Source organism: Phyllobates terribilis, unplaced genomic scaffold, assembly GCF_046119375.1.
Source record: "Phyllobates terribilis strain yellow unplaced genomic scaffold, ASM4611937v1 Scaffold_1__5_contigs__length_1240528914, whole genome shotgun sequence".
In the NCBI taxonomy this organism is placed as follows: domain Eukaryota; kingdom Metazoa; phylum Chordata; class Amphibia; order Anura; family Dendrobatidae; genus Phyllobates; species Phyllobates terribilis.
This window is the reverse complement of record NW_027362761.1, coordinates 542,271,735-542,415,913: the sequence shown is the minus strand read 5'-3', so window position 1 is coordinate 542,415,913 and position 144,179 is coordinate 542,271,735. Positions and strand designations below refer to the sequence as shown.

Below are 144,179 nucleotides of genomic sequence, written 5' to 3'. Positions count from 1 at the left end.
TCTATTATACTTTTCCTCTAATTGTTCCACTCCTGATTTTGGTTTACAAATAGTGATGTAAAATACTGACCAAATACTGAACGTGTGAACATGGCCTTACAATGTATGTCTATGGCATCTTGTTCTGAGGTTCTATAGGCTTACATTGTAAAAGCCACTTCTGGCTCACACACATCCTAGTGCGAGCTGGCGAGTTGGAAGAACCATCACTTGACAGAAGAGGACCGGAGTGGCGCTGGACACCAGAAAATAATTTTGGCATTAACTTTCAACTGATGATGAGCTCAAATCAATGCATTATATTGGTCTGTCTGGTAAATTCCAAGCATCATATTAGTGGATCTATTGAGGGACCAGAATAAAAATCTAAAATAAGATTTGCTTATATGTATTGTGGCTCCATTAGTTTGTGGGATCTGCATAAGGTTGTTCCAGCAATGAAGATAGAAGACATGAATCTTACCTATGTAATGCCGAGATTATCCTCAGCTGACACTTACCCTGTTTCCCTTGATGGATAGGACCATAAAAATGTAATTGTGAACATAATGGCACCAATATATCTACGTGCTCCTGACTAGTGTTGAGCCACCCCCGTAGTGTTCGGGATCGGTTCGGTTCGTCGAACACCGGGATGTTCGAGGAACTGTTCGTCGAACTGTTCGTCGAACACCTTAGAACACCGTCGAACACCGTTAAAACCAATGGCAGGCAAACAAAAACACATAGAAACACATAGAAAACACCTTCAAAGGTGTCCAAAAGCTGACAAACTGCTCAGAAGACGCTTTCTTTAAAAAAGCCGGCCGGCAATTCAGCAGCGGCATACACCGGTACCCGACAATTTAGACAAAAAGGAATAGAGCCTCACACATAGATTAGATAGATAGAAAAATGTCAGTCACATATATATGAAGTACAGTGACAGTGTTGCTTACTGTACTTGTCATTTAGTGTAAAGGATTTATTAAAAAATATAATAGTGTTTTCATGCACTGTCTCTTTAAAAAAGCCGGCCGGCAATTCAGCAGCGGTATCCGACAATTTATAACAGACAGAATAGAGCTTCACACATAGATTAGATAGATAGAAACATGTCAGTCACATATATATGAAGTACAGTGACAATGTTGCTTACTGTACTTGTCATTTAGTGTAAAGGATTTATTAAAAAAAGTAATAGTGTTTTCATGCACCGTCTCTTTAAAAAAGCCGGCCGGCAATTCAGCATCTGTACCCGACAATTTATAACAGACAGAATAGAGCTTCACACATAGATTAGATAGATAGAAACATGTCAGTCACATATATATGAAGTACAGTGATAGTGTTGGTTACTGTACTTGTCATTTAGTATTAAAATAAAGGATTTATTATTAAAAAAAATTGGCGTGGGGTTCCCCTTAATTTTAGTCTCTAGCGGAGGTTAAGCAGACAGCTGGGGCAGATGTTTGAAGCCTGGGAAGGGGGTAATACCCACGGAGCTTCCCAGGCTACTAATATGAGCCCCCAGCTGAATACATAGCCTTTACTAGCTATTAAAATGGGGGACCCCCCCAAAAAAATGACGTGGGGTCCCCCCTAATTTAATAGCTAGCAAAGGCTAGGCAGACAGCTGGGGGCTGATATTAATAGCCCAGGAAGGGTGCCATGAATATTGCCCCCCTCCCAGGCTAGAAACACCAGCCGTCAGCCACCCCAGAAATGGCGCATTCATAGGATGCGCCAATTCTGGCACTTAGCCTCGCTCTTCCACGCTGCCCTGGTGCGGTGGCAGGGGGTAATAGGGCTGGGGTTGATGTCAGCTTATAATGCCAGCTGACATCAAGCCCAGGTTAGTAATGGAGAGGCGTCTATAAGACACCCCCATTACTAACCCCATAGTCAAAGTTAAAAGAAAACACAAACACCCAGAATAAAGTCCTTTAATTGAAATAAAGACACAATCCTTTATTGTTCTAAATTAAACCATACTTACCATCACGCCCATTCCAGCTGAAGCCAACGATCTCCTGCAATAAAAGAAAAATAATAAAGCAACATCATCCTTACCTTTCCATGGTTCCCACGACAGCTTCAGCTCTGCTACATCGAGATGACAGGCTGGACCGCAGCAGAACGCCGCCATCCAGCCTGTCATCCCGCAGACACTGAGAAGCGCAGGCTTGCTTGCGCTCTGCAGTGTCTGGCTGTGACGGCATAAAGATGAGACGAGTTCATGTCCAATGAACTCGGCGCACCTCATGCACGTCACTGACAGCGTGGGAAAATTCTCACGCTGAAGCGCTGAGTGGAGGAGAATTCTCCCACGCTGTCAGTGACGTGCATAAGGTGAGCTCATGTCCAATGAACTCAGCTCACCTCCTGCACGTCACTGACAGCGTGGGAGAATTCTCCTGCACTCAGCGCTTCAACGTGAGAATTCTCCCACGCTGAAGCGCTGAGTGCAGGAGAATTTTCCCACGCTGTCAGTGACGTGCATAAGGTGAGCTCATGTCCAATGAACTCAGCTCACCTCCTGCACGTCACTGACAGCGTGGGAGAATTCTCCTGCACTCAGCGCTTCAGCGTGAGAATTCTCCCACGCTGAAGCGCTGAGTGCAGGAGAATTTTCCCACGCTGTCAGTGACGTGCATAAGGTGAGCTCATGTCCAATGAACTCAGCTCACCTCCTGCACGTCACTGACAGCGTGGGAGAATTCTCCTGCACTCAGCGCTTCAGCGTGAGAATTCTCCCACGCTGAAGCGCTGAGTGCAGGAGAATTTTCCCACGCTGTCAGTGACGTGCATGAGGTGAGCCGAGTTCATTGGACATTAACTCGGCTCATCTGGATGCCCTCACAGAGAGACACTGTGGAGCGCAAGCAAGCCTGCGCTTCTCAGTGTCTGCGGGATGACAGGCTGGATGGCAGCGTTCTGCTGCGGTCCAGCCTGTCATCTCGATGTAGCAGAGCTGAAGCTGTCATGGGAACCACGGAAAGGTAAGGATGATGTTGCTTTATTATTTTTCTTTTATTTCAGGAGATCGTTGGCTTCAGCTGGAATGGGTGTGATGGTAAGTATGGTTTAATTTAGAACAATAAAGAATTGTGTGTTTATTTCAATTAAAGGACTTTTTTCTGGGTGTTGTGTTTTTTTTAAATACTTTACTAGAAATTCATGGTGGTCATGTCTAATATTGGCGTGACCCCATGAATTTTGGGCTTAGGGCCAGCTGATAATGCCAAGCTGGCCCTAACCCCTTTATTACCCAGTGAGCCACCGCATCAGGGCCCTGGATGAGTTGGGTACAGCGCCAGAAGATGGTGCTTCTATGAACGCGCCATTTTCCGGGTTGGCTGCGGACTGCAATTTGCAGCGGGGGTGGCCCAGAAAGCTTGGGCCTCCCTGCGCTGCGGATTCCAGCCCCCAGCTGCATAGTTGTACCTGGCTGGACACAAAAACAGGGCGAAGTCCCACGTCAATTTTCTTTAAATTATTTCATGAAATAATTAAGAAAAAAAGGGCTTCCCTATATTGTTGTGTCCGGCCAGGTACAAATAGGCAGCTGGTGGTTGGGGGCAGCCCGTTCCTGCCTGCTGCACCTGACTGGACACAAATATAGTGCGAAGCCCCACGTCAATTTTTTTTAATTATTTCATGAATTTCCTGAAATAATTTAAAAAAATTGAAGTGGAGCTTCGCACTATATTTGTGTCCAGCCAGGTACAGCAGGCAGGAATGGGCTGCCCCCATCCACCAGCTGCCTATTTGTACCTGGCCGGACACAACAATATAGGGAAGGCCTTTTTTTCTTAATTATTTCATGAATTTCATGAAATAATTAAAAAAAATTGAAGTGGGGCTTCGCACTATATTTGTGTCCAGCCAGGTACAGCAGGCAGGAACGGGCTGCCCCCAACCACCAGCTGACTATTTGTACCTGGCCGGACACAACAATATAGGGAAGGCCTTTTTTTCTTAATTATTTCATGAATTTCATGAAATAATTAAAAAAAAAATACGTGGGGCTTCGCCCTATTTTTGTGTCCAGCCAGGTACAACTAGGCAGCTGGGGGCTGGAATCTGCAGCGCAGGGAGGCCCAAGCTTTCTGGGCCCCCCCCGCTGCAAATTGCAGTCCGCAGCCACCCCGGAAAATGGCGCGTTCATAGAAGCGCCATCTTCTGGCGCTGTACCCAACTCATCCAGGGCCCTGGTGCGGTGGCTCACTGGGTAATAAAGGGGTTAGGGCCAGCTTGGTATTATCAGCTGGCCCCAAGCCCAAAATTCATGGGGTCACGCCAGTATTAGACATGACCGCCATGAATTTCTAGTAAAGTATTTAAAAAAAACACAACACCCAGAATAAAGTCCTTTAATTGAAATAAACACACAATTCTTTATTGTTCTAAATTAAACTATACTTACCATCACGCCCATTCCAGCTGAAGCCAACGATCTCCTGCAATAAAAGAAAAATAATAAACCAACCTCATCCTTACCTTTCCATGGTTCCCACGACAGCTTCAGCTCTGCTACATCGAGATGACAGGCTGGACCGCAGCAGAACGCTGCCATCCAGCCTGTCATGCCGCAGACACTGAGAAGAGCAGGCATGCTTGCGCTCCTCAGTGTCTCGCTGTGACGGCATCCAGATGAGCCGAGTTCATGTCCAATGAACTCAGCTCACCTCATGCACGTCACTGACAGCGTGGGAAAATTCTCACGCTGAAGTGCTGAGTGCAGGAGAATTGTCCCACGCTGTCAGTGACGTGCATGAGGTGAGCTCATGTCCAATGAACTCAGCTCACCTCATGCACCTCACTGACAGCGTGGGAAAATTCTCCTGCACTCAGCGCTTCAGCGTGAGAATTCTCCCACGCTGTAAGTGACGTGCATGAGGTGCGCCGAGTTCATTGGACATGAACTCGTCTCATCTTTATGCCGTCACAGCCAGACACTGCAGAGCGCAAGCAAGCCTGCGCTTCTCAGTGTCTGCGGGATGACAGGCTGGATGGCGGCGTTCTGCTGCGGTCCAGCCTGTCATCTCGATGTAGCAGAGCTGAAGCTGTCGTGGGAACCATGGAAAGGTAAGGATGAGGTTGCTTTATTATTTTATTTTTATTACAGGAGATCGTTGGCTTCAGCTGGAATGGGCGTGATGGTAAGTATGGTTTAATTTAGAACAATAAAGAATTGTGTCTTTATTTCAATTAAAGGACTTTATTCTGGGTGTTTGTGTTTTTTTTAACTTTGACTATGGGGTTAGTAATGGGGGTGTCTTATAGACGCCTCTCCATTACTAACCTGGGCTTGATGTCAGCTGGCATTATAAGCTGACATCAACCCCAGCCCTATTACCCCCTGCCACCGCACCAGGGCAGCGTGGAAGAGCGAGGCTAAGTGCCAGAATTGGCGCATCCTATGAATGCGCCATTTCTGGGGCGGCTGACGGCTGGTGTTTCTAGCCTGGGAGGGGGCCAATATTCATGGCTCCCTTCCTGGGCTATTAATATCAGCCCCCAGCTGTCTGCCTAGCCTTTGCTAGCTATTAAATTAGGGGGGACCCCATGTCATTTTTTTTGGGGGGTCCCCCATTTTAATAGCTAGTAAAGGCTATGTATTCAGCTGGGGGCTGATATTAGTAGCCTGGGAAGCTCCGTGGGTATTACCCCCTTCCCAGGCTTCAAACATCTGCCCCAGCTGTCTGCTTAACCTCCGCTAGAGCCTAAAATTAAGGGGAACCCCACGCCAATGAGCGGTGTTCGACTAGAACTGTTCGCCAATCTCAAATTCGATCTGTTTTGGGCGGTGTTCGAGTTGTTCGACGAACCCGAACGATTTGCAAAAAATTCGGCTGTTCGAGGTTATGTTCGATAACTGTTCGTGCACCAAAAGCGTGTCCTGCATGTCTGGTGCTATTTAGAGCACCAATCATGCAGGGATTGTCTGCCACTCACTGTAATGCCACAGCCATTGTGGTTGTGGCATTACAGTGATTGCCCAAATCGATGGGAACAGTGCCAACAGTGAAACATGAAAAGCCGGCAATTCAGCAGCGGCATACACTGGTACCCGACAATTTAGAACTGAAAGAATAGAGCTTCACACATAGATTAGATAGATATAAACATGTCAGCCACATATATACGAAGTACAGTGAAAGTGCTGCTTACTGTACTTGTCATTTAGCGTAAAGGATTTATCAAAAAAAATAATAGTGTTTTCATGCACCGTCTCTTTAAAAAAGCCGGCCGGCAATTCAGCAGCGGTACCCGACAATTTAGAATAGAAGGAATAGAGAATCACACATAGATTAGATAGATAGAAACATGTCAGTCACATATATATGAAGTACAGTGACAGTGTTGATTACTGTACTTGTCATTTAGTGTAAAGGATTTATCAAAAAAAATAATAGTGTTTTCATGCACCGTCTCTTTAAAAAAGCCGGCCGGCAATTCAGCATCTGTACCCAACAATTTAGAATAGAAGGAATAGAGAATCACACATAGATTAGATAGATAGAAACATGTCAGTCACATATATATGAAGTACAGTGACAGTGTTGCTTACTGTACTTGTCATTTAGTGTAAAGGATTTATTAAAAAAAATAATAGTGTTTTCATGCACCGTCTCTTTAAGAAAGCCGGCCGGCAATTCAGCATCTGTACCCGACAATTTATAACAGACAGAATAGAGCTTCACACATAGATTAGATAGATAGAAACATGTCAGTCACATATATATGAAGTACAGTGACAGTGTTGGTTACTGTACTTGTCATTTAGTATTAAAATAAAGGATTTATTATTAAAAAAATTGGCGTGGGGTTCCCCTTAATTTTAGGCTCTAGTGGAGGTTAAGCAGACAGCTGGGGCAGATGTTTGAAGCCTGGGAAGGGGGTAGTACCCACGGAGCTTCCCAGGCTACTAATATCAGCCCCCAGCTGAATACATAGCCTTTACTAGCTATTAAAATGGGGGACCCCCCCAAAAAAATGACGTGGGGTCCCCCCTAATTTAATAGCTAGCAAAGGCTAGGCAGACAGCTGGGGGCTGATATTAATAGCCCAGGAAGGGAGCCATGAATATTGGCCCCCTCCCAGGCTAGAAACACCAGCCGTCAGCCGCCCCAGAAATGGCGCATTCATAGGATGCGCCAATTCTGGCACTTAGCCTCGCTCTTCCACGCTGCCCTGGTGCGGTGGCAGGGGGTAATAGGGCTGGGGTTGATGTCAGCTTATAATGCCAGCTGACATCAAGCCCAGGTTAGTAATGGAGAGGCGTCTATAAGACACCCCCATTACTAACCCCATAGTCAAAGTTAAAAAAAACACAAACACCCAGAATAAAGTCCTTTAATTGAAATAAAGACACAATTCTTTATTGTTCTAAATTAAACCATACTTACCATCACGCCCATTCCAGCTGAAGCCAACGATCTCCTGTAATAAAAATAAAATAATAAAGCAACCTCATCCTTACCTTTCCATGGTTCCCACGACAGCTTCAGCTCTGCTACATCGAGATGACAGGCTGGACCGCAGCAGAACGCTGCCATCCAGCCTGTCATCCCGCAGACACTGAGAAGCGCAGGCTTGCTTGCGCTCTGCAGTGTCTGGCTGTGACGGCATAAAGATGAGACGAGTTCATGTCCAATGAACTCGGCGCACCTCATGCACGTCACTTACAGCGTGGGAGAATTCTCACGCTGAAGCGCTGAGTGCAGGAGAATTTTCCCACGCTGTCAGTGAGGTGCATGAGGTGAGCTGAGTTCATTGGACATGAGCTCACCTCATGCACGTCACTGACAGCGTGGGACAATTCTCCTGCACTCAGCACTTCAGCGTGAGAATTTTTCCACGCTGTCAGTGACGTGCATGAGGTGAGCTGAGTTCATTGGACATGAACTCAGCTCATCTGGATGCCGTCACAGCGAGACACTGAGGAGCGCAAGCATGCCTGCTCTTCTCAGTGTCTGCGGCATGACAGGCTGGATGGCAGCGTTCTGCTGCGGTCCAGCCTGTCATCTCGATGTAGCAGAGCTGAAGCTGTCGTGGGAACCATGGAAAGGTAAGGATGAGGTTGGTTTATTATTTTTCTTTTATTGCAGGAGATCGTTGGCTTCAGCTGGAATGGGCGTGATGGTAAGTATAGTTTAATTTAGAACAATAAAGAATTGTGTGTTTATTTCAATTAAAGGACTTTATTCTGGGTGTTGTGTTTTTTTTAAATACTTTACTAGAAATTCATGGCGGTCATGTCTAATACTGGCGTGACCCCATGAATTTTGGGCTTGGGGCCAGCTGATAATACCAAGCTGGCCCTAACCCCTTTATTACCCAGTGAGCCACCGCACCAGGGCCCTGGATGAGTTGGGTACAGCGCCAGAAGATGGCGCTTCTATGAACGCGCCATTTTCCGGGGTGGCTGCGGACTGCAATTTGCAGCGGGGGGGGCCCAGAAAGCTTGGGCCTCCCTGCGCTGCAGATTCCAGCCCCCAGCTGCCTAGTTGTACCTGGCTGGACACAAAAATAGGGCGAAGCCCCACGTATTTTTTTTTTAATTATTTCATGAAATTCATGAAATAATTAAGAAAAAAAGGCCTTCCCTATATTGTTGTGTCCGGCCAGGTACAAATAGTCAGCTGGTGGTTGGGGGCAGCCCGTTCCTGCCTGCTGTACCTGGCTGGACACAAATATAGTGCGAAGCCCCACTTCAATTTTTTTTAATTATTTCATGAAATTCATGAAATAATTAAGAAAAAAAGGCCTTCCCTATATTGTTGTGTCCGGCCAGGTACAAATAGGCAGCTGGTGGTTGGGGGCAGCCTGTTCCTGCCTGCTGTACCTGGCTGGACACAAATATAGTGCGAAGCCCCACTTCAATTTTTTTAAATTATTTCAGGAAATTCATGAAATAATTAAAAAAAAATTGACGTGGGGCTTCGCACTATATTTGTGTCCAGTCAGGTACAGCAGGCAGGAACGGGCTGCCCCCAACCACCAGCTGCCTATTTGTACCTGGCCGGACACAACAATATAGGGAAGCCCTTTTTTTCTTAATTATTTCATGAAATAATTTAAAGAAAATTGACGTGGGGCTTCGCCCTGTTTTTGTGTCCAGCCAGGTACAACTATGCAGCTGGGGGCTGGAATCCGCAGCGCAGGGAGGCCCAAGCTTTCTGGGACACCCCCGCTGCAAATTGCAGTCCGCAGCCACCCCGGAAAATGGCGCGTTCATAGAAGCGCCATCTTCTGGCGCTGTACCCAACTCATCCAGGGCCCTGATGCGGTGGCTCACTGGGTAATAAAGGGGTTAGGGCCAGCTTGGCATTATCAGCTGGCCCTAAGCCCAAAATTCATGGGGTCACGCCAATATTAGACATGACCACCATGAATTTCTAGTAAAGTATTTAAAAAAAACACAACACCCAGAAAAAAGTCCTTTAATTGAAATAAACACACAATTCTTTATTGTTCTAAATTAAACCATACTTACCATCACACCCATTCCAGCTGAAGCCAACGATCTCCTGAAATAAAAGAAAAATAATAAAGCAACATCATCCTTACCTTTCCGTGGTTCCCATGACAGCTTCAGCTCTGCTACATCGAGATGACAGGCTGGACCGCAGCAGAACGCTGCCATCCAGCCTGTCATCCCGCAGACACTGAGAAGCGCAGGCTTGCTTGCGCTCCACAGTGTCTCTCTGTGAGGGCATCCAGATGAGCCGAGTTAATGTCCAATGAACTCGGCTCACCTCATGCACGTCACTGACAGCGTGGGAAAATTCTCCTGCACTCAGCGCTTCAGCGTGGGAGAATTCTCACGCTGAAGCGCTGAGTGCAGGAGAATTCTCCCACGCTGTCAGTGACGTGCAGGAGGTGAGCTGAGTTCATTGGACATGAGCTCACCTTATGCACGTCACTGACAACATGGGAAAATTCTCCTGCACTCAGCGCTTCAGCGTGGGAGAATTCTCACGCTGAAGCGCTGAGTGCAGGAGAATTCTCCCACGCTGTCAGTGACGTGCAGGAGGTGAGCTGAGTTCATTGGACATGAGCTCACCTTATGCACGTCACTGACAGCGTGGGAGAATTCTCCTGCACTCAGCGCTTCAGCGTGAGAATTTTCCCACGCTGTCAGTGACGTGCATGAGGTGCGCCGAGTTCATTGGACATGAACTCGTCTCATCTTTATGCCGTCACAGCCAGACACTGCAGAGCGCAAGCAAGCCTGCGCTTCTCAGTGTCTGCGGGATGACAGGCTGGATGGCGGCGTTCTGCTGCGGTCCAGCCTGTCATCTCGATGTAGCAGAGCTGAAGCTGTCGTGGGAACCATGGAAAGGTAAGGATGAGGTTGCTTTATTATTTTATTTTTATTACAGGAGATCGTTGGCTTCAGCTGGAATGGGCGTGATGGTAAGTATGGTTTAATTTAGAACAATAAAGAATTGTGTCTTTATTTCAATTAAAGGACTTTATTCTGGGTGTTTGTGTTTTTTTTAACTTTGACTATGGGGTTAGTAATGGGGGTGTCTTATAGACGCCTCTCCATTACTAACCTGGGCTTGATGTCAGCTGGCATTATAAGCTGACATCAACCCCAGCCCTATTACCCCCTGCCACCGCACCAGGGCAGCGTGGAAGAGCGAGGCTAAGTGCCAGAATTGGCGCATCCTATGAATGCGCCATTTCTGGGGCGGCTGACGGCTGGTGTTTCTATCCTGGGAGGGGGCCAATATTCATGGCTCCCTTCCTGGGCTATTAATATCAGCCCCCAGCTGTCTGCCTAGCCTTTGCTAGCTATTAAATTAGGGGGGACCCCACGTCATTTTTTTTGGGGGGTCCCCCATTTTAATAGCTAGTAAAGGCTATGTATTCAGCTGGGGGCTGATATTAGTAGCCTGGGAAGCTCCGTGGGTATTACCCCCTTCCCAGGCTTCAAACATCTGCCCCAGCTGTCTGCTTAACCTCCGCTAGAGCCTAAAATTAAGGGGAACCCCACGCCAATGAGCGGTGTTCGACTAGAACTGTTCGCCAATCTCAAATTCGAGCTGTTTTGGGCGGTGTTCGAGTTGTTCGACGAACCCGAACGATTTGCAAAAAATTCGGCTGTTCGAGGTTATGTTCGATAACTGTTCGTGCACCAAAAGCGTGTCCTGCATGTCTGGTGCTATTTAGAGCACCAATCATGCAGGGATTGTCTGCCACTCACTGTAATGCCACAGCCATGGTGGTTGTGGCATTACAGTGATTGCCCAAATCGATGGGAACAGTGCCAACAGTGAAACATGAAAAGCCGGCAATTCAGCAGCGGCATACACCGGTACCCGACAATTTAGAACCGAAAGAATAGAGCTTCACACATAGATTAGATAGATATAAACATGTCAGCCACATATATACGAAGTACAGTGAAAGTGCTGCTTACTGTACTTGTCATTTAGCGTAAAGGATTTATCAAAAAAAATAATAGTGTTTTCATGCACCGTCTCTTTAAAAAAGCCGGCCGGCAATTCAGCAGCGGTACCCGACAATTTAGAATAGAAGGAATAGAGAATCACACATAGATTAGATAGATAGAAACATGTCAGTCACATATATATGAAGTACAGTGACAGTGTTGATTACTGTACTTGTCATTTAGTGTAAAGGATTTATCAAAAAAAATAATAGTGTTTTCATGCACCGTCTCTTTAAAAAAGCCGGCCGGCAATTCAGCATCTGTACCCAACAATTTAGAATAGAAGGAATAGAGAATCACACATAGATTAGATAGATAGAAACATGTCAGTCACATATATATGAAGTACAGTGACAGTGTTGCTTACTGTACTTGTCATTTAGTGTAAAGGATTTATTAAAAAAAATAATAGTGTTTTCATGCACCGTCTCTTTAAGAAAGCCGGCCGGCAATTCAGCATCTGTACCCGACAATTTATAACAGACAGAATAGAGCTTCACACATAGATTAGATAGATAGAAACATGTCAGTCACATATATATGAAGTACAGTGACAGTGTTGGTTACTGTACTTGTCATTTAGTATTAAAATAAAGGATTTATTATTAAAAAAATTGGCGTGGGGTTCCCCTTAATTTTAGGCTCTAGCGGAGGTTAAGCAGACAGCTGGGGCAGATGTTTGAAGCCTGGGAAGGGGGTAATACCCACGGAGCTTCCCAGGCTACTAATATCAGCCCCCAGCTGAATACATAGCCTTTACTAGCTATTAAAATGGGGGACCCCCCAAAAAAAATGACGTGGGGTCCCCCCTAATTTAATAGCTAGCAAAGGCTAGGCAGACAGCTGGGGGCTGATATTAATAGCCCAGGAAGGGAGCCATGAATATTGGCCCCCTCCCAGGCTAGAAACACCAGCCGTCAGCCGCCCCAGAAATGGCGCATTCATAGGATGCGCCAATTCTGGCACTTAGCCTCGCTCTTCCACGCTGCCCTGGTGCGGTGGCAGGGGGTAATAGGGCTGGGGTTGATGTCAGCTTATAATGCCAGCTGACATCAAGCCCAGGTTAGTAATGGAGAGGCGTCTATAAGACACCCCCATTACTAACCCCATAGTCAAAGTTAAAAAAAACACAAACACCCAGAATAAAGTCCTTTAATTGAAATAAAGACACAATTCTTTATTGTTCTAAATTAAACCATACTTACCATCACGCCCATTCCAGCTGAAGCCAACGATCTCCTGTAATAAAAATAAAATAATAAAGCAACCTCATCCTTACCTTTCCATGGTTCCCACGACAGCTTCAGCTCTGCTACATCGAGATGACAGGCTGGACCGCAGCAGAACGCTGCCATCCAGCCTGTCATCCCGCAGACACTGAGAAGCGCAGGCTTGCTTGCGCTCTGCAGTGTCTGGCTGTGACGGCATAAAGATGAGACGAGTTCATGTCCAATGAACTCGGCGCACCTCATGCACGTCACTTACAGCGTGGGAGAATTCTCACGCTGAAGCGCTGAGTGCAGGAGAATTTTCCCACGCTGTCAGTGAGGTGCATGAGGTGAGCTGAGTTCATTGGACATGAGCTCACCTCATGCACGTCACTGACAGCGTGGGACAATTCTCCTGCACTCAGCACTTCAGCGTGAGAATTTTTCCACGCTGTCAGTGACGTGCATGAGGTGAGCTGAGTTCATTAGACATGAACTCGGCTCATCTGGATGCCGTCACAGCGAGACACTGAGGAGCGCAAGCATGCCTGCTCTTCTCAGTGTCTGCGGCATGACAGGCTGGATGGCAGCGTTCTGCTGCGGTCCAGCCTGTCATCTCGATGTAGCAGAGCTGAAGCTGTCGTGGGAACCATGGAAAGGTAAGGATGAGGTTGGTTTATTATTTTTCTTTTATTGCAGGAGATCGTTGGCTTCAGCTGGAATGGGCGTGATGGTAAGTATAGTTTAATTTAGAACAATAAAGAATTCTGTGTTTATTTCAATTAAAGGACTTTATTCTGGGTGTTGTGTTTTTTTTAAATACTTTACTAGAAATTCATGGCGGTCATGTCTAATACTGGCGTGACCCCATGAATTTTGGGCTTGGGGCCAGCTGATAATACCAAGCTGGCCCTAACCCCTTTATTACCCAGTGAGCCACCGCACCAGGGCCCTGGATGAGTTGGGTACAGCGCCAGAAGATGGCGCTTCTATGAACGCGCCATTTTCCGGGGTGGCTGCGGACTGCAATTTGCAGCGGGGGGGGCCCAGAAAGCTTGGGCCTCCCTGCGCTGCAGATTCCAGCCCCCAGCTGCCTAGTTGTACCTGGCTGGACACAAAAATAGGGCGAAGCCCCACGTATTTTTTTTTTAATTATTTCATGAAATTCATGAAATAATTAAGAAAAAAAGGCCTTCCCTATATTGTTGTGTCCGGCCAGGTACAAATAGTCAGCTGGTGGTTGGGGGCAGCCCGTTCCTGCCTGCTGTACCTGGCTGGACACAAATATAGTGCGAAGCCCCACTTCAATTTTTTTTAATTATTTCATGAAATTCATGAAATAATTAAGAAAAAAAGGCCTTCCCTATATTGTTGTGTCCGGCCAGGTACAAATAGGCAGCTGGTGGTTGGGGGCAGCCCATTCCTGCCTGCTGTACCTGGCTGGACACAAATATAGTGCGAAGCCCCACTTCAATTTTTTTAAATTATTTCAGGAAATTCATGAAATAATTAAAAAAAAATTGACGTGGGGCTTCGCACTATATTTGTGTCCAGTCAGGTGCAGCAGGCAGGAACGGGCTGCCCCCAACCACCAGCTGCCTATTTGTACCTGGCCGGACACAACAATATAGGGAAGCCCTTTTTTTCTTAATTATTTCATGAAATAATTTAAAGAAAATTGACGTGGGGCTTCGCCCTGTTTTTGTGTCCAGCCAGGTACAACTATGCAGCTGGGGGCTGGAATCCGCAGCGCAGGGAGGCCCAAGCTTTCTGGGCCACCCCCGCTGCAAATTGCAGTCCGCAGCCACCCCGGAAAATGGCGCGTTCATAGAAGCGCCATCTTCTGGCGCTGTACCCAACTCATCCAGGGCCCTGATGCGGTGGCTCACTGGGTAATAAAGGGGTTAGGGCCAGCTTGGCATTATCAGCTGGCCCTAAGCCCAAAATTCATGGGGTCACGCCAATATTAGACATGACCACCATGAATTTCTAGTAAAGTATTTAAAAAAAACACAACACCCAGAAAAAAGTCCTTTAATTGAAATAAACACACAATTCTTTATTGTTCTAAATTAAACCATACTTACCATCACGCCCATTCCAGCTGAAGCCAACGATCTCCTGAAATAAAAGAAAAATAATAAAGCAACATCATCCTTACCTTTCCGTGGTTCCCATGACAGCTTCAGCTCTGCTACATCGAGATGACAGGCTGGACCGCAGCAGAACGCTGCCATCCAGCCTGTCATCCCGCAGACACTGAGAAGCGCAGGCTTGCTTGCGCTCCACAGTGTCTCTCTGTGAGGGCATCCAGATGAGCCGAGTTCATGTCCAATGAACTCGGCTCACCTCATGCACGTCACTGACAGCGTGGGAAAATTCTCCTGCACTCAGCGCTTCAGCGTGGGAGAATTCTCACGCTGAAGCGCTGAGTGCAGGAGAATTCTCCCACGCTGTCAGTGACGTGCAGGAGGTGAGCTGAGTTCATTGGACATGAGCTCACCTTATGCACGTCACTGACAGCGTGGGAAAATTCTCCTGCACTCAGCGCTTCAGCGTGGGAGAATTCTCACGCTGAAGCGCTGAGTGCAGGAGAATTCTCCCACGCTGTCAGTGACGTGCAGGAGGTGAGCTGAGTTCATTGGACATGAGCTCACCTTATGCACGTCACTGACAGCGTGGGAGAATTCTCCTGCACTCAGCGCTTCAGCGTGAGAATTTTCCCACGCTGTCAGTGACGTGCATGAGGTGCGCCGAGTTCATTGGACATGAACTCGTCTCATCTTTATGCCGTCACAGCCAGACACTGCAGAGCGCAAGCAAGCCTGCGCTTCTCAGTGTCTGCGGGATGACAGGCTGGATGGCGGCGTTCTGCTGCGGTCCAGCCTGTCATCTCGATGTAGCAGAGCTGAAGCTGTCGTGGGAACCATGGAAAGGTAAGGATGATGTTGCTTTATTATTTTTCTTTTATTGCAGGAGATCGTTGGCTTCAGCTGGAATGGGCGTGATGGTAAGTATGGTTTAATTTAGAACAATAAAGGATTGTGTCTTTATTTCAATTAAAGGACTTTATTCTGGGTGTTTGTGTTTTCTTTTAACTTTGACTATGGGGTTAGTAATGGGGGTGTCTTATAGACGCCTCTCCATTACTAACCTGGGCTTGATGTCAGCTGGCATTATAAGCTGACATCAACCCCAGCCCTATTACCCCCTGCCACCGCACCAGGGCAGCGTAGAAGAGCGAGGCTAAGTGCCAGAATTGGCGCATCCTATGAATGCGCCATTTCTGGGGCGGCTGACGGCTGGTGTTTCTAGCCTGGGAGGGGGCCAATATTCATGGCACCCTTCCTGGGCTATTAATATCAGCCCCCAGCTGTCTGCCTAGCCTTTGCTAGCTATTAAATTAGGGGGGACCCCACGTCATTTTTTTGGGGGGGTCCCCCATTTTAATAGCTAGTAAAGGCTATGTATTCAGCTGGGGGCTCATATTAGTAGCCTGGGAAGCTCTGTGGGTATTACCCCCTTCCCAGGCTTCAAACATCTGCCCCAGCTGTCTGCTTAACCTCCGCTAGAGACTAAAATTAAGGGGAACCCCACGCCAATTTTTTTTAATAATAAATCCTTTATTTTAATACTAAATGACAAGTACAGTAACCAACACTGTCACTGTACTTCATATATATGTGACTGACATGTTTCTATCTATCTAATCTATGTGTGAAGCTCTATTCTGTCTGTTATAAATTGTCGGGTACCGATGCTGAATTGCCGGCCGGCTTTTTTAAAGAGACGGTGCATGAAAACACTATTACTTTTTTTAATAAATCCTTTACACTAAATGACAAGTACAGTAAGCAACATTGTCACTGTACTTCATATATATGTGACTGACATGTTTCTATCTATCTAATCTATGTGTGAAGCTCTATTCTGTCTGTTATAAATTGTCGGATACCGCTGCTGAATTGCCGGCCGGCTTTTTTAAAGAGACAGTGCATGAAAACACTATTATATTTTTTAATAAATCCTTTACACTAAATGACAAGTACAGTAAGCAACACTGTCACTGTACTTCATATATATGTGACTGACATGTTTCTATCTATCTAATCTATGTGTGAGGCTCTATTCCTTTTTGTCTAAATTGTCGGGTACCGGTGTATGCCGCTGCTGAATTGCCGGCCGGCTTTTTTAAAGAAAGCGTCTTCTGAGCAGTTTGTCAGCTTTTGGACACCTTTGAAGGTGTTTTCTATGTGTTTCTATGTGTTTTTGTTTGCCTGCCATTGGTTTTAACGGTGTTCGACGGTGTTCTAAGGTGTTCGACGAACAGTTCAACGAACAGTTCCTCGAACATCCCGGTGTTCGACGAACCGAACCGAACCCGAACACTACGGGGGTGGCTCAACACTACTCCTGACAGACGACGGCTCATAGTTACATAACATCAGTCACCTTCTGTAGTTTGAATCCGGATGTTGACAACGATGATCCCCAGTAAACAGATTTTATTGAGCGGTGTTTAATTATGTTCTTAATTCACCTATTAAAGCCTCTGTGGCGTCAACATTAAAAGCAACATCGATAGTTTGTGGTGTTAGATTGTGAAGACATTTTCCAGAGAGGGATTAGTACAAATGACAATCAGCCAAGCAGTGCATAGTGACTGGGAGAGGTGATGAAGCATTAGAACCCGCACAACCCAATAATTTATAGCTCTGCTCCTGTGTTTTTCTAGCATTTGGAAAAAGGTCATCATTCTGCCAACATGTTCCCTGTTCTCACACATTGTAGTTTCAGATAAAAACTCTCCACCCATAAGACAGACGGGTTCTTGTGCCATTACTAGAGATCTGCTCTAGGACAACTGCATGGGTCATGGATCATAACTACTGAAGCAGACCTACGGTAAGTCCAGAAGTTATGCGTCTATTGCCATGTGTTCCCAGACTAAGAGGATAGGTAAGTAGGTCTCATTGCAAAAATCTAAGTTATGATATTGATCATCCTTCTGGTGCACCACCGCCAGAAGGATGATCATAACTTAGATTTTTGCAGAGACCTACTTAATTCTTCTTGCTTCTAATTTCTCTCCATTAGGGCTCATTCATAACAAGGCCAAGTGCTATGCGATGTTTTATCGCATAGCACTCAGACCAGTGTTATTCTATGGGGCAGCTCAGAACTGTGATTTTTTTCTCATGCCAAATTGGCATGAGAAAACAATCACAGCATGCTGCCAGTGGTTGTGAGACTCTGATCACACACACCCATACTTGTATGGGTGTGTGTGAAACATCAGACTGCACTTGAATGTAATCCAAGTGCAGTCCGATGTATTCTCACAGAGTCAATGGAGAAATTAAGTTCTCCATGTCCTCCTCGCCTGTGCTGCGATTCTGTCATGCGAGAGAATAGGAGCACAGTGCACTGATACTCAGATCAAACTCTCTTTTATCAGAGAATATTTGCATAATCGGCCTTCATTCTCTTACTTGAGAGATTTGACAGCCTTGTGACCCCGGGCTTAGGGTTCACTTACACTAGCATATAAAAAATCGGTCCTATGCCCATACAGGATAGTGGAACAATTTTTCCTCACTTGTCATCCGTGTGCAATCCATTTTTTTACTCAGCAGCTATTAATACACAGATTTGCACTGTCTCACTGAATAATATTGGTCCGGGGGCGCCATTGGGCTGCCTAATGCAGCGGTCTGAGGTGTCTCTCCCGGAGGCTGCATTTTGCTGCACCTGGACTGGGAGTCAGCCGTTCTCTGGGCCGTTTGTCGAGGTGACAGTGTGCGGAGGTTTAGTGTGGAGGGCAGGGGTAGAGGAGATTTAGTGTAATGGGGTTAGGAAGATTTAGTGTAATGGGAAGGGGGGGGGGATTTGAGGACACAGGTTTGGACAGCAAGGAAGGGACAGGTGCAGACACAATATGGGGAGTGGGAAAAATTTGAAGACAGTATGAGGAGCAAGGGAGGAGATGGGGGCATGTATGAGGAAACAATGTGAGGGGATGGGTGTAGACACAGTATGGTGAGTGGGGGAGATGGGTGCAGACACAGTATGGTGAGTGGGGGGATCGGTGCAGACACATTATGGTGAGTGGGGGAGACGGGGGCTGACACAGTATGGTGAGTGGGGAATGGGTGCGGACACAGTATGGTGAGTGGGGGAATAAGTGCGGACACAGTATGGTGAGTGAGGGATGGGTGCAGACACAGTATAGTGAGTGGGGGGATGGGTACGAACACAGTATCGTGAGTGGGGGATGGATATTGTGGTAGATCAGCTCACTTAGTTGCACATAGAGGTAGACACAGGAACACTGTCTCTGTAAATCTTCCATTGTCGTTTATTAAGGGAACTGTAGAAACCATGGCAATGTTAGCAAAACAAACCCCGCCTTCCCAGTCTAACAGGAAAAGCAAAACATAATTTATGGCACAGACCTTGTTGCTACAGCTAACCGCCTGCTTCAGGAACAAACAACCCAAGGTTTAGTTTTCTTTCACATGGCAATACAGCTCCAGAGTTTGTGAATCCAGACCATCTTTCTCTACAGGTGTTTAAGCACCCTAGCGCTACACATGGCTGATTAATCCCTTATCACTTCATGTGCTGGAACATTTTTCCTATGTTTTTATTACTGGAGCTAACAATGTCAGTGCTACATATCTCCCCTCCAGTACTTTGCCAGTGACTTTGTCACATATCTCCCCTCCTCTGCACAAAGCGATAGGTTTTGGCACCTTCAGTCACCAAACATGGAAGTTTAACCCCTTTACAACCCAAGGTGGTTTGCATGTTATTGACCAGGCCAATTTTTACAATTCTGACCACTGTCAATTTATGAGGTAATTACTCTGGAACCCTTCAATGGATCCCCCTGATTCTGAGAATGTTTTTTCGTGACATATTGTACTTCATGATTGTGGTAAAATTTCTTCAATATCACTTGCGTTTATTTGTGAAAAAAACGGAAATTTGGCGAAAATTGTGAAAATTTTGCAATTTTCAAAATTTTTATTTTTATGCCCTTAAATTAGAGAGATATGTCACACAAAATAGTTAATAAATAACATTTCCCACATGTCTACTTTACATCAGCACAATTTTGGAACCAAATTTTTTTTTATTAGGGAGCTATAAGGGTTAAAAGTTTCTCATTTTTCCAACAAAATTTACAAAACCATTTTTTTAGGGACCACATCATATCTGAAGTCACTTTGAGGGGTCTTTATGACAGAAAATACCCAAAAGTGACACCATTCTAAAAACTGCACCCCTCAAGGTGCTCAAAACCACATTTAAGAACTTTATTAACCCTTCAGGTGCTTCACAGGAATTTTTGGAATGTGGAAGAATAAAATGAACATTTAACTTTTTTCACAAAAATGTTACTTTAAACCCAATTTTTTTATTTTTGCAGGGGTAACAGGAAAAAATGGACCACAAAATTTGTTGTGCAATTTCCCCTGAGCACGCAGATACCCCATATGTGGGGAAAAAACACTGTTTGGGCGCACGGCAGGGCTCGGAAGGGAAGGAGCTCCATTTGACTTTTTGAATTTAAAATTTTCTTGAATAATTAGCGGACGCCATGTTGCGTTTGGGGAGCCCCTGATGTGCCTAAACAGTGGAAACCCCCCACAAGTGACACCATTTTTGAAACTAGACCCCTCATGGAACTTATCTAGATGTGTGGTGAGCACCTTAAACCCCCAGGTGCTTCACAGAAGTTTATAACATTGAGCCGTAAAAATACAATTTTCACATTTTTCCCACAAAAATGTTTTTCAGCCCCCAATTTTGCATTTTCATAAGGGTAACAGGAGAAATTGGACCATGCAGTTTGTTGTGCAATTTCTCCTGAGTAAGCAGATACCCCATATGTGGGGGAAAACCACTGTTTGGACGCACGGCAGGGTTCGGAAAGGAAGGAGCGCCATTTGACTTTTTGAAAGTAAAATTTGCTTGAATAATTAGCGGGCGCCATGTTGCGTTTGGGGAGCCCTGATTTGCCTAAACAGTGGAAACCCCCCACAAGTGACACCATCTTGGAAACTAGACCCCTCAAGAGGGAACTTATCTAGATGTGTGGTGAGCACCTTGAACCCCCAAGTGCTTCACAGAAGTTTATAACATTGAGCCGTAAAAATAAATTTTCACATTTTTCCCACAAAAATGTTTTTCAGCCCCCAATTTTGCATTTTCATAAGGGTAACAGGAGAAATTGCACTATGCGCCCATTCTGGCACTTAGCCTCGCTCTTCCACGCTGCCCTGGTGCGGTGGCAGGGGGTAATAGTGATGGGGTTCATGTCAGCGCCAGCTGCCATGAAGCCCAGGTTAGTAATGATGGGCGTCTATAAGACACCCCCATTACTAACCTACAAAGTGTTAAAAAGAAAAAACACACTACACCCAGAAAAAAATAATTTATTTGAAATAAAACACACCATTTAATTTAATTCTTAGTTTACTAAAAAAAAAATAGTTACCTGTCCACGTTCCTGCGCTGATCTCCCATGCACAGCTGTCACATCTGGAGATGGTGACAGCTGTGCATGGCTGCTGTAAGCTCACGCTGCCGGGAACACGTCCGCTCCCGGCAGCGGGAGCCCCTGACTGAGGTCACCGGAGTGCATTCAGGCAGCGCAGCTCCGGAGACCTCCTTTACGGCACTGCTGTACCGTGGGAATTTCTCACGATACAGCAGGGCCGTAAAGGAGCTAACCGGAGCAGCGCTGCCTGAACTCCGGCGAACCCGCTTATGCAATGACGGGGCTGCTTTACGGCCCCGTCACTCTAGCGGCGGCAGTGGTTCAGAGCGGTCACATTCTATGTGGCTGCTCTAAACTGGAGATCTTCGTGGGACACTCGTGGACTACTACGGAGGGGTAAGGATAAGGTTGTGGTTTATTATTTTATATTTTATTACAGGAGATCGATGGCTTCGGGGAATTAGGTGTCTGGGTGAGTATAGGTGTAGTTTTTTATTTTTTACTTTATTTTAGGTGGCGATCGGCGGGGACAGGTAATGTATGAACTAATTTATTGTAGGTAACCACTGGCCACCAATGACATGTATTTAAAATTTATTGGGGACACAGTAGGGCAATTTAAATAGCAGGATCAGGCTGATGGGAACTACTGCTCCCATCGAGCTGATCCTGCTGGCAGGAGTGGACGGGGGACAGACATAGGCCGATGGGAGTAGTAGTGTCACATCGGCCTATGTCTGCCTGCACGCACACACCCCCAGACATCGCACAGACACCGCACACACCCGCAGACATCGCACAGACACCGCACACACTCGCAGACATCGCACAGACACCGCACACACCCGCAGACATCGCACACACCCGCAGACATCGCACAGACACCCACACACACCAATCATGACTGGCTGATGGTCTGGGAGGTGAGGCTGACCTGTGTGGCCGTGGGAAAGTTCATGTGAGTTCATGCAATGCAGTCAAGCATGAACTCACATGAACCCTCTGAGGGCACCGTGGCGACTTCAAATGAACAGCTGATCGGCATCACCTGATACCTCAGCTGTTCATTTGAAATAACCGGCGGGAAAGCGCAGCACAGAACGGGAAAGCCGGCGATGAAGTCTTTTCACTGCCGGCTTCCCCGCCCGGGTCCTTCGCTCCCCGCTCCTTGGTGCTGCGCTACCCGCCCGGTCCTAACTTACGATCAGGATGGGAGGTGGCGAGGGGAGCGGAGGATTGGGGTGGGAGGCTGCGGGGAAGCAGTATGGGGCTGTGTGATTGTTTAAAAGCCGGCGGCTTTTTACCGCCCGCCGGCTTTTAAACAATCAGGAGAATTCTCTCAAGCTAGGATGGCATTCTGATGACAGGCTGGATCTCAGCTGAGCGCTGCCATCCAGCTTGTCACCCTTCAGAGACACTGCAGAGCGCAGGCATTATGGGAACTTCCGATTCCGGTATTCGATATTGTAAAAGTATCGGAATTAAGTATCGGAATTCCGATACTGCGAATATCGGCCGATACCCGATATTTCAGTATCGGAATGCTCAACACTAGTGGTGAGCACCTTGAACCCCCAGGTGCTTCACAGAAATTTATAACATTGAGCCGTAAAAATAAAATTTTCACATTTTTCCCACAAAAATGTTTTTCAGCCCCCAATTTTGCATTTTCATAAGGGTAACAGGAGAAATTGGACCATGCAGTTTGTTGTGCAATTTCTCCTGAGTAAGCAGATCCCCCATATGTGGGGGAAAACCACTGTTTGGGCGCACGGCAGGGTTCGGAAGGGAAGGAGCGCCATTTGACTTTTTTAAAGTAAAATTTGCTTGAATAATTAGCGGGCGCCATGTTGCGTTTGGGGAGCCCCTGATGTGCCTAAACAGTGGAAACCCCCCACAAGTGACACCATCACCATCTTGGAAACTAGACCCCTCAGGAAGCTTATCTAGATGTGTGGTGAGCACCTTGAACCCCCAGGTGCTTCACAGAAGTTTAAAACATTGAGCCGTAAAAATAAAATTTTCACATTTTTCCCACAAAAATGTTTTTCAGCCCCCAATTTTGCATTTTCATAAGGGTAACAGGAGAAATTGCACTATGCAGTTTGTTGTGCAATTTCTCCTGAGTAAGCAGATCCCCCATATGTGGGGGAAAAACATAATTTGGGCGCACGCCAGGGTTCGGAAGGGAAGGAGTGCCATTTGACTTTTTGATTGTAAAATTTGCTTGAATAATTAGCGGATGTGCCCCTGATGTGCCTAAACAGTGGAAACCCCCCACAAGAGACACCATCTTGGAAACTAGACCCCTCAGCGAACTTATCTAGATGTGTGGTGAGCACCCTGAACCCCCAAGTGTTTTACAGAAGTTTATAACATGGAGCCGTGAAAATAAAAAAATCAAACTTTTTCCACAAAAATTATGTTTTAGCCCCAATTTTTTTATTTTCACAAGGGTAAGAGGAGAAAATGGACCTCAAAAACTTTTGTGCAATTTCTCCTGAGTGCGCCAATGCCCCATATGTTGTGAAAATACAGTGTTTGGGCACACGGCAGAGTTCAGAAGGGAAGGAGCACTGTGTGACTTTTTGAACGCAAAATTGGCTGGAATAGAGAGCGGACGCCATGTCGCGTTTGGAGAGCCCCTGATGTGCCTAAATAGTGGAAACCCCCCACAAGTGACACCATTTTGGAAACTACACCCCTCAAGGATTTTATCAAGGGGTATAATGAACATTTTGAACTCAGAGGTACGACACAGAATTTGATAACATTAGGTCATCATATTGAATAATTTGTCATTAGTCTTGAGCGCAAGTGCTGGCTACTTGAGTTTGCATCGAGTATTCAGGTATGCACCATGTATCGTGGGTGCTCGAGTGACATGCTCGATTCCCGCCCGCATGTTTGACGGTTATTAGACACCCAAAAAAAACATGCGGGGATCGCTCGTGCATGGCAGGCAATCCTCGCGAGGTTTTTTGGCCGCGAAGCATATAGGGCGGAGACTTGAGCATGACACTCGAGCACCCACGATACTCAGTGCATACCTGAGCACCCGATGCAAACTCAAGTAGCAAGCACTTGTGCTCAACACTAGTCGCCATATCGTCATCTTTTTTTTTTTACTTTTGAAAAAAATCCCAGCTCTAACCTTAGCCCAACCCTAACCCTAGCCCAACCTTAGCCCAACCCCAACCCTAACCCTAGCCCAACCCTAACCCTAGCCCAACCGTAACCCAAACCCTAGCCCAACCCCAACACTAACCCTAGCCCAACCCTAACCCCAACCCTAACCCTAGCCCAACCCTAACCCTAGCCCAACCCTAACCCCCACCCTAAACCTAGCCCCAACCCTAACCCTAGCACAACCCTAACCCGAGAGTTTATTTTTTATGACGTTCCTCGTGCGGTGTAAGTGATTCGACGACTTTATTCTTTGTGTAGGTGCGATTACAGCGATACCGGAATCATATCGGGTTTTTATGATTGACAGCTGTCAAACACTAAAAGATGCATTTTTTTTGTAAAATCTAGCTTTTGCATTGCCATATTTTGAGAGCTATAATTTTTCCATATTTTGGCCGACAGAGTCATGTGATGCGGGATGAGTTGACGTTTTTATTGGTGCCATTTTCAGGCACGTGACATTTTTTCTATTCCGATTTTTGGGAGGCAGAATAAACAAAAACCAACAATTCAGTAATTGTTTTTTTTTATTTTTTTTTATGCTGTTCCGTGTGTGGTAAAAGGTAGCTTTATTTTTCGGGTCAGTACGTTTACAGCGGTACCACATTTATATAGTTTTTCTATGTTTTGGCGCTTTTACACAATAAAAGCTATTTTATAGAAAAAAATATTTTTTGCATCGCTTTATTCTGAGAGCTATAACGTTTTTATTTTTTGGCTGATGGAGCTGTATGGTGGTTTGTTTTTTGCGGGACAAGATGACGTTTTAAGCGGTGCCATTTTAATTTATATTTGTCTTTTTGATCGCGTGTTATTCCATTTTTTGTTTGGCGGTATGATGATAAAGCATTGTTTTTGCTTCGTTTTTTATTTTTTTTTTTACTGTGTTCACTAAAGGGGTTAACTAGTGGGACAGTTTTATAGGTCATGTCGTTCCGGACATGGCGATACCAAATATGTGTTCTTTTATTGTTTGATTATTTTTATTTCATAATAATATTTATTTATGGGTACATTATATTTTTATTTTTGGTGGATTATTTTTTATTTATTTTTTTTTAATATTTTTACAATATTTTTTTTTTTCACTTTCTGACACTTTTTTACTTTTATTCTTTGTCCCTCTATGGGACTTTCACTTTTTTTATTTTGATCGCCTGTATAGCACAGGAATGCAGCACCATACGTATTAATACGCAAATACGTATTAATACTATCAGGCTCTCAAAGCCCAGGGCGCTGATACGTATTAATACGTCTTGAGCTTTAAAGGGATTTAACTGGACATTTGCGTTACATTGCAGCTTCCCAGGCCTGTGTTCCATATGAAAGATGAAGATCTGTAGCCCTGAGTTTCAACTCTTGAAACGTCATCTCTGCTTCAAGAGGCCATTTGGCCATTGACGTCTTCGTGCCCTTAAGAAGGTCGGTCAGGCTGGGAATTTATCCTCTGCTTTGACCTTCTCCCTCTCTACAGGTGTTTAATCACCCCAGCACTAACCATGGCTGCTTAACCCCTTATCACTTTGTGTGCTGGAACATTTTTCCTATGTTTATATTACACTGTGTTCCAAATTATTATGCAAATAATATTTTCTCAGATTTTCCCAAATTACCTATATGAATTGTAGTCATTGTAATTTTCCAGTCAAATAACTATTAGAGTACAATTGAAAGGTTTTTGTACAAACTGCCTATGATAACAGTATATTTTTAAAAAAATAAAAAACTCAAACTGCACTCAAAATGCATGTTCCAAATTATTATGCACAGCAGAGTTTTCAACCTTTTCATTTTAATAAAGAACAAAAAAATGGTCATTTTTGAAATTATAAGCATTAGCAGGTTATTACAAACTGAAATCAAACAGTTTTCAATTCAAAACTTTATTCTAGGTGATGTTACATTTGCACATAGGACCCCTTGTTCGAAAGGAGCTTCTGAACTCTCTCGTCCATTGAATTTGTCAGGTTTTGGATGGTTTCTGCTTCAATTGTTTTGCATGAGGACAGAATACCCTCCCAGAGCTGTTGCTTAGATGTGAACTGCCTCCCGCCATCATAGACACTCCTTTTGATGATGCTCCAGAGGTTCTCAATGGGGTTGAGGTCAGGGGAGCCTGGGTGCCACACCATAAGTTTGTCCCCTTTTATGCCCATAGCAGCCAGAGATGCAGATGTGTTATGTGCAACATGAGACGGGGCATTATCATGCATGAAAATGATCTTGCTGCGGAATGCACGGTTCTTCTTCTTGAACCATGGAAGGAAGTGCTGTTTGAGAAACTCAACATACATTATAGAGTTCATCTTTACTAGTGGTGAGCGAACATGCTCGACACTGCTCGGTACTCGCCCGAGCATCACGCTACTCGGGATGTTCGGCGAGCATCGAGCATTTCCGGGTTACTCGGGCGGGAGCTCGAGTCTCCGCCCTGCATGTTTGGCGCTCTTTACAGAGCCAATGAACATGCAGGGATTGCCAGCCAGTCACTGTAATGCTGCAGCCATGTTGGTTGTGGGCATTACAGTGATTGGCTGGCCGCACAGCGTCACCTCGAGTATTTAAAACCGGGCGCCGCCATCTTGGACACAGTCGCTCCGGATTAGACAGTGTAGGGACAGCGCTGCTGATTTAGGGAGAGATATAAACTGCGAAATAGTTAGTGTAGGGTCTGTAAAGGCTGCCAGAACAAACAAACAGTCCTTTTCAGGACTAATATCCTTCCCAGATACCAGGCAGGCAGGCTGTATAGGAGACACAGTGGTTATACCAGCAAACGCTGCATTACAGTCCTGTGTGCTCCTGTTGCTCAAATTGCTGGACTTAGCACCAGGTGTCGGGGGCCAGGAAAAATCCTTTTTTTTCCATCTAAATCCTCCTGTGTTTTTCCTCCTTTACACTGTACAAATACCCGTCTTATTAACCTTTTGGTGCGTCCCCCTCCCCTCCCCCCCAAAAAAAAGCGTGTCTCTGATTTTTCAGACACAAATATAACTGTTGAAAATAGTCTGGTGTAGGCTAGAGAAACAGAAGTGTTGTTTTGCACTTCCACGGTTCAAACCTCTGTATTATCCATTTTGGCCCATTTGTATCTAAAAAAAAAAAACAGTTTGAGTGTGTCGCTCACTGTTCAGCTGCAAATATCTCTATTTAAAAAAGTGTGGTATACCCCAGTAAACAATAACTGTGGTTTTGCCATCCCACGGTAAAAAATCTCTATTATTCAGGTTTTGGTAGTTTTTTCCGTAAAGAAAAACAGTAGTGTCTCCTGACTGTTGTGACACAAAAATATATCTGTTAAAAATAGTCTTGTGTAGGCCCGACATCCCAGTGTGGTTTCGCAGTTCCACGGGTCAAATCGCTGTACTATCCAGTTTTGGGCCTTTGGTATCTAAAAAAAAAGCAGTTTGAGTGTGTCGCTCACTGTTCAGCCGCAAATATCTCTATTTAAAAAAGTCTGGTATACCCCAGTAAACAATAACTGTGGTTTTGCCATCCCACGGTAAAAAATCTCTATTATTCAGGTTTTGGTAGTTTTTTCCGTAAAGAAAAACAGTAGTGTCTCCTGACTGTTGTGACACAAAAATATATCTGTTGAAAATAGTCTTGTGTAGGCCCGACATCCCAGTGTGATTTCGCAGTTCCACGGGTCAAATCGCTGTACTATCCAGTTTTGGGCCTTTGGTATCTAAAAAAAAAGCAGTTTGAGTGTGTCGCTCACTGTTCAGCCGCAAATATCTCTATTTAAAAAAGTGTGGTATACCCCAGTAAACAATAACTGTGGTTTTGCCATCCCACGGTAAAAAATCTCTATTATTCAGCTTTTGGTAGTTTTTTCCGTAAAGAAAAACAGTAGTGTCTCCTGACTGTTGTGACACAAAAATATATCTGTTGAAAATTGTCTTGTGTAGGCCCGACATCCCAGTGTGGTTTCGTAGTTCCACGGGTCAAATCGCTGTACTATCCAGTTTTGGGCCTTTGGTATCTAAAAAAAAAGCAGTTTGAGTGTGTCGCTCACTGTTCAGCCGCAAATATCTCTATTTAAAAAAGTGTGGTATACCCCAGTAAACAATAACTGTGGTTTTGCCATCCCACGGTAAAAATCTCTATTATTCAGCTTTTGGTAGTTTTTTCCGTAAAGAAAAACAGTAGTGTCTCCTGACTGTTGTGACACAAAAATATATCTGTTGAAAATAGTCTTGTGTAGGCCCGACATCCCAGTGTGGTTTCGCAGTTCCACGGGTCAAATCGCTGTACTATCCAGTTTTGGGCCTTTGGTATCTAAAAAAAAAAGCAGTTTGAGTGTGTCGCTCACTGTTCAGCTGCAAATATCTCTATTTAAAAAAGTGTGGTATAGCCCAGTAAACAATAACTGTGGTTTTCCTCTTCCACGGTTCTAATCTACTCTTTATTACCCTTTTTCCATTGATAGTGCAAGTGTAAGCTATTTTACTTCATTTACAATGGGCAAGGTGCGTGGCAAGGGACGTGGAAATGGACGTTCTGGTGATGGTTCGTGCAGAGGACGGGGCCGTGGCCAAGGTGAAAATGTGCCACAACCAACAGCCACATCTTCTCGCTCCCACTTCTTGACCGAATTACTAGGGAAGCACAGAACAACACCAGTATTGAGAACTGATCAGTGTGAACAGGTTATTAATTGGATAGCAGACAATACTTCCAGTTACATGGGCACCACCACCTCCGGTCTGTCTTCCACACGGTCAACTCTTAGTAGCCGTGAGTCTCGACCGCATACTCCTCCTCACCCTGATGCTCCTTCCTCCCACCATGCCGAGTGTCGTCAGACAGCAAGTGATCCCACACTTGGACACTCTGAAGAGCTGTTCACTGGTCCATTTCCATATTTGGGCCCCTCGCCTGATACGCTTGAAGAGGTGGAAGAGGAGATCCCATGTTGCGATGCCCAAATATTTGAACAGCCACGGCCACAGGAAGTCGACGTTGGCAATCTGTCACAAGAGGTGGACCATGACGAGACACAATTGCCAGGATGTGAGGAGGAGGATCGTGGTGCGCAAGTGGAAGAGGAGGAGGTGGTGGATGATCTAGTAACTGACCCAACGTGGAAAGAGGACATGCAGAGTGAGGCCAGCAGCACACAGGGGGAGGGAGGCAGAGTACCCCAACAGGCAGGAAGAAGCAGTGTGGCAGCCGCAGATAGAAGGCAGGCAACCGTTCCCCGTAACACCAACACGAGGGACGTTGCCAGTACAAGCGGTAGGTCTTCCAGAGTCTGGAATTTTTTTAAAGACTCTGCTGATAACCCCAAAAAGGCCATATGTTCCACCTGCCATGCCAGCATCAGCAGGGGTGACAAAACTACCAGCCTGACCACCACCAGCATGATCAGGCACGTGGCAGCAAAGCACCCGACTTTGTGGTGCGAAACCCAGGGTCCACGACCAGTGTCAGCGGGTGTCACCACTGCTTCTTCCACTGTTGTGCGTGCAATAGAACCCCCTGTTGTGTGTGCAAGGCAATCCCCTGTCCATACTGCATGTAAAGATGCCCCCTCCTCTCAGTCTTCACTTGTTATGGCAGTTTCTCAAGAAACAGCATCAACGTCCACGTCCACGTCCCACCGCAGTGTTCAATTGTCCATATCCCAGACCTTTGAACGAAAGCGGAAATTCGCAGCTAACGCCCCACAGGCCACAGTCCTAAATTCGCACATTTCACGACTGCTTGCATTGGAAATGCTGCCTTTTAGGCTGGTGGAGACGGAATCCTTCCGCAATCTTATGGCGGTGGCCGTCCCTCGGTACTCGGTCCCCAGCCGACACTATTTCGCCCGGTGTGCCATCCCCGCAGTACACAAGCACGTGTCCCAAAGCATCTGCCGTGCCCTCAACAATTCAGTTACTGGGAGAGTCCACCTGACAACGGACACGTGGACAAGTGCTTGTGGCCAGGGACGTTACATCTCTCTGACGGCACACTGGGTAAACATAGTGGAAGCCGGGACCCAGTTGGACCTTGGGACGGAACACATCCTCCCCACACCGAGGATTGCGGGCCCTATGTCAGTCAGAGTTGCCCCCACAGTGTACAGCTCCTGCGCATCCTCCTCCTCCTCCTCATCTTCAGCCTCCATCTCAGATATCACCACATCAGTTACAAGCTGGAAGCATTGCAGTACTGCCTCCGCCAAGCGGCAACAGGCTGTGCTGAAACTCATAAGCTTAGGTGATAAACCTCACACTGCTTGTGAGTTGTGGACAGCTGTGAAAGAGCAGGCAGATCTGTGGCTGAGACCGCTGAACCTACATCCCGGCATGGTCGTGTGTGACAATGGCCGTAACCTGGTGGCGACTCTGAGGCGAGGTGAGATCACACACGTACCATGCCTGGCTCATGTGCTTAACCTCGTGGTTCAGCGGTTTCTTAAATCGTACCCCGAGTTGCCAGATCTGCTCGTGAAAGTACGCCACCTGTCAGCTCATTTTCGCAAGTCGGCTACAGCTTCCGCCGCCTTTGCTGTGTTGCAGCAGCGTTTGCAGCTTCCGGCACACCGACTGGTGTGTGATGTCCCCACACATTGGAACTCTACCCTCCACATGTTGCAAAGGATTTGTGAGCAGAAGAGAGCAGTTGTGGAGTACCAGCTGCAACAAGGCCGTCGATATTCAGGTCAGACTCCACACATAAGACCTCAGGAGTGGACCTGGATGTCTGACATATGTACCATCCTGACAAACTTTGAGGAGGCCACCAAGATGGTGAGTGGCGATGACGCCATCATTAGTGTCAGCATCCCACTTATCTGTCTTTTGCAACGCTCTCTGCAGAGAATTAAAGAGGAGGCATTGCAGCCAGAGTATGATGAGATGGATCAAGAAGCCGTAGCGGGCGATTACACACAGCCCAGCCTCATCTCATCCCAACGTGCATTGGGGGACAATGAGGGAGAGGAGGAGGAGGAGGAAGAACAGGAGCTGCTATCATGCGTTGTAGACGGTAGTACCTGTACAAGTGTCATACCGTTGGTTCAGCGTGGGTGGCCTGAGGACAGGGGGGAGGAGGAAGAGGAGGAGGAGGAGGAGAGCATGGTCAGTTGTCATCTTGGTGAGGACACGGAAATCTTGCCCGTTACCAGTCTGGCACGCATGGCTGACTTTATGTTACGCTGCCTTAACCGTGACCCTCGCGTTGTCAAAATGTTGGGTGACAGTCATTACTGGTTGGTGACACTTGTAGACCCCCGCTACAAGGAGAACTTTCACTCTCTTATTCCTGAGGTGGAGAGGTCTACAAAAATGGGGCAATACCAGAAGGCCCTTGCTGCAGAACTCTTAAAAAAATTCCCATCTGAACACGCTAGCGGCAGAGGTCACAGTTCGTTGCCCAACCAAGGCGTACAGGCGAGAGAGATGCAACGCCAATCCAGCAGAGGCAGGGGAACACTGTCAACGTTCTGGGACAGTTTTCTGACACCCGCCCAGCTTACAGGCCCTGAGGCGCGGGGTACTCTCACAAGGAGTGGAAAGTTTCAAAAGATGGTGAGGGAGTACCTTGCCGATGGTACCAGCGTCCTCCGTGATTCCTCTGTGCCTTTTAATTATTGGGTATCCAAGCTGGACCCTTGGAATGAACTCGCTCTGTACGCCTTGGAGGTCCTGGCCTGCCCTGCCGCTAGCGTGTTATCGGAGCGTGTTTTTAGTGCCGCTGGGGGAATTATAACTGATAAGCGCACTCGCCTGTCAACTGACAATGCTGACAAGCTGACCCTTATCAAAATGAACAAGGGCTGGATTGAGCCAGACTTCTCATCACCACCAAATGACAGCAGAGTAACATAAAGTCAAATCCACTGTGTTATTTCGGGAGGTGTATTCACATGCACCGCTTCACACCCACACATGGGTATACGCTTCCTCGTTTCGGCTGTTTAATCTTCTTCTCCTTATCCTCAGCCTCCACCACCACTATACCACCAGGGTGCCAGCATTGCAAGTTCCTCCGTCCTAATTTTTGGCAGCTTTTGCTGGGAAAGCATAAGCAAATACCATGGGACACCCACTCCCCAATAATGGGACTTATGTTTGTAATATGCTGTACTGCATGGCTCTTGTAAGGGGCATTGCAAGTTGCTCCGTCCTAATTTTTGGCAGCTTTTGCTTGCAAGGCATAAGCAAATACTATGGGACACCCACTCCCCAATAATGGGACTTATGTTTGTAATATGCTGTACTGCATGGCTCTTGTAAGGGGCATTGCAAGTTGCTCCGTCCTAATTTTTGGCAGCTTTTGCTGGGAAAGCATAAGCAAATACTATGGGAGACCCACTCCCCAATAATGGGACTTATGTTTGTAATATGCTGTACTGCATGGCTCTTGTAAGGGGCATTGCAAGTTGCTCCGTCCTAATTTTTGGCAGCTTTTGCTTGCAAGGCATAAGCAAATATTATGGGACACCCACTCCCCAATAATGGGACTTATGTTTGTAATATGCTGTACTGCAAGGCTCTTGTAAGGGGCATTGCAAGTTGCTCCGTCCTAATTTTTGGCAGCTTTTGCTGGGAAAGCATAAGCAAATACTATGGGAGACCCACTCCCCAATAATGGGACTTATGCTTGTAATATGCTGTACTGCATGGCTCTTGTAAGGGGCATTGCAAGTTGCTCCGTCCTAATTTTTGGCAGCTTTTGCTGGGAAAGCATAAGCAAATACTATGGGAGACTCACTCCCGAATAATGGGACTTATGTTTGTAATATGCTGTACTGCATGGCTCTTGTAAGGGGCATTGCAAGTTGCTCCGTCCTAATTTTTGGCAGCTTTTGCTTGCAAGGCATAAGCAAATACTATGGGAGATCCACTCCCCAATAATGGGACTTATGTTTGTAATATGCTGTACTGCATGTGACGCGCCCCCTCGGCTGTGTGTACACGTGTGTGGGATACCCGGTGCCGGGTCTCTGGGGTCTGTAGTCTCCGTGGCGGTGACCCGTCCCGTGGCTCAGGCTGGTCAAACCAGTGGCAGTCTTTCTTAGGTTTTGAGGTTAATTGTCCGACTGCGCCACCCGTGGATTGCGGTCAGGGAGTACCACCGCTGCGAGGCAGACCGCTGAGGCTGGTGTTGTGTGCGCAGCATAGAATGGGATAACTCCCCTCGGGAGGAGTATAGCCTCAGGGCAGTGAGTGTGGATGATGGGGGTGATGGTGCACGAGCGCAGCAGGAACGACTCAGAGTCTTTGCAGTGCAGTTCAGGGTCTTTACTGATGATTATAAGGTAGACCCTCTCGGGAGTACTGGCTAGCATAAGAGGCCTGGTCAGTCTGTGAGCAAGCAGGAGTTCCCCTGGCCAGGTGGAGTTGTAGGCCTCCCCGTCTGTCTGCACTCTTCCTGGCTACCTTGCTGTAAGCGAGTAGAAGTAGCCCACGTCCCTGAGTGTACCGTGTAGTGCTCACCCGTATGGCTGGTGACTTGGGGCCTTCTGTTAGCCTCCGCTCCACGACGGCGGTGCTGGTTCCTTGCTTGTGACTGAGCCTCCGGGCTTCTATGGCCAGAGGACCTGAAATCCCCTGCCGGCTGGTTTCTGCTGCTAGATATATAAGTCCTCACAGCTTCGGACTCCTGTGTCCGGTTCCTATTGTCTTCTGCCAGGGCGAGCTCTGCTCAACTTCCAGCCCCTGGTCTTTAGCTCCTAGCTCCTACAGAGCTCCTTGCTGTTACTTTCCCTTGCTCTCACTCTGACTCTGACTGTTCTCTGACTCACTCAACCCCGCCCCAGATCCAGTCTATAAGGGCAGAATTCTCCCCTCCCAGGACTGGGGCAGGAGGATGTTGCATGTTTAAGGGATCCTGACCAGGAAACCTCCCACTTGCTCTCCGACGTAATATCTCTATTACTGTGGTGACCAGACCCCTGGGGTGCCACACATGGCTCTTGTAAGGGGCATTGCAGTTCCTCATAATTTTTGGAAAGCCTTCCATTCACTGCTTAGGCCAACAGTGCACGGGAGACCCAGTTGCTATAAATCGAAAAAAAGGTTTAGTTAACGCCCTCTGACCTCCATGTCATTTCCAAGGGGCATTGGAGTGGCTCGAAATTTTTGGTAGGCATTGCACTCACTGTATGCCCTATAACTGTGTAGCCGAACCGCTCCTTTTGTTACAGAAACATATCCTACAAGACATATCTGGTTGACTGGCCTGATATTGATGTGAATGGTCCCTGTTCCTCCTGCTCTTTCTCCTTTGCCACCACCTCATCCATCATTTATCACCTGAAGCTTTGTTTTAACGGGAGTCATAGAACTGGGATAGTAGCAGGAAAACATCCAGCAATCCTCTGAGGAGGTAGGATATACGCCAAAACGCGGACCACCTCAGGCCTAGCCGCTACTACATACATGCGATTGCATTCCAAGAAAACAAAGCAGATGCTAACTTCTATCATCATCATCATGATCCTCACCTAGGCACTCTCAACTCCCCTGATGGAGAAGCCAGGGCCCACCGGAGGAGTCTGGTTCTCTGGTGGGCTCGTCCAATGCTGCCCTAAAGCAGGCCAGGCTAAGAAAAGTGTGGGGGAAGGTGACAGGAGAAATCAGGGCGGCTGGGGACCGAGTATGGACACCTGGCCGCCACCTGGCGGCTGGGGACCGAGCGTGGACACCCGGCCGCCGGGCGGCTGGGGACAGAGTATGGATACCTCGCTACCGAAGCGGCCATGAGGTAGTGGCCAGCTTCGGCCTTCTCCAAACTAAAAGGCCCCATTTCAAGTGAAAGCTAGCAGTATGGTATTGCAGCCTGCGGGTGGGTGGGTGGTTGGCTGCATATTTTCGCTTGCATTGCAAGGAATGGGGGAGGTACAATTGAACACTGCCCTGGGACAAGGACTTGCACGGGGATAGTTGCAAGTCTGCATCTTCTGATGCGGCAAGGATCACTTCTGATGGGCACACTTTTAGACAGTGACCTGGGGGTCAGAGATGCGTCCAGGGGTCTTCCCCATGCTGATCCCTTGTCTTTTCAGCACTGTATGCATGTGTCACACAGCACATGGCCAGATAATGTTGTAAAATGTTAAAATGACATTTCCCGGTGAACGCATTTGTCACGGTTGAAAGCAATACAAAAGTGCAAAACCGCATGAAAAATGCTACTTGTGAACATAGCCCAAGGTGTGGAGGAGTATTTTTGTTTTTGGTTATTTATTTTACCTTATACACAAGTTTTTACCCTGGAAAGGAAATTCCTTAACATATTTCACAGGAAAACCGTTTCAGTTTCGTTTTTGAATGTTTTATTGTGAGCCCGAAAAAGTGGCTTAATACCTCTGACCACGTTGTTGGCAGCAGTGACCTGGGGGTCAGAAATGCTTCCAGGGGCGATCCCCATGCTGCCCCCATGTCTTTTGAGCACTGTCACTATCGTTTTGGGCACTTTTTAGGCTTTCTACAGACTGCCGGGGGTGCTGCCGCAAAAATGCTCGGGTCTCTCATAGACTAACATTGGGCTCGTTGCTCGGGTCGAGCACCCGAGTATCACGGTAAGCTCGGCCCGAGCTTCGAGCACCCGAGCATTTTAGTGATCGCTCAACACTATCAGTCGTCATCTTGGTGAGGACACGGAAGTCTTGCCCGTTACCAGTCTGGCACCCATGGCTGACTTTATGTTACGCTGCCTTAACCATGACCCTCGCATTGTCAAAATGTTGGGTGACAGTCATTACTGGTTGATGACACTTTTAGACCCCCTCTACAAGGAGAACTTTCACTCTCTTATTCCTGAGTTGGAGAGGTCTACAAAAATGGGGCAGTACCAGAAGGCCCTTGCTGCAGAACTATTAAAAAAATTCCCATCTGAACACAGTAGCGGCAGAGGTCACAGTTCGCTGCCCAACTAAGGCATACAGGCGAGAGAGACGCAACTCCAATCCAGCAGAGGCAGGGGAACACTGTCAATGTTCTAGGACAGTTTTCTGAGACCTGCCCAGCTTACAGGCCCTGAGGCGCAGGGTACTCTCACAAGGAGTGGAAAGTTTCAAAAGATGGTGAGGGAGTACCAGCATCCTCCGTGATTCCTCTGTGCCTTTTAATTATTTGGTATCCAAGCTGGACACTTGGAATGAACTCACTCTGTATGCCTTGGAGGTCCTGGCCTGCCCTGCCGCTAGCGTGTTATCGGAGCGTGTTTTTAGTGCCGCTGGGGGAATTATAACTGATAAGCGCACTCGCCTGTCAACTGACAATGCTGACAAGCTGACCCTTATCAAAATGAACAAGGGCTGGATTGGGCCAGACTTCTCATCACCACCAAATGACAGCAGAGTAACATAAAGTCAAATCCACTGTGTTATTTCGGGAGGTGTATTCCCATGCATCGCTTCACACTCACACATGGGTATACGCTTCCTCATTTCAGCTGTTTTTTGCTCTTCTCCTTATCCTCAGCCTCCACGACCACTATACCACCAGGGTGACCGTGGTCCATGTTGCCAGCATTGCAAGTTCCTCTGTCCTAATTTTTGGCAGCTTTTGCTTGGAAGGCATAGGCAAAGACTATGGGAGACCCACTCCCCAATAATGGGAATAATGTTTTTAATATGCTGTACTGCATGGCTCTTGTAAGGGGCATTAAAATCGCCTTGTTAAGCTACTGTGACCTCCACGTCTCTTCCAAGGGTCGTTAATATTGTCTTTTTATTCCACTGCGACCTACACCACTCTTCCAAGGGGCATTAAAAGCGTCTTGTTAAGCTACTGTGACCTCCACGTCTCTTCCACAGGACGTTGATATTGTCTTTTTATTCCACTGTAACCTCCACCACTGTTCCAAGGGGCATTGATATTGTCTTTTTATTCCACTGCGACCTCCACCACTCTTCCAAGGGGCATTAAAAGCGTCTTGTTAAGCTACTGTGACCTCCACGTCTCTTCCACGGGGCATTGATATTGTCTTTTTATTCCACTGTAACCTCCACCACTCTTCCAAGGGGCATTAAAACTGTCTTGTTAAACCACTCTGAACTCCACGTCTCTTCCAAGGGGCATTAAAACCATCTTGTTAAGCTACTGTGACCTCCACATCTCTTCCAAGGGGCATTAAAACTGTCTTGTTAAACCACTCTGAACTCCACGTCTCTTCTAAGGGGCATTAAAACTGTCTTGTTAAACCACTCTGAACTCCACAGCTCTTCCAAGGGGCATTGACATGTTGTTTTTAATTACCTCTAACCTCCACGACTCTTGCAATGGGCATTGCATTTCCTCCTAATTTTTGTCAGCTTTTGCTTTTCAATGCATAGGCGAACACTAAGGGAGACCCACTCCCCAATAATGGGTAGAAGGTTTTTAATACGCTGTAATCCACGTCTGTTTCAAGGGGCATTGCAGTGCCTAATAATTTTTGGAAAGCCTTCCATTCCCTGCTTAGGCCAACAGTGTACAAGAGACCCAGTTGCTATAAATGGAAAAAACGGTTTAGTTAAGGCCCTCTGACCTCCATGTCACTTCCAAGGGGCATTGGAGTGCCTCGAAATTTTTGGTGGGCATTGCATTCACTGTATGCCTTATAACTGTGTAGCTGAACCGCTCCTTTTGGTACAGAAACATATCCTACAAGACATGTGTGGTTGGCTGGCCTGATATTGATGTGAATGGTCCCTGTTCCTCCTGCTCTTTCTCCTTTGCCACCACCTCATCCATCATTCATCACCTGAAGCTTTGTTTTAACGGGAGTCATTGAACTGGGATAGTAGCAGGAAAACATCCAGCAATCCTCGAAGGAGGTAGAATATGCGCCAAAACGCTGACCACCTCAGGCCTAGCTGCTACTACATACATGCGCTTGCATTCCAAGGAACAGAAAGCTAAGGAGGTGGATGGCCTCATGATCATGAATAATTTACTCGTTGTGTAGGAGGCCGACCACTGCTGCTGTCTACCTTCTGAACTTTGTGTTGAAGCCTGATTGACCCAGGACCCGCAATCCTCTATGTCTGGAGGACGTGTTGCATCCCAGTGTCCAACTGTGTCCCGGCTTCCACAATATTAACCCAGTGTGAAGGCGTCAGTGAGATGGACCATTCCTGGCCACATTCACTTGTCCACGTGTTTGTGGTTAGGCTGTCCTTCCCACTAAATGCACTGGGGAGGGCACAGGTAATGTTTTGGTATGCGCGCTTGTGTATAAGGCGCACCGGGACAAATAGGGGCGGCTGGGGACCGTTTATGGACACCCGGCCACCCCCACGCGGCTGGGGACTGTGTGTGGGCACCCGGCTGCGGGGCGGCTGGGGACTGAGTATGGACACCCGGCTGCCCCCTGGCGGCTGGGGACCAAGCGTGGACACCCGGCCGCCGGGCGGCTGGGGACTGAGTATGAATACCAGGCTACCGACGCAGCCATGACGTGGTGGCCAGATTCCACCTCCACATGCCTAAAAGGCCCAATTTCAAGTGCAAGCAAGCTAGCAGTATGGTATTGCAGCCTGGGGGTGGGTGGGTGGCAGGCTGCATACTTGCGCTTGTATTGCAAGTTATGGGGGAGGTACAATTGAACACTGCCCTGGGACAAGGACTTGCACGGGGATAGTTGCAAGTCTGCATCTTCTGATGCGGCAAGGATCACTTCTGATGGGCACACTTTTAGGCAGTGACCTGGGTGTCAGAGATGCTTCCAGGGGTCTTCCCCATGCTGTTCCCATGTCTTTTTAGCACTGTATGCATGTGTCACACAGCACATGGCCAGATAAGGTTGTAAAATGTTAAAATGACATTTCCCGATGAATGCATTTGTCACGGTTGAAAGCAATACAAACGTGCAAAAATGCATAAAAAATGCTACTTGTGAACATAGCCCAAGGTGTGGAGGAGTATTTTTGTTTTTGGTTACTTATTTTACCTTATACACAAGTCTTTACCCTGGAAAGGATGTTCCTTAACCCCTTTCTGACCTGGTCAGTAATAGTACGCACCAGGTCGGGAAGGCCGGTTCAGCGGGGGCTCCGGCGGTGAGCCCGCACTGAAGCGAGCACATGTCAGCTGATTATTGGAATCGCAATCCACCCGCGGCTGTTAACATGTTAAATCTCTGACAGTGGCATTTAACTCGCGCTTCCGGGAGTCCTAAGCCCCGCCCATCAGTGACCCCGTCACGTGATCGCGGGTCACCAATGGGTGGGCATGACAACTCAGGGTCTGCAGCAGACGCCTGTGGTTGTCATGTCTCAATTGCTATGAGCGCCACCTAGTGGTCAGCGCTCATAGCAAGTGAGCATTTCTCCTGCATACAAGCGATCTGCTCATCGCTTGTATGCAGTAGAAGCAATCAGACGACTGCTGCTTCTAGTCTCCTCTGGAGACTATAGAAGCAAGCAGAAAGTGTAAAAAAAAGTTTTTAAAAAAGTAAAAAAAATAAAAAATATATAAAAGTTTAAGTCACCCCCCTTTCGCCCCATTCAAAATAAAATATATATATATAAAAAAAAAAACACATACACATATTTGGTATTGCTGCGTTCAGAATCGCCCGATCTATCAATATAAAAGAAGAATTAATACAATCAGTAAACGGCGTAACGAGAAAAAAATTTTAAACGCCAGAATTAAGTTTTTTTGGTTGCTACAACTTTGCAATAAAATGCAATAACGGGTGATCAAAACATCGGATCTACCCCAAAATGGTATCAATAAAAACATCAGCCTGGCACGCAAAAAATAAGCCCTCACCTGGCCCCAGATCCCGAAAAATGGAGAAGCTAAGGGTCTCGGAAAATGGCGTCATTTTTTTTTTATTTTTTAGCAAGCTTTGGATTTTTTTTCACCACTTAAATAAAAAAGAACCTATACATGTTTGGTGTCTATGAGCTCGTAACGACCTGGAAAATAATGATGGCAGGTCAGTTTTAGCAATCTGTGAACGTGGTAAAAAAAGGACCCAAAAAACAATTGTGGAATTGCATTTTTTTTGCAGTTTCACTGCACTTGGAATTTTTTTCCCATTTTCCAGCACACGATATGGTAAAACCAGTGATGGTGTTTAAAAGTACAACTCGTCCCACAAAAAATAAGCCCTCACATGGCCATATTGAACGAAAATTAAAAAAGTTCTGGCACTGGGAAGAAGGGGAGCAAAAAAGGAAAACACAAAAACAGAAAGACCCATGGTCGTTAAGGGGTTAACATATTTCACAGGAAAGCACTTTCACTTTCGTTTTTGAACATTTTATTGTGAGCCTGTAAAAGTGGCTTAATACCTCTGACCACGTTGTTGACAGCAGTGACCTGGGGGTCAGAAATGCTTCCAGGGGCGATCCCCATGCTGTCCCCATGTCATTTGAGCACTGTCACTAGAGATGAGCGGTGTTCGACTAGAACTGTTCGCCAATCTCAAATTCGAGCTGTTTTGGGCGGTGTTCGAGTTGTTCGACGAACCCGAACGATTTGCAAAAAATTCGGCTGTTCGAGGTTATGTTCGATAACTGTTCGTGCACCAAAAGCGTGTCCTGCATGTCTGGCGCTATTTAGAGCACCAATCATGCAGGGATTGTCTGCCACTCACTGTAATGCCACAGCCATGGTGGTTGTGGCATTACAGTGATTGCCCAAATCGATGGGAACAGTGCCAACAGTGAAACATGAAAAGCCGGCAAATCAGCAGCGGCATACACCTGTACCCGACAATTTAGAACCGAAAGAATAGAGCTTCACACATAGATTAGATAGATATAAACATGTCAGCCACATATATACGAAGTACAGTGAAAGTGCTGCTTACTGTACTTGTCATTTAGCGTAAAGGATTTATCAAAAAAAATAATAGTGTTTTCATGCACCGTCTCTTTAAAAAAGCCGGCCGGCAATTCAGCATCTGTACTCGACAATTTATAACAGACAGAATAGAGCTTCACACATAGATTAGATAGATAGAAACATGTCAGCCACATATATACGAAGTACAGTGACAGTGTTGCTTACTGTACTTGTCATTTAGCGTAAAGGATTTATCAAAAAAAATAATAGTGTTTTCATGCACCGTCTCTTTAAAAAAGCCGGCCGGCAATTCAGCAGCGGTACCCGACAATTTATAACAGACAGAATAGAGCTTCACACATAGATTAGATAGATAGAAACATGTCAGTCACATATATATGAAGTACAGTGATAGTGTTGGTTACTGTACTTGTCATTTAGTATTAAAATAAAGGATTTATTATTAAAAAAATTGGCGTGGGGTTCCCCTTAATTTTAGGCTCTAGCGGAGGTTAAGCAGACGGCTGGGGCAGATGTTTGAGACCTGGGAAGGGGGTAATACCCACGGAGCTTCCCAGGCTACTAATATCAGCCCCCAGCTGAATACATAGCCTTTACTAGCTATTAAAATGGGGAACCCACCAAAAAAAATGACGTGGGGTCCCCCCTAATTTAATAGCTAGCAAAGGCTAGGCAGACAGCTGGGGGCTGATATTAATAGCCCAGGAAGGGAGCCATGAATATTGGCCCCCTCCCAGGCTAGAAACACCAGCCGTCAGCCGCCCCAGAAATGGCGCATTCATAGGATGCGCCAATTCTGGCACTTAGCCTCGCTCTTCCACGCTGCCCTGGTGCGGTGGCAGGGGGTAATAGGGTTGGGGTTGATGTCAGCTTATAATGCCAGCTGACATCAAGCCCAGGTTAGTAATGGAGAGGCGTCTATAAGACACCCCCATTACTAACCCCATAGTCAAAGTTAAAAAAAACACAAACACCCAGAATAAAGTCCTTTAATTGAAATAAAGACACAATCCTTTATTGTTCTAAATTAAACCATACTTACCGTCACGCCCATTCCAGCTGAAGCCAACGATCTCCTGCAATAAAAGAAAAATAATAAAGCAACCTCATCCTTACCTTTCCATGGTTCCCACGACAGCTTCAGCTCTGCTACATCGAGATGACAGGCTGGACCGCAGCAGAACGCTGCCATCCAGCCTCTCATCCCGCAGACACTGAGAAGCGCAGGCTTGCTTGCGCTGCTCAGCGTCTCTCTGTGACGACATCCAGATGAGCCGAGTTCATGTCCAATGAACTCGGCTCACCTCATGCACGTCACTGACAGCGTGGGAAAATTCTCACGCTGAAGCGGTGAGTGCAGGAGAATTCTCCCACGCTGTCAGTGACGTGCATAAGGTGAGCTCATGTCCAATGAACTCAGCTCACCTCCTGCACGTCACTGACAGCGTGGGAGAATTCTCCTGCACTCAGCGCTTCAGTGTGAGAATTCTCCCACGCTGAAGCGCTGAGTGCAGGAGAATTTTCCCACGCTGTCAGTGACGTGCATGAGGTGAGCCGAGTTCATTGGACATTAACTCGGCTCATCTGGATGCCCTCACAGAGAGACACTGTGGAGCGCAAGCAAGCCTGCGCTTCTCAGTGTCTGCGGGAAGACAGGCTGGATGGCAGCGTTCTGCTGCGGTCCAGCCTGTCATCTCGATGTAGCAGAGCTGAAGCTGTCATGAGAACCATGGAAAGGTAAGGATGATGTTGCTTTATTATTTTTCTTTTATTTCAGGAGATCGTTGGCTTCAGCTGGAATGGGCGTGATGGTAAGTATGGTTTAATTTAGAACAATAAAGAATTGTGTGTTTATTTCAATTAAAGGACTTTTTTCTGGGTGTTGTGTTTTTTTTAAACACTTTACTAGAAATTCATGGTGGTCATGTCTAATATTGGAGTGACCCCATGAATTTCGGGCTTAGGGCCAGCTGATAATGCCAAGCTGGCCCTAACCCCTTTATTACCCAGTGAGCCACCGCATCAGGGCCCTGGATGAGTTGGGTACAGCGCCAGAAGATGGCGCTTCTATGAACGCGCCATTTTCCGGGGTGGCTGCGGACTGCAATTTGCAGCGGGGGTGGCCCAGAAAGCTTGGGCCTCCCTGCGCTGCGGATTCCAGCCCCCAGCTGCATAGTTGTACCTGGCTGGACACAAAAACAGGGCGAAGCCCCACGTCAATTTTCTTTAAATTATTTCATGAAATAATTAAGAAAAAAAGGGCTTCCCTATATTGTTGTGTCCGGCCAGGTACAAATAGGCAGCTGGTGGATGGGGGCAGCCCGTTCCTGCCTGCTGCACCTGACTGGACACAAATATAGTGCGAAGCCCCACGTCAATTTTTTTTAAATTATTTCATGAATTTCCTGAAATAATTTAAAAAAATTGAAGTGGGGCTTCGCACTATATTTGTGTCCAGCCAGGTACAGCAGGCAGGAACGGGCTGCCCCCAACCACCAGCTGCCTATTTGTACCTGGCCGGACACAACAATATAGGGAAGGCCTTTTTTTCTTAATTATTTCATGAATTTCATGAAATAATTTAAAAAAAAGTACGTGGGGCTTCGCCCTATTTTTGTGTCCAGCCAGGTACAACTAGGCAGCTGGGGGCTGGAATCTGCAGCGCAGGGAGGCCCAAGCTTTCTGGCCCCCCCCCCGCTACAAATTGCAGTCCGCAGCCACCCCGGAAAATGGCGCGTTCATAGAAGCGCCATCTTCTGGCGCTGTACCCAACTCATTCAGGGCCCTGGTGCGGTGGCTCACTGGGTAATAAAGGGGTTAGGGCCAGCTTGGTATTATCAGCTGGCCCCAAGCCCAAAATTCATCGGGTCACGCCAGTATTAGACATGACCGCCATGAATTTCTAGTAAAGTATTTAAAAAAAACACAACACCCAGAATAAAGTCCTTTAATTGAAATAAAGACACAATTCTTTATTGTTCTAAATTAAACCATACTTACCATCACACCCATTCCAGCTGAAGCCAACGATCTCCTGCAATAAAAGAAAAATAATAAACCAACCTCATCCTTACCTTTCCATGGTTCCCACGACAGCTTCAGCTCTGCTACATCGAGATGACTGGCTGGACCGCAGCAGAACGCTGCCATCCAGTCTGTCATCCCGCAGACACTGAGAAGCGCAGGCATGCTTGCGCTCCTCACTGTCTCGCTGTGACGGCATCCAGATGAGCCGAGGTCATGTCCAATGAACTCGGCTCACCTCATGCACGTCACTGACAGCGTGGGAAAATTCTCATGCTGAAGTGCTGAGTGCAGGAGAATTCTCCCACGCTGTCAGTGATGTGCATGAGGTGAGCTCATGTCCAATGAACTCAGCTCACCTCCTGCACGTCACTGACAGCGTGGGAAAATTCTCCTGCAATCAGCGCTTCAGCGTGAGAATTTTCCCACGCTGTCAGTGACGTGCTTGAGGTGAGCCGAGTTCATTGGACATGAACTCGGCTCATCTGGATGTCGTCACAGAGAGACGCTGAGCAGCGCAAGCAAGCCTGCGCTTCTCAGTGTCTGCGGGATGACAGGCTGGATGGCAGCGTTCTGCTGCGGTCCAGCCTGTCATCTCGATGTAGCAGAGCTGAAGCTGTCGTGGGAACCATGGAAAGGTAAGGATGAGGTTGCTTTATTATTTCTCTTTTATTGCAGGAGATCGTTGGCTTCAGCTGGAATGGGCGTGATGGTAAGTATGGTTTAATTTAGAACAATAAAGGATTGTGTCTTTATTTCAATTAAAGGACTTTATTCTGGGTGTTTGTGTTTTTTTTAACTTTGACTATGGGGTTAGTAATGGGGGTGTCTTATAGACGCCTCTCCATTACTAACCTGGGCTTGATGTCAGCTGGCATTATAAGCTGACATCAACCCCAACCCTATTACCCCCTGCCACCGCACCAGGGCAGCGTGGAAGAGCGAGGCTAAGTGCCAGAATTGGCGCATCCTATGAATGCGCCATTTCTGGGGCGGCTGACGGCTGGTGTTTCTAGCCTGGGAGGGGGCCAATATTCATGGCTCCCTTCCTGGGCTATTAATATCAGCCCCCAGCTGTCTGCCTAGCCTTTGCTAGCTATTAAATTAGGGGGGACCCCACGTCATTTTTTTTGGGGGGTCCCCCATTTTAATAGCTAGTAAAGGCTATGTATTCAGCTGGGGGCTGATATTAGTAGCCTGGGAAGCTCCGTGGGTATTACCCCCTTCCCAGGCTTCAAACATCTGCCCCAGCCGTCTGCTTAACCTCCGCTAGAGCCTAAAATTAAGGGGAACCCCACGCCAATTTTTTAATAATAAATCCTTTATTTTAATACTAAATGACAAGTACAGTAACCAACACTATCACTGTACTTCATATATATGTGACTGACATGTTTCTATCTATCTAATCTATGTGTGATGCTCTATCTTTCTGTTCTAAATTGTCGGGTACCGCTGCTGAATTGCCGGCCGGCTTTTTTAAAGAGACAGTGCATGAAAACACTATTATTTTTTTAAATAAATCCTTTACACTAAATGACAAGTATAGTAAGCAACACTATCACTGTACTTATTATATATGTGACTGACATGTTTCTATCTATCTAATCTATGTGTGAAGCTCTATTCTTTCTGTTCTAAATTGTCGGGTACAGATGCTGAATTGCCGGCCGGCTTTTTTAAAGAGACGGTGCATGAAAACACTAATATTTTTTTTAATAAATCCTTTACACTAAATGACAAGTGCAGTAACCAACACTGTCACTGTGCTTCTTATATGTGTGACTGACATGTTTCTATCTATCTAATCTATGTGTGATGCTCTATTCCTTCTTGTCTAAATTGTCGGGTACCGGTGTATGCCGCTGCTGAATTTGCCGGCCGGCTTTTTTAAAGAGAGTGTCTTCTGAGCAGTTTGTCAACTTTTGGACACCTTTGCAGGTGTTTTCTATGTGTTTCTATGTGTTTTTGTTTGCCTGCCATTGGTTTTAACGGTGTTCGACGGTGTTCTAAGGTGTTCGACGAACAGTTCGACGAACAGTTCCTCGAACATCCCGGTGTTCGACGAACCGAACCGAACCCGAACACTACGGGGGTGGCTCAACACTAACTGTCACTATCGTTTTGGGCACTTTTTAGGCTTTCTACAGACTGCCGGGGGAGCCGCCGCAAAAATGTTCGGGTCTCCCATAGACTAACATTGGGCTCGTTGCTCGGGTCGAGCACCCGAGTATCACAGTGAGCTCGGCCCGAGCTTCGAGCACCCGAGCATTTTAGTGCTGGCTCAGCACTAATCTTTACCCCTTCAGGGATCCTAAAAGGGCCGACAATCTCTCTCCCCATGATTCCAGCCCAAAACATTACTCCACCTCCTCCTTGTTAGCGCCGTAGCCGTGTTTGCATGGGGTGTCCATCAACCAGCCATCCTCTACTCCATCCATCTGGACCATCGAGATCATTTCATGCATGATAATGCCCCGTCTCATGCTGCACATAACACATCTGCATCTCTAGCTGGTATGGGCATAAAAGAGGACAAACTTATGGTGTGGCCCCCCATGCTCCCCTGACCTCAACCCCATTGAGAACCTCTGGATCATCATCAAAAGGAGTGTCTATGATGGCGGGAGGCAGTTCACATCTAAGCAACAGCTCTGGGAGGGTATTCTGTCCTCATGCAAAACAATTAAAGCAGAAACCATCCAAAACCTGACAAATTCAATGGACAAGAGAGTTCAGAAGCTCCTTTCGAACAAGGGGTCCTATGTGCAAATGTAACTTCACCTAGAATAAAGTTTTGAGTTGAAAACTGTTTGATTTCAGTTTGTAATAACCTGCTAATGCTTATAATTTCAAAAATGACCATTTTTTTGTTCTTTATTAAAATGAAAAGGTTGAAAACTCTGCTTTGCATAATAATTTGGAACATGCATTTTGAGTGCAGTTTGAGTTTTTTATTTTTTTGAAAAATATACTGTTATCATAGGCAGTTTGTACAAAAACCTTTCAATTGTACTCTAATAGTTATTTGACTGGAAAATTACAATGACTGCAATTCATATAGGTAATTTGGGAAAATCTGAGAAAATATTATTTGCATAATAATTTGGAACACAGTGTACAGGAGCTAACAGTCTCAGTGTTGCACAGTATGATCAGTGGGGGTTGGGTGCGGACACAGTAGGAGAAGCGAGGGGGGGAATGTATGAGGGGGTGGACGTAGACACAGTATGGTGAGTGGGGGGGATTGCTGCGGACACAGAATGAGGAGAATGGGTGCGAACGCAGTATTGGGAGTGAAGGGGGGGTGAATGCAGACACAGTATGGTGAGTGGGGGGATGGGTGCAGACCCAGTATGGGGAGTTGGGGGGATGTGTGAGGAGGCAGTATGGAGAGTGAGGGGGTAAATATATGAGGAGACAGTATGGTTAGCAGGGGGGATGTGAGAGGAGACAGTATGAGGAGGGAGTGGGAAAGGTGTGAGGATACTATTGAGGGGAATAGTGTTAGGAGACAGTATGGGTGGAGAAAAGTGTAAGTGGGCACAGAATAGAAACTGAGTAGTGTGGGAGGGTAGCATGGGGGGACAGTGTAAGTGCACAGCCAGGAGGGAGGTGACAGTATGCCAAGGAGGGGGAGTGTGATGAGGGGGCACAGTATAGAGACTGGGTCTTATAGGGGGGACCCAGTGTGAGGGCCCAGTATGGAAAGGAGGGGGCAGTGTGGAGGGCATGTACCATAAGAGGGACCATATGGGGGTCATATATTGTGCAGGGAATATAGTGAGGGGCAATTATTTATTCTGGGGCTCAGTGTAGGGCAGATATTTTTATTCAAGAGCATTATAATGACACTGCTATTTTTAAGAGTATCGTGTGGGGATGTGCTGCACAAGACCGGAGAAGATGGAAGTCTGTAGAGACAGGCGGTGGATGGGAAAAGTCATCATGGCGTCTGGACAAGATGAAGAAAAGAAAGAACGACTCCAATGAAAGACAGCGTCATCTACAAGGTACCTGGATGTAAACTTTTTTTGTAATACTGACTAATTCTAATATTTGTATTTATGTTAGGAGCATTAAGGGCATTGTCCAAGTTTGTGATGAGTCTGCAGTCATTCTATGTGACTGTAGACTTCTGAATTCTCACAGTGCGCACTGCACACTGTCAGGATTCTCTAGTGGCCACGATTTGTGTACATGCAGTCACGTGCCGACTAGACATGCATGGTCTCACTCAATGAAAATGAATTGAGCGAAATTGGACTCGTCTAGTCGGTATGTGGCCAGAAGTATAAAATTTGCATACTTATGCTCACATGACCATCCACTCTTGCCACCGGCAAGGGATAATCCTAAAAGTGTGCAATGCATGCGCTGTGAGAATTCCGAAGCATGCAGTCACATGGAAAGACAGCAGACTTTTATCTCAAACCTGGACAATCCTTTTCATTATAAAATGAAGCCCTGTTGTATGCCAATCCCAACAGCGTGTAATATACTCACTGTCAGGATTCAGCTCTGCTTGCTGGTTCCGGCAGTCCTCACGTGGACACTTCACTCATATGCAATTTTCATACTTTCGCTCACATGACAAGTTGCTTCTCTTTCTGCTTCTCTCAGTTTTTCACTGAACATTGAGAGAATTAGGGAGAAGAGCTAGTCGGCACGTGACTAATGCTATATTCACACATCATGGTTTTTTCAGCGTTTTTTGCTGCAGATTTATATGCAAATTTTCAGCTGCCTTTTGCAGTAACAGCAAAGTTTATGAGAAACCAGAATTTTCTGTTCACACATCATGTTTTTTTTTTTGCGTATTTTGTGCCTTGCAGCCTTTTTTGGAAAATAAAGCATGTCACTTCTTTCAGCGTGTTTCAGCATTTTTTCACCCATAGTAAATAATGGGTAGTGAAAAACGCTGAAAAAAACATGATGTGTGAACATAGCTATCAGGTTTTGCTGCGTTTTTTGTGGAAATAAGCAAGTACAACAGTACTTTTGTGATTTCACCATCTTGTCTTGGTCATTGAGATGGTAGTTTGTTAAAGAAGAGTTTAATTAAATTAGTGATGTGTACATTGTGTAAACATTGGCTGAACTACGTGTGAGATTGAACAATACCTGTGGCCCAGGGAGGTGTGAAATTGAATAATGCCTGTGCAACCCCATAGTGTGAAAGTATGCACTGGCAGTGCATTGAGTTTGTTAGTTAAACTATTCTTAAACAATTCACCTCCCCTACTGTTATGCCAAAACCAGAATGAGATTTCTTTTTTTCACTGAACTTTATGTACCTACATAAAAGAGACAAAGCATGAACAAGAGACACAATTCTGCAAAAAAAAAAAACACACCAAAAATGCACCAAAAAAACGCATCAAAAAACGCAACAAAACTTGAGTTTTTGATGCAGCTTCTTTCCTGCCAGAGATCAGGTTTTGCTGCAGATTTGTGACGCAAAAAAAACATGATATGTGAACATAGCCTAAGTGTGCAAATCTCATATATGCTTGGTGGGGGGCGCTAAACTGAACTCTTGCCCCAGGTGCCGGAAAACCTACATACACCTCTACCTTAGAGTTAAGAGTTTGGACCTTTGGTTGGATCTCCTTAACTGTGTCTAAGACGCTATTGTGGAGCACAATTTATGGATGAAACTGTCATTTTGAGATCAAAGATGGGGCACATTCTGAAATCATCACCTTGGACTCCATAGCAGTTTGCCTTTATATTTATATCAAGAGAAAGTTGTATGAAGCCAACCTGACCAGGACTCTTACTACTCTATTATCCTATAGCAAATGGCTTCATGAATAGTAATTATGCATCTAGATCCATACTTGAAGTTAATAATTGATATTAAGTGTGACTGTTCTTCACTTATCTTTGAAATTCAAGAACATTTCATACCACAATGGAGATCAACTAGCCCTAAGTAAGTAAGTAGAAGTTCAGATGTGGTTCTTTACTATCGTGGCGCTTCAGTTTGTGAAATCTCGGTAGAAGTGCCCTAGTATGGCCAAACCATGACCTCCTGTCCATGTTGTCTATGTACATGTGCATTTGAACAAATCCACACAATACTGAACAAACTTGGGGAAAAGTTTTTCGAAAAGTTGTGTTGAAGGGGTTTTCCGGTTTGCAAAGAGCCCTGTCCCCCAGGTGCAGTTAAACTGTGTCTGCTATTGTCTGCAACGCTACAGCTGATCAGTGAGATGAGTGATTTGTGCCGTTAACTTGGTCAGAACAGCTGAGCTCACTGATTGGCTGCAGTGCTGTCAACATGACGTCAGTTCTGCAGACAATAACAGACACTGGGAGCAGCGGTGGAGACTCAGCACTTGGCCTGGGAAGGGTGAGTAAAAACTGCAGTTAAGGGACATGGGTTTTCCAAAAGTGGAAAACCCCTATAAGCTGTAAAAACTTGACATGAGGGATAAAATTGTTAATCATACACCTAAATATAATGTTCATTAGTGATTCATACTGAATATACAGGCATGCAAAAAGGTAAAACCAGAGCCAGCGTCTGGACACAGTGTGCAAATAATGACCGGGACGCAAGATCTCATATTTTCTATAACAATATTGTATTTAATGGCACGTAAAATATACTCAATGCACAAGTAATTGCAACAAGGTATATGTACAAAGCTTGCAGCCGTCATCATTAGCGTCATATTTAAGCAATCACAACCTCTTCTTAAAAAAAAAAATAAATCATCATAGAAACCCCCCCGCAGAAGCATTGTCTGATGACTGGATAGTAAGTGATAGACCACAGCAATGCACCGCAGTGGCTTCCAGTTTATATGTAATTGCAGTGAATGGTCCGGCCTGGTTCGTAGTATTATAGACGGGCCCATTGGGGCCCCACATACATTGCAGTAGACTTACCCATTATATATGCGTCCAGTACTGTCATGACCCCCCATATATATTTATTGTATATATGTTATATAAAGAAGGTGGTCAATCACTGTATAAGGGACACCTATTGGACTTCTAAGAATAGATGATCTTTTTGGGCCAAGACAATATGCATATAATTGTAATAATTGCTCAAATGGTTTTTGCCTGTAAAAAAATAAAAAAAATGACATTGATCCAAGTCAGAAAGATTAAATACTTAGTTATAAGCTCCGAACTGTGTTCAGTGCTATAAGAAGGAATAGACAAGAGGGGAAGTGTCCCATTACAGTAATAAAGATGGGCCCCCCAACCTTGTGCTAGGTCATGCCAAACACCCTCATTCCAGGACAAGAGGGATCAGACCTGGTTCGCTCACCTTTCACCCAAGCCCTCAAAGGAGAGGTGGACTCCCCAGCCAATGGAGTTTCCATTATTCCCTATTTGATAACATTGCAGAGCCTGGGAAGAGAGACGTTGATGGCTACAACCCAAGCTTCTTCCTTCTCTCCAAAGGCTCCATAGTAGCTATAGGGGTCACTTGGTACTTGCCCTTGTGAAGTGACAAAAAGATTGTTTAATGAGACTTAATACATAGCTCAATGCCTCAGTCCATATATGCTTTATGTACAGCGCATGGTAAGAGAAGACGGATTTGCTCAATAGGGGAAGACGTTTTTGCACATCTGACAATTTACTAATGGTATACAAGGAATATCTAATAATGTGTAAGACACACGGATGTCGTCCGCTATCTTGTTCTTGGCTGGTGGCAGCCATGATATTTAGTCCTCTAGTGGCTGCCTCTTTAGATCCTGTCTTTGTGTTTGACGTTGGCCAACTTGACATTTTCTTGTTCTGTAGACGCTGGTGCAGGCTCAATATGGCAGCCAATCATTAGCTGGTAGACCATAACTCCAGCAACGGCTCCCAGTAAAGGTGAAACGATGGGGACCCACCACCACTGTCCGCCAACACTATGGGAACAAACAAATTGATTTTATTAATGTGTTGTATATAAAGGATACAACATGATAGGTTAATGTACAAAAGGTAATATACGAGAGTCCCCATTAGATGGTGTCCTGTGGTCCTTGACTCTACTACAGTCAATGTCACTGACCTGAGGTGGAAAGATTGCACTTTTTACAAGTTTTTATGGACTCTTGTCTGGGGGAAGTCTGCAGTCTGCAATCAGAGGATGTAGTCTGGAATCTGTATTTTGTGTTATGCGATATGGGCTTACTTTGTGATCTGGTCTGGAGGCTATATTAAGAGAGTCTGGTTTGAGGGTCTGCATTTTTGAGGGGACTACATTGTGTATTTAGCAGGATCTTGTCGGAAGTTGTTACATTTAGGTGGTCTAAGGTCTGTATTTATCGTAAAAGGTTTAGTTTGTTGTCTGTATTTTTGCCGATTTAGGATTCGGTATGAGGTATGTATTTTTTGGGCTTTTATTTTGCTTTTTGTTTCTACTTTCTTTCCTCCATGCTGTGGAGATTTGTGTACCATCTCCTTCCTGCTGCTATCTCTAACATTGAGAGAAGAGAGGGCAGAGCCGAGAGAGAGTCTTCAGGAGCAGGAACTCTGATGGATTTATATCTTTTTTTCCACAGCACTCAGCTAAAGAACTTAGAGATACTCCGAGGAAGCATATTGGCAGCAAATTGTTAATGAAGACCATTTAGAAAGTTGTTTAACTTTGCATTTAGTTAGCAAATGAAGAATAAAAAAATATTCTGTTCAAAGGTGAATATTAACTTTCCGCCTATTATTTTAGTTTTTTTTTTGTCTCGGAGAATTAGCTACAATTTTTATTATTTTGATAGAAAAAAAACCTTTAACACTTACGTAAAGACATCTGTGCCCCAGCCAGCCAAGGCGGTGAAGAGACGTGGTCCAAAGTCCCTAGCAGGGTTGACGGCATAACCAGAGTTGAAGCCCATAGACAATCCAATGACAAGAACAACAAATCCAACGGTGAAGGCCTCAAGCCCACGAGGGATCGGGTTGTTGTAGGGGTCAACAATAGCCAAGACACAGACAACCAGAGCTGCAGTGCCAATAAACTGAAAAAAATGAAAAGGTTTTTATAATATTAAATTAAAATATATTCGGAATCAATTTTCAGGAAAGTTTAAAAATTTGAAAAAATCAACCAATGGCAACCAATATGGTCACCATTATATCGCTACCCAAAATACTATTGACAATAGGACAAGCAGATGTAGGATCTGTAATGGTGGCACCACTAGTGATAGCCTAGCTTTTACAAAAATAATTTTTAATATATTGTTTCAAGAGAGTAGCTCAAGAGATTTTACTCGGGAGACATTCTCTTTAACCAGAGACATGGAGAGTCCAGAGTCTTTACAGTTTAATGAAAGTTTGCTGTCTCGAAGTTGAACAAAGGACTCATTGAAGCTGGAGCAGAGAAGAAGCATCTGGTGTGTTGTCAAGGTCAAATTTTTAAGACATGTGAGGTCTGATATTTAATTACGGAGACATGCTTCAAGGTCGTAGGAGGTCAAGAGATAGGACTGAGCAGGACTGGATCAGGTCGCTGAGAGCTACTCATCTGAGACACTTATGTGTACAGTACATATCAGATTGCAACAGGTAAAACAGGGCTTAAAGGTGAAGGGGTTGTCAAAAAAATAGCATACAGCATATCTCTTATTGACAGCATAGGTAACAAATAGATAATTATTGGGGTCTGACCATAGAGAACCCTTCTGATCCTTCATAGTTCCCGGGGTAAAGGAGTTGTAGTGAGCATGTGTGATGGTCGCACATGCTCACTAATGCTACTTTCAAAGGGTGGCTTTAGACCTCTGTTTCTCAAGATTGGTGGGGGTCTCAGCAGGCAGACCCCCAGTGACCATACCTTTATCATCTATCCTATGAACATCTATTAATTATATGAAAGCCCCTTTAAGGCTTCATTTCTTCATTACAGATTACATTTATAAGTAATCAACATAAACATTTTTTCTTGTAAATCCATTATGTCTTGAACTGATCCTGTCTTACATTATATATAAGTGTACACCAGAGCTGCATTCATGATTCTGCAAGAGTCAGAGCGAAAATCTACTAATCGTCTTCTCATTTATTGTCTGCACAGAGTTTACTATGGAGATTTTCAATTTGTGCCCAGTAACCAAACTAAAGCTAACTATCCTTCCCGGTTTTATAGCAACTGCGCTGAACAGGAACATGTCTGACAACAATCTGGCTAACTGTTTTTAATAATAAACAGAAGAATTATGAATGCAGCTCTGGAGTATAATACCAGCTTATACTTTCAAAAGTGTATTTTTTATATTGTATGAGAACCTTCAACTAATTTTGGTAAGTAAAAAATAGCATTAGTGGATGTTCTTGATGCTCTACCATTGACACCATAGTTAGGCTAATTGCGTGCATATATAACTTAAGCTAGGCATTGCACCTATATAGCGTCCCATGGGCAGGTGTCTGAACAGTCAGGCCGGGGTCCTGATCTGTCCTTATCTATATTGAGGATGGCTGACAAAAGGTAAAGTTTTAATACTAGAGACAGTATAGGACTGTTCCGACTGGGTTCACCTTGTCATGGTGGGATGGCTTTTACGCTTTTTTGGATCAAAAAAGTGATAACTAAGTGTCCTGTGTTATTTACATGTACTATAACTAAATACTTTTCTACTTTCTATAGGGTATATGATCATTTTTGTTTTTTCTTGGGTTTTGCTTGCGAAATTGCCACAGTGTGAACATGCTCCTATTCGTTGCATGTATACCAATTTATACTTTGGCTCATTTCTTTGGTTTTGCTATAAAACTTGATAGGACTGTTATGTGCGTTCTTTCGGTGTCAGTTCCAGCCATCAGACCATCTTCTTTCATGTCTCAATGACATGTCAAAGGAGGCAAATACTATTTAAAATATCTTATCCCTGTGCTGAGTTACCATTAGTCTTTCTGTGTTGGTGTCCCTATGACAACCCTTACTAGCCCTGCACTCAGTTCTGGACCTCTAAAGAACCAATCAGGTTCAGCTAATCTCTGAAAAGACAGACATTGTGTTACCTGATCAAAGAAGCCATTTAGCAGAGTGAGATGTTCCGTAGGGTAAGTGGCGAAAATACCGGCTGTGCCGTTTTCACCGATCACATAGAGATTGTCATTTGCAAAAGACCAGATGGCATCTGAAACATAGAAAAGTCAAAATGCTATCGAAAGATTGATAGGAAAATATAAAGCCAAACGCAAAGCAAAATCTGTACTATAGATATGAATGGAGCATTAAAGGGGTTGTCTAAGGTGGCGGTGGGGGGTGTTTAAAACAAAATGTACACATTAGTTTAAAAAAATAAATAAATGAAGCAATACTCATCTCACCAACCGGGTGCTGGATCTCACACAGATCTGTGCTCCCTGCTGTCAGAGGGACATGTGACCGCTGCAGCCAATCTGTATAATGCATTACCACTGTAACCAATGATTGGATGCAATGGTCATATGTCTCTGTCATGGGATGTCTTTGCTTCAGTAGGAAGTGGAGACCAGTAGAAGACCGAACAGAATTGGAACAGGAGATCAGTACACTAAATAAAAAATCTGAGCATATAGTAAAAATAATATTCCCCAGATAACCCCTGTAAGTCAGGACTGGCATACAATGCTACTGAAAATGTGTTGTATTTGTTGATTGGAACTGTTTTGTGGGCAAGCACATGCAATATGCAAGCTCCAATCAGATAGATGGGACAGTTGGAAACATTTCGGCCAAAAAATTTACCTTCTGTCAATATACCCTTAAAGGGGTTGTCCAGCCTTAGGCTATAAGTCTGCAGTCACTCTTTATGACTATAGACTTATGAATACTCACATCTCATGAACTGCACACTGTGAGGATTCTCCATAAGTGACAGGCACGTGACCGCAAATATGCAATTTGCATACATGCGGTCACATGCTGACTAGACGTCTGGGGCTTCGCTCAGAGCAATTGAATTGAACAAGACTGTATAAAGTCTTGCAAGAATATGGCCGCCCACTTTCAGCGCCGGCAGTGGAGAATCCTAACAGCGCATCGTGCAAGGAGTCACATAGAGCTACTGCAGACTTGTAACCTAAGGCAGGACAACCTCATTAATAGTTCCATTTTAAAAATGGTGAAGAACTGAAACACAAAGTATAAGTGAAAACTGCCATTATACAATCATTTATGCAGGACGGGGTGAGCAGGGGCGTAACGATCGTGATCACAGATGGTAGGACTATGACTTGTCCAGTGGGTCATCCAATGCACATTCAGATGAAATGTATTGCGGTGAAGAGACCCACTGGGTCCCTACTCTGTAATACACGCCACCGGCTAATCAGAGGCCGCTGCAGATATCAGTTTACCAGTGACAGGTTTCGCATGGCTGTAACGTCATGCGCTGCCCATACCGGCACCCCAAAGTCAGCTGCCGTCTCCTGAGCCGGCTACAGAAGAGGACCCCGTGCAGTGTGGGAGCTGGGGAAAATGAGTAGTATCATTTATTTCTTTTTAAAATGTGCTGAAGAAGAACAGAAGGGGACCAGCATGGGGGACATTATACCAGAATGGGGACATTATACCAGGATGGTGGACATTATACCAGGATAGGGGACATTATATCAGTATAGGGGACATTATACCAGGATGGAGGACATTATACCAGAATGGGGACATTATTCCTGCATGGGGGACATTATACTATAATTGGGACATTGTACCAGGATGGAGGACATTATACCAGAATGGGGGACATTATACCAGGATGAGTGACATTATCCCAGAATTCAGACATTATACCAGGATGGGGACATTATATCAGGATAGGGGACATTATACCATAATTCAGACATTATACCAGGATGGGGACATTATATCAGGATAGGGGACATTATACCAGAATTCAGACATTATACCTCGATGGGGACATTATACCAGGATGAGTGACATTATCCCAAAATTCAGACATTATACCAGCATGGGGACATTATACCAGGATGGGGGACATTATACCAGGAAGGGGCCCAGGATGAGGAAAAATGTTTTAGCATGGGGCCATGGATGGGGGAGATTATTCCAAGAAGGAGCCAGGTCGGGGGACATTATTAGATGGGGGGTGAACACGTATGTCTTTAAAGGATCTAGAATGCTACAAGGGCCCATACATCTGACCAACATGCATCGGGGCCCATAAGACTCTAGGCATTTTGTCTGGATTCTCACAGCAGTCTGGTAATTGGATGGGTTACCTGTATTTGTTTCCAGCTCCATAATTATATAATTGTTTCCAATATAAAAAGAGAATTCACACAACGACACTTAGTAACATTGTTGCCATTTGTATTTTAGTTCCTTGGTTAAGATCCAGCCATTTATAACAACCTGTTGCCGGTGGAACCTGTTTCTTTCAGGTTTATCATCCAATTGGGCCCCTAACAAAGAATGATCCGGCATGAAACTGTGAGCGCTGCGCCCAGATAATTGTCACTTCCTGCAATTTCCTAATGGCTTTTTCCTTTTTTTTACTTCTGAACCATGTATCACTCATGGGACAAGGATCAGCCTTGGGTGGAACCTGCTGTATTTGGCAGGGAAATTATAAGCTTAGAAGTGGGAATACCTGAACAAGCCGCTTATGATATATTTCATAGTTGTCATATTTGGGATAGAGAAGAGTGGAAATGTGTCTATTGTGCAGGAAAATAGTCCTTATAATCTTTAATCTTTTTTTTATGTAAAGTTGTAATGATATGTAATTACATCCTTCACGCCTTACAGAGATACGCTCATTATATAAACTTCTCCCGAATATGATGTGTATGGCGTCATGTGAATATTCTGGAAATATTTGCAGTTCATCTCTCAGTGTAAAGAGCTATGATATGGTGAGCAGCAAGTGAAATGTGAAAATGTGAATATTGTAGGGTCAAAATCTGATGCTAATTACTAATGGAACAACAAAGAGGGCATCATAAACAGCCTGCATCCACAGTGGAAACTCTGGGGAATTGCCATTTATGCAATTATACAAAGTGAGCTTACACTTATTTGTATAGACTTTACTTTCTACTTGTTTGGTGTGTTCCACTCCTCTAATTTTAGCAGATTTGTGTCCAATTTGTCCAATGAATGCATAAAATGAAAGCCTTTATAGATCCCATTGCTTTAAACGATTGGAAATTTGTTTTAGTGGTGTCACCCAGGTATCTGACGCATCACACCTCACCCATTAAAGTGAGTCTGTCAGCACAAAATGACTGTTCAAAGCAAGCATGGGTACTTGATGCCCCATGGCGTGGCCGAGCAGTTCAGTGCACCTGCTTGTTTTCCGTCTTCCTTCACCCTCCTCTTCCTTGATTGACAGCCAGAGGAAGGTGATGATAGATAAAAACAAGTAGGTGGGAACAGGGCCGTAACCATTGCTTTCACAAAGGGTCCAGGATGGGGGACATTAGTACAGGATGGGGGACATTAGACCAGGATAGGGACATTATTAGAGGAAGGGCCTAGGATGGGGACACTATTACAGGAAGGGCCTAGGATGGGGACATTATTATAGCAAGGGCCTAGGATGGGGACATTATTATAGAAAGGGCCTAGGATGGGGACATTATTATAGGCAGAGCATAGGATGAGGACATTATTATAGGATGAGCATAGAATGGGGACATTATTATAGGAAGAGCATAGGATGGGAACATTATTATAGGAAGTGCCTAGGATGGGGACATTACTATAAGAAAGGGCCCAGGATGAGGACATTATTATAGGAAACGCATAGGATGGGGACATTATTATTGGAAGAGCATAGGATGGGGACATTATTATAGGAAGAGCATAGGATGGGGACATTATTATAGGAAGGGCCTAGGATCTGAAATTATTATAGGAAAGGCCTGGGATGGGGACATTATTACAGGAAGGGCCTAGGATGGTGATATTATTATAGGAAGGGCCTAGGCTGGAGACATTATTATAGAAGAGCCTAGGATGGGGACATTATTATAGGGAGGGCCTAGGATCGGGACATTATTACATAGGGGCAAACACTCATGTCTTTATAGGATCTTGAATGCTGCAAGGGTCCATACATCTGACCAACATGCGGGGGCCCAAGTCCAAATTTTGCATCGGGTCTAGTTATGCCACCGGATGGAAAGGTATATGAAGATAATCAGCCACACCAAGGGGCATCAAACACCTGTACTTGGTTTGAACCATCATGTCGTGCTGACTGACTCCCTTTAGAATCAGTGTCAAGATAGTGTGCAGACACATGTGATTGCGTCTCCTTCTGGCTCATAGAGGGGGTCATCATGAGTGGCCCTTTATTGCCCTTAAAGGACATAGGAAAGGTGGGGGTTATAAATTATTCCAATTCATTCAATCAGTAGATCTATTTAGTCCACCTCTAGTCCCCCAGACTCGGCTCATCCGACCATGGAGACTGTTGCCTAATCTCATCCAATTCTTCCAAAACTGGTAATGATCTAACATTTATGTTCAACTCATCTCATAGATCCATTTTCCCCACCTTTTGGCTTTCCAGTTGACAAACTACAACTCCCAGCATGCCCTGATGATCTACATAATATTCTGCATTTGACTTACCAAAGTACAAGCCATAAACGATCCCGGCTCCGAGGAACGCTCCTAGAGTCTGTGCCAAGGTATACACAGGGAGCTTGATCCAAGGTTCTCTCGCCATTAAGCACAAGGCAAATGTTACGGCTGGATTCAAATGACCACCTGCAGAAGACAATGGGCATTGTAAAGCACAATGGAAAGAGGGCAAGGTCTGTGTTCTCTATGGAGAATGTAAATAGACAAGTTCATCTAGTAAGGAATAGGATCAATAGTGTTCCTTTCAACATCTGACTTCAGTCACCAAGTTCACAAGTGCACACATTTCACCTGCGAATTAAAGGCACAGAAACCAAAAATATCTTCTTAAAGGAGAGTTTCATCCAACATTAACATTTTCTCTATTGTTCAGATGCTTTATCCATTATTTTCCATATACATGAATAAATTTGAGGTTGCTACAGCCCCATCCTATATTAAAGAGGATGTCCAGGCCTGGGGCTCACTCTATTTGACTGCAAACTTGTGAATCCTCACTGTGTACACAGTACACACTGTCAGGATTCTTCGTTGCTGGGAGTGGGCGGTTGATTTGCATACTTCCGGCCACATTCCGACTAGTCGTGTCCGGCTTTGCTCAATTCACTTGTATTGAGAGAGGCCATGTACTTCTAGTCGGCATGTGACCACATATATATGCAAATCGCATATTTGTGGTCACATGCTCACCTTCTCCCAGCGCTGGCACCAGAGGATCCTGACAGTGTGCACACTGCGCTCTGTTAGGATTCACAAGTCTGCAGAAACATGTGAAGCATTTTAGTGCATCCGATTTGCAATGAGAATGTGAACTACTTCATTTACATTCTCATGACACACACTCAACACAAAACTGTTTTGATTATTGAACAACCTATTAGAGTATGTCCTCTTTACATCTTTTATATGGGGAAAAAAAAGTTTTTTGATAAAATATTTTCCTATCAATTGTTTGTGCATGTAAATTAATTTGTTGCCCGCTCTTTTTGTGAAGCACTGTATTTCATCCTTTTTAATTTTTTGACATAATAAAGTTTATTTTATGGTTGAATAATATACTCGTACAAATTTCCTTTTTTTTTGGAGATTAAGTCTCTGTGGAAAAAGAGTGCGTGTCATGTTAATATTGAGTTTACGACCAGAATTACCATATAGGATTCCATTGGTGGAACTTTGTCGTTAATATTCATTTACATTCTGCATGCGAAAAAATTAGTAGACGTGCAGCATTTTACTACTGTTTCACTATATCATAACGCCTCAACATTAAAGGATATAGACGCCTTCTGTGCCATTTTTTTTTTACTTAAATGTGTGTACTTTGGGCTAAAAAAACAAAAACTTTTTTTTTTGCATTAAAATGTTGCACCTTTTGGCTTTTACTAAGCTTCTTGTTTTCATGCATACTGCTGGCTGCAGAAATATTTGACCGAAAATCTGTCAGTGAGCTAGTTTTGGTGAGAGTTTGTAACTCTTTTTATCCATATTTTTCTGAATTCCTCTGTGCTGATTTATGAGTTCACTGATGCATTTACAGAAAAAGGTGGATAAAAGATTTATAAAGATAACATGGAAAAGAACCGCTAACTCACCACCGGGTACATGGATCACACGGTCTGTGTTTAATAGGAGGAAAACGAAAAAACATCCAGCCCGTATGATCCAATGAAATATGGAATGGCTTTTTTTTGGATATTCTACAGAAATAAGACACTTGTGTAGAAATTCATTTCTGATCACTTATAATCCTTCGTCATATAATAAAACTGGGGAAAAAAAGAGCCTTTAAATCCCAAACAGTGCAAAGTTTTAAATGGAACCTAATGTAAAAAATTATGTTTTTGCCCAAAATATATGTATTGAAAAAAAACAAATGTCCCTGAATGTGTCCATATCCTTTAAAGGGGTTTCCTGTTGTGAAGAAAGCCGAATCACTACTTACTGTATATTGATTATTTTTGCAATTTTCTTTCATTCTTTATAGCTAAGATGTCTGCTTACAGTCAATGAATAGGAATAATTTTAAGAGGCTAAAATTCTGTTGTTTTTCTTTTTTTTTTTTTAAAAAAAAAAGAGAAAAAATACTATAAGCAGCCACTGTGATAAAATAAAATAAAAAATTGTAAAATATAATAAATCATTTTTTAAAATGCTGCTGCTCCGATCGACACCCTGGGACTCTCCAATGATATATGTTTTCTTTGCTGCAGCGGTGTTATGCCGCACATCCATGTGACTGCTGCAGCCAATCACTGGCCTTGCTACATTAGTCATGGCTGCTGGACAAGTAAACATCGCTAACCATAGTGTTAGGGTGTAACCAGATGGGATTCAAAGGGTTAAATATGGTTGTTATTTTTATTTTCTACTAATCACTTTTCCTACTATTAGAACAAGTTTTTTAAAATCCTGGCCATCCCCTTTAAGGGCTTGTTCATACTCTGCTTTTTTTCCACGCATTTTTCAAGAGTAAAAAAACTCTGCATTTTACAATGCCAGCAAAGTAAATGAGACATCTGAAATCCCATGCATACGTTGCTTATTTTTTTTCTTGCAGATTTGAACCAGCAAAGCATTTTTTCACATCTGCAGCTTGTCAATTCCTTCACCATTTTTGCAGCGTTTTTCACCCATCTTGAATGGAGAAAAAACAGCTAGTAAAAAATGTACAGAAAAACGCATGAAAGATGTGCAGATTTTACACAGAGTTTTTCCAACCAACACTCGTTTTTGGTGCAGAAAAAAGCTGCTGCAAATACTCAACATGTGCACATACCCAAAGCTACGCTCACATGAAGTTTTTTTTTTCCGCAGCCAAAATCCATTCTCTTGGCAGTAAAAATGCTGGAATTTTTTTTTTTTTACACTTTTTTATTTTGCAGCATTTTTTGAGTGCAGATTACTTGTGTACTTTATCTGCAGTATATCTTTAATAAAGTTAGTCTTATTCACCAAAGCACATTTTTTGCCATTTTTTTGTTGTTGCAGTTTTTCATTGCTTTCTATAAGTGAAAAATGTTACAAAAACGCTGAAAAATTGAGGTGCTGCAGATTTAAAAAATGCTGCAATTTTCAAATACAGTCAGGTGGGGGGGGGAAGTGCGTGCAGGAGATTTCTGAGAGCAGCTTCTTATGTGCATAAAAAAATTCTGCAAATAAAACAAAAAACGCTGCGTCTGAACATAGCTTAATACTTTGCATAGCTGAGCGTTCGTTACAATGTATCCAGTGTAGATGAGCTCCTGTGATCTGTGAACTCCTAAGACTCAATTGATACATGGTAACAAATTATCAGGACATGTGTCATGTGCACAAAGAGGTTTCCTTTGAGTTGATACAATTGTAGCAAACCCTCAGCTCTATGGTCAGGAAAGATTCTGAACGTCTGGATGTTTCCAGTCACTGACAGTAAGCAGAGATATTGAAAGTGGTAATAAACCAGCCATTACATTGTACAAACTGAAAAAAGGAGGAATCCATCATAGTGCGATGTGATAAAGGATGATACCGAAGAGGGTTCAGTGTCAGGAATATCACACGTAGCTCGTACATACCTGAGACTTGTCCAGCGATGAGGATACCAAGCATGACAGCAAATCCAAAAGCCAGATTGACAGTCAAGAATTGCCCATGGGAACCTTTACTGAGGACGACCTGCGCCACCGAGCCGCAGCCGAACATCTGCAGAACAGAAAGAGACCCGGCCATTATTACTATATCTCCAAACACAAATGCTCTGCACTCACACAAAACTAAGAATACCAGGAACTGACAGAATAAACATGTCTGTGCTCCCTATCTAAAATCACCCAGCAATCCCTGCTTGTTCAGTAGCTGCAAAGAGATTGTCCTGCTGATACGCATTCCGAGATGTTTGTTCCTCATACCAGGCTCAGTACCATCATCTCATATGGAAAAATATCCCCTTCCTGTGGTATCAATGAGAACAGGAAAATTCTTATCAATGATGCTTATGTTGTTAGGGCTGGTTTGCTACAAGCTTAATGACAGTTTCCAATGGCAAATACCAGAATAGTGAGTTCAGCTCTGGAGTATAATACAGGATGTAACTCAGGGTCAGTGCAGGATAAGTAATGTAATGTATGTACACAGTGACTGCACCAGCAGAATAGTGAGTGCAGCTCTGGAGTATAATACAGGATGTAACTCAGGGTCAGTGCAGGATAAGTAATGTAATGTATGTACACAGTGGCTGCACCAGCAGAATAGTGAATGCGGCTCTGGAGTATAATACAGGATGTAACTCAGGATCAGTAATGTAATGTGTGTACACAGTGACCCCACCAGCAGAATAGTGAGTGCAGCTCTGGAGTATAATACAGGATGTAACTCAGGGTCAGTGCAGGATCAGTAATGTAATGTATGTACACAGTGACTCCACCAGCAGAATAGTGAATGCGGCTCTGGAGTATAATACAGGATGTAACTCAGGATCAGTAATGTAATGTGTGTACACAGTGACCCCACCAGCAGAATAGTGAGTGCAGCTCTGGAGTATAATACAGGATGTAACTCAGGATCAGCACAGGATCAGTAATGTAATGTATGTACACAGTGACCCCACCAGCAGAATAGTGAGTGCAGCTCTGGAGTATAATACAGGATGTAACTCAGGATCAGTACAGGATCAGTAATGTAATGTATGTACACAGTGACTGCACCAGCAGAATAGTGAGTGCAGCTCTGGAGTATAATACAGGATGTAACTCAGGATCAGTACAGGATCAGTAATGTAATGTATGTACACAGTGACTGCACCAGCAGAATAGTGAGTGCAGCTCTGGAGTATAATACAGGATGTAACTCAGGATCAGTACAGGATCAGTAATGTAATGTATGTACACAGTGACTGCACCAGCAGAATAGTGAGTGCTGCTCTGGAGTATAATACAGGACGTAGCTCAGGATCAGTAATGTAATGTATGTACACAGTGACACCACTAGCAGAATAGTGAGTGCCGCTCTGGAGTATAATACAGGATGTAACTCAGGATCAGTACAGGATCAGTAATGTAATGTATGTACACAATGACTGCACCAGCAGAATAGTGAGTGCAGCTCTGGAGTATAATACAGGATGTAACTCAGGATCAGTACAGGATCAGTAATGTAATGTATGTACACAATGACTGCACCAGCAGAATAGTGAGTGCAGCTCTGGAGTATAATACAGGATGTAACTCAGGATCAGTACAGGATCAGTAATGTAATGTATGTACACAATGACTGCACCAGCAGAATAGTGAGTGCAGCTCTGGAGTATAATACAGGATGTAACTCAGGATCAGTACAGGATCAGTAATGTAATGTATATGCACAGTGACTGCACCAGCAGAATAGTGAGTGCAGCTCTGGAGTATAATACAGGATGTAACTCAGGATCAGTACAGGATCAGTAATGTAATGTATGTACACAGTGACTGCACCAGCAGAATAGTGAGTGCAGCTCTGGAGTATAATACAGGATGTAACTCAGGATCAGTACAGGATCAGTAATGTAATGTATGTACACAGTGACTGCACCAGCAGAATAGTGAGTGCTGCTCTGGAGTATAATACAGGACGTAGCTCAGGATCAGTAATGTAATGTATGTACACAGTGACACCACTAGCAGAATAGTGAGTGCCGCTCTGGAGTATAATACAGGATGTAACTCAGGATCAGTACAGGATCAGTAATGTAATGTATGTACACAATGACTGCACCAGCAGAATAGTGAGTGCAGCTCTGGAGTATAATACAGGATGTAACTCAGGATCAGTACAGGATCAGTAATGTAATGTATGTACACAATGACTGCACCAGCAGAATAGTGAGTGCAGCTCTGGAGTATAATACAGGATGTAACTCAGGATCAGTACAGGATCAGTAATGTAATGTATGTACACAATGACTGCACCAGCAGAATAGTGAGTGCAGCTCTGGAGTATAATACAGGATGTAACTCAGGATCAGTACAGGATCAGTAATGTAATGTATATGCACAGTGACTGCACCAGCAGAATAGTGAGTGCAGCTCTGGAGTATAATACAGGATGTAACTCAGGATCAGTACAGGATCAGTAATGTAATGTATGTACACAGTGACTGCACCAGCAGAATAGTGAGTGCAGCTCTGGAGTATAATACAGGATGTAACTCAGGATCAGTACAGGATCAGTAATGTAATGTATGTACACAGTGACTGCACCAGCAGAATAGTGAGTGCAGCTCTGGAGTATAATACAGGATGTAACTCAGGATCAGTACAGGATCAGTAATGTAATGTATGTACACAGTGACTGCACCAGCAGAATAGTGAGTGCTGCTCTGGAGTATAATACAGGATGTAACTCAGGATCAATGCTAAGTAAAGTGTGTACACAGTGACTCATGCTGGGCATATGGTCTCATACTTCATACATTTACATTGGCCATATACATTAGCATATAAACATTATGAGAAAACAAGATGTGAGCATTCTATAAGATCAGCACAATCCTCTCCTAAAACACTCTGTTCTGCTTAGAAGGATCAATTTTCTGATGAATTTCTGCATATGTTAAGAGTGGACTTCTGGGGATATGATGGTGATGAAAACAGCAATCACCGGAGCAAACCTAGCACTGCTAAGCAGACATGGCTCCCGGCCAGGGTGATTTAGCTGCTGAGTAGATGGAGTGCTTGCAGTAAACATGAACTGGTTGCTGAGCTTGTGAAACATTCTGCATTAATTGCTCACACTCACAGTGATCGCTGATTATATTTACAATCACTTTATTTATTGTGTTCATAAAATCCTTCAGACTGAAGGGATCATCACTGAGTGTAATGAAGCTGCGATGCCTGTCATCATAAATGTCTGCACAGCTTAGCACATCACTTCATAAACCTATCACACATATCCTGTGCACATCACACCACAGAATAATAGGGGAGAAGACGCTTCCACTTACACAATTGTCAGTTAACTGTTTTCCTCAAAAACAAGGAATTGTGAAATGAAAAACGGAACATTGGTTGTTGTAATGCAACGTGGTAAAGAAATAAAAACAAATACGAGCAAACACTATGACTAATAATGGTACTACAGCATCCTGAAAAATCAGAGATCAAATATTCTTGTTTATGGGGCAGGATTATAGTAGTTATATTCTTGTACATAGGAGCAGTATTATAGTAGTTATATTCTTGTACATAGGAGCAGTATTATAGTAGTTATATTCTTGTACATAGGGGACAGTATTATAGTAGTTATATTCTTGTACATAGGGAGCAGTATTATAGTAGTTATATTCTTGTACATAGGAGGCAGTATTATAGTAGTTATATTCTTGTACATGGGGGCAGTATTATAGCAGTTATATTCTTGTATATAGTAGCAGTATTATAGTAGTTATATTCTTGTACATAGGGGGCAGTATTATAGTAGTTATATTCTTGTACATAGGAGCAGTATTATAGTAGTTATATTCTTGTACATAGGAGCAGTATTATAGTAGTTATATTCTTGTACATAGGGAGCAGTATTATAGTAGTCATATTCTTGTACATAGGAGCAGTATTATAGTAGTTATATTCTTGTACATAGGAGCAGTATTATAGTAGTTATATTCTTGTACATAGGAGCAGTATTATAGTAGTTCTATTCTTGTACATAGGAGCAGTATTATAGTAGTTATATTCTTGTACATAGGAGCAGTATTATAGTAGTTATATTCTTGTACATAGAGGAGTAGTATTATAGTGGTTATATTCTTGTACATTGGAGCAGTATTATAGTAGTTATATTCTTGTACATAGGAGCAGTATTATAGTAGTTATATTCTTGTACATAGGAGCAGTATTATTGTAGTTATATTCTTGTACATAGGAGCAGTATTATAGTAGTTATATTCTTGTACATAGGAGCAGTATTATTGTAGTCATATTCTTGTACATAGGAGCAGTATTATAGTAGTTATATTCTTGTACATAGGAGCAGTATTATTGTAGTCATATTCTTGTACATAGAAGCAGTATTATAGTAGTTATATTCTTGTACATAGGAGCAGTATTATAGTAGTTATATTCTTGTACATAGGAGCAGTATTATTGTAGTTATATTCTTGTACATAGGAGCAGTATTATAGTAGTTATATTCTTGTACATAGGAGCAGTATTATAGTAGTTATATTCTTGTACATAGGAGCAGTATTATTGTAGTTATATTCTTGTACTTAGAAGCAGTATTATAGTAGTTATATTCTTGTACATAGGAGCAGTATTATAGTAGTTATATTCTTGTACATAGGAGCAGTATTATTGTAGTTATATTCTTGTACATAGGGGGTAGTATTATGGTAGTTATATTCTTGTACATAGGAACAGTATTATAGTAGTTATATTCTTGTACATAGGAGCAGTATCATAGTAGTTATATTCTTGTACATAGGAGCAGTATTATTGTAGTTATATTCTTGTACATAGAAGCAGTATTATAGTAGTTATGCTCTTGTACATAGGAGCAGTATTATTGTAGTTATATTTTTGTACATAGGGGGTAGTATTATGGTAGTTATATTCTTGTACATAGGAGCAGTATTATAGTAGTTATATTCTTGTACATAGGGGGTAGTATTATGGTAGTTATATTCTTGTACATAGGAGCAGTATAATAGTAGTTATATTATTGTACATAGGAGCAGTATTATAGAAGTTATATTCTTGTACATAGGAGCATTATTATAGTAGTTATATTCTTGTACAAAGGAGCAGTATTATAGTAGTTATATTCTTGTACATAGGAGCAGTATTATTGTAGTTATATTCTTGTACATAGGAGCAGTATTATAGTAGTTATATTCTTGTACATAGGAGCAGTATTATAGTAGTTATATTCTTGTACATAGGAGCAGTATTATTGTAGTTATATTCTTGTACATAGGGGGAAGTATTATGGTAGTTATATTCTTGTACATAGGAGCAGTATTATTGTAGTTATATTCTTGTACATAGGGGGTAGTATTATTGTAGATATATATTCTTGTACATAGGGGCAGTATTATAGTAGCTATATTCTTGAACATAGGGAGTAGTATTATGGTAGTTATATTCTTGTACATAGGAGCAGTATTATAGTCGTTATATTATTGTACATAGGAGCAGTATTATAGTAGTTATATTCTTGTACATAGGAGCAGTATTATTGTAGTTATATTCTTGTACATAGGGGGTAGTATTATGGTAGTTATATTCTTGTACATAGGAGCAGTATTATAGTAGTTATATTCTTGTACATAGGGAGCAGTATTATAGTAGTCATATTCTTGTACATAGGAGCAGTTTTATAGTAGTTATATTCTTGTACATAGGAGCAGTATTATAGTAGTTATATTCTTGTACATAGGAGCAGTATTATAGTAGTTCTATTCTTGTACATAGGAGCAGTATTATAGTAGTTATATTCTTGTACATAGGAGCAGTATTATAGTAGTTATATTCTTGTACATAGGGGAGTAGTATTATAGTGGTTATATTCTTGTACATTGGAGCAGTATTATAGTAGTTATATTCTTGTACATAGGAGCAGTATTATAGTAGTTATATTCTTGTACATAGGGAGCAGTATTATAGTAGTCATATTCTTGTACATAGGAGCAGTATTATAGTAGTTATATTCTTGTACATAGGAGCAGTATTATTGTAGTTATATTCTTGTACATAGAAGCAGTATTATTGTAGTTATATTCTTGTACATAGAAGCAGTATTATAGTAGTTATATTCTTGTACATAGGAGCAGTATTATAGTAGTTATATTCTTGTACATAGGAGCAGTATTATAGTAGTTATATTCTTGTACATAGGAGCAGTATTATAGTAGTTATATTCTTGTACATAGGAGCAGTATTATAGTAGTTATATTCTTGTACATAGGAGCAGTATTATTGTAGTTATATTCTTGTACTTAGAAGCAGTATTATAGTAGTTATATTCTTGTACATAGGAGCAGTATTATAGTAGTTATATTCTTGTACATAGGAGCAGTATTATTGTAGTTATATTCTTGTACATAGGGGGTAGTATTATGGTAGTTATATTCTTGTACATAGGAGCAGTATTATAGTAGTTATATTCTTGTACATAGGGGGTAGTATTATAGTAGTTATATTCTTGTACATAGGAGCAGTATTATAGTAGTTATATTCTTGTACATAGGAGCAGTATTATAGTAGTTATATTCTTGTACATAGGAGCAGTATTATTGTAGTTATATTCTTGTACATAGGGGGTAGTATTATGGTAGTTATATTCTTGTACATAGGAACAGTATTATAGTAGTTATATTCTTGTACATAGGAGCAGTATTATAGTAGTTATATTCTTGTACATAGGAGCAGTATTATTGTAGTTATATTCTTGTACATAGAAGCAGTATTATAGTAGTTATGTTCTTGTACATAGGAGCAGTATTATTGTAGTTATATTTTTGTACATAGGGGGTAGTATTATGCTAGTTATATTCTTGTACATAGGAGCAGTATTATAGTAGTTATATTCTTGTACATAGGGGGTAGTATTATGGTAGTTATATTCTTGTACATAGGAGCAGTATAATAGTAGTTATATTATTGTACATAGGAGCAGTATTATAGAAGTTATATTCTTGTACATAGGAGCATTATTATAGTAGTTATATTCTTGTACAAAGGAGCAGTATTATAGTAGTTATATTCTTGTATATAGGAGCAGTATTATTGTAGTTATATTCTTGTACATAGGAGCAGTATTATAGTAGTTATATTCTTGTACATAGGAGCAGTATTATTGTAGTTATATTCTTGTACATAGGGGGTAGTATTATGGTAGTTATATTCTTGTACATAGGAACAGTATTATTGTAGTTATATTCTTGTACATAGGGGGTAGTATTATTGTAGATATATATTCTTGTACATAGGGGCAGTATTATAGTAGCTATATTCTTGAACATAGGGAATAGTATTATGGTAGTTATATTCTTGTACATAGGAGCAGTATTATAGTCGTTATATTATTGTACATAGGAGCAGTATTATAGTAGTTATATTCTTGTACATAGGAGCAGTATTATTGTAGTTATATTCTTGTACATAGGGGGTAGTATTATGGTAGTTATATTCTTGTACATAGGAGCAGTATTATTGTAGTTATATTCTTGTACATAGGGGGTAGTATTATGGTAGCTACATTCTTGATATAGGAGCAGTATTATAGTAGTTATATTCTTGTACATAGGAGCAGTATTATAGTAGTTATATTCTTGTACATAGGAGCAGTATTATTGTAGTTATATTCTTGTACGTAGAAGCAGTATTATAGTAGATATATTCTTGTACATAGGAGCAGCATTATTGTAGTTATATTTTTGTACATAGGGGTAGTATTATGGTAGTTATATTCTTGTACATAGGAGCAGTATTATAGTAGTTATATTCTTGTACATAGGGGGTAGTATTATGGTAGTTATATTCTTGTACATAGGAGCAGTATAATAGTAGTTATATTATTGTACATAGGAGCAGTATTATAGAAGTTATATTCTTGTACATAGGAGCAGTATTATAGTAGTTATATTCTTGTACATAGGAGCAGTATTATAGTAGTTATATTCTTGTACATAGGAGCAGTATTATTGTAGTTATATTCTTGTACATAGGAGCAGTATTATAGTAGTTATATTCCTGTACATAGGAGCAGTATTATAGTAGTTATATTCTTGTACATAGGAGCAGTATTATTGTAGTTATATTCTTGTACATAGGGGGTAGTATTATGGTAGTTATATTCTTGTACATAGGAGCAGTATTATTGTAGTTATATTCCTGTACATAGGGGGTAGTATTATTGTAGATATATATTCTTGTACATAGGGGCAGTATTATAGTAGCTATATTCTTGTACATAGGGAGTAGTATTATGGTAGTTATATTCTTGTACATAGGAGCAGTATTATAGTCGTTATATTCTTGTACATAGGAGCAGTATTATAGTAGTTATATTCTTGTACATAGGAGCAGTATTATTGTAGTTATATTCTTGTACATAGGGGGTAGTATTATGGTAGCTACATTCTTGTACATAGGAGCAGTATTATATTAGTTATATTCTTGTACATAGGAGCAGTATTATAGTAGTTATATTCTTGTACATAGGAGCAGTATTATTGTAGTTATATTCTTGTACATAGAAGCAGAATTATAGTAGATATATTCTTGTACATAGGAGCAGCATTATTGTAGTTATATTTTTGTACATAGGGGGTAGTATTATGGTAGTTATATTCTTGAACATAGGAGCATTATTATAGTAGTTATATTCTTGTACATAGGGGGTAGTATTATGGTAGCTACATTCTTGTACATAGGAGCAATATTATAGTAGTTATATTCTTGTACATAGGAGCAGTATTATAGTAGTTATATTCTTATACATAGGAGCAGTATTATTGTAGTTATATTCTTGTACATAGAAGCAGTATTATAGTAGATATATTCTTGTACATAGATGCAGCATTATTGTAGTTATATTTTTGTACATAGAGGGTAGTATTATGGTAGCTATATTCTTGTACATAGGAGCAGTATTATAGTAGTTATATTCTTGTACATAGGAGCAGTATTATAGTAGTTATATTCTTGTACATAGGAGCAGTATTATTGTAGTTATATTCTTGTACATAGGAGCAGTATTATTGTAGTTATATTCTTGTACATAGGAGCAGTATTATAGTAGTTATATTCTTGTACATAGGAGCAGTATTATTGTAGTTATATTCTTGTACATAGGGGGTAGTATTATGGTAGTTATATTCTTGTACATAGGAGCAGTATTATTGTAGTTATATTCTTGTACATAGGGGGTAGTATTATTGTAGATATATATTCTTGTACATAGGGGCAGTATTATAGTAGCTACATTTTTGTACATAGGGAGTAGTATTATGGTAGTTATATTCTTGTACATAGGAGCAGTATTATAGTCGTTATATTATTGTACATAGGAGCAGTATTATAGTAGTTATATTTTTGTACATAGGAGCAGTATTGTAATTATATTCTTGTACATAGGGGGTATTATTATGGTAGTTATATTCTTGTACATAGGAGCAGTATTATAGTAGTTATATTCTTGTACATAGGCGCAGTATTATTGTAGTTATATTCTTGTACATAGGAGCAGTATTATAGTAGTTATATTCTTGTACATAGGAGCAGTATTATTGTAGTTATATTCTTGTACATAGAAGCAGTATTATAGTAGTTATATTCTTGTACATAGGAGCAGTATTATAGTAGTTATATTCTTGTACATAGGAAAAGTATTATTGTAGTTATATTTTTGTACATAGGGGGTAGTATTATGGTAGTTATGTTCTTATACATAGGAGCAGTATTATAGTAGTTATATTCTTGTACATAGGGGGTAGTATTATGCTAGTTATATTCTTGTACATAGGAGCAGTATTATAGTAGTTATATTATTGTACATAGGAGCAGTATTATAGTAGTTATATTCTTGTACATAGGAGCAGTATTATAGCAGTTATATTCTTGTACATAGGAGCAGTATTATAGTAGTTATATTCTTGTACATAGGAGCAGTATTATTGTAGTTATATTCTTGTACATAGGAGCAGTATTATAGTAGTTATATTCTTGTACATAGAAGCAGTATTATAGTAGTTATATTCTTGTACATAGGAGCAGTATTATTGTAGTTATATTCTTGTACATAGGGGGTAGTATTATGGTAGTTATATTCTTGTACATAGGAGCAGTATTATAGTAGTTATATTCTTGTACATAGGAGCAGTATTATAGTAGTTATATTCTTGTACATAGGAGCAGTATTATAGTAGTTATATTCTTGTACATAGGAGCAGTATTATAGTAGTTATATTCTTGTACATAGGAGCAGTATTATAGTAGTTATATTCTTGTACATAGGAGCAGTATTATAGTAGTTATATTCTTGTACATAGGAGCATTATTATTGTAGTTATATTCTTGTACATAGGGGGTAGTATTATGGTAGTTATATTCTTGTACATAGGAGCAGTATTATAGTAGTTATATTCTTGTACATAAGCGCAGTATTATTGTAGTTATATTCTTGTACATAGGAGCAGTATTATAGTAGTTATATTCTTGTACATAGGAGCAGTATTATAGTAGTTATATTCTTGTACATAGGAGCAGTATTATAGTAGTTATATTCTTGTACATAGGAGCAGTATTATAGTAGTTATATTCTTGTACATAGGAGCAGTATTATAGTAGTTATATTCTTGTACATAGGAGCATTATTATTGTAGTTATATTCTTGTACATAGGGGGTAGTATTATGGTAGTTATATTCTTGTACATAGGGGGTAGTATTATGCTAGTTATATTCTTGTACATAGGAGCAGTATTATAGTAGTTATATTATTGTACATAGGAGCAGTATTATAGTAGTTATATTCTTGTACATAGGAGCAGTATTATAGCAGTTATATTCTTGTACATAGGAGCAGTATTGTAGTAGTTATATTCTTGTACATAGAGCAGTATTATTGTAGTTATATTCTTGTACATAGGAGCAGTATTATTGTAGTTATATTCTTGTACATAGGAGCAGTATTATAGTAGTTATATTCTTGTACATAGGAGCAGTATTATAGTAGTTATATTCTTGTACATAGGAGCAGTATTATTGTAGTTATATTCTTGTACATAGGAGCAGTATTACTGTAGTTATATTCTTGTACATAGGAGCAGTATTATAGTAGTTATATTCTTGTACATAGGAGCAGTATTATAGTAGTTATATTCTTGTACATAGGAGCAGTATTATTGTAGTTATATTCTTGTACATAGGGGGTAGTATTATAGTAGTTATATTCTTGTACATAGGAGCAGTATTATAGTAGTTATATTCTTGTACATAGGAGCAGTATTATTGTAGTTATATTCTTGTACATAGGGGGTAGTATTATGGTAGTTATATTCTTGTACATAGGAGCAGTATTATTGTAGTTATATTCTTGTACATAGGGGGTAGTATTATGGTAGTTACATTCTTGTACATAGGAGTAGTATTATTGTAGTTATATTTTTGTACATAGGGGGTAGTATTATTGTAGATATATATTCTTGTACATAGGGGCAGTATTATAGTAGCTACATTCTTGTACATAGGGAGTAGTATTATGGTAGTTATATTCTTGTACATAGGCGCAGTATTATAGTCGTTATATTATTGTACATAGGAGCAGTATTATAGTAGTTATATTCTTGTACATAGGAGCAGTATTATTGTAATTATATTCTTGTACATAGGGGGTATTATTATGGTAGTTATATTCTTGTACATAGGAGCAGTATTATAGTAGTTATATTCTTGTACATAGGAGCAGTATTATTGTAGTTATATTCTTTTACATAGGAGCAGTATTATAGTAGTTATATTCTTGTACATAGGAGCAGTATTATTGTAGTTATATTCTTGTACATAGAAGCAGTATTATAGTAGTTATATTCTTGTACATAGGAGCAGTATTATAGTAGTTATATTCTTGTACATAGGAAAAGTATTTTTGTAGTTATATTTTTGTAAATAGGGGGTAGTATTATGGTAGTTATATTCTTATACATAGGAGCAGTATTATAGTAGTTATATTCTTGTACATAGGGGGTAGTATTATGCTAGTTATATTCTTGTACATAGGAGCAGTATTATAGTAGTTATATTATTGTACATAGGAGCAGTATTATAGTAGTTATATTCTTGTACATAGGAACAGTATTATAGCAGTTATATTCTTGTACATAGGAGCAGTATTATAGTAGTTATATTCATTTACATAGGAGCAGTATTATTGTAGTTATATTCTTGTACATAGGAGCAGTATTATAGTAGTTATATTCTTGTACAAAGGAGCAGTATTATAGTAGTTATATTCTTGTACATAGGAGCAGTATTATTGTAGTTATATTCTTGTACATAGGGGGTAGTATTATGGTAGTTATATTCTTGTACATAGGAGCAGTATTATTGTAGTTATATTCTTGTACATAGGGGGTAGTATTATGGTAGTTACATTCTTGTACATAGGAGCAGTATTGTAGTAGTTATATTCTTGTACATAGGAGCAGTATTATAGTAGTTATATTCTTGTACATAGGAGCAGTATTATAGTAGTTATATACTTGTACATAGGAGCAGTATTATTGTAGTTATATTCTTGTACATAGGAGCAGTATTATAGTAGTTATATTCTTGTACATAGGAGCAGTATTATAGTATTTATATTCTTGTACATAGGAGCAGTATTATTGTAGTTATATTCTTGTACATAGGAGCAGTATTATAGTAGTTATATTCTTGTACATAGGAGCAGTATTATAGTAGTTATATTCTTGTACATAGGAGCAGTATTATTGTAGTTATATTCTTGTACATAGGGGGTAGTATTATAGTAGTTATATTCTTGTACATAGGAGCAGTATTATAGTAGTTATATTCTTGTACATAGGAGCAGTATTATAGTAGCTACATTCTTGTACATAGGGAGTAGTATTATGGTAGTTATATTCTTGTACATAGGAGCAGTATTATAGTCGTTATATTATTGTACATAGGAGCAGTATTATAGTAGTTATATTCTTGTACATAGGAGCAGTATTATTGTAATTATATTCTTGTACATAGGGGGTATTATTATGGTAGTTATATTCTTGTACATAGGAGCAGTATTATAGTAGTTATATTCTTGTACATAGGAGCAGTATTATTGTAGTTATATTCTTGTACATAGGAGCAGTATTATAGTAGTTATATTCTTGTACATAGGAGCAGTATTATAGTAGTTATATTCTTGTACATAGGAGCAGTATTATAGTATTTATATTCTTGTACATAGGAGCAGTATTATTGTAGTTATATTCTTGTACATAGGAGCAGTATTATAGTAGTTATATTCTTGTACATAGGAGCAGTATTATAGTAGTTATATTCTTGTACATAGGAGCAGTATTATTGTAGTTATATTCTTGTACATAGGGGGTAGTATTATAGTAGTTATATTCTTGTACATAGGAGCAGTATTATAGTAGTTATATTCTTGTACATAGGAGCAGTATTATAGTAGCTACATTCTTGTACATAGGGAGTAGTATTATGGTAGTTATATTCTTGTACATAGGAGCAGTATTATAGTCGTTATATTATTGTACATAGGAGCAGTATTATAGTAGTTATATTCTTGTACATAGGAGCAGTATTATTGTAATTATATTCTTGTACATACGGGGTATTATTATGGTAGTTATATTCTTGTACATAGGAGCAGTATTATAGTAGTTATATTCTTGTACATACGAGCAGTATTATTGTAGTTATATTCTTGTACATAGAAGCAGTATTATAGTAGATATATTCTTGTACATAGGAGCAGCATTACTGTAGTTATATTTTTGTACATAGAGGGTAGTATTATGGTAGCTATATTCTTGTACATAGGAGCAGTATTATAGTAGTTATATTCTTGTACATAGGAGCAGTATTATTGTAGTTATATTCTTGTACATAGGAGCAGTATTATAGTAGTTATATTCTTGTACATAGGAGCAGTATTATTGTAGTTATATTCTTGTACATAGAAGCAGTATTATAGTAGTTATATTCTTGTACATAGGAGCAGTATTATAGTAGTTATATTCTTGTACATAGGAAAAGTATTTTTGTAGTTATATTTTTGTACATAGGGGGTAGTATTATGGTAGTTATATTCTTATACATAGGAGCAGTATTATAGTAGTTATATTTTTGTACATAGGGGGTAGTATTATGCTAGTTATATTCTTGTACATAGGAGCAGTATTATAGTAATTATATTCTTGTACATAGGAGCAGTATTATTGTAGTTATATTCTTGTACATAGGGGGTAGTATTATGGTAGTTATATTCTTGCACATAGGAGCAGTATTATTGTAGTTATATTCTTGTACATAGGGGGTAGTATTATTGTAGATACATATTCTTGTACATAGGGGCAGTATTATAGTAGCTACATTCTTGTACATAGGGAGTAGAATTATGGTAGTTATATTCTTGTACATAGGAGCAGTATTATAGTAGTTATATTCTTGTACATAGGAGCAGTATTATTGTAGTTATATTCTTGTACATAGGAGCAGTATTATAGTAGTTATATTCTTGTACATAGGAGCAGTATTATAGTAGTTATATTCTTGTACATAGGAGCAGTATTATAGTAGCTACATTCTTGTACATAGGGAGTAGTATTATGGTAGTTATATTCTTGTACATAGGAGCAGTATTATAGTCGTTATATTATTGTACATAGGAGCAGTATTATAGTAGTTATATTCTTGTACATAGGAGCAGTATTATTGTAATTATATTCTTGTACATAGGGGGTATTATTATGGTAGTTATATTCTTGTACATAGGAGCAGTATTATAGTAGTTATATTCTTGTACATAGGAGCAGTATTATTGTAGTTATATTCTTGTACATAGGAGCAGTATTATAGTAGTTATATTCTTGTACATAGGAGCAGTATTATTGTAGTTATATTCTTGTACATAGAACCAGTATTATAGTAGTTATATTCTTGTACATAGGAGCAGTATTATAGTAGTTATATTCTTGTACATAGGAAAAGTATTTTTGTAGTTATATTTTTGTACATAGGGGGTAGTATTATGGTAGTTATATTCTTATACATAGGAGCAGTATAATAGTAGTTATATTTTTGTATATAGGGGGTAGTATTATGCTAGTTATATTCTTGTACATAGGAGCAGTATTATAGTAATTATATTCTTGTACATAGGAGCAGTATTATTGTAGTTATATTCTTGTACAAAGGGGGTAGTATTATGGTAGTTATATTCTTGCACATAGGAGCAGTATTATTGTAGTTATATTCTTGTACATAGGGGGTAGTATTATTGTAGATACATATTCTTGTACATAGGGGCAGTATTATAGTAGCTACATTCTTGTACATAGGGAGTAGAATTATGGTAGTTATATTCTTGTACATAGGAGCAGTATTATAGTAGTTATATTCTTGTACATAGGGGGTAGTATTATGCTAGTTATATTCTTGTACATAGGAGCAGTATTATAGTAGTTATATTATTGTACATAGGAGCAGTATTATAGTAGTTATATTCTTGTACATAGGAGCAGTATTATAGCAGTTATATTCTTGTACATAGGAGCAGTATTATAGTAGTTATATTCTTGTACATAGGAGCAGTATTATTGTAGTTATATTCTTGTACATAGGAGCAGTATTATAGTAGTTATATTCTTGTACATAGGAGCAGTATTATAGTAGTTATATTCTTGTACATAGAAGCAGTATTATTGTAGTTATATTCTTGTACATAGGGGGTAGTATTATGGTAGTTATATTCTTGTACATAGGAGCAGTATTATTGTAGTTATATTCTTGTACATAGGGGGTAGTATTATGGTAGTTACATTCTTGTACATAGGAGCAGTATTATTGTAGTTATATTCTTGTACATAGGGGGTAGTATTATTGTATATATATATTCTTGTACATAGGGGCAGTATTATAGTAGCTACATTCTTGTACATAGGGAGTAGTATTATGGTAGTTATATTCTTGTACATAGGAGCAGTATTATAGTAGTTATATTATTGTACATAGGAGCAATATTATAGTAGTTATATTCTTGTACATAGGAGCAGTATTATTGTAATTATATTCTTGTACATAGGGGGTATTATTATGGTAGTTATATTCTTGTACATAGGAGCAGTATTATAGTAGTTATATTCTTGTACATAGGAGCAGTATTATTGTAGTTATATTCTTGTACATAGGAGCAGTATTATAGTTGTTATATTCTTGTACATAGGAGCAGTATTATTGTAGTTATATTCTTGTACATAGAAGCAGTATTATAGTAGTTATATTCTTGTACATAGGAGCAGTATTATAGTAGTTATATTCTTGTACATAGGAAAAGTATTATTGTAGTTATATTTTTGTACATAGGGGGTAGTATTATGGTAGTTATATTCTTATACATAGGAGCAGTATTATAGTAGTTATATTCTTGTACATAGGGGGTAGTATTATGCTAGTTATATTCTTGTACATAGGAGCAGTATTATAGTAGTTATATTATTGTACATAGGAGCAGTATTATAGTAGTTATATTCTTGTACATAGGAACAGTATTATAGCAGTTATATTCTTGTACATAGGAGCAGTATTATAGTAGTTATATTCTTGTACATAGGAGCAGTATTATTGTAGTTATATTCTTGTACATAGGGGGTAGTATTATGGTAGTTATATTTTTGTACATAGGAGCAGTATTATTGTAGTTATATTCTTGTACATAGGAGGTAGTATTATGGTAGTTACATTCTTGTACATAGGAGCAGTATTGTAGTAGTTATATTCTTGTACATAGGAGCAGTATTATAGTAGTTATATTCTTGTACATAGAAGCAGTATTATAGTAGTTACATACTTGTACATAGGAGCAGTATTATTGTAGTTATATTCTTGTACATAGGAGCAGTATTATAGTAGTTATATTCTTGTACATAGGAGCAGTATTATAGTAGTTATATTCTTGTACATAGGAGCAGTATTATTGTAGCTATATTCTTGTACATAGGAGCAGTATTATAGTAGTTATATTCTTGTACATAGGAGCAGTATTATTGTAGTTATATTCTTGTACATAGAACCAGTATTATAGTAGTTATATTCTTGTACATAGGAGCAGTATTATAGTAGTTATATTCTTGTACATAGGAAAAGTATTTTTGTAGTTATATTTTTGTACATAGGGGGTAGTATTATGGTAGTTATATTCTTATACATAGGAGCAGTATAATAGTAGTTATATTTTTGTATATAGGGGGTAGTATTATGCTAGTTATATTCTTGTACATAGGAGCAGTATTATAGTAATTATATTCTTGTACATAGGAGCAGTATTATTGTAGTTATATTCTTGTACAAAGGGGGTAGTATTATGGTAGTTATATTCTTGCACATAGGAGCAGTATTATTGTAGTTATATTCTTGTACATAGGGGGTAGTATTATTGTAGATACATATTCTTGTACATAGGGGCAGTATTATAGTAGCTACATTCTTGTACATAGGGAGTAGAATTATGGTAGTTATATTCTTGTACATAGGAGCAGTATTATAGTAGTTATATTCTTGTACATAGGAGCAGTATTATTGTAGTTATATTCTTGTACATAGGAGCAGTATTATAGTAGTTATATTCTTGTACATAGGAGCAGTATTATTGTAGTTATATTCTTGTACATAGGAGCAGTATTATAGTAGTTATATTCTTGTACATAGGAGCAGTATTATAGTAGTTATATTCTTGTACATAGGAGCAGTATTATTGTAGTTATATTCTTGTACATAGGGGGTAGTATTATGGTAGTTATATTCTTGTACATAGGAGCAGTATTATTGTAGTTATATTCTTGTACATAGGGGGTAGTATTATGGTAGTTACATTCTTGTACATAGGAGCAGTATTATTGTAGTTATATTCTTGTACATAGGGGGTAGTATTATTGTATATATATATTCTTGTTCATAGGGGCAGTATTATAGTAGCTACATTCTTGTACATAGGGAGTAGTATTATGGTAGTTATATTCTTGTACATAGGAGCAGTATTATAGTCGTTATATTATTGTACATAGGAGCAATATTATAGTAGTTATATTCTTGTACATAGGAGCAGTATTATTGTAATTATATTCTTGTACATAGGGGGTATTATTATGGTAGTTATATTCTTGTACATAGGAGCAGTATTATAGTAGTTATATTCTTGTACATAGGAGCAGTATTATTGTAGTTATATTCTTGTACATAGGAGCAGTATTATAGTTGTTATATTCTTGTACATAGGAGCAGTATTATTGTAGTTATATTCTTGTACATAGAAGCAGTATTATAGTAGTTATATTCTTGTACATAGGAGCAGTATTATAGTAGTTATATTCTTGTACATAGGAAAAGTATTATTGTAGTTATATTTTTGTACATAGGGGGTAGTATTATGGTAGTTATATTCTTATACATAGGAGCAGTATTATAGTAGTTATATTCTTGTACATAGGGGGTAGTATTATGCTAGTTATATTCTTGTACATAGGAGCAGTATTATAGTAGTTATATTATTGTACATAGGAGCAGTATTATAGTAGTTATATTCTTGTACATAGGAACAGTATTATAGCAGTTATATTCTTGTACATAGGAGCAGTATTATAGTAGTTATATTCTTGTACATAGGAGCAGTATTATTGTAGTTATATTCTTGTACATAGGGGGTAGTATTATGGTAGTTATATTTTTGTACATAGGAGCAGTATTATTGTAGTTATATTCTTGTACATAGGAGGTAGTATTATGGTAGTTACATTCTTGTACATAGGAGCAGTATTGTAGTAGTTATATTCTTGTACATAGGAGCAGTATTATAGTAGTTATATTCTTGTACATAGGAGCAGTATTATAGTAGTTACATACTTGTACATAGGAGCAGTATTATTGTAGTTATATTCTTGTACATAGGAGCAGTATTATAGTAGTTATATTCTTGTACATAGGAGCAGTATTATAGTAGTTATATTCTTGTACATAGGAGCAGTATTATTGTAGTTATATTCTTGTACATAGGAGCAGTATTATAGCAGTTATATTCTTGTACATAGGAGCAGTATTATAGTAGTTATATTCTTGTACATAGGAGCAGTATTATTGTAGTTATATTCTTGTACATAGGAGCAGTATTATAGTAGTTATATTCTTGTACATAGGAGCAGTATTATAGTAGTTATATTCTTGTACATAGGAGCAGTATTATTGTAGTTATATTCTTGTACATAGGGGGTAGTATTATGGTAGTTATATTTTTGTACATAGGAGCAGTATTATTGTAGTTATATTCTTGTACATAGGGGGTAGTATTATGGTAGTTACATTCTTGTACATAGGAGCAGTATTGTAGTAGTTATATTCTTGTACATAGGAGCAGTATTATAGTAGTTATATTCTTGTACATAGGAGCAGTATTATAGTAGTTACATACTTGTACATAGGAGCAGTATTATTGTAGTTATATTCTTGTACATAGGAGCAGTATTATAGTAGTTATATTCTTGTACATAGGAGCAGTATTATAGTAGTTATATTCTTGTACATAGGAGCAGTATTATTGTAGTTATATTCTTGTACATAGGAGCAGTATTATAGTAGTTATATTCTTGTACATAGGAGCAGTATTATAGTAGTTATATTCTTGTACATAGGAGCAGTATTATTGTAGTTATATTCTTGTACATAGGGGGTAGTATTTTAGTAGTTATATTCTTGTACATAGGAGCAGTATTATAGTAGTTATATTCTTGTACATAGGAGCAGTATTATTGTAGTTATATTCTTGTACATAGGGGGTAGTATTATCGTAGTTATATTCTTGTACATAGGAGCAGTATTATTGTAGTTATATTCTTGTACATAGGGGGTAGTATTATGGTAGTTACATTCTTGTACATAGGAGCAGTATTATTGTAGTTATATTCTTGTATATAGGGGGTAGTATTATTGTAGATATATATTCTTGTACATAGGGGCAGTATTATAGTAGCTACATTCTTGTACATAGGGAGTAGTATTATGGTAGTTATATTCTTGTACATAGGAGCAGTATTATAGTCGTTATATTATTGTACATAGGAGCAGTATTATAGTAGTTATATTCTTGTACATAGGAGCAGTATTATTGTAATTATATTCTTGTACATAGGGGGTATTATTATGGTAGTTATATTCTTGTACATAGGAGCAGTATTATAGTAGTTATATTCTTGTACATAGGAGCAGTATTATTGTAGTTATATTCTTGTACATAGGAGCAGTATTATAGTAGTTATATTCTTGTACATAGGAGCAGTATTATTGTAGTTATATTCTTGTACATAGAAGCAGTATTATAGTAGTTATATTCTTGTACATAGGAGCAGTATTATAGTAGTTATATTCTTGTACATAGGAAAAGTATTTTTGTAGTTATATTTTTGTACATAGGGGGTAGTATTATGGTAGTTATATTCTTATACATAGGAGCAGTATTATAGTAGTTATATTCTTGTACATAGGGGGTAGTATTATGCTAGTTATATTCTTGTACATAGGAGCAGTATTATAGTAGTTATATTATTGTACATAGGAGCAGTATTATAGTAGTTATATTCTTGTACATAGGAACAGTATTATAGCAGTTATATTCTTGTACATAGGAGCAGTATTATAGTAGTTATATTCTTGTACATAGGAGCAGTATTATTGTAGTTATATTCTTGTACATAGGAGCAGTATTATAGTAGTTATATTCTTGTACATAGGAGCAGTATTATAGTAGTTATATTCTTGTACATAGGAGCAGTATTATTGTAGTTATATTCTTGTACATAGGGGGTAGTATTATGGTAGTTATATTCTTGTACATAGGAGCAGTATTATTGTAGTTATATTCTTGTACATAGGGGGTAGCATTATGGTAGTTACATTCTTGTACATAGGAGCAGTATTGTAGTAGTTATATTCTTGTACATAGGAGCAGTATTATAGTAGTTATATTCTTGTACATAGGAGCAGTATTATAGTAGTTATATACTTGTACATAGGAGCAGTATTATTGTAGTTATATTCTTGTACATAGGAGCAGTATTATAGTAGTTATATTCTTGTACATAGGAGCAGTATTATAGTAGTTATATTCTTGTACATAGGAGCAGTATTATTGTAGTTATATTCTTGTACATAGGAGCAGTATTATAGTAGTTATATTCTTGTACATAGGAGCAGTATTATAGTAGTTATATTCTTGTACATAGGAGCAGTATTATTGTAGTTATATTCTTGTACATAGGGGTTAGTATTATAGTAGTTATATTCTTGTACATAGGAGCAGTATTATAGTAGTTATATTCTTGTACATAGGAGCAGTATTATTGTAGTTATATTCTTGTACATAGGGGGTAGTATTATAGTAGTAATATTCTTGTATGTAGAAGCAATATTATAGTAGTTATATTCTTGTACATAGGAGCAGTATTATAGTAGTTATATTCTTATACATAGGGACAGTATTATAGTAGTTATAATCTTGTACATAGGAGCAGTATTATAGTAGTTATATTCTTGTATATAGGAGCAGTATTATAGTAGTTATAATCTTGTACATAGGAGCAGTATTATAGTAGTTATATTCTTGTACATAGGGACAGTATTATAGTAGTTATATTCTTGTACATCGGAGGCAGTATTTTAGTAGTTATATTCTTGTACATAGGGGCAGTATTATAGTAGTTATATTCTTGTACATAGGAGGCAGTATTATAGTAATTATATTCTTATACATAGGAGGCAGTATTATAGTAGTTATATTCTTGTACATATGAGCAGTATTATAGTAGTTATATTCTTGTACATAGGAGCAGTATTATAGTAGTTATATTCTTGTACATAGGGTGCAGTATTATAGCAGTTATATTATTGTACATAGGAGCAGTTTTATAGTAGTTACATTCTTGTACATAGGGGGCAGTATTATAGTAGTTATATTCTTGTACGTAGAGGGCAGCATTATAGTAGCTATATTCTTGTACTTAGGGGGCAGTATTATAGTAGTTTAATTCTTGTACATAGGGGGCAGTATTATACTAGTTATAGTCTTGTACATAGGGAGCAGTATTACAGTAGTCATATTCTTGTACACAGGAGGCAGTATTATAGTAGTTATATTCTTGTACATAGGGGCAGTATTATAGTAGTTATATTATTGTACATAGGGGGCAGTATTATAGTAGTTATATTCTTGTACATAGGGGACGGTATTATAGCAGTTATATTCTTGTGCATTGTAGCAGTGTTATAGTAGTTAGGTTCTAGTTCATAGGGGGCAGTATTATAGTAGTTATATTCTTATACATACTTGAGCAGTATTATAGCAGTTATATTCTTGTACATAGGGGCAGTATTATAGTAGTTGTAATGCACACGCCCGGGCTGAGTGGCTTGTGCGTGTATATGTAGTGATTCCACTGGACCATGCCGGAGAGTCAATGCCTGGAGGGGCGTAACTAAGTATCCACCCGATCCGACCAGGGTCGCACGACGGCATATGACGCCAGTGCACCAAGGAGGAACCGAGCAGAGGGACCAGGTGCTACTCCAGGACAGACCCCGGACACGGCTGTTGACCCACGCAGGGGAATACAGGAACAGGCAGGTTAGGCTGGCACACAGACTGCTGGGTATAGGCAGACACGGCTGGTATGCAGACTGGCGGATGCTGGTAAGCATGACTGGTATGCAGGCAGGGAGGTACTGGCAGGTACGACAGGTTGGAGCACCAAGTGGATAGGACCCAGTACAGACTGGGACTCAGGAACAGAACCGCAGATGCGGTGGACAAACACAGCAGAGTGAGGCCGCCCAGAGCGGCGAGCAAGAGCAGAACAAGACGAGACCGCCTGGAGCGGTGAGCGAGAGGAGCAGGACGAGACTGCCGGAGCAGCGAGCAGAGGGTCAGAGCAGAGCGAGACTGCCGGAGCAGCGAGCAAAGGGTCAGAGCAGAGCGAGACTGCCGGAGCAGCGAGCAAAGGGTCAGAGCAGAGCGAGACTGCCGGAGCAGCGAGCAAATGGTCAGAGCAGAGCGAGACTGCCGGAGCAGCGAGCAAAGGGTCAGAGCAGAGCGAGACTGCCGGAGCAGCGAGCAAAGGGTCAGAGCAGAGCGAGACTGCCGGAGCAGCGAGCAAAGGGTCAGAGCAGAGCGAGACTGCCGGAGCAGCGAGCAAAGGGTCAGAGCAGAGCGAGACCTCCGGAGCAGCGAGCAAAGGGTCAGAGCAGAGCGAGACTTCTGGAGCAGCGAGCAAAGGGTCAGAGCAGAGCGAGACTGCCAGAGCGGTGAGCAAGGCAGAGCAGAGCGGAAACCGCAGGAGCGGTGAGCAAGGCAGAGCAGAGCGGAAACCGCAGGAGCGGTGAGCAAGGGAGAGCAGAGCAGAAACCGCAGGAGCAGTGAGCAAGGCAGAGCAGGCAAGAACCGCCGGAGCGGTGAGCAAGGCAGAGCAGAGGGGACAGGGCTCTGTTCACACGGAGCAGACTGGAAGGGAGAGGCAGAACCAAGTACACACAAGATACTTGCAATGAAGTAACGAGTGGACTCTAAACTCACAAACGGAAGTACAGGGATAACGAGTAGGAGTTAGGTACGGGATCAGATTCTGAAGGAAAAGGGAAGGTACGGACATAGAGAAAAACAGGTAACAGGCTAGGAGAGTATTCAGACAAGAACAGACACAGCAGCAAGATACAGGAGCGGTTCTAGGTATGCGGCCCCTAGAAGGCGGAACGAACAGGCTAGGAGCGTGTTCAGACAGGAACAGGCAAGATACAGGAACGGGTCTAGGTATGCGGCCCCTAGAAGGCGGAAAGAACAGGCTAGGAGCGTGTTCACACTGGCCTGGAAATACAGCCTCCAGGATAGGCAGAAGACAACAGGCTAGAAGATAGTTCAGACAGGACACAGTTCAGACACGGGAACTGATACCGCAAGGCAGGAAACATAGACAGGACCTGGCACATCAGTGACAAGAAGCCAACTGACAGAACACAATGCTCAGGCAAGGATTCCAGGAAGGAGCTGGGTTAAATACCAGGTGACAGACAGCAATAGGCTGAGGACGCACAAGGGGTGTGCCTGCAGCAGCTACAAGAAGCAGGAAGTGATCGGGCACCGCCCTTAAGCAGCAGAAACAGAGGCAAGCAGACAGCATGGAGGGAAGCCAGGCTAGCAGACTGGACAGGAGATCAAGTGCGCGCTCTTGCACAGTGGGAGATGGACCACTATGCAAGGACACCGCCAGGTATGTTACAGTAGTTATATTCTTGTACATAGGGGCAGTATTATAATTGTTATATTCTTGTACATAGGGAGCAGTATTATAGTAGTTATATTCTTGTATATAGCGGCAGTATTATAGTAGTTATACGTTTGTACATATGAGCAGCATTATAGTAGTTATATTCTTGTACATAGGGGTAGTATTATAGCAATTATATTCTTGTACATAAGAGCAGTATTATAGTAGTTATATTCTTGTACAAAGGGGGCAGTATTATAGTAGTTATATTCTTGCACATATGAGCAGTATTATAGTACTGTCATGGCCAAAAGTTTTGAGAATGACACCAAAATTATATTTTCACATGATCTGCTGGCCTCTGGTTTTTATTAGTGTTTGTCTGATGTTTATATCACATACAGAAATATAATTGCAATCATATTATGAGTACCAATAGGTTATATTGACAGTTAGAATAAGTTAATGCAGCAAGTCAATATTTACAGTGTTGCCCCTTCTTCTTCAAGACCTCTTTAATTCTCCCTGGCATGCTCTCAATCAACTTTTGGACCAAATCCTGACTGATAGCAGTCCATTCTTGCATAATCAATGCTTGCATTTTGCCAGAATTTGTTGGTTTTTGTTTGTCCACCCGTCTCATGATGATTGACCACAAGTTCTCAATGGGATTAAGATCTGGGGAGTTTCCAGGCCATGGACCCAAAATCTCTATGTTTTGTTCCATGAGCCATTTAGTTATCACCATTGCTTTATGGCAAGGTGCTCCATCATGCTGGAAAAGGCATTTTTGGGCGCCAAACTGCTCTTGGACGGTTGGGAGAAGTTGCTCTTGGAGGACATTCTGGTACCATTCTTTATTCATGGCTGTGTTTTTAGGCAAGACTGTGAGTGAGCCGATTCCCTTGGCTGAGAAGCAACCCCACACATGAATGGTTTCAGGATGCTTTACAGTTGGCATGAGACAAGACTGGTGGTAGCGCTCACCTCTTCTTCTCCGAATAAGCTGTTTTCCAGATGTCCCAAACAATCGAAAAGGGGATTCATCAGAGAAAATGACTTTGCCCCAGTCCTCAGCAGTCCACTCCCTGTACCTTTTGCAGAATATCAGTCAGTCCCTGATGTTTTTTCTGGAGAGAAGTGGCTTCTTTGCTGCCCTCCTTGAAACCAGCCCTTGCTCAAAGAGTCTCCGCCTCACAGTGCGTGCAGAAGCACTCACACCAGCCTGCTGCCATTCCTGAGCAAGCTCGGAACTGCTGGTAGTCCGATCCCGCAGCTGAAACAGTTTTAAGATACGGTCCTGGCGCTTGCTGGTCTTTCTTGGGCGCCCTGGAGCCTTTTTGACAACAATGGAAGCTCTCTCCTTGAAGTTCTTGATGATGCGATAGATTGTTGACTGAGGTGCAATTTTTGTAGCTGCGATACTCTTCCCTGTTAGGCCATTTTTGTGCAGTGCAATCATGGCTGCACGTGTTTCTTTAGAGATAACCATGGTTAACTGAAGAGAAACAATGATACCAAGAACCAGCCTCCTTTTAAAGTGTCCAGTGATGTCATTCTTACTTAATCATGACTGATTGATCGCCAGCCCTGTCCTCATCAACACCCACACCTGTGTTAATGGATCAATCACTAAAACGATGTTAGATGCTCCTTTTAAGGCAGGACTGCAATGATGTTGAAATGTGTTTTGGGGGTTAAAGTTCATTTTCTGGGCAAATATTGACTTTGCAAGTACAGTAATTGCTGTTAAGATGATCACTCTTTGACATTCAGGAGTATATTCAAATTGCCATTACAAAAAATTAAGCAGTAAACTTTGGAAAAATTACTATTTGTCTCATTCTCAATACTTTTGGCCACGACTGTAGTTATATTCTTGCATATAGGGGCAGTATTATAGTAGTTATATGCTTGTACATAGGGGTAGTATTATAGTAGTTATATTCTTGCACATAAGAGCAGTATTGTAGTAGTTATATTCTTGTACATAGGGGTAGTATTATAGTAGTTCTATTCCTGTACATAAGAGCAGTATTATAGTAGTTATATTCTTGTACATAGGAGCAGTATTATAGTAGTTATATTCTTGTACATAGTAGCAGTATTGTAGTAGTTATATTCTTGTACAAAGGGGGCAGTATTATAGTAGTTATATTCTTGTACATATGAGCAGTATTATAGTAGTTATATTCTTGTACATAGGGGGCAGTATTATAGTAGTTATATTCTTGTACATATGAGCAGTATTATAGTAGTTATATTCTTGTACATAGGGGCAGTACTATAGTAGTTATATTCTTGTACATAGCAGAAGTATTATAGTAGTTATATTCTTGTACATAGGAGCAGTATTATAGTAGTTATATTCTTGTACATATGAGCAATATTATAGTAGTTATTTTCTTGTTCATAGGAGCAGTATTATAGTAGTTATATTCTTGTATATAGGGAACAGTATTATAGTAGTTATGGTCTTGTACATAGGGAGCAGTATTATAGTAGTTATATACTTGTACATAGGGAGCAGTATTATAGTAGTTATATTCTTGTACTTAGGGGGCAGTATTATAGTAGTTTAATTCTTGTACATAGGGGGTAGTATTATACTAGTTATATTCTTGTACATAGGGAGCAGTATTATAGCAGTTATATTATTGTACATAGTAGCAGTATTATAGTAGTTATATTCTTGTACATGGGGGGCAGTAGTATAATAGTTATATTCTTATACATAGGGCCAGTATTATATGTAGTTATATTCTTGAACATAGGGGGCAGTATTATAGTAGTTATATTCTTGTACATAGGGGCAGTATTATAGTAGTTATATTCTTGTACATAGGGGCAGTATTATAGTAGTTATATTCTTGTACATAGGGGCAGTATTATAGTAGTTATATTCTTGTACAAAGGGAACAGTATTATAGTAGTTATATTCTTGTACATAGGAGAAGTATTATAGTAGTTATATTCTTGTACATAGGGGCAGTATTATAGTAGTTGTATTCTTGTACATAAGAGCAGTATTATATTAGTTTTATTCTTGTACATAGGGGGCAGTATTATAGTTGTTATATTCTTGTATATAGGGGCAGTATTATAGTAGTTATATTCTTTTACATATTGAGCTGCATTATACCAGTTATATTCTTGTACATAGGGGGCAGTATTATAGTAGTTATATTCTTGTATATAGAGGAAGTATTATAGTAGTTATATTCTCGTGCACAGGGGCAGTATTATAGTAGTTGTATTCTTGTAGATAGGAGCAGTATTATAGTAGTTATATTCTTGTAGATAGGAGCTGTATTATAGTAGTTATATTCTTGTACATCGGGAGCAGTATTATAGTAGTTATATTCTTGTACATAGGAGCAGTATTATAGTAGTTATATTCTTGTACATAGGGGGCAGTATTATAGCAGTTATATTCTTGTACATAGGAGCAGTATTATAGTAGTTATATTCTTGTAGATAGGAGCAGTATTATAGTAGTTATATTCTTGTACATAGGAGCAGTATTATAGTAGTTATATTCTTGTACATAGGGGGCAGTATTATAGTAATTATATTCTTGTACATAGATAACAGTATTATAGAAGTACCTTATATGACATAGTATCGTATATATTGTGACTTGATTTGCCCCTTTATACACGTTATGTTCTCTGGCAGTAAATAAATCACCAATCATTATGTCCTTTCACAGACATCCAGTGTATAGTACGTGGACTAATGTTCATGTGAGTAGCACACAACACAGTCAGTCAATAAACCCCATTGTGCTCAATGGAAAATAACAAACTATCGACTGAGCAAACAAAAGTCAACTTGAGAAACTTTACAGACTTGTGACATGTTGCAGCTCATGATCTCCTGGACACATTATTTCCAAACCTCTTTATTTCCTGAGGGGGGTAAATTAATTCTTTATAATTTGATAATTAGACAGTGGAATATTTTTGGCTTGGCAGCCAGCTGGCAGTGCCAGCCTGTGGATCCTGTTTTTGTTTGCTGAGTGAGGATCCTGTTGGGCATGCGTCCATATGAAAGCTGAGACTGCATTGTATGATGTGTGCAGAGGTCTGTTTGGTGAGTGTGATGTGGCACCGCTACATGGACTCATCTAGACAATATAATCTATGAGAGTGGAAAACTTCACGTCACGGCAAATTCCAAAAACATATGCAAAAACTGGGAGCGCCGTTCAGGGGACCCATCAACTCTAGCACCATAGAGAATTAATTCTTTGGCGTTTATGAGGTTTTTTCCTTGTGAACTGAGCCTCATTGGATGAGGTTGCCCATCTTTTCGGCAGTAGTACTCTATGATAACAATGCCCAATGGCATCCCTTACCCGACCACAGGTATAATTCATACTTCCAATTCCCTGAGTTCAATCATAAAATGTTATAGAGTCCCATAGCTTAAATGGTAATGAAGTTTTAGCTTAAATGGCAATGAAGTTTCTTTGCTTCTTCTGGTTTCTTATTCTGCCCAAAGCTCGTAGAAGACATAAATCTCATGTTCCTCCCTTCAACCTTTTCTTCCTTTATCACCATTGACCAAGAACCTCCACTCTACATGGTGCGTTCCTTTGTCTTATTTATGGATTTGTCAATAATATTTTAGCTTTCATCACGGAATATTGGGATGAAGTACATTTTAAAGGATTGCATAATGTTGAGAAAATTGGTCTGATCATAAGTAACCACGTCAAAGGGCTGAAGATTGTCTAAGGGGGCCAGTTTCACACAAGGTGAGGGAAAGACGAAGTGCAACACGAAGGGAAGAGGGGAAGGAAGCCCAAACACTATGGAAAGGGGGAGTGGAGACCCCTAGGCACATCTAATATCACCCTGCCTACCCTACCATCCCTATATAGGTTCCACACCTATCGCCGAGCAGAAACCTAAGTCCTGAATGTCCCTATAGCTAGGCCCTAGATATGGAGGGGACAGGGTGAGCATGATTCAAGCCCCACTACAAACTAAAGACAACAAGGTAGACAAACAAAGGGTATACGCTTAGCTTGAGCAGACACCAGAGAGATAACGCCAACTGTCCTCCAAGGGCACCAGAGAAGAAACTAGCCAACTGCTAGTGCTCCAAGCCAACACAGAGGTACATAGAACTATTACCGGCGCCTCTCTGGAGAAACTGAGAGTTTTTAACTACCAAGCAAGGGTGTGTCAAGCAGAATCAGAAGTGGAGGTAGCTGCTGGATCCTAAAGGAAGAAGGATATAAGAATACTAAAGAGATGACAGGATCAAGAAGGCGTCTGCAATGCCAAGTGCAGTGACCTTCTGCAGCCGGCTCCAGAGCGACTGTCTGTTACACCTGACACACCAATGACAGCCAAACTTTCAATGGGTTTTTCTGACCCCTTTTGGCTTAATACAATGGGGAAACCAAGCCTTAGATCACTCTTATCTTAAGATGCCCCAAGATAACCATAGGAGGGGTCAAAACTCTCAAATAAGTTCACTTATTTGTAATTTCCAAATCTAAAACTTTGCTTCTAATTTTAAACAGAAGCCATCAGTCCACTAGAAGATTGACACAGAAGCTGGGGGGCGTCTTGCTTCCTTGAAGTCTAGGGACGTATACCCTTGGTACGGTGTGAAGGAACCTGAGCCAAGGAATGTGAATATGCCATCCTAGTTATGCCAGGCACTAAGCTATATATACACTCTGGTTAACAGGATAAAGGCCAATAACGGCAGAAGTATTCAAACACCACTCTGCCTCAGGCTTCAGCCCATAAGTGAATAGATAGATAGATAGATATGAGACACATGGATGGATGGGTAGATAGATAGATAGATAGATAGATAGATAGATAGATAGATAGATAGATTTGAGATATGACAAGTAGAATTTATAAATGGCAAAAAAATAGAAGTTGGTGAAGATTTTTTCAAAAATGTCATCGCCTGTTCAGTTTACCATTAAAATGTATCAACTACTGAAGTTTCTTAATTTTATTTATTTTTTTTTTTCAAAAAAGTCTCAGAATATAATGCCATTTTATGCGGGGGCATTTATGCATATAGCATTTATGCATACTTTATCGAAGTGCCATAATTTAGCAAAGTGCCCTGGCAGTTAGAAAATGGCATTGCTAATATTCATCTTTCTTCTCTTCTTACAGGTATATATTTTTCACTGCTTGTGTGATCTGTCCTGAAAACTGCATTATATCTCCATGCAATGCTCTGCAGCCTATCAATTTCTGGTATATATTTTTCACTGCTTGTGTGATCTGTCCTGAAAACTGCATTATATCTCCATGCAATGCTCTGCAGCCTATCAATTTCTGGTATATATTTTTCACTGCTTGTGTGATCTGTCCTGAAAACTGCATTATATCTCCATGCAATGCTCTGCAGCCTATCAATTTCTGGTATATATTTTTCACTGCTTGTGTGATCTGTCCTGAAAACTGCATTATATCTCCATGCAATGCTCTGCAGCCTATCAATTTCTGGTATATATTTTTCACTGCTTGTGTGATCTGTCCTGAAAACTGCATTATATCTCCATGCAATGCTCTGCAGCCTATCAATTTCTGGTATATATTTTTCACTGCTTGTGTGATCTGTCCTGAAAACTGCATTATATCTCCATGCAATGCTCTGCAGCCTATCAATTTCTGGTATATATTTTTCACTGCTTGTGTGATCTGTCCTGAAAACTGCATTATATCTCCATGCAATGCTCTGCAGCCTATCAATTTCTGGTATATATTTTTCACTGCTTGTGTGATCTGTCCTGAAAACTGCATTATATCTCCATGCAATGCTCTGCAGCCTATCAATTTCTGGTATATATTTTTCACTGCTTGTGTGATCTGTCCTGAAAACTGCATTATATCTCCATGCAATGCTCTGCAGCCTATCAATTTCTGGTATATATTTTTCACTGCTTGTGTGATCTGTCCTGAAAACTGCATTATATCTCCATGCAATGCTCTGCAGCCTATCAATTTCTGGTATATATTTTTCACTGCTTGTGTGATCTGTCCTGAAAACTGCATTATATCTCCATGCAATGCTCTGCAGCCTATCAATTTCTGGTATATATTTTTCACTGCTTGTGTGATCTGTCCTGAAAACTGCATTATATCTCCATGCAATGCTCTGCAGCCTATCAATTTCTGGTATATATTTTTCACTGCTTGTGTGATCTGTCCTGAAAACTGCATTATATCTCCATGCAATGCTCTGCAGCCTATCAATTTCTGGTATATATTTTTCACTGCTTGTGTGATCTGTCCTGAAAACTGCATTATATCTCCATGCAATGCTCTGCAGCCTATCAATTTCTGGTATATATTTTTCACTGCTTGTGTGATCTGTCCTGAAAACTGCATTATATCTCCATGCAATGCTCTGCAGCCTATCAATTTCTGGTATATATTTTTCACTGCTTGTGTGATCTGTCCTGAAAACTGCATTATATCTCCATGCAATGCTCTGCAGCCTATCAATTTCTGGTATATATTTTTCACTGCTTGTGTGATCTGTCCTGAAAACTGCATTATATCTCCATGCAATGCTCTGCAGCCTATCAATTTCTGGTATATATTTTTTCACTCCTCTAGCTTTTTTATTCCATGATACTTAAAGGTCATCACACTTACTTTAAGAGTTTATGATCCATGCCGAGTTTACTAGTCTGTGTTTTTTTTTTTTTTTTTTTTTTTCCCCTGCACTTTATGGTCTCCTGTTGTCTTTTAAGCTAGTGATTGATTGTTAATGAGTTAAATCTGTGCAGATCTAAGCAGATACGTCCCTATATATTGAGACTTAGTTAAGGGGAGGCATTTATGCGGGGGCATTTATGCATACTTTATCGAAGTGCCATAATTTAGCAAAGTGCCCTGGCAGTTAGAAAATGGCATTGCTAATATTCATCTTTCTTCTCTTCTTACAGGTATATATTTTTCACTGCTTGTGTGATCTGTCCTGAAAACTGCATTATATCTCCATGCAATGCTCTGCAGCCTATCAATTTCTGGTATATATTTTTCACTGCTTGTGTGATCTGTCCTGAAAACTGCATTATATCTCCATGCAATGCTCTGCAGCCTATCAATTTCTGGTATATATTTTTCACTGCTTGTGTGATCTGTCCTGAAAACTGCATTATATCTCCATGCAATGCTCTGCAGCCTATCAATTTCTGGTATATATTTTTCACTGCTTGTGTGATCTGTCCTGAAAACTGCATTATATCTCCATGCAATGCTCTGCAGCCTATCAATTTCTGGTATATATTTTTCACTGCTTGTGTGATCTGTCCTGAAAACTGCATTATATCTCCATGCAATGCTCTGCAGCCTATCAATTTCTGGTATATATTTTTCACTGCTTGTGTGATCTGTCCTGAAAACTGCATTATATCTCCATGCAATGCTCTGCAGCCTATCAATTTCTGGTATATATTTTTCACTGCTTGTGTGATCTGTCCTGAAAACTGCATTATATCTCCATGCAATGCTCTGCAGCCTATCAATTTCTGGTATATATTTTTTCACTCCTCTAGCTTTTTTATTCCATGATACTTAAAGGTCATCACACTTACTTTAAGAGTTTATGATCCATGCCGAGTTTACTAGTCTGTTTTGTTTTTTGTTTTTTTTTCCCTGCACTTTATGGTCTCCTGTTGTCTTTTAAGCTAGTGATTGATTGTTAATGAGTTAAATCTGTGCAGATCTAAGCAGATACGTCCCTATATATTGAGACTTAGTTAAGGGGAGGCATTTATGCGGGGGCATTTATGCATATAGCATTTATGCATACTTTATCGAAGTGCCATAATTTAGCAAAGTGCCCTGGCAGTTAGAAAATGGCATTGCTAATATTCATCTTTCTTCTCTTCTTACAGGTATATATTTTTCACTGCTTGTGTGATCTGTCCTGAAAACTGCATTATATCTCCATGCAATGCTCTGCAGCCTATCAATTTCTGGTATATATTTTTCACTGCTTGTGTGATCTGTCCTGAAAACTGCATTATATCTCCATGCAATGCTCTGCAGCCTATCAATTTCTGGTATATATTTTTCACTGCTTGTGTGATCTGTCCTGAAAACTGCATTATATCTCCATGCAATGCTCTGCAGCCTATCAATTTCTGGTATATATTTTTTCACTCCTCTAGCTTTTTTATTCCATGATACTTAAAGGTCATCACACTTACTTTAAGAGTTTATGATCCATGCCGAGTTTACTAGTCTGTTTTTTTTTTTTTTTTTTTTTTCCCTGCACTTTATGGTCTCCTGTTGTCTTTTAAGCTAGTGATTGATTGTTAATGAGTTAAATCTGTGCAGATCTAAGCAGATACGTCCCTATATATTGAGACTTAGTTAAGGGGAGGCATTTATGCGGGGGCATTTATGCATATAGCATTTATGCATACTTTATCGAAGTGCCATAATTTAGCAAAGTGCCCTGGCAGTTAGAAAATGGCATTGCTAATATTCATCTTTCTTCTCTTCTTACAGGTATATATTTTTCACTGCTTGTGTGATCTGTCCTGAAAACTGCATTATATCTCCATGCAATGCTCTGCAGCCTATCAATTTCTGGTATATATTTTTCACTGCTTGTGTGATCTGTCCTGAAAACTGCATTATATCTCCATGCAATGCTCTGCAGCCTATCAATTTCTGGTATATATTTTTCACTGCTTGTGTGATCTGTCCTGAAAACTGCATTATATCTCCATGCAATGCTCTGCAGCCTATCAATTTCTGGTATATATTTTTCACTGCTTGTGTGATCTGTCCTGAAAACTGCATTATATCTCCATGCAATGCTCTGCAGCCTATCAATTTCTGGTATATATTTTTTCACTCCTCTAGCTTTTTTATTCCATGATACTTAAAGGTCATCACACTTACTTTAAGAGTTTATGATCCATGCCGAGTTTACTAGTCTGTTTTTTTTTTTTTTTTTTTTTTTTCCCTGCACTTTATGGTCTCCTGTTGTCTTTTAAGCTAGTGATTGATTGTTAATGAGTTAAATCTGTGCAGATCTAAGCAGATGCGTCCCTATATATTGAGACTTAGTTAAGGGGAGGCATTTATGCGGGGGCATTTATGCATATAGCATTTATGCATACTTTATCGAAGTGCCATAATTTAGCAAAGTGCCCTGGCAGTTAGAAAATGGCATTGCTAATATTCATCTTTCTTCTCTTCTTACAGGTATATATTTTTCACTGCTTGTGTGATCTGTCCTGAAAACTGCATTATATCTCCATGCAATGCTCTGCAGCCTATCAATTTCTGGTATATATTTTTCACTGCTTGTGTGATCTGTCCTGAAAACTGCATTATATCTCCATGCAATGCTCTGCAGCCTATCAATTTCTGGTATATATTTTTCACTGCTTGTGTGATCTGTCCTGAAAACTGCATTATATCTCCATGCAATGCTCTGCAGCCTATCAATTTCTGGTATATATTTTTTCACTCCTCTAGCTTTTTTATTCCATGATACTTAAAGGTCATCACACTTACTTTAAGAGTTTATGATCCATGCCGAGTTTACTAGTCTGTTTTTTTTTTTTTTTTTTTTCCCTGCACTTTATGGTCTCCTGTTGTCTTTTAAGCTAGTGATTGATTGTTAATGAGTTAAATCTGTGCAGATCTAAGCAGATACGTCCCTATATATTGAGACTTAGTTAAGGGGAGGCATTTATGCGGGGGCATTTATGCATATAGCATTTATGCATACTTTATCGAAGTGCCATAATTTAGCAAAGTACCCTGGCAGTTAGAAAATGGCATTGCTAATATTCATCTTTCTTCTCTTCTTACAGGTATATATTTTTCACTGCTTGTGTGATCTGTCCTGAAAACTGCATTATATCTCCATGCAATGCTCTGCAGCCTATCAATTTCTGGTATATATTTTTCACTGCTTGTGTGATCTGTCCTGAAAACTGCATTATATCTCCATGCAATGCTCTGCAGCCTATCAATTTCTGGTATATATTTTTCACTGCTTGTGTGATCTGTCCTGAAAACTGCATTATATCTCCATGCAATGCTCTGCAGCCTATCAATTTCTGGTATATATTTTTTCACTCCTCTAGCTTTTTTATTCCATGATACTTAAAGGTCATCACACTTACTTTAAGAGTTTATGATCCATGCCGAGTTTACTAGTCTGTTTTTTTTTTTTTTTTTTTTTTTTTTTTCCCTGCACTTTATGGTCTCCTGTTGTCTTTTAAGCTAGTGATTGATTGTTAATGAGTTAAATCTGTGCAGATCTAAGCAGATACGTCCCTATATATTGAGACTTGGTTAAGGGGAGGCATTTATGCGGGGGCATTTATGCATATAGCATTTATGCATACTTTATCGAAGTGCCATAATTTAGCAAAGTGCCCTGGCAGTTAGAAAATGGCATTGCTAATATTCATCTTTCTTCTCTTCTTACAGGTATATATTTTTCACTGCTTGTGTGATCTGTCCTGAAAACTGCATTATATCTCCATGCAATGCTCTGCAGCCTATCAATTTCTGGTATATATTTTTCACTGCTTGTGTGATCTGTCCTGAAAACTGCATTATATCTCCATGCAATGCTCTGCAGCCTATCAATTTCTGGTATATATTTTTTCACTCCTCTAGCTTTTCTATTCCATGATACTTAAAGGTCATCACACTTACTTTAAGAGTTTATGATCCATGCCGAGTTTACTAGTCTGTTTTTTTTTTTTTTTTTTTTTTTTTCCCTGCACTTTATGGTCTCCTGTTGTCTTTTGAGCTAGTGATTGATTGTTAATGAGTTAAATCTGTGCAGATCTAAGCAGATACGTCCCTATATATTGAGACTTAGTTAAGGGGAGGCATTTATGCGGGGGCATTTATGCATATAGCATTTATGCATAATTTAGCAAAGTGCCCTGGCAGTTAGAAAATGGCATTGCTAATATTCATCTTTCTTCTCTTCTTACAGGTATATATTTTTCACTGCTTGTGTGATCTGTCCTGAAAACTGCATTATATCTCCATGCAATGCTCTGCAGCCTATCAATTTCTGGTATATATTTTTCACTGCTTGTGTGATCTGTCCTGAAAACTGCATTATATCTCCATGCAATGCTCTGCAGCCTATCAATTTCTGGTATATATTTTTCACTGCTTGTGTGATCTGTCCTGAAAACTGCATTATATCTCCATGCAATGCTCTGCAGCCTATCAATTTCTGGTATATATTTTTTCACTCCTCTAGCTTTTTTATTCCATGATACTTAAAGGTCATCACACTTACTTTAAGAGTTTATGATCCATGCCGAGTTTACTAGTCTGTTTTTTTTTTTTTTTTTTTTTCCCTGCACTTTATGGTCTCCTGTTGTCTTTTAAGCTAGTGATTGATTGTTAATGAGTTAAATCTGTGCAGATCTAAGCAGATACGTCCCTATATATTGAGACTTAGTTAAGGGGAGGCATTTATGCGGGGGCATTTATGCATATAGCATTTATGCATACTTTATCGAAGTGCCATAATTTAGCAAAGTGCCCTGGCAGTTAGAAAATGGCATTGCTAATATTCATCTTTCTTCTCTTCTTACAGGTATATATTTTTCACTGCTTGTGTGATCTGTCCTGAAAACTGCATTATATCTCCATGCAATGCTCTGCAGCCTATCAATTTCTGGTATATATTTTTCACTGCTTGTGTGATCTGTCCTGAAAACTGCATTATATCTCCATGCAATGCTCTGCAGCCTATCAATTTCTGGTATATATTTTTCACTGCTTGTGTGATCTGTCCTGAAAACTGCATTATATCTCCATGCAATGCTCTGCAGCCTATCAATTTCTGGTATATATTTTTCACTGCTTGTGTGATCTGTCCTGAAAACTGCATTATATCTCCATGCAATGCTCTGCAGCCTATCAATTTCTGGTATATATTTTTCACTGCTTGTGTGATCTGTCCTGAAAACTGCATTATATCTCCATGCAATGCTCTGCAGCCTATCAATTTCTGGTATATATTTTTTCACTCCTCTAGCTTTTTTATTCCATGATACTTAAAGGTCATCACACTTACTTTAAGAGTTTATGATCCATGCCGAGTTTACTAGTCTGTTTTTTTTTTTTTTTTTTCCCTGCACTTTATGGTCTCCTGTTGTCTTTTAAGCTAGTGATTGATTGTTAATGAGTTAAATCTGTGCAGATCTAAGCAGATACGTCCCTATATATTGAGACTTGGTTAAGGGGAGGCATTTATGCGGGGGCATTTATGCATATAGCATTTATGCATACTTTATCGAAGTGCCATAATTTAGCAAAGTGCCCTGGCAGTTAGAAAATGGCATTGCTAATATTCATCTTTCTTCTCTTCTTACAGGTATATATTTTTCACTGCTTGTGTGATCTGTCCTGAAAACTGCATTATATCTCCATGCAATGCTCTGCAGCCTATCAATTTCTGGTATATATTTTTTCACTCCTCTAGCTTTTCTATTCCATGATACTTAAAGGTCATCACACTTACTTTAAGAGTTTATGATCCATGCCGAGTTTACTAGTCTGTTTTTTTTTTTTTTTTTTTTTTCCCTGCACTTTATGGTCTCCTGTTGTCTTTTGAGCTAGTGATTGATTGTTAATGAGTTAAATCTGTGCAGATCTAAGCAGATACGTCCCTATATATTGAGACTTAGTTAAGGGGAGGCATTTATGCGGGGGCATTTATGCATATAGCATTTATGCATAATTTAGCAAAGTGCCCTGGCAGTTAGAAAATGGCATTGCTAATATTCATCTTTCTTCTCTTCTTACAGGTATATATTTTTCACTGCTTGTGTGATCTGTCCTGAAAACTGCATTATATCTCCATGCAATGCTCTGCAGCCTATCAATTTCTGGTATATATTTTTCACTGCTTGTGTGATCTGTCCTGAAAACTGCATTATATCTCCATGCAATGCTCTGCAGCCTATCAATTTCTGGTATATATTTTTCACTGCTTGTGTGATCTGTCCTGAAAACTGCATTATATCTCCATGCAATGCTCTGCAGCCTATCAATTTCTGGTATATATTTTTTCACTCCTCTAGCTTTTTTATTCCATGATACTTAAAGGTCATCACACTTACTTTAAGAGTTTATGATCCATGCCGAGTTTACTAGTCTGTTTTTTTTTTTCCCTGCACTTTATGGTCTCCTGTTGTCTTTTAAGCTAGTGATTGATTGTTAATGAGTTAAATCTGTGCAGATCTAAGCAGATACGTCCCTATATATTGAGACTTAGTTAAGGGGAGGCATTTATGCGGGGGCATTTATGCATATAGCATTTATGCATACTTTATCGAAGTGCCATAATTTAGCAAAGTGCCCTGGCAGTTAGAAAATGGCATTGCTAATATTCATCTTTCTTCTCTTCTTACAGGTATATATTTTTCACTGCTTGTGTGATCTGTCCTGAAAACTGCATTATATCTCCATGCAATGCTCTGCAGCCTATCAATTTCTGGTATATATTTTTCACTGCTTGTGTGATCTGTCCTGAAAACTGCATTATATCTCCATGCAATGCTCTGCAGCCTATCAATTTCTGGTATATATTTTTCACTGCTTGTGTGATCTGTCCTGAAAACTGCATTATATCTCCATGCAATGCTCTGCAGCCTATCAATTTCTGGTATATATTTTTTCACTCCTCTAGCTTTTTTATTCCATGATACTTAAAGGTCATCACACTTACTTTAAGAGTTTATGATCCATGCCGAGTTTACTAGTCTGTTTTTTTTTTTTTTTTTTTTTTTTCCCTGCACTTTATGGTCTCCTGTTGTCTTTTAAGCTAGTGATTGATTGTTAATGAGTTAAATCTGTGCAGATCTAAGCAGATACGTCCCTATATATTGAGACTTAGTTAAGGGGAGGCATTTATGCGGGGGCATTTATGCATATAGCATTTATGCATACTTTATCGAAGTGCCATAATTTAGCAAAGTGCCCTGGCAGTTAGAAAATGGCATTGCTAATATTCATCTTTCTTCTCTTCTTACAGGTATATATTTTTCACTGCTTGTGTGATCTGTCCTGAAAACTGCATTATATCTCCATGCAATGCTCTGCAGCCTATCAATTTCTGGTATATATTTTTCACTGCTTGTGTGATCTGTCCTGAAAACTGCATTATATCTCCATGCAATGCTCTGCAGCCTATCAATTTCTGGTATATATTTTTCACTGCTTGTGTGATCTGTCCTGAAAACTGCATTATATCTCCATGCAATGCTCTGCAGCCTATCAATTTCTGGTATATATTTTTTCACTCCTCTAGCTTTTTTATTCCATGATACTTAAAGGTCATCACACTTACTTTAAGAGTTTATGATCCATGCCGAGTTTACTAGTCTGTTTTTTTTTTTTTTTTTTTCCCTGCACTTTATGGTCTCCTGTTGTCTTTTAAGCTAGTGATTGATTGTTAATGAGTTAAATCTGTGCAGATCTAAGCAGATACGTCCCTATATATTGAGACTTAGTTAAGGGGAGGCATTTATGTGGGGGCATTTATGCATATAGCATTTATGCATACTTTATCGAAGTGCCATAATTTAGCAAAGTGCCCTGGCAGTTAGAAAATGGCAGTTGGACAGGGCAGGAGACAGGTAAGACATGCAAGACAATTAAACAAACTTGCTTCCAGGTCATCTTTTTGGCAAACAGTATTCACCATTTGTATCTGTGCCATTTATACTCTGGTTGCTACAATCATCCACATTCACCGTTCACCCACAAATGCGGCACACTTCATCCATATTAATCCCTCACTCCTCTCTTCTCCTATGTACAGTTGTCATGCTCTCTTCACAATGTTATACCACGCAGATCCATTCATTCCCACCATACAACGCAGGAAACGCTCTCACAAATCACTCAATCATCTGCTCACTCTCTGTATCTTCCTTCTATTAGTCGCAGGTGATATTTCTCCCAACCCAGGACCCTCCAGTAATAATAACACTAACTCTTTCCCTGTTACATTCAGAAACCCTGCTAATCTCATTAATATTCCCTGCATATCTTCTGTCTCATTCAACTGTGCCCTTTGGAATGCACGCTCAGCTTGTAATAAACTCTCTTACATCCATGACTTTTTCCTCTCTAATTCCCTCAACCTTCTGGCTCTCACTGAAACCTGGATCCAGCAGTCGGACACCACCGCCGCTGCAGCTCTCTCCTATGGTGGCCTACATTTCTCTCATACCCCGCGACCTGACAACAGATCAGGTGGAGGTGTTGGTCTGCTTCTTTCAACAAAATGTACTTTTCAGGTTATCCCCCCTGTACCCTCCCTTATCTTCCCGTCCTTTGAGGCCCACACAGTCAGACTCTACCGGCCCTTCTCCCTGCGAGTGGCGGTTGTCTATCGCCCCCCAGGTCCCCCCCGTCAATTCCTGGATCACTTTGCTGCCTGGCTTACAAATTTTCTATCCTGCGACATCCCCACGATAATCATGGGAGACTTTAACATCCCAATTGGCGATCCTCTTTCCCCATCTGCCACGCATCTTTTATCATTAACCTCCTCCTTCGGCCTTTCACAGCTTGCTAATTCTCCTACACATGAGGACGGGAACACATTGGACCTGATCTTCTCCCGGCTTTGCTCAGTACATGACTTTACTAACTCTCCCCTTCCACTCTCTGACCATAATCTTCTTTCATTCTCTGTCAAGAACTGTGACTTTACTCAAGACACTCCCACCGTCCACACTTATAGAAATTTACGCGCCATTAACACCCAGAAATTTATAAAAAGGTTGCAATCATCATTGGCCCCAATCTCCTCCCTCTCATGTCCCGAATCTGCATTGAAGCATTATAACAAAATAATGCTATGCGCCCTGGATGAAGCCGCACCTCCTACACAAAGAACAATTCGGCATAGACGGCGACAACCCTGGCACACGCCTCAAACACGTCTTCTCCAGAGGTACTCCAGGTGCGCTGAACGGCTGTGGAGAAAATCAAATCTGCCCGAAGATTTCCTCCACTATAAATTTATGCTGAAAACATATAACTCTGCCCTTCACCTCTCCAAACAAACCTACTTTAACAACCTCATCATCTCACTTTCCAATAATCCTAAACGACTCTTTGACACGTTTCATTCTCTCCTCAATCAAAGAGCACAGGCCCCGACCACCGACCTCAGCGCTGACGATCTGGCTAACTATTTCAAAGAAAAAATTGACCATATCCGACAGGAAATTTTCTCCCAATCCCCAAATGTTATGCATGCTCCCCCCCGCCACATTGTATCTTGCTCATTTTCTGACTTCGAACCAGTCACGGAAGATGAAGTGATCAGGCTCCTTGCATCTTCTCGCCCTACCACCTGCACCAGCGACCCTATTCCCTCACATCTCCTTCAGTCCCTTGCTCCAGCTGTCACCTCTCACCTAACTAAAATTTTCAACCTTTCCCTCTCATCTGGTATCTTTCCCTCTTCTTTTAAACACGCCAGCATACAACCATTACTTAAAAAACCATCCCTCGACCAGAACTGCACGGCCAACTACAGACCTGTTTCCAATCTTCCCTTTATCTCTAAACTCCTGGAACGCCTGGTCCACTCCCGTCTAATCCGCTATCTCTCAGACAACTCTCTTCTTGACCCTTTACAATCTGGTTTCCGCTCTTTACATTCTACTGAAACTGCCCTCACTAAAGTCTCTAATGATCTACTAACAGCTAAATCTAATGGTCACTACTCCCTGCTGATTCTCCTGGATCTCTCTGCAGCATTTGACACTGTGGATCACCAGCTCCTCCTCACTATGCTCCGCACTATTGGCCTCAAGGACACGGTTCTCTCCTGGTTCTCCTCTTATCTCTCTGACCGCTCCTTCTCTGTGTCTTTTGCCGGCTCCTCCTCCTCCCTACTTCCTCTTACTGTCGGGGTTCCTCAAGGATCAGTCCTAGGCCCCCTTCTTTTCTCCTTATACACCGCTCCTATTGGACAAACAATCAGTAGATTCGGTTTTCAGTACCATTTCTATGCTGATGACACCCAATTATACACCTCTGCTCCGGACATCACCCCTGCATTACTACAAAAGACCAGTGATTGTCTTTCTGCTGTGTCTAACATTATGTCCTCACTCTACCTAAAACTGAATCTGTCAAAAACTGAACTACTCGTCTTTCCTCCCTCCATTAATCTACCTGTGCCCGATATTGCCATCTCCGTTTGTGGCTCAACCATTACTCCCCAGCTACAAGCCCGCTGTCTTGGGGTCATTTTTGATTCAGATCTTTCTTTCACTCCTCACATCAAATCACTCGCTCGTTCATGTCATCTACACCTCAAAAACATCTCAAGAATCAGGACTTTTCTCACCTTTGACTCGGCAAAAACTCTTACTGTCGCTTTTATTCATTCTCGTCTTGACTATTGCAACGCTCTACTAATCGGTCTCCCTCTTACTAAACTCTCCCCTCTCCAATCCGTCCTGAACGCAGCAGCCAGGATCATATTCCTCGCCAACCGCTACTCAGATGCCTCTTCCCTGTGCCAGTCATTGCATTGGTTGCCCATCCAATATAGAGTTCGTTTTAAACTTATCACGCTTACCCACAAAGCGCTCCATGCTTCAGTACCCCCCTACATCTCCTCCCTTGTCTCAGTCTACCACCCTACACGTGCCCTCCGTTCTGCAAATGACTTGAAACTAAAATCCTCCATAATCCGAACTTCCCACTCCCGTCTCCAAGATTTCTCGCGTGCTGCGCCAATTCTCTGGAATGCACTACCCAGGACAGTTCGATTAATTCCCAATACCCACAGTTTCAAGCGAACCCTAAAAACACATTTCTTTAGACTGGCGTATCACCTAAACACACTCTGTCCATCCCAGCTTTCCCCCATATTAAAATCTTCTTCAACTTCGGGTTCAAACCAACCATGCACATAAAAGCCTCTGTCAGGACTGCACACATACTGGCTGGCGACCAGTCCATGTATTATTATTTATCCTATTCAGTATATCAAGGCTGCATTATACAATATATGTACTTTTTACCTTTTGTGTCTCCCCCACTTCCTCATAGACTGTAAGCTCGCGAGCAGGGCCCTCACTCCGTTCGATATGAGATATGCTTATTCTGTATTGTCTGTATAAGTCCCCCCTAAAATTTGTAAAGTGCTGCGGAATATGTTGGCGCTATAAAAATAAACTATTATTATTATTATTATTATTATTATTATTATTATTATTTTACCGTAGGAGATTTTCCAGCATGGTGGGACGTTCGCTTAGGATGACTCAGGGTGAATAGATGTCTCTTTTCACTCATTTCTAAGGCATCCCCAACAAAATCCCCCCAGTGTTTCCCTTTGCTCACCATTACCCTTGCCATAGCTAATTACAATGGTGAACATAAATCATAGACTAGTATAAATGGGATTTTCCTAATTCCTCAGTGACTTAGTAGAGCTTTCTGTGGCACCATCTCCTAGAACCTATAATTCTGCACCTATAATGTGTGCACAGGGATTAGTAGATTAAATATAATGGCTTCCTGCCCAGACAGAAACCTCTGGAATGTATTAACCTTTTTTTATTGTCCCTCACATTGCAAAAGAATGGTAGATAACACGCGAATGGCATGCAGCATGAAACCAGTGACATAGGAGAAGAAAGTGGGCAAGGCTGGCATCCCTGTGCAACATTGCTATAGATTAATATCAGGACTCCGAGAAAGTTGGGCATCACAGAGGTCAAGGCAATGATTTCTATTTACTGGGAATTTTCGGGGGAAATATTCTTATTTAGGATTTTTTCCCCTTTGGACACAGACGTGGCATCCTATTTAATCTCCCCGTAGATTCTGGAAACTTTTTGACTTTGGACCCTACCTTAGACCCTACCAAGCAAATTCTTGCAACTATGAACTTTTAGAGCTATGCCTCCAGTGGCCAAAAATTATACTGCAGCTTCTATAGTCGATATTTCTTACACCAGGTTACCTTAAACTGACACTTCTCTGTCAAAATTGGTCATTGACCTCCACCTCTTTCCTTTTCTACAACATATTTTTCCACCACCTTCCCCCTTGCTCTTAAATTATAGGCTGCACCCACCACCCCATATTACCATTATGCAATGTTTTGCCCCCACCTCAGTAACAATGTGCACTCCACCCTTTCCTCTCATTGCTCAATTCACAGATTCGTGCACTGTGATAATTTTCCCAAAAAAAAACAACACTGAGTCACCGTGCACTGTCACCTCGCCATCACTAACTTCTCCGTTTCATGACCATCACACCCACGTCCTAGCAGATCACTTCAAAGCTTCTCTATAAAGTTCTTATGACCCTTGTCATCATTTTTCCAGGGTGACTTGCAAACATTTAAAGCCGAATGTTGATAAAAGTTTACGGCCCAGATGGCAAAATCGAAACAAGTGTATAAATGAAATAAAAACAGCTATAAAGGTATAACCTTCGCCTTTCCACAGGGAAGATCATTACCCTCTAAAATAAAACCTCCCCAGTATATTAAAGTTCCTGTATTATCATGTTCTGCCAAATTCTGTTTAGTTCTGGGGAACTTGGGTAATAGTTGAGGAAATCTGGGTGCCATAGTGGCTGTCATACCAGGTGTCACTCAGCTTTATATTTCGAATCATAACTAACCATTCAGGAGACTGGGAAAATAGTGGGAGTTATAATGACGGCCATATTTCCAGAAGTAGAAAACTTAAAGTATAAGGATAACTTGTAGGATTTATTTTTTTTGCTTAAGTGAATGTGTGGCACCCCAGGGGTCTGGTTTCCACAGTAATGTAATGTTATGTCTGAGAGCAGGTGGGAGGTCCTTTGGTCAGGGATCCTGTGCATGCCACACCTCCTGCCCAGTCTTGGGAGGGGAAGAACTTCCCCTATATAAACCCGGGGCTGAAGCAGGGTTAGCAGTCAAGGAGAGTAGAGACAAGAAACAGCAGAAGCAATACTACTACGAGTCAGGGGCTGGCAGCTGCAGAGCTCGCCCTGACTGAGAAGCTTTCTTACCGGACCCGGCATCCGAGGCTGTGGGGACTAACTCTTACCCAGCAGCAGAAGCCGACCGGCAGGGGATTTCAGGTCCTCAGGCCCAGAAACCCGAAGGCACGGTCACACGCGTGGGACCAGCACCGCCATCGTGGAGCGGAAGCCATTAGAAGGCCCCGAGTCACCGGCCATACGGGTGAGCACCACACGGTACACTCGGGGACGTGGGCTACTTATATCCGCTTCTAGCAAGGTAGCCAGAAGAGTACAGTCAGTTTGGGAGGCCTACAACTCCGCCTGGCCAGGGGAGATCCCATCTGCTCAAGGACTGACCAGGCCCCGTTCACTAGCAAGTACTCCGGGAGGGTCTATCGTTGTTACCAGTAAAGACCCTGAATTACACCGCACCGTCTCTGAGTGGTTCCTGCTACCCCCATCATCCACATCTGCTGCCCTGAGGCCATACCCCTCCCGTTGGGGGTTATACCATCTACGCTGCACCATCCATCCACCGGCCTCAGCGGACTGTCCTGCAGCGGCAGCTCCATAGCTGCATTCAACGGGTGGCGTAGTCGTCCTGCATCTACCGCTGTTACATCGCCGCTCAGTTTGACTCCCTGGGCACGGACCGGGTCACCGCCACGAGACTACAACCGTCAAGAGATCCGGCTCCGGGTAAGCTCCCGCGTGCGCAACGCAGCGCGACACAGGCCCGGGGGCGCGTCAACTTTGGCGTAGTCGGCAGGATTTCGTGCCCGCAACCACCGGGTACTGCGTGCCTGAAAAAGAGACTTTTCAAACTTACCTGTGGTGAAGATTCCCGCCATCCGGCGCCATCTTCTGCCTTCTTCCCGCCATCCGTGGAGTTTTCCCGCCATTGCTATCTTGAGGATGCCGCGCGGGAAGAAGAGGGGCGTGGACTCCGAAAGCGCGCGAGAACTGAAGCCCCGCCTCACGTCCGGACGTTGCGTAAGGTCCTGGAAGGAGCCCAGCAGACGCCGACGTCACAGGAGCGCGACGGAAGGTCCTCAACCCTGACGATCCACTGCGGAGCCGCGGCCTACGGAAGAGGATCATCGCAAGGTAGGCCACGGTCCACTAGGGGGGAGGAGGATGTCGGATACGGAGGAGAGCTTCACTGCCTCAACCCCCGCCAGCGCTACCGCTGCTGCAGTTATGCCCTTCACCATGCCCTATATCCCGGGAGCAGCTTGGCTACCCCAGTACTCAGGGGAGTCGCATACCCTGCATGACTTTAGAGAAAAGCTGGATAGCCTCTTCCAGGTGTACCCCCTCACAGAAGAGCAAAAAGTGAGCATCCTGGTGGCCCAACTAACCGGGGCAGCCAAAAGGGAAGTAAAATCCTGGCCACCTGGGAGGAAGACTGTCGCAGGGATACTAACCCGGCTGAAGGACACCTTTGATACCCGCACCTCAGCCGAGATTAAGCTTAGATTCTACGGGTGCAAGCAGCGAGCGCATGAGAGTATAAGGGACTATGCACTAAACCTACAAGAGGCCCTGAGGGCCATTAAGCAGACCGACCCTGATGGAGTGGGAAACGAGGACAGGCTGTTGACCGAACAGTTTATAGAGGGACTGTATTGTAATACCCACCGAACCCAGTTGCGGGCAATGGCCTTACAGGATCCCCATCTGGGCTTTGCACAGTTCAAGGACAGAGCCATCCGGGTGCTCCGAGAACCGGCACCGGGTGGCGTTGTGACCCACAAGCGCCCTGCTATCACTTACCACCAGGAGGCGGCGCCCTTGTCGGCAGGGCCTGTGGGAGCTGATGCGCAGGCTTTGGACAATGACCCGGCTCCAGACCTACACCATCAGGTCCAAGAGCTAGCTAAGAGCGTTGCTGCGCTAACCCGAACTGTGCAGTCTTTACAGGCTTCCACCCCAGGGAAGATCCAGCTGGCATCCGGACCGGAGGACATCCCGTGGCGTCGACCAAGGAGGACCCCACCGGCCAGAGGAAGACCCAGTGACCGATACAGCGAGGACGGACGACCCATCTGCCGCCGCTGCAATCAACCTGGACATATGGCAAGGTACTGTTCTTTAAACGGGCACAACCTGGGGTAGAGGGCCAACCCCCAGGAAAAAGATCACCAGGCCCATCGAACTGGCGCGACAGATATGTGGGAGGACGTCCAGTCTTGCCTGTGGTACTGGATGGCATTCCCATGAGTGCCCTACTGGACACCGGGTCACAGGTCACCACCATCCCGTACGTGCTCTTTAAGCAGTACTGGAATGACTCGGATATTACCCGCTACCCTGATGACGACTTGAGTATCATCGCCAGCAATGGCCAGCCCGTGCCACAGATCGGATTTAAAGAGGTGACCATCAAAATCGGTAGAGTCGAACTGGCAGCACAGGGACTGATCATTGTAGATATTGACAAACATGAGAGTCACCCAAAAATAACTCTAGGAACTAATGTAATTGAAAATTGTCTTGCAGAGGTGATTTTCCTTTTACAGCAGGTTGCCAAGAACGCCAGCTCCGGCGAGCAGCGGGTGCTCCAGAAAGAGATCCGGGCACTGATGCGACGGCAACAGGTGGAACTCTCCGGCGGTGAGATTGGTAGCGTAAGAATGTGTGACCCTTTTCCTATTGCCATGCCCCCAAAAAGTGAAATGATGATTTGGTGCCGGGCAGCTATTGGTCTGAGAGGTAGAGATTACCAGGCAATGGTAGAACCAGTTTACTCGGACAGTAGGCCCACCATTTTGACAGCACGGGGGGTGGTTGATGTACGCCATGGGAGGGTGCCCGTTCGCATAATAAATATCGGGGAGAGGGAAGTGTACCTGCCCCGGTATGCCACGCTAGCCAAATTATATACCATTAACCAAAATTCTATACAATCTGTGGAACCCTTGCCTCCATCTCACCCGGAGGAAGGTAACGGCTCTAAGAAAAACATGGAGGACTGGTGTCAGCAACTACATCTGGGTACTGACTCCACTCCCGCACACCAGAAACAAGGAGTCTATCGGGTGGTTCAGGAGTACGAGAGAGTGTTCAGTAAACACCCGTTAGACTTCGGGCGAGTCAAGGGGGTAGAACACCACATCCCCACGGGAGACCATCCTCCTATAAAAGAGAGGTATCGACCCGTACCCCCTGCCCACTACCAACACGCCAAGGGGATGCTTAGAGACATGAAGGAGGCTGGGGTGATCAGGGATAGCTGTAGCCCCTGGGCAGCTCCACTAGTCTTAGTCCGAAAGAAAGACAACACCATGAGGATGTGTGTAGATTACCGGAAAATCAATCGTATCACACACAAGGATGCGTACCCCTTACCAAGGATAGAGGAGTCATTGGCTGCTTTAAGATCTGCTAACTTCTTCTCTACCTTGGATCTCACTAGCGGGTACTGGCAGGTTCCTGTAGCAGAGGCGGACCGGGAGAAGACCGCATTCACCATCCCGATGGGACTTAGCGAGTTCACCTGCATGCCGTTCGGACTCTGCAACGCACCGGGAACCTTCCAACGACTAATGGAGTGTTGTCTGGGCCACAGAAACTTCGAGACGGTCCTGTTGAACCTGGACGATGTCATCGCATATTCCAAGACGTATGAGGACCACCTGAAACACCTGGCGGAAGTGTTCGAAGCTCTGGCAAGTTACGGCCTAAAGGTGAAACCCTCCAAGTGTCACCTCCTGAAACCAAAGGTGCAGTACCTGGGACACGTGGTGAGCGCTGACGGAGTGGCTCCCGACCCTGATAAGATCACCGCAATTAAGGAATGGCCAAGCCCCTCCAGCGTAAAAGAAGTGCGGCAGTTCCTCGGGTTGGTAGGCTACTACCGAAGGTTTATTCCCGGTTTCACCAAAAAGGCAGCACCTATGCAGGACCTCCTGATAGGCCAGTCCCGGAAGGCCAAGAACCAGAAGCCGCCCTTCAAATGGGAGGAGCTGGAAGAAGAGTCCTTCCACCAGCTGAAGATGGCCCTCACGGGGGACGAAATCCTGGCGTACCCGGATTATAGCCAGCCCTTTATCCTCTACACCGACGCCAGTAACATCGGGCTAGGAGCCGTACTGTCCCAGATCCAGCAGGGGAAGGAACGAGTAATCGCCTACGCCAGCCGAAAACTGCGACCCACCGAAAGGAACCCCGAGAATTACAGCTCATTTAAGCTAGAGTTCCTGGCCGTAGTATGGGCAGTCACCGAGCGCTTTAAGCATTACCTCGCTTCTTCCCGGTTCACCGTGTACACGGATAACAACCCGTTGACACACCTGGACACGGCAAGACTCGGTGCCCTGGAGCAGAGGTGGATGGCCCGTCTGTCCAACTACGAGTTCACAATCAAATACCGGGCAGGCCGCTCCAATACCAACGCGGACGCCCTGTCCAGGATGCCCAACCTGCCGGACGGAGGAGAAGATCCGGAGGGACTGGAAGAAGTTGAACTCCCTGCGTTCCACCGTCATGGGACTATCCAGTATTCCCACCGGGTAAGGAGTAAGCAGGCTGCTACGTTGAACCCCTTACCCCACTACAACTGGGCGGAAACGCAAGACAGCGACCCTGCCGTCCGACTGGTGAAGGAGATGCTGACTCGGCCGGAGGCTCGCCTTGAACCAGACGCTCCGGAGGAAGCCAAACAACTATGGGCAGAGAAGAGTCGACTGTTCCTTTACAAAGGGAAGTTGTGCCGCAGAATGGTTAACTCCCGGACGCATGAATTACTCTGGCAAGTAGTGGTGCCACGAAGAGACGCAGCCATGGTGATGGAGGCATACCACGACGGAGCTGGACACTTCGGGTGGAAGAAGCTGGAGTTCCTGCTGCGCGAGCGGTTCCACTGGGTAGGCATGAGGGGAACCATCGAGAAGTGGTGCAGAGACTGTGGCCCGTGCAACCTGAGAAGGAAGGACCGTGCCAGCCAGAAGACTCCCCTGCAGTCCATCGTCACCCGGCAACCGTTGGAACTGGTAGCCTTGGATCATGTAAAACTGACCCCAAGCAGAAGTGGCTACGTCTACGCGTTAACCATCGTGGATCATTACTCCCGGTTTCTGGTTGTCGTCCCCGTCAAGGACTTAACGGCTCAAACAGCAGCTAGAGCCTTCCAGCAGCACTTTTGCCGTCCACACGGGTACCCGGACCAAGTGCTGACGGACCAGGGACCTGCCTTTGAAGCGGAGGTCTTCCAGGAATTCTGCAATCTGTATGGCTGCCGGAAGATAAGGACGACACCCTACCATCCGCAAACTAATGGACTTTGTGAGAAAATGAACCAGGTGGTAATGGATCTTCTAAAAACGTTGCCCCTGGAAGAACGCAGTCTGTGGCTTGAGAAGTTGCCCGATCTGGTGGACCTATACAACCACATCCCGGTAGGTTCCACCAACTGTACCCCGGCTTACCTAATGAGGGCAAGACCTGGTAAGTTACCTGTTGACCTGGAAATGGGAGTCCTGACCCCCGAGGACACTTCACCAGAAACAGACTGGGACACAGAGAGGCAGCAGCAGTACCGGAGAGTACAGGAGAGCGTGGAGCGAAGTCTCTGTCAGGCTAGGGAAAGACAAGAGAAGACTTACAACCAGTATGCTCCCGCTGTTCCCCTGGTACCCGGAGAGCAGGTCTTGAAGAGGAAGAGACGGCTCCACAAGTTGGACGACCAGTGGGAGAAGGACCCGTACACCTTACTGCCCTCAAGCCACGAGAACCCGAAGGTTTGTACCATCAGTAAAGACGGAGGGGAAACCACAGCCATTGTATCCCGGGACCACCTGAAGAAGTGTCCCGAACAACTGAGGAACCCTGAAGAGGAACAAGAAGACCATCGACCCGTAGAGGAAAGGGAAGATATGGTTAGTACTGTGCTCGGGGACTTCCCTCGGTCTTGGACTCAAGTCAATGGTGCAGTTGTGGTACCCGTACTCACCTTCCTCCAACCAGCATCCCAAGCACCTACGGAGCAACAGGTAGAGCTGGAAGAACAGCCGGTCCAGGAGGCAGAAGACTCCACACAAGCAGAACAGGAGGATCAACCCTCTGCTTATAGTGAGCCTGCCGTACCCCTAGTGAGACAAAGAGCCGGTAGACAGCTGCCCAGTTTACCCTTAACAGCTCCTACACCCTGTAGTTCAGGGCCAGACAGTCAGCTCCGTAGGTCCACTAGGGCCACTAGAGGCCAGTTACCCGCACGCTGGAGGATTTGAAGTGTATAAATTGTTTTATTTATGTTTATCTGTGTATTGTTGCTTGTGTATAATTTTGTGTTTCCAGTTATTTTTAGGAATCCTTGGTGGATCTACCGGGAATCCTTGTACAATTAGTTGGAGCGTAACCCAGGATGGACTAGAGACTGTTAAGGACTCGGGGTAGGACAGACCCCTACCTGGTTACGTCTCCCTGTTTTGGTGAAATGGACACCTTGCTTTCTTCAAAGACTGCACCCGGTTACGGACATGCCGTGACCACCTTTATGTGTTTCTTATTGTATTGTTATTGTTATATCTTGTTATGTTTTTCTAAAATGTGTTTAGTCCCGGAGTACTAAATTTTACTAGGGGGGAATGTGGCACCCCAGGGGTCTGGTTTCCACAGTAATGTAATGTTATGTCTGAGAGCAGGTGGGAGGTCCTTTGGTCAGGGATCCTGTGCATGCCACACCTCCTGCCCAGTCTTGGGAGGGGAAGAACTTCCCCTATATAAACCCGGGGCTGAAGCAGGGTTAGCAGTCAAGGAGAGTAGAGACAAGAAACAGCAGAAGCAATACTACTACGAGTCAGGGGCTGGCAGCTGCAGAGCTCGCCCTGACTGAGAAGCTTTCTTACCGGACCCGGCGTCCGAGGCTGTGGGGACTAACTCTCTTACCCAGCAGCAGAAGCCGACCGGCAGGGGATTTCAGGTCCTCAGGCCCAGAAACCCGAAGGCACGGTCACACGCGTGGGACCAGCACCGCCATCGTGGAGCGGAAGCCATTAGAAGGCCCCGAGTCACCGGCCATACGGGTGAGCACCACACGGTACACTCAGGGACGTGGGCTACTTATATCCGCTTCTAGCAAGGTAGCCAGAAGAGTACAGTCAGTTTGGGAGGCCTACAACTCTGCCTGGCCAGGGGAGATCCCATCTGCTCAAGGACTGACCAGGCCCCGTTCACTAGCAAGTACTCCGGGAGGGTCTATCGTTGTTACCAGTAAAGACCCTGAATTACACCGCACCGTCTCTGAGTGGTTCCTGCTACCCCCATCATCCACATCTGCTGCCCTGAGGCCATACCCCTCCCGTTGGGGGTTATACCATCTACGCTGCACCATCCATCCACCGGCCTCAGCGGACTGTCCTGCAGCGGCAGCTCCATAGCTGCATTCAACGGGTGGCGTAGTCGTCCTGCATCTACCGCTGTTACATCGCCGCTCAGTTTGACTCCCTGGGCACGGACCGGGTCACCGCCACGAGACTACAACCGTCAAGAGATCCGGCTCCGGGTAAGCTCCCGCGTGCGCAACGCAGCGCGACACAGGCCCGGGGGCGCATCAAATGTATTTTTGGTAAAATATCAGTTTCATGAAAAATTTTGTACCATTTTAATTCTGCATCCTCTATGTATCATAGAACATAGCATGCTTTAGAATGAGTTAATGGGTTTTTTTCCAGGAAGTTAAGTTATTCCTTACAGATCCCTGTTCTTGGGATCACTCAGAGTCTCAGTGGTCAGACTTCAGCGATCCAGCTATCCTAATGGTAGGGCATGACTTTCTGTCTTGGTAAAAGTGAATTTTGTCAGTGGCTCCTTTTGATGGCAGAGTTGTAATATATCAGCTTAGAAGAAAGTTTTGGAGGGAAGAGATAAGGGTTACAAACCATTTAGTCAGAACAAGCCCACTGGCAGGTTTACTGATAACTCATTCTGCAGTCTTCCATGTACTGTGATACAAAATGACAAATGGAGCAATATTTTTATTGAAATCCTATTGCAAAGATATTTTTAGCCAAAAATGCCGCAATTAGGCACAAACAAAGGTTTCCATATCCTTTACTTAAAGAGGTCGTCCGGTCCAAATCGATAGGTCTGCAGTCACTCTGTGTGTCACTCTGTGTGTCACTCTGTGTGTCACTCTGTGTGTCACTCTGTGTGTCACTCTGTGTGTCACTCTGTGTGTCACTCTGTGTGACTGCAGACTTATGAATCCCCCCAGTGCACACACTGTGCACTGGGGGGATTCACCAGTTTCTGACCCGGGACCGGAGGGTATGTATAAATTATACATACTCCCGGCCAGAGACCGTCAAGTGGGCGTGGCCTCGCTTTATACACGTGTATTGGAGTGATGCGGCTGTCCAGTGGGCATGGCTAGCTAGAGGGCGCGGCCTCGCTCCATACAAGGGATTCAAAAGTCTGCAGTCACACAGACTGCAGACTTATCGATTTGTACTGGACAACCCCTTTAAATACCTAAAACCTAGTATGTTGGCTGTGCTGATGACAATAGCATATGCAGCATGCCTCAGTTTAGAGTATATGTTGTATCCAATAGTCCAGCTTTATCAGGCCGAATAAGGCTATCTTCACACGTTGCATTTTTGCTGCATTTTTCTGCTGTTTTTTTATGCAAATTGTAAGCTGCGCTTTACAGTATCAGCAAATGGTATGAGACTTCAGAAATCTGATGCACACACATTGATTTGTTTTCCTGACTGAATTGGAAAACGGCTGCATTTTTGAAAACTGCAGCATGTCACTTCTTTCAGCGTTTTTGTAGCATTTTTCCAGCGTTTTTTTCACTCATAGTAAGCAATGAATAAGTTCAAAAAAGCAGCAAAAACTCAGGTATGTTTTTCCTGCATTTTTTGGTGCAGAAAACTCATGAAAAACAGTCACTAAACTGTATCAGCATGAAAAACACAGCAGAAAAAGGCAGCAAAAAATGCAGCAAAACCTGTTTTTTTAGCAGCTTCTTTACTGCCAAGAGAGCAGGTTTTGCCCGCAGAAAAAAATGCTGTAAAAACGCAATGTGTGAACATGGCCTAACTGTAAGTGCTTATTCCAATGATGGGTTTCCTTTTACTTTAAAAACGGGAGGAACATTTTTCTTCTGCTGAAGCAGATGACCCAAAATGCGTGAAACATTTTATACTGAAGGTGCAACAGCAACAGAAAAAGTGGCCAAGCTCCTTTACATGTTGCACATTTGCAATATTTAGTATCAGCGCCTTTTTTCCATATAGTATATGATGCTGAACATCTTTATATTTTCACCTAAGAATATACGACTGAGCTGATCAGAATACAAATGAAGTCCGTGTAGTGGTGGGACCTGGATCTACTCTAGCTCCTTACTCCATGCTACTCAACCATACGAAGTCCAGAAAAATGGAGGATGACCAATGTGGCAACAGTTCCCAAAGTGAAGAGCCTAAACTGGGCATGGCATATTCCTAATAATTTCACGTCCATCTCTACACCTTGTAGGGTCAGGGTCATACACAGCTACTATGTGTTTGTTTGGGGGGGGGTAACAAGTATAGAGATTGTATACAGATCTGGTACAATGTGTCAGGTAAGAGCTGTAATCCTTAACATGAGAGAGATTTGTGCTGATCATAGAGAATTGACTACACTTATACATTTCAGCCTATGAATGCAAATAAGGATTTTATTTATTGATATAAAGCAGAGATCTTGAAAATAGTATGTAATTGATACACATAACTGTATAGGTATCAGATGCAGTTTACAGCACCCCTAAATCTCTGGCTCAGAACTTTGTAAAAATATCGAGAAGTATTTGCACCCACAAGTCAACTCTTTATGTGCATCTTATAGTTTTTTTCCTGCAAATTATAACAGAGAAAGTTTGTTTTTTTAATCACACTTTTTTTGGCAGCCCTCTGCTGTTGAATTTGGCACAGATCTGGACCCTAAGAGGAGTTCTTAAAGTGCACGTGAGTATCTCTCTTCTCAGCTCCTTCATACAGCCCATCCAGGAGTAAATCCTCTCAGATGCTGTATGCACAGCCACATCCTGCAGTACATAGTTTCTTTCAGCTCACTTCTGCAGTAAATCTCTCTGTTCAGACCCTTATATACAGCCCATCTTGCAATATCTCTCTTTTCTGTTCCTTATATATACTGCCCATCCTAGAATATATATCTATTTTCTGTTCCCAGTATATACTGCCCATCCTGCAATATATTTCTCCTTTATGTCTCTTGTATATACAGCCCATCCTGCAGTATATCTCTCCTTTCTGTGCCCTGTATATGCAGCCCATTCTGCAGTATATCTCTTTTTGTCCCCTCTATACACAACCCAACATGCAGTATATCTCTCCTCTCAGCACCCTGTATACTTTTTGTACTCCTCTATATACAGCCCATCCTGCAATTTATCTTTACTTTCTGTCGCCTCTGTATACAACTCATCCTGCTGTAAATGACGCCTCTTAGTTACCTGCATACATGCACACCGCTGTTTTCTGGTATGATCTCTCTGCACTGCAATCAAGGAGGTTCTGCCCCCACCAGTGACATCCTCCATCACAGTTGAACCTCAGTTGTAGACATAGCACAGCACAGCCATGTTGGCAGGATGCCCACTAAGAGAGATTGCACTGTACAGGATTATCCTGTGCTCATGGACCTACAGAACGGTTCCAATGGCAACTGAAGGGTAAATAGAGCCATAAGGGTCTCAAATTAATACATATATGTGTACAATATTAAAAGAACACATTATGATTTTTGGAATACCCCTTTAAAAGTGCAGAAACCTAACTAGACCTTAGGCATAATGATTTGAAATGAAGTATATGGATGGTTGACCCCTTTAGCCATGGATCCTTAACACTCCCCTAATGCCCAAATATATGTGGCAGTCCTCTAAGTCACTGATCATAAATATTCGTTGGCAAGTGACCTCAGATAAATTACATATCAGCTGACATCTCGGAGACCTCACCAGGTGGTGCCCGGCTAGCCTTTATCTGCTTGGCACAGCTGGGACCGGTCTATTGACAGAATATCAAATATACACTATATGAAACGGAGGAGCTTAAAGGGACTGTTTATATATTAGACATAATAATCAGCTGCACCTGCCCAAATTTTCAGAATGAAATGCTATTAATGATATTTGTGATACTCAGTATTATTCCCATCCCCATCATAGTGTTATACTCAGTGTTATTCTCCCCCATCATGGTATTATACTCAGTATTATTCTCCCCCATCATGGTGTTATACACAATATTATTCTTCCCCATCATGGTGTTATACACTGTATTATTCTCCCCCCATCATAGTGTTATACACAGTATTATTCTCCCCCGTCATGGTGTTATACTCAGTATTATTCTCCCTCCATCATGGTGTTATACTCAGTATTATTCTCCCCCATCATAGTGCTATACTCAGTATTATTCTCCCCTATCATAGTGTTATACTCAGTATTATTCTCCCCCTATCATGGTGTTATACTCAGTATTATTCTCCCCCATCATGGTGTTATACACAGTATTATTCTCCCCCTATCATAGTGTTATACTCAGTATTATTCTCCCCCCATCATGGTGTTATACTAAGTATTATTCTCCCCATCATAGTGTTATACACAGTGTTATTCTCCCCCATCATGGTGTTATACACAGTATTATTCTCCCCCCTCATGGTGTTATACTCAGTATTATTCTCCCCCATCATAGTGTTATACTCAGTATTATTCTCCCCCTATCATGGTGTTATACTCAGTATTATTCTCCACCATCATGGTGTTATACTAAGTATTATTCTCCCCATCATAGTGTTATACACAGTGTTATTCTCCCCCATCATGGTGTTATACACAGTATTATTCTCCCCCCTCATGGTGTTATACTCAGCATTATTCTCCCCCTTCATGGTGTTATACACAGTATTATTCTCCCCCCATCATGGTGTTATACTCAGTGTTATCATTTCCCCCATCATAATGTTATTTTTGTGGCTCCCTGTTCGTGCAGCCGGCTCAGCGTCCAGCCCTCGATGTGAATAGCACACATGTCTCCAGGCGGTGAGGTTTCTGGACGAACACTGCAGACTTATTCTCTCCGTCTCTCCCCCGGGGTTCCTACTTAAATCACTGGTTTTCTCCCATCAGGGGGCCCTTTGTGTTACTGATACAGAACATTGGGCTACACAACCGCAGCAGCCTGTGATGGAGAATAGGCTACTATGTAACATATGGTGACACAGGGGTAAAGTGTGAGCCGGGGGGCAAGATGTAATGCAGAATATAATTTGTATCTGCCTAAATAACATGTTAATGCATCACACCCTTCATCCCAGACCTCAAGCGCTCAGTGTAAGACCAAGTAATGTACTACTTTCATCATGATTGATCCCAGAAGCTCACATTATAACCCCACACAATGTATTACTTTCATCATCCTTGACCCCAGTAGTTCACAATCAAACCCCACACAATGTATTACTCTCATCATTCCTGACCCCAGGAGCTGACAGGCTAACCCCACACAATGTATTACTCTCATCATCCCTGACCCCAGGAGCTCACAATCTAACCCTACACAATGTATTACTCTCATCATCCCTGACCCCAGGAGCTCACAATCTAACCCCACACAATGTATTACTCTCATCATCCTTGACCCCAGGAGCTCACACTCTAACCCCACACAATGTATTACTCTCATCATCCTTAACCCCAGGAGCTCACACTCTAACCCCTAACCCCACAAAATGTATTACTCTCATCATCCTTGACCCCAGGAGCTCATACTCTACCCCCACAAAATGTATTACTCTCATCATCCCTGACCCCAGGAGCTCACAATCTAACCCCACACAATGTATTACACTCATCATCTTTGACCCAGGAGCTCACAATCTTATCTCTATATGTTTCACTCCCATCATGCATGAAATGATAATGATTACTATCTAATCCTATTATTTTACACTCCCGTCACCCCTGTGCCAATGGATCACAATTTAACATTATTACCATACAGAAGGAATCACCACCACCATCTTTGACCCCAGGAATTCACAATCTAACCTCATTATTTCACCTAATGCATTGTCTTTGTCCCCAAGAGCTGACAATCTAATCTCCAATGTATCATTCTTCTCACCAGGAACGGATTACCTCTCACATATACACAGACTAGGAACAATTGTATAGGAAGCCAGCAGACCAATGGGTCTATATTTGTAGAGTAGCAGAAGTACATGCACATTACATGACTATATGGCCCCTGCTTCGATTCCTACCCAGGACCCCAGTGCTGACCACTGAGCTGCCCCCTGCAATAACCTATACCATGATTGTCATGCACAGTCTATAGACTGCTGCGGATTGCTGCCAGTAGCTTTGTGGGTACTGAAGGAAACCTGCGGGCGTTCTGCTGGCTGCCATGCAATCATTTTGGAGCACATTTTGTAGAAAAGATACAATAGATAATAAATCCCAAATAGAAATGTAGCAAACTCTGTAGAGAAGATACTGATCCCACAGCTTGCTACATATCTATTTGGGACTCACTATGTAAAGTTTGCTACATTTTCGTTTAGTTGCAATATATATATGGCAGCTACAACTCCCAGCGCAGATGGACATGCTGGGAGTTGTAGTTTTTGAGTAGCTGGAGAGCCTCAGGTAGCAGTCCACACTAGACAGTTCACCATAAAAACTGTAGTGATGTTTAGTTATCACATATGACCTTTTTTTTAAATGTGGACGAACTACAAGTCTCAGCATGCACTTCAGTATCAATTTCACATGTCCCGCATGGTCTGCTAGTTTCAAAGCAAAAAAAAATGCAGAGTGATCTGTGTATACGACAACCAATATAACATTATTATCCAAGCCAAGGGACGATGTGGTGAAATCACTATCACTTTAGATAACATCCGGCCAATAATTGTAATCCCTCTAATAACATGACCATTATGTTCTGTGGTGTAGCTATAATGAGAGGTAAAACAGCTGGCAGGCGCCTCTGGCACCGCTCGTCTCTCATTCAGCTGCAGAAAAATCCGACATGGCCAATACACCTGACTTATCCTGTGGGGACTGCCAAAAAGGACATTAGACTTTTGCTTATTTAAACCAAATGTTTGGATGTGCCAAAACTTAAACTAAACTGTAAGAACAGCTTCATTTTTAGCTTGGGAAACCAAGAGTTAAAGCAACAAAATATCAAGATGCCTGGTAAAAATAGGTCTAATGCATTTTTACAACCACCATCAACCAAAAGTCTTTGAGACAACCACCCAAAATTGCATTGAAAAGTGGTCTTGTTGGGGGAATGTGGTCTTCTCAAAGAAGATGTACAGTATACATTATGTATGGTGGAACTGAAAATCTGGTCTGGGTGTGAGGGTGGTCTTCTCAAAGAAGATGTCCAGTATACATAATATATGGGTGAACTGAATCTGGTCTGAGTGAGAGGGTGGTCTTCTCAAAGAAGATGTCCAGTATACTTAATATATGGGGGTACTGAAAATCTGGTCTGGGTGAGAGGATGGTCTTCTCAAAGATGTCCAGTATGCATAATATACGGTGGAACTGAAAATCTGGTCTGGGTGAGAGGGTTGTCTTCTCAAAGAAGATGTCCAGTATACTTAATATATGGGGGAACTGAAAATCTAGTCTGGGTGAGAGGTGGTCTTCTCAAAGAAGATGTCCAGTATAATTAATATATGGGGGAACTGAAAATCTGGTCTGGGTGAGAGGGTGGTCTTCTCAAAGATGTCCAGTATACATAATATATGGTGGAACTGAAAATCCGATCTGGGTGAGAGGGTGGTCTTCTCAAAGAAGATGACCAGTAGACATAATATATGGTGGAACTGAAAATCTGGTCTGGGTAAGAAAGTGGTCTTTTCAAAGAGGTGGTCTTTTAGAGAAGTTTCACTGTATAAATATTAGGTCTCAAACCCATAGAGGAGAGCGTGAATCTGTAGAACCATTTATATAATCACTGGGAGAAGGAACCATTGTGGAAACATTTCATAACAAATAATAATAATAATAATAATAATAATAAAATCTAAAAATTCATAGAACATAATTAATAATACCTAAATCCAATATGCAATGATAACAGAAAATATAACAGTATATAAAACATAAAAATAGATCTAAAATAAAATAAAATAAACTTAAAAGTAATAATAGTAACAAATATTACAATGTGTAATTAGAAAAATGATAACAAATGAAAACGCTAATAATAGGTAGAAAGTATAAAAGTAACTTACGACTAGGATGAGGGTGCCTAGACATTCGGACAGCGCCTGCCGGAGAAGCTTGTTCCTGATGCGCAGCATTTCAGACATGCGGTTGAGAACCTCCTTTTGGCGCCCCATGTTTCTGAGATTCTGGGTCAGTGGCGAGCTGTGATGCTGCAGGCTGAGTAGTGAATATGAGTGTGTGTTATGTCGTGTGTGAGCTTATAAGTTTGGAGCCGGACACCTCCCATCCTCTGCAGACAGGCACTCCTCTCCCCACCCAGAGCTGCACATACAGTACACACGTCAAGTATCTGGAGCACTTCACCTTGCACTTGTCTGGGTGTTCACCATCACCCCAATCATCCCTTATCCTGGAAGAGTCCGGAATCCCAATAAAGATGAAATCTAAGAAGGTGGATGATTGTCATCTCTGCACATATTTTACCTTCTGTACTGTAATAAATTATAAATGTGCAATCAGGAACATTTCATCACAGGAGATTTCATGACTGAGATGTTTACTTCATTTTTACATTTTAGTTGAACGCAGGATGGTGGATATATGGAAGAGTGGGACCTCCACCACCATCATCACCCATCCCGGCCCCTCAACTGCAAAGTACTATGTATAATACTGGTGTGTAAGAAAAGCTTCAGGTACCAGGACCAAGTTGCAACAGCTACCCCTGCAATCTCTATGGCTATGCCTCTGCTAACCTTGTTCACCTAACAGATGGGCGGATTGACCTTCACCTTTTTGGAAAAGCTCAAATGTAGAGATCCACACCATCCATGAGAAAATGAGATATGACCACCAAAAGCTGGGGCCCTTTTCTCTTGGCAGGCGTTCAGCATCAATGTTCCTCATAATATTTACGTTGTCTCCATAACACATAGCCTCCCTCATTCAGACATGGCTACTATGTCTTAAGAGATGGCACTAAAGATTTGACACATTTAAGACAGACATTAGTGGTTTTTACATCTTTTTGCCATCCAGATGGTCTTTATAAATTGTCCCCTAAATACTAATTGTACCGACCAGACTTCTCCAAACAGTAGATGGGAAAAGCTGAGTCCCACTGGTTGATGCCAGTTCTGAGCTGATGGCACTGCCGATTTTGAAGAAAAGTAAGCATGATGTGTCTTTTATCTGCTGTACTAAGTTTCCTTGTTTGACCACTGTGTATATTGTTCTCAACGTTGCACGTTTCTTGGTGGTTTCTCAAAAGAGCTTGAACAGCACATCTTGAAACCCCAGTCTGCTTTAAAATCTTTGCCTGGGAGAAAGGTTGCTGATGCAGTATAACTACCCTGTGTCTTATAGCTTTGCTTAGTCTTGCCATAGTGTATGACCTGCGACATGAATCTGTCTTCCACAACCTCACCTTTATAGTACAGTTTGTCTATTTCTCTCCCAGTTTTAAGTCTAAGCAGCTGTTTCTGTTTCAGTTAATTTATGTGTTTCAACCTACATATTAAAATGAAGATCATAATCACCTATTTGGTATAATTGGTTACTCATAAACCTGGCAATATTCCTACACATTGCCTGACTTTGTACGAGCGTATCTATAAAATTTGATACTGTTTTAAGGGCAAAAGACTGTCACCAAATATTTATTTGAATTAGATTTTTCTTTTATGTTCGTTCATGTTGCATTATGTTAAGTGATGAAAATAAACTATCAACACTTCTATTTTTGAAAGCATTCTTACTTTGCTGCATTTTTTTTCCACACCTGCCTAAAACTTTTGCACAGCACTATACATGTTGCTATTTCCATCACTATAGGAGTAACATTCAGGATACAGATAGCTGCAGGGCAGTGGGATCATTGAAGTGTAACTGCACTTTAAAGTGACATTTTAGAATCAGCTGTCATGTATGTACACAAGAAATAACACTATTTCTGGCCATTATATAACTCCTGTCTTGCATTATTTAGTCGTTTTTGCTCTTTGCAGACTCAAGTCAAAAAAATGTGCAGTAACATTTCTAGGTGTCTTTTTGCTTGTTTCCTAAGACTTTTCCACACTATGTAAGGGTCTCAATCTTGGCCATGTAAATATGACCGCATGTAGAAAAAAACTGAAGTTGATGGGTCATATTCCTTGTCAGCTGAGATGACGTTTTCAGTGATACCATTTTCGCTTCGATGCAATTTTTGATCATGTTTTATTCCATTTTTTGTATGTCAGTATAATAAACAAGCCACATTTTTGTGTGCTTTTAATTTTTATTTTTTATGCTATTCATTGTATGAGTTATGGTACTATTTTATAACTTGGGTTGTTCTGGACCCGGTGTACTTTTTGGTTTACTTTTGTTTTTCCATTCAACAACCTTTTTAGTGGCAAAATATTTTTTTCTTATTTATTCATACTTTTATTTTGAAGTTTTTTATTTATATTTTTTATTTTTCCTATTTCACATATATCCTCCGGATCTATGTGATTTGTCTGCAGGCGGGGAGAGTGAAACCTGCGCTGATTGACCACAGGGATTATGTGACATAATAATGTCATGCAATCCCTGGGAGAGTCAGTGACAACACTACTAGAACAGCGTCAGCACCAGAGGTGAGTATAAGTGTTATACGTGAAGATTGAGAAGTGGTTGTCCGAGTAGTGGCCAATCCCTTTGAAAGAGGAGCACCCTCCCTCAAATAACCACCTAAATACCACTGCCACTATTGACAGAGGCAATGCCCTGCACATGCGGTAGGCGACATAGCAAATCAGAAGAACTATACTACAAGCTCCTCCTTTGGCTGCTGTCCTAAGGATTCCTCGGAAACTCCAGTGCCCCGAGGGTAGCAGATGACAGCCTCAGACCCCTTGCACTAGTGGTTGCTGGGGGTTATAATTTTTGATTAGCTAAATAGGCAAAGTAATCAAGCCAACTTTTTAATGATGCTGGGACTTGTCACACCTATTCCCTGAAGTAGACCCATCTCCTAAGTGACTGCGCCACCTGGCGGTTTGGATGACTGTATTTTAGGTGGAATTGCCCTTTAATGTTGACATCGACATTTAGACTTCCGCAAAACACAAATCTCCCTCCTGTCCTGATACTTTGCTACAGTGTATCAGCGCAGATGATATGTAACAAAGGACTGTCCAGACTCCATATACTGGGAGAAATAGAAATATTAACTCTGTGCAGGTTGTCTGCCTAAAGAGGATGCCGAATTTGCTGTCCCGCTATCACGAGAGATTGGGTGTATGTACTGACTTCAATGTGTACGCAAGACATAGATGTAGCTGAATATAATAGTGCAGCAGGGAGTAGTGTTGAGCCACCCCCATAGTGTTCGAGTTCGGTTCGGTTCGTCGAACACCCGTGTGTTCGCCGAACTGTTCGTCGAACTGTTCGTCGAACACCTTCGAACACCGTTAAAACCAATGGCAGGCAAACAAAAACACATAGAAACACATAGAAAACACCTTCAAAGGTGTCCAAAAGCTGACAAACTGCTCAGAAGACATAACTAACACATGGAAAGTGACAAGTACATATAGTCATGCGAAAATAAAAGAGGTGGAGGAGTAAAAGGAGAGGGAGACACAGATATAGGCATGTCATGCCCTTCTAAAATCCAAAAAGTGAGAAGCCGACACGGCCAGTCCGCTCCTGCCCGTGGCACCTCCGTGTCGCCGGGTTTGTGCCAGAGCCGCGGTGAACCCTGATGGCCAGCCCCCCTCTCCCAATACTGGTGCCTGTCCGCTGGTGGGTCGAGCGAGCCCCCCTGTGGTGGAGGCAGCTCTAAGCTTTTTAATTTAAATTGTCTCTCTAATTTGAATGAACACACTTTAAATCCATTTACAAGGATCTATTGGAGGGCAAGTCTCATGCCAGCAGCCGCGTAATTCCAGCTCCAGTAGCGTCCACTAAAGCTGCTGCAGTTAAAAAGCTTTTATAAGGATCGAGCTCGGCTGTCCACCGCAAGGCATCCTACTGCCAGTCCCAGCCCCTATGCCTTGGGGTGCCTCCTGATGCTCTTCACTGAGTATCCCATGGTCCCGAAGCATTTCCTTTGAAAAAATTAAGTGTCTAAACTACAGGTGGTGTAGCTTGCTTAACAGCCGGGATAATCCGCTGACTAGCAGACACTGCTACTAGGCACAAAGTATTTCCTGGGCTAGATGCAGTTAAAAATTTGTAATTAGATACTCTCGTTGGATGCTGAGAAAGCATTCCATAGAGTCTCCTGGCACGCCATATATGATTCTCTTAAAAAGCTTGGGGTAGGGGTCTAGGGGACCCTTTTATAGCCAAAATCACGGCCCTGTATCACAATACGTCACCTAGGCTGAAGATAAATGGAACTGTAGCACCCTGAGGGCTCGGTTGCTACAGAGGTATTGCACCTCACCCAGAGGTGTGATATCTCACTCTCAGATAAGGATGGAGTGTGGATCAGGACCCGACACCTGCATGCATTACACCACATTGCCGTGGGGCAGGGCGACCAATATGCCTCTGAGATGGGCACGACAGTCCCTGTCCCTGGCTGGAGTGGGGGGAGGGAACACTGAGGAAGGGGAACCCTGTAGTGCAGGAGCAGGGAGGAAGCAGTTCCTGGGTGCATTGAGAAGAGAGTATAAAAGGTGGGCACCATCTTAGTTCAGTGCAGAGAAGTCTGAGCAGAAGTGGCAGGGAGCAGGGGCTCTGCATGAGCTCTGCTCCGGAGGCGGGCCTAGTAACAGAGGCCCAGGCCTGGAAGAGGGAGAAGGAAGGAAGAGGAGCGGAGAAGGCTCCAGGAACGAGGAATGAAGGGATCCCAGGGGTGCGGACGGGCGAGTCGCCACCGCACGCCCGAATCCACCTGCGTGGAGGGGTCAGGCCAAAGGGGGAGACCGGTCCCCGAAACTAGTGGAGGCAGGAAACGACCCTCAGCTAGAAACCGGAGGCTGTGACATTTTATGTGGCGCAGCCCCTCGCTACACCCGCTAGGAAGGCACCACATAGGGTCAGGGAAACTGGCGCCAAGTTTACCAAGAGGAGGCCCGAGGCAGCCGGACAGAAGGGTTGGTAAGAAAGGCCAGACAAAGGACACACAAAGGGGGTCCTGTGAAGCGCTCCAAAGTTATCTGGGAGTTGTCTGAGCCCCTCACCTGGTGAGCACAGTACGACGTGGGCAGCCGTTACCTGCAGACGTGGTCTGGATAATAAGAACTGTGAGTAAAGGCCCTGGACTGCATCACTGACTCCGTGTCGTTACTGCTGCTGCCCTGCACCATCACCCCCATCCTCCGCATACACTGCCCTGAGGCTATACTCCTCCCGTGGGGAGTTATGCTATGCTCTGCTGCACCCACAACACCAGCCTCAGCGGTCTGCCCTGCAGCGGCGGTTCACTCTGACCGCAATCCACGGGTGGCGTAGTCGGACATTTAAACATCAAAACCACATAAATAGTTCCGCCACTGGTTTGACCACCCTGAGCCACGGAACCGGGTCGCCGCCACGAAGACTACAACCACCAGCATCCACCAAAAAGGGTCCGGCTCCGGGTGTCCCAAGGCCCAGGGGGTGCGTCAGAACATTTTCATCATCTTTCACAATCACCAATGGGACAAGGCAGGGATGTCCTCTGTCCCCTCTCTTATACATCCTAGTGACGGAGCACCTGCTCTCATCAATTCGCCATAACCCCAATATTAGGTGGATTGAGGTGGGAGGCACCGAGTACAAGTGCTCTCTATTTGCTGATGATGTCCTAGTATATATCACTCAATCACATATATCCATCCATGCTGTTATGGCTGAAATAGATCACTTTGTTACATGGTCAAATTTTAAAATCAATGCAGCGAAGTCTGAGGCCCTCGATGTCTCCCTCCCCAAATCCATATAGGATTCCATCCAGTCCAAGTTTCCCTTTGCCTGGCCCTCACAGGGTATCAAATACTTAGGAATTCCTATTCATAGAGACCTCTCCCATCTATGTTATCTTAATTTTGGGCCCTTTATTGAACAACTCCATACAGACCACGGTTGGCAAGTTAGAACTGTAAGATTCACTACGTGAAACACTGGTGTTTTGTGGAAAAGCACATGTACACTGCGTTCCAAATTATTATGCAAAAAGTGTTTAGGAGTGATAAGGGAAGAATTTGTTTGTTTGTCAGTTAAACTCATTGATGGTGATGTGTGTCAGGGCTCTTTATATCACTGTAAGCAATTGCAGACACCTGTGCTAATTAGTTTGGCAGGTGTGTCCAATGAAAGGCAAGACTACTTAAGAAGGTTGTCTCACATTATTAAACAGCCTACATTTTCTGCCAAAATGGGAAAGAAAAAGGATGTGTCGGCTGCTGAGAAGCAACAAATTGTGGAGTGTTTAGGTCAAGGCATGACTACAATCAACATTGTGCGATGATCAGGATGAAGTGTCTTGGCAATCAAGAAGTATGTAGCTGATTCACAGTACACACGTGTGCGTGCTGATAAGGGCAAATTGAGGACTCTTTCCTACAGGCAATTACGTCAGGTTGAAAGAGCAGCGGCAAAAAAGCCTTGTCATAGCAGCAGACAAGTTTTTGAAGCTGCTTGTGCCTCCAACGTCCCCCGAACAATAAGATGCAGGGTCCTTCAGAGGTTTGCAGCTGTGCATACGCCATCCTGTCGACCTCCTCTATCCACTTCACACAAGCAGAAACGGCTCCAGTGGGCCAAACATTACATGAAGACTGATTTCAAAACTGTTTTGTTCACGGATGAGTGCCGTGCAGCGCTCGATGGTCCAGATGGATGGAGTGGAGGATGGCTGGTTGATGGACACCCCACGCAAACACGGCTACAGCGCCAACAAGGAGGAGGTGGAGTAATGTTTTGGGCTGGAATCATGGGGAGAGAGATTGTCGGCCCCTTTAGGATCCCTGAAGGCGCTAAAGATGAACTCCATAATGTATGTGGATTTTCTCAAACAGCACTTCCTGCCATGGTTCAAGAAGAAGAACCGTGTATTTCACAGCAAGATCATTTTTCTGCATGATAATGCACCATCTCATGCTGCACATAAAACATCTGCATCTCTGGCTGATATGGGCATAAAAGGGGACAAACTTATGGTGTGACCCCCATGCTCCCCTGACCTCTACCCCATTCAGAACCTTTGGAGCATCATTAAAAGGAGTGTCTATGATGGCGGGAGGCAGTTCACATCTAAGCAACAGCTCTGGGAGGGTATTCTGTCCTCATGCAAAACAATTGAAGCAGAAACCATCCAAAACCTGACAAATTCAATGGACGAGAGAGTTCAGAAGCTCCTTTCGAACAAGGGGTCCTATGTGAAAATGTAACATCACCTAGAATAAAGTTTTGAGTTGAAAACTGTTTGATTTCAGTTTCTAACAACCTGCTAATGCTTATAATTTCAAAAATGACCATTTTTTTGGTCTTTATTAAAATGAAAAGGTTGATCGAAAAGTTTGGGGGATCTAAGAGTGTGGCAACCCAGTAGTCATGATTACTTCGAATTCTGACAATATGAGGGTCATGCTGCAGGTAGTGCAGCAAGAAGGCACTTATGTGTCTTGCGCATCTCGGAGCCCCAAAATTATTTTCCGGGCTAGATGCAGCTAAAAATTATTATTAATTTTAAATCTGGTGAAGCTTTAGTATAGATGGCCTAATAGGATCAGTGCTGCACACTGCTACAAAGCCCAAATTATTTTCCAGTCAAGATACAGATAAACATGATTAGTAATTTTAAATCTGGTGGAGCTTATTATAGATGGCCTAATAGAATCAGTGCTGCACACTGCTACAAAGCCCAAATTATTTTCCAGCCAAGATACAGATAAACATGATTAGTAATTTGAAAGCTTAAAACGGTTGGTAGGGTGATTTTAACCAATCATCAAGCTTTTACTCTCCCCAGGATGACACAGGGGTAGAAAAGTCGTTTCGGATCCATGATTTGTTCATCTTTATGAACGTGAGTCTGTCTACATTATCAGTGGAGAGCCGCATGCGCTTATCTGTCAGCACACCACCAGCAGCGCTGACCACACGTTCAGACAGAACGCTGGCTGCGGGGCATGACAAGATCTCCAAGGCGTAAGTGGCTAGCTCCGGCCATTTATCCAGATTGGAAGCCCAAAAAGAGCAAGGGTCCAGTGACACAGTCGTGGCTTCAATGTTTACTTGGAGATACTCCTGTACCATCGTCTCTAGGCGTTGACTATGTGTCAGACTTCTTGTCTCCTGTGGCCTTGCAAAGGATGGGCTAAAAAAGTGGTGAAATGATTCCGCAAAATTGATGTTACCAGCAGATACTGTGGTTCTGTTACGGTTTGAGTGCTGAACACTTGACGGTCCCACGGTTGGCAAGTTGGAACTGTGAGATTCACTACGTGCACCACTGGTATTTTGTGGAAAAGCACATGTAAGATTCTGCAACAGTCTCTGCTGATACTCCTGCATGCGTGCATCCCTTTCTATGGCAGGAATAATTTCTGCAAATTTACTTTTGTTTGGGGATCTAACAGTGTGGCAACCCAGTAGTCAGGATTATTTCTAATTCTCACAATTCGAGGGTCATGTTGCAGGTAGTGCAGCAAGAAGGCACTCATGTGTGTTGCGCATCCAGGAGCACCAAGTCCCTGTTGTGTTGGTGGCGAGGTAACAATCATGCTTCCTTCCTCTGTCCTCTCCCCCCAACCTCGCACAACAGAAATGTGATCAAGGTCTCCCTCATCTGATGAGTCTTCCATCAGTTCGTCCTCCACTTCTTCCTGGGCTCCTGCACCTTCCTAACTAGTTTGGCTGCTACCATGCGCCCTGGTAAAACCATCTCCCCCACCCTCACATGCCTGCCGCCTTGGTGCTGCCGACCGTCTGGACCTTGCAGATGTTAGCCCTTCCGCATACAACTCCTCCTCCTCTACTTCCTCCACCTCCTCTTGTGCCACCACCTGACTCCGAATTCTGTTTAACATGTGCTCCAGCATGTAAATCACTGGAATAGTCATGCTGATAATGGCATCGTCAGCACTAAACATCTTCGTCGCCATTTCAAAACTGTGCAGAAGGGTGCATAGGTCCCTGATCTGAGACCACTCCTCCAGCGTGATTTGCCCCACCTCTGGATCTCGTTGGCCCAGGCTATACGTCAGAACGTATTGCACCAGGGCTTGTCGGTGCTGCCACAGTCGCTGCAACATGTGCAGAGTTGAATTCCACCGGGTAGGCACATCGCATTTTAGCCGGTGAAGTGGCAGGCCCAACGACTTCTGTAGAGATGTAAGTCGCTGAGCTGCGGGATGCGAACGGCGAAAGTGAGCACACAGCGACCGTGCCCTCTGCAGAAGGCCATCTAGTCTGGGATAGTGGGCTAAAAATTGCTGGACAACCAGGTTCAACACGTGAGCCATACAAGGCACGTGTGTGACATTGCCCCGGTGAAGGGCTGCACCCAGGTTTGCAGCATTGTCGCACACGGCCTTCCCTGGTTTCAGGTCCAATGGAGACAACCATTCATGAAATTGGTTCTCCAGAGCTGACCACAACTCCTCAGCTGTGTGACTCACATTTCCCAGACATTTCAATGTAAAAACCGCCTGATGACGTTGAGCCCTACTGCCAGCATAGTAAGGAGGTGTGCAGGATCCCTTCTGCGCAGTTAGAAAGCTTGTGGCATGACCAGACAGGCTTTGAGTGCAGGTGGAAGACCGAGAGGAGGTTGAGGAGGCAGAAGCAGTGGAGGAACTTTGACATAAAGAGGATTGACGCACAACTCGTGGGGACGGCAAGACTTGGACAGCAGCCCCTTGTCCTGCTGTCACCATAGTTACCCAGTGCCCAGTCAGCGACATGTAACGCTCCTGTCCATGCCTACTCGTCCAAGTGTCTGTGGTGAAATGCACCCTGTCACACGCAGAGTTTCTCAAAGAAGCGGTGATGTTGTGTGCGACATGCTGGTGGAGCGCAGGCACACCTTTCTTTGAGAAGTGGTGCCGACTGGGCATCTGGTACTGGGGCACTGCGACGGACATAAGGTCTCGAAAATCCTCTGTGTCCACCAGGCGGAAAGGCAGCATTTCTGTAGCCAAGAGCTTGCAGATGGTGAAATTCAACCTCTTAGCTTTCTCATGGCTAGGAGGAAATGGTCTTTTACTTGTCCACATCTGAGGGACCGAGGGCTGGCTATTGTGCTTAGACGGGGTTGATAAGGGTGTCCCCGGCAAACTGCCGGTCTGTGAGGAAGATGCAGGCGGACATGTTAGGTTGCCTTGATCCAAAGGTGGTGCTATCGATGTCGGACAGCGCTCAACACCAGCTGGTGTTACCACCTCCAAAGAAAATGATGACCTGCCAATCACGCTGGCTGTTGCGGGTAAAGAGGTGGCAGGTCTGCGCCCCAAAACAGGTGTGACTGCTGTCCCCCCAGTCACAGAGGATGAAGAGGCCGCGGATGCACAAGATATGGCAGACGGTGGTTGGCCCGGCCGGCTAGGCCGCATTGTAGCACACTGAGCTTCCCACTGCAACTTATGCTTCATGTCCATGTGCCGGTTCATGCATGAAGTACTCAAACTATGTATTTTTTGGCCTCTACTTAGCTTTTGCTGACAAATGTTACAGATAACACGAGTTGGGTCATGTTTATCGATCTGAAAAAATGCCCAGGCTATGCAAGGCTTAGCACCCATGCGACCTGAAGAGCCACCACGACTTGTGGTGAGAGGCAGAGTTGTGTTTGAGGATGCAGTTGTTGACGTGCTTCCAGTACTACGTCTCTGTCCAGGAAGGCGCAACCTGACCTCGTCGTCACTAGCATCTTCCTCCACCTCCTCTGCTGACCTCATCTCTTGGCTGACTGTGGGTTGACAGTAAGTGGGATCTCCAACCTCATCATCATCACCCTGTGCGTTATCACACCCGTCGTCCTCAGAGCCAACCTGTTCCTGCCCTGACAAAAAACTAAAGTTGTCGCTCCAATCAGGTATTTGAGTCTTATCATCGTCTTCCTCATTGTCTCCACCAACAGGAGTTACAGTTTGGGAATGAGGGTCTACATTATGGTCAGAACCTTCTGCGTCTGGTCCTGGATCCGACTCATAAAGATTCTGGGCATCAGTGCAGATCATTTCCTCGTCTGGATTCACAGAAGCGCTGGAGTCGACCTCTGATTCCCAGGCTATAGTATGAGTAAACAGCTCTGCAGACTCAACCATCTGTTCTACCTCATACTCAGACGGGCAGCTGGAGATTTGGGAGCTGTGAGGAAGCAAGTGCGATTGGGGTGACACCTTTGAGGACTGGAGTATTTGTGATGTTGAAGTTGATGTGGAGGAGAGCCCACTTAAAGGAGCACTTGATATCCGTTGAAGCACCTGCTGTTTTTGTGCCTCATCTGGAATTTGTAGCGATTGGCGTGGCCGTAAGAAAGGGATCTTATCACATTGTCCGCTAAAAGAAGTAGACATTTTAGTTTGGCTGGAAGATGGTCTTTCTTCTGCAGATGTTACTGTTGCTTTAACACCTACCCCACGGACACAACCTTTTTTCCTCTTCCCAACACGCCTATTCCCCTTTCCACCAGCAGCAGGCCTTTTTCCACTCATTTTGGTGGTTAACTAATTCACAACTCTGGAGTTGTTTGCACAAAAAAACAATGGATGGGAACCGAGCAGAGCTGAGTGGCCAAACTGTGGTATTAGGCCAAAACTATTGGCTGGGTTAGATGCAGAAAAAAATTATATTCAATTTGCAACCTGATGGAGGTCTGTATAGATGGATTAATAGAACAAGTCCCACACACAGCTAGAAGCCCAATATTTTTTCAGAGGTAGATGCAGAAAAAAATATATTCAGTTTGCAACCTGATGGAGGTCAGTATAGATGGACTAATACAACAAGTCCCACACACAGCTAGAAGCCCAATATTTTTTCAGAGGTAGATGCAGAAAAAAAATAAATTCAGTTTGCAACCTGATGGAGGTCTGTATAGATGGATTAATAGAACAAGTCCCACACACAGCTAGAAGCCCAATATTTTTTCAGAGCTAGATGCAGAAAAAAATATATTCAGTTTGCAACCTGATGGAGGTCTGTATAGATGGATTAATAGAACAAGTCCCACACACAGCTAGAAGCCCAATATTTTTTCAGAGGTAGATGCAGAAAAAATATATTCAGTTTGCAACCTGATGGAGGTCTGTATAGATGGATTAATAGAACAAGTCCCACACACAGCTAGAAGCCCAATATTTTTTCAGAGCTAGATGCAGAAAAAAATATATTCAGTTTGCAACCTGATGGAGGTCTGTATAGATGGATTAATAGAACAAGTCCCACACACAGCTAGAAGCCCAATATTTTTTCAGAGGTAGATGCAGAAAAAAATATATTCAGTTTGCAACCTGATGGAGGTCTGTATAGATGGATTAATAGAACAAGTCCCACACACAGCTAGAAGCCCAATATTTTTTCAGAGGTAGATGCAGAAAAAAATATATTCAGTTTGCAACCTGATGGAGGTCTGTATAGATGGATTAATAGAACAAGTTCCACACACAGCTAGAAGCCCAATATTTTTTCAGAGGTAGATGCAGAAAAAAATATATTCAGTTTGCAACCTGATGGAGGTCTGTATAGATGGATTAATAGAACAAGTCCCACACACAGCTAGAAGCCCAATATTTTTTCAGAGGTAGATGCAGAAAAAAATATATTCAGTTTGCAACCTGATGGAGGTCTGTATAGATGGATTAATAGAACAAGTCCTACACACAGCTAGAAGCCCAATATTTTTTCAGAGGTAGATGCAGAAAAAAATATATTCAGTTTGCAACCTGATGGAGGTCAGTATAGATGGACTAATACAACAAGTCCCACACACAGCTAGAAGCCCAATATTTTTTCAGAGGTAGATGCAGAAAAAAATATATTCAGTTTGCAACCTGATGGAGGTCTGTATAGATGGATTAATAGAACAAGTCCCACACACAGCTAGAAGCCCAATATTTTTTCAGAGGTAGATGCAGAAAAAAATATATTCAGTTTGCAACCTGATGGAGGTCTGTATAGATGGATTAATAGAACAAGTCCCACACACAGCTAGAAGCCCAATATTTTTTCAGAGCTAGATGCAGAAAAAAATTATATTCAATTTGCAACCTGATGGAGGTCAGTATAGATGGACTAATAGAATGATGCTATGCCCAAAAGATTTTACTTCACTAGGTGCAGTAAAAAAATTGGTATTCTATACACAGGTGGTATATCTTGCAACACAGATAGGCTACTCCACTGACTAACCCACTCTGCAATAGGCCAAAAAGGATTAGCTTTGCTAGATTCAGCCAAATGCTGTGAAAAAAACTTGCACAGCACTGGCACAGACCTGCCTGGCAAAAACTGATAGGAACTGATGTAACCTAGTCCTGAAAAGGACTCCAATTACAATTAGTCTTTACTCCCACAATCTATCTATTTAAGAGCACAGACCTGCCTGATAAAAGTCGTAGGAAATGCTGTAACCTAGTCCTTAAAAGGACTGCAATCACAACTATTCCCTACTCCCAAGCTATCTGTAGATTTGTGCGAAAATTGGCTTGAAATTAACAAGGTATAGCGCACACAGCAACAGCGGTGCCGTCTAACACGCAGCTGCAGCAGTGAGAAAATGGTGGCGACGGGGAAAATGGCTTGGTCTTATAGGGCAAGGACATGTGACATACACTGCCAATGACACATGCCCTTGCTTGTGTGAAAAAAAGCACTTCGCTCCGTGTGTGCGCTGCTGATAGGCTGACAGATTGCACCTCCCCACTGCAAATGCGGGAAAGAGAAAAAAAAATGGAGATCTTCATTGTTCCTGCAGAGATCCATCCCCTGCCCCTCCCCCCGCCCCGCTGTACACTCAAACTGCGTATTAACATTAATTTTCATCATTACTGAGAAAAAATCCAGTTATGATTTTGGTGCACGAACAGTTATCGAACATAACCTCGAACAGCCGAATTTTTCTCAAATTGTTCGTGTTCGCCGAACGGCTCGAACACCGCCCAAAACAGCTCGAATTTGAGATTGGCGAACAGTTCGAGTAGAACAACGCTCATCTCTAGCAGGGAGTCTTCAGATCATAAATTCACCACTCAATCCATGTAAAGACTGAAGGTCCCTCTGGTCACTTAATTGAATCAGAGAGTTGCTCAGTAGTAGAGAAGCAGGATACACAGGCAAGTGGGATGCTTGTGGAGGGATCATACTGTGTGTGGAGAAGGTGGTGGGGCTTCATAATGTGTATGAGGCAATGAATAATGTGTATGAGGGAATGAAGGGGGCATCATACTGTGTGTGGTGGCACTGTGGGGGCTTCATAATGTGTGTATGGGGAAATTAAGGGGTCATCATTTTGTGTGAAGGGACTCGGTGAATTATTCTGTGTGTTGAAAACTATAAGAGCAACATGCTGTTGTGGGTTGCTGTAAGGGCATCATATTGTGTGTGGGTGTGACTGTGGGGGCATCATACTGTGTTGGGAACTGTAGGATTCATCATTGTGTTCATTGTTTTTATCATTCATCATTCATTACAGATGGAGCTGTGGGGGTATCATCATACTGTGTGTTGGAAACTGTGGGGGGCATCATTGTGTGGGTAGGACTGTGGGGGCATCATACAGTGTGTTGGAAACTGTGGGGGGCATCATTGTGTGGGTAGGACTGTGGGGGCATCATACAGTGTGTTGGGAATTGTGGGGGAATCATACTATGTGTTGGGAATGTGGGGCCATCATATTGTGAATGGGTGAGACTGTAGAGGCATCGTACTGTGTGTTGGGAACTGTGGTGGACATCATTGTCTTGGTAGGACTATGAAGGCATCATATAGTGTTGCGAATTGTGGGGGTCTCATACTGTGTGATAGGAATGTGGGGCCATCATATTGTGTGTGGGTGAGATTGTAGGGGCATCATACTGTGTGTGGGTGAGACTGTAGAGGCATCATACTGTGTGTTGAGATTTGTATGGGGCATCATACTATGTGTAAAGGAGACTGCGGGGGTATAATACTGTGTATCGGGAACTATGTGGGGCATCATACTGTGTGTTGGAAACTGTGAGGGGAATCATACTTTGTGGCGGGGAATTAACTGTGGGGGGCATCATACTGTAAGGGGGCTAAGAAAGGAATATCATATTGTGTAGGAATACGAAAGGGTTAGGAAAGAGACTTAGTGCAATTTCTATTTTGTGCTATATGCACTGCAGTATGTATTTCTTTTGTACATTCGGTTTGGAAGGTGTGTAGTGGATACATGGAGCTAATGGCATATGGTACGAAGTGGTGTATGAGCTCGTATCACAGGTGGGTGGAGACAGCATGATTTATCCTATTAGAGTATACAGCCATTGATACAGCGTTATATGTGCACACATCAGGCTTCCTGCCCAGCTGTGAGTGTGTTCTGATGACATAAAAAGGCAGGACTGGTTACATTACTACTGTACTACTGCAGGAACTGGTCACTGACAAGCCAACAACATTTCCATCTGCAAAATCATGAAAAAAAACAAATCTGAAAAATCTGTCAAATCTGAAAAAAACAACCATTTTTAACCTTCTTTTGGTCAGTTTATCCATCTTTACAGTCCGTGTGTTATCAGTTTTTCTCATATGCAAAAAGAAAAATGGATGAGGCATTCCCAAGGTTCTCCTAGAAAACATTCAATAAAAATCAGACCACTAGGATGCAACAAGAATGGCGTCCATGTGTTGTCTGTTCCATTTGTGGCACCCTGCTACCACAGGTACCACAGGAACCAAAAGGGTGCATGGACGGACTTCTCCACAAGAGGCCCTCATTACATAACAGACACCTCCACCCTTTCACCTCATACCACCAGAGGGAGCCCTGTTAGGGATATATATACTGGAAGGTGGAGTTAGGTAGGCAGAGTGTGCTGACACTGAGAGCAGTGAAGACGCAGTACGTCTGCTGCTGTACTGAGGGCCCCGAGCGTGGCCGAGGCAAGGAGAGAGGAGAGAGGAGTTAAGGGGGCAGAGGAGCATCTGAAGCTCACCCCAAGACACAAGTTCTCTACTCCCAGTAGGAACAACCGGCATACCAGGAGGCTTCCAGACCCCTGGTCATCCTGAAGCTACCATCAATTACAGGACTAGGAACCACGAAGACCCCAGCATCCAGGGATAGTGGTTGCCAGAGAAAAGTCCTACAACCAAGTAGTCAGGTGAGAGAGCAAAACAACATAGAAGCTAGGCCAAGTTCCAGGCTGGCCAGAAGCTTAGAGAGAGGAAGACACGGACCAGGAGGCCTACAACCCGCTCACGGGGGAGAGTTCTGAAGTGCACCCTTCCTATTAAGTACCCTGGACCCTACCTGCCGTTACACCAGTAAAGGTACTGAAGCGAATCCCCTGTGTGCGTGTCCGTCATTCCCCCTGACCCGACCGGGCCACCTCTCACCTGCATCCCTTCTATCAACCCTGCCCCGGGGGCCCACTCCGCCTGCGGGGAGCAGAAACATCCCAGCTGCCATCCCATCACCCCCCGGAGGTCTGCAGCAGTGCCGGTATTTGACTAGCCCAGGGGATGGGGGATAACTCGGTTACTCGGGCCTTTAGCCTTAAGGAGGTCGCGGTGGTCGGCTCCCGGGCCCGTACTCTGGGGTCTCTCTTTAAAAAGGCGTTGATAGATATCAAGTTTATAAAAGTTTGTGACGCCACCTATGGTTTCTGATGATATTCACCAGCGCTGCGCAGTCCACTGAGGCCGGTGATAAGGCAGCTAGATGGTATGGCTCCCCACAGGTGGAGCTAGGCCTCAGGGCAGGGTACGGACAGGGTATGCAGGACGGAGAGACTCTGCCGGGTCAGAGCAAGAACAGGGACGGACACAATAGTCACTTCAGTACCTTTTACTGATGGAAATTCAGGCACTCCCCGGAGCACTGTAGTGTGAAGGGTGTATGTCCGGATCCTCCCCAATGAGCAGGTTTTGGGCCTCCTGGTTCTTGCTGCTGCGTAATAAGTTTCTGACCTGCCTGGAGCTAGGCCTAACTTTGTCTCTGTCCTGCGCTGGCTGACCTTGTGGTAGGGCCTTCTCTTGGAGTGCACGCTCCCGACCTACGGGGCCTATGTGTCTCCTGGCTCTGGTACGTATCAGCACTTTAGCGATCCTGGGACCTGTAGTTCTCCAGGGATTCCGGTTTATCTTACTGGGTCGTGGAGATCCCGGCAAGCTTCGGACCCGGTGTCCGGTAATTGCTTCTTCGGGGTGAGCTAGTTAAGCTCCTCTGCCCCCTATGAACTAACTCTCTCTACTCTTCGCCTTCGGCCTACTCGGACCCTCAATAGACCACTCACACTAACAGCAGCGTGCCGCTCTTCACCGATCTTATGGCGCCGGCACACCTAAAGCTCACCTCACTGAGCTACACCGAGTCTTAATCTGGATAAGCTCCACTGCGGGATAGCAATTGCAGGAGCTGGAACAGGCTTTTGTCCTCTGAGGTAACTCCTCTCAGGCTGTACTGGACTCACTGTTAAACCAGACTCTCACTTAGACCCTGACTCCAACCAACTGCTGCCTGGCTCCACCTTCCCTTTTATATCCCTAACGGGCTCCCTCTGGTGGTCTGAGGTGGAAGGTGGAGATGTGTGAATGGTTATGGGGGCCTCCTGTGGAGGAATCCTTCAATACACCCTTCTAGGATTTGTGATACCAAGCACAGCTGGGCTTCACATATTCATTACCGGGAACCACAGGTGGCATCACGAGACAAACTGTTAACAAAAACCCCCTTTTAAAGAGTGACCCCAGAGGACGGGCCCGGGAGCCGACTGCCGTGACATCCTACAAAGAAGTTAAAGGCCCGGGTACCGAGTCCCCCATATCCCCCTGGGCGAGTCACATTTTTTTCAGAATCCTTTCACTTGATTGGGTAAATGTGACCCGTGAAACAGACTAGAATAGGCTATGTGTCCTTTTTTTATGCAGTCTGTTGGTCAGCGTGAAGACAAGTGAAGAGCTGATTAAAAGTTTTCTTGTTTTTCTCTCCATTGTATTGTGGAGTTATGGATTTATGCATATTTCCCCTTCAACCAAAGAGACGTTAACAAATTTTTCTCCTGGGGGTCTTTAAATTTTCCTCTCTATGATATTGCCCAATTACAAGGAGACAGCTTCATACAAGGGGGAAACAAAGCTAATGCCCCAAGAGAAGGGATTTTCAGTGTGATCTAAGGACTGGAGACTTGATGTGTTTCACTTGACCACACTTACAACTCCTCACCCCTATTGGTTCCAGTCAATACAGCACTGGGAGAGGAGCATTGTGATGATTCAGCTCCCGTGATGATCTTCAATGCTCTGTTGCTCCTCGCTGCAACTCTCCTTTGCTCCTGGTGCTTTAATAACAGGCAGTGACAAGAGTGAGGAGTTTCTTAGCATGGTCAATTTCACCAGATCAAAATATCTGCTTTGACCTTCTCAGTGGGCATTTGCTTTCCCCCCTCTGTATGATGCTGCAATATTCTGATTGGATAACATGATAGAGGAGAAAAAGTAACTACCTACAGAGGAGAACCTCAGTTGTCTACCTCTTTGTTGAAGTGGAAAGTTGCATAGTTTGCATTCTAAAATTCAAAGGTCTATATCTTTGCAATGCTTTCCACAGATAAAAAACTCACCCAAAGTTTAGGGAATCTGTCACCCCCTGGCACTTATCTGACCTCTAATACAGGTGATAGAAATGTAAATCTACACTTACTTGTATGCCTCCATATTAGAGGTCTTGTTGCTGTTAAAATGTCTTTTTAATCAATCAAGTTTCTGATGCTTGCGGGCCCGGGGACTGGAAGAAATCCCCGCCTACTGAGTGAATTACAATGTTCCCCCCTCCCCTGCTTGTCACAGTGCCTGGATTTGGCTGCTGCAACTGCACATCACAGGGCACTGTAACATTCAGGGGAGGGGGGAAACATTGTAATTAAAGGGAATCTGTCACCCCCTGGCACTTATCTGACCTCTAATATGGGCATACAAGTGATAGAAATGTAAATCTATTCCCACCTGTATGCCTCATATTAGAGGTCTTGTTGCTTTGAAATGTCTTTTATTCAATCAAGTTTCTGATGCCTTCCAATCCTGGGGCCTGGAAGAAATCTCCATCTCCTGTGGTAGTTATAATGTTTCCCCCCTCCCCTACATGTCACAGTGTCCATATTTGGCTGTGGCACCTGCACATCACAGTGCAGAAACTTGATTGAATAAAAAGACATTTCACCGCAACTAGACCTCTAATATGAGGCATACAGGTATGAATAGATTTACATTTCTATCATGTGTATGCCCATATTAGAGGTCAGATAAGTGCCAGGGGGTGACAGATTCCCTTTAAGCTGTTCAGATATCTATGTTTTTTTGAAGACCAAGTGCTTGTAAAATAAATCATGCAGACATGTCCATTTTTGATCCAAGTCACAAACAAAATTACCCTTACAAGTCTATGGATCAGTGGAAATCTTGGACAGTGCACGGCTGCCATCCATGTGTAATCCATGTGATGTAATGGGTAGAAGAAGCTTTGATTTTGTTTTTTTTTGCATACAAGAAAATCATTGATCATAAAAACTGACACTGACTGACCAAACACTGATGAAAATCAGTCCATTTTTCCACAGAAAACTCACAGATGTTTGAATGTGGCTTTAGTTTATAATGGGATGATGATGTCACAGAATGAGGGCAGTGAAGTCACATAGTCCATGTATTAGGTTAGTCTGTCATTGGATGATGATACTATGCAGGGAGGACAGTGAAATTACATGTCTATGTAGCAGGTTAGTTTACCAGTGGACATCGATGAAACTAGAAACCAGTAAATTCCATCACGGAAATTCTGGAGGTCATGTTAGAACATGAAAACTGTGAAGCTGAGTATCTTGTGTGCAGTTACTGTTGATAAATGTTAATTTCAGATGAAGGTGAGTAGTGGAATATACCCCAGACCTCAAAGCAGTTTGCAAAAGGAGAGTGGCCCAAATTCCCAGTTAAGAAGTGTAAGAAGCTTGTTGATGGTTATAGGAAACGATTGATTGCAATTATTTATTCCAAAAATGAACAAGAGGGTGCCAACAATTTTGTCCGGCACATTTTTGGGGTTTTGTGTCAAATTATGTCCAATTTGCCTTTTTTTTCTCTGTTTTTGTGGTGTTCCAATA

General features: G+C 42.6%; 1 protein-coding gene across 1 annotated transcript; it reads right to left on the bottom strand.

Moving 5' to 3' along the window:
- Nucleotides 1–50,704: 50,704 nt before the first annotated feature.
- Nucleotides 50,705–124,199, bottom strand: AQP3 (aquaporin 3 (Gill blood group)). The gene is made up of 6 exons (XM_073680423.1): nucleotides 123,999–124,199; nucleotides 63,253–63,379; nucleotides 59,687–59,824; nucleotides 55,120–55,238; nucleotides 52,897–53,114; nucleotides 50,705–52,022 (listed from the first exon to the last, which is right to left on the bottom strand). The coding sequence occupies exons 1-6, from the start codon at nucleotides 124,104–124,106 to the stop codon at nucleotides 51,854–51,856; spliced, it is 879 nt and encodes a 292-aa protein (XP_073536524.1). The 5' UTR covers nucleotides 124,107–124,199; the 3' UTR covers nucleotides 50,705–51,853.
- Nucleotides 124,200–144,179: the final 19,980 nt, after the last annotated feature.

Excerpts from the sequence above, each read along its gene's own strand:
- AQP3 (XM_073680423.1), bottom strand. The coding sequence starts at position 124,106 with ATGGGGCGCCAAAAGGAGGTTCTCAACCGCATGTCTGAAATGCTGCGC. Across the intron at positions 63,380-123,998 it reads TAGGCACCCTCATCCTAGTC|ATGTTCGGCTGCGGCTCGGT; the intron begins GTAAGTTACTTT and ends TCTGTTCTGCAG. Across the intron at positions 55,239-59,686 it reads CGTTTATGGCTTGTACTTTG|ATGCCATCTGGTCTTTTGCA; the intron begins GTAAGTCAAATG and ends TCTATGTTTCAG.